Source organism: Podarcis liolepis (genome assembly GCF_965112155.1).
Source record: "Podarcis liolepis genome assembly, chromosome: 8".
NCBI lineage: Eukaryota > Metazoa > Chordata > Lepidosauria > Squamata > Lacertidae > Podarcis > Podarcis liolepis.
The window spans coordinates 25,113,458-25,256,690 of record NC_139560.1 but is presented as its reverse complement, the minus strand read 5'-3'; the positions used below and the strand labels follow the sequence as shown (position 1 = coordinate 25,256,690).

Sequence of the window (143,233 nt, the reverse complement as noted above, 5' to 3'; positions counted from 1 at the left end):
TCTGTGGTGTTCACCCAATCCCACCCCCCTCCCCCATTATTGCTGTCTGGAGGGGCTAATGTGGGACAAAAGCAGGGCAAAAATAATCCAAACCATTTGCAGAATAAAAAGTTAAGGGATTACAGCAGGAAGTGACGAGATTTGAACTGAAGGCGTAGCGAGCATTGAAAGCAGGATGAGTGTGACCACCCCAGTAGCATCATAAACACAAATAATCATTAATGCACAACAAAAAGCATGTCGGGGGGGGGGGGCTAAATAAATAAATAAATAAATAAATAAATGTTGCTATGTACTACCCAGGCAGGGTTTGTTAAGAGTGGAAGCCCCAGTGATTTGTTCCCTAACTTTCACAGCAAGTTGTGTGGATATTGTCCTGCAATTCATTGAGATGTTGGGAAGCACAACAGAAGAAGAAGAAGAAGAAGAAGAAGAAGAAGAAGAAGAAGAAGAAGAAGAAGAAGAAGAAGAAGAAGAAGAAGGAGGAGAAGGAGGAGAAGAGGAGGAGGAGGAGGAGGAGGAGGAGGAGGAGGAGGAGGAGGAGGAAGAAGTTGTTTTATTATTTATACCCTGCCTATCTGGCTGGGTTTCCCCAGCCACTCTGGGCGGCTTACAGCATAAATCCATGTTCAACTGTAGTAAAACCAACAAATGCAAGGTTCTAGTCGTTATGATTGCACAGATAGGTTTGAAAGTGTTGGAGATGCTCCCAGTCCACACACATTACAGCAGGTTGTTGTGCACATGTGGCTCCACACAGATCGTGGACTAGTTTTAAAAAGAGTAATTGTTATTAAAGATTTTCGTGGGTTACAAAAGTACGTGCATTGTCTCTGTTTTCATTGACTATTTGAGGAGTAGAAAAAGAGGCTGAGTCTGGGTCCCTGCTCCCTCCACACCCCACCCAAGAGGAGGGCCGGAGTTATCATCTTTGGTCTGACTGACGCTGCATACGAAGGATGGAATCAGGAACTATGCAGTTCCTGCCCTATTTCTGCATGCCGTCTCTGATCCACTCAGGGAATTCATAGAAAATGCATTGCCTATAAGAAATTACATTGCCGCATTCGTGAAGCACAGTTATTTAATTATAAGAAGAGGAGGGTCTCAGCTGAACCACAAGACCCAGCACAACAATGGAGTCCTTACTCCTCAGTCCAGAGAACATACACACCTTTGTGCAACTGCAGAACTATTAATTTTCCATGTAATACCACTTTGGCGAGCACGAAACCAGCTGCTGAAATATGTCTATAATTATTGACACATTAGCACCTTGCGAATTAACACCATTAACACCTACCAAATCATCTTTTTACACCCACTCGGGCAGGAAAATGTGGTCACGTTTATGTCCATTGTGTCGTGAAGCCAGCACAGTTGGGGGAAATGGTAATACTGAGGAATGTGGCAGTGGCTGCAAAGGCAGGAGTTTCTTGGCCCAGAGAAGAGAACCTAAACTTACGCAATGAATGAGAAATTGATATGAATGAGGCCCATTCAACTTAGCTTTCATTTGCTGCCATGCCATGAATAGGTGGTGCTGTGGGTTAAACCACAGAGCCTAGGACTTGCCAATCAGAAGGTCGGCAGTTTGAATCCCCATGACGGGGTGAGTTCCCGTTGCTCGGTCCCTGCTCCTGCCAACCTAGCAGTTCGAAAGCACGTCAAAGTGCAAGTAGATAAATAGGTACCACTCCAGCGGGAAGGTAAATGGCATTTCCATGCGCTGCTCTGGTTCGCCAGAAGCAACTTAGTCATGCTGGCCACATGACCCAGAAGCTGTACGCTGGCTCCCTCGGCCAATAAAGCAAGATGAGTGCTGCAACCCCAGTTGGCCACAACTGGACCTAATGGTCAGGGGTCCCTTTACCTTTAAGAATGGGTAAGAATGGACCTGTTTTCATTGTCCCATTCATATCCATTTGTCATTCATTATTTTTTTGTGAGGGTGGTGTCTTACTTACTTTTTCTAGTGACAACAGCTGGTTTTGGTGCCCCCCTCCTTGTAGCAACTATTTTATTTTCTCAGAATACCCCAGATTTTGCATCATTCTGGTACATTCGCGGGGGCAGAAAAGCAGCTACCAGTGGGGGGGGCATCTTTTTTGTGTGTAGCAAGAGGCACCCACCCACCTGAGTGCCCTGGAATGATGTGGTGCAAGGCATTCTGGGAAATTAACTCACCCTGAGGCCACCATTATCAGCAGTGGTGAAATAAGAGTAAAATCCATTAAAATTTGCTACATCCTTTATTGTGGTCAGTGTATCCTGTGATTGGTCCAGCACAATGAACCTGCCTGACTTCTTGTACTTTTGCAGGATATTCCAAATCATAATATCAGCATGTAAGAGCATCAACAAGATGAGTTCTCAGAAATCCCTCGAAAGTTCAGCTTGCAACAACATCACTGAAAAATGGCACTGTGGACCAGGCTATGCCATGGCTCAATGCTGGAAGATTCAAACTTCATCTCCAGAGTTTCCTGCCTTTCTATGGATTGGGTCAACACCAGGACAGATAAGGAGGTTTCAAGAAGGTTTGAGTACCATTCACCACTCTTCCACGACTTTCCTTGCAGGAGGAGCACTGCAACTTGAAAGGCTATGCCGATTGTATAGACAGGCTCAGCAGCCACATGAGGCAGCAATCCTCTATCCTATACCATTGCAAAGAGATGGTGGGGACACCTCCCTCAATGCAGCTGCTTGACGAGGCGCCATATTCTGGGCTGGCCCCGATGGGGCAAGAGTTCCAGTAGACTGGATCATTTCATAACCAACCATTGTCCAGTGACACTGAAGTCTGCAGAGTAAAAATCACACGAACCATGATTGAATATGGCAGCACCCTGGGGGAATGCGTCGGCCAAGGCATTTTGGAGATCCCAGTGGAAGCACAAAGGAATTTGATATCAGGAAATGGGAGCGAACTGTGTCGAGACCTACGGGGGGAGGGAATTATCAACTGATCTTAGACTGTCACTCTAGAAATGGGAAAAGGGGGAAGAACTACAAGCTCTGAGTTGTTCGCTGGAACCCTAAGAGGAAAGCCATGCCAGGAGTTATTAACACATATTATTGATAATGACTACTTAAGCATTTGTACAGAGTGGGCTCTTTATCATTCAAAGGGATTCACACCATCCTTACAACCAGGGCTGCCTTAAGTATATGCGGCACCGGGGTGCAAAGATCTGCCTGGCACCCCCCTCCCCCGGTTGCCCAGTCCCAGGCGTGCAGGAGGGCAGAGCCGGCCGGCCGCCTCAGCATCTCACTGGCTCGGTCGCCCCCAAACACACGGCGCAGAGCTACCCGCAGCAGAAGAGACCATCGCGGCGCTCCAACCAACAGGTGGGCTCTTCCCCAGACTCAATTCTCGGGCCCCGGACTCTCGGCCTGGCACCCCTGAGAGCCTGGCACCCAGGTGTCCCGCACCCCTAGCATCTACTGGTAAGACAGCCCTGCTTACAACCAACTTGCAAAGCTGACTACCATTATTATTCCCATGTTGCAAATAGGATCTGAAACTTGCCTAAGGCCACTCAGTGAATTTATTTCTCATTTGATCCAGGCATTTCCCCCAGCTGACACATTTATTTAGTTAGTTATTTAAAAGACTGTTGTTTTCTTTCTCTTACTCTTTGGCCAACAAAAGGCTCCAGGGCAGCCTACAAACCACTTTAGAAAAAAGACCCTGCTCTCGGGCATACAATCTAAAAAGACACAGCACAAGAGGAAAATGGATTGGGAAGGAGAAGGATATAAACAAGCTTAGTTACAGGTTGTTCTAATGGAACCTATAAGAAGAGGAGACACCCAAGATTGCTGGTGATTCGGCCATTGCCAATGGAGTGGTTGTATTCTCCCCTCCCCGGCCACAGCCTGATGTGATAATACTATACTTTATTTCACATGTACAGTCAAGTGCCAGGAAGCCTAAAAACCCCCAATACCATCTATATTCACTGCCTCTGTTCTTCCCCCATATAAAAAGTAAAAATAATCTAAAATAGCTTGGATTCAGAGTTCCCTTGATAATCTGTGGGTGCAGCTGCATGTCACATGCCTATAATTTTAAGCAGGTTTCCCACTCATTATAGTGATTTGGACCCTAAGTTCTCAAGAGCAGAACTTTACTGATGGAATACTCCCACTGGTGGGAGACAGAGAGGGAGACAAGATTTGCCCTCTTCTTCTTCTTCCTGCAGCCCCATTCACCTCCTGGAAATTGAATTGGAGGGCTGTGAGATCTGCCAAAACAGGTGGTGCAGGAGTTTGGGTGTGGGGGGCTTGCCATGTCCCCTCCTTCCTACAGCAGGTGCCTCCCCTGAGTCCTAGTTCCTTCCGTGAACATTGCATTAGTCCTGATGTTCATGCAAGGGATGCCCTGGACCCAATCCAATATGCTTGCAAGCCAACAGAAAAGCATCTCAATCAGCCTTTTTCATCCTGGCACCCTCCACATGGGAGTTATAGTCCAAGACAACTGGAGTGCACCAGGTGGACAAAGGCTGGCCTCTGTTTAGCTGTCTAAAGCTGAAGACCACAGAAAGTTCCTTCTTCGCAATAACATATTACATAGCTCCTCTTTAGTGCCTACCTAATGACCAAATTGGCACCTCGGCCTAAGCGTTTAGCACTTCACGATCCCAGTTGTTCCAGCAAAGTTAAAGCGAAGCAACACACCAACCCCAAACACAGCACACATCACAGTTTTGTGTTGACATTGGCAGAGCTGAACTAGTCCATCAGAGGAGAGCGGAGGGGAAACTAATGACATCACTTAGCCCTCACCCTTACACAGTGACCCACATCAAAGGCATTTTAATCACTGCCCAGAGGAATGGACATTCTAGAAGGCAAAATGAATCACATTTCAAAGTCCTCTGAGGTCAGACGCAGCTTCTGGCAAATCCAGGGGAGAGACACGATGTGGACAACCTCTCTTTACAAGCAAACCCAGAGAGACTGTAAGACTGACAATTCATGTGAAGGACTGCCCCAAAGGGGTTAGCCAGAGTCCTTCATGATGACTGATTAATGAGATGTGATCAATGGCTCCCCGGAGACCCCAATACATAGATTATCTTACTGTTAACATGTCTGGCCAAGAAAAAAAAAATTGTCATAAAAAATTCTTAGTTTAAAAATGGCCAGGGCTGAGTTGGGAGATCAACTTGGTTGCTTGGCCAAAGAACCCATTGTGTAAGCAGACGACACTTCCATTCATACTGGGAAGGAGGGCCCCACCATCATTTTTTCCATGCTCCAACTGAAGCCTTCCACACTTCTCCCCACAAACCACTCTAGGGGATCCTGTGACCCTCTAAATCTAGTTCGTAGGACTGCATAAGGGATGACCCTACCTCTGCAGAGGAGCAACTGAATTGCTGGATCCAAGTCATTGCCTTTGAAAGCTATGATATTAAAAATAGTTCTCCCTCACGACATGTCACTATATGTTCACAAGCGATCAAAGTCCTGGCAGGGGACGTCAGGACCGGGGGCAAGATGGCGGGGTGGGAGCAGGAACGTGGGTCCAGAAGCCAGGAGTCAAGAAGCCAAGGGTCCAAGGGTCAGGAAGCAAGGAGGCACAAAGTTAGGGGTCCAAGGATCAAGAAACAAGGAGTCAAGTCGTCAAGGGTCCGAGGATCAAGAAACAGGGAGTCAAAAAGCCAAGGGTCCGAGGGTCAGGAAGCAAGGATCCACTAAGTCACGGGTCCGAGGATCAAGAAACAAGGAGTCAAGAAGTCAAGGGTCCGAGGACCAAGAAGCAGGGAGTCAAGAAGCCGAGGTTCAAGGATCAGGAAGCAAGAAGCAGAAGGCAGGGAGTATGTTGCTGTGGCAAAGAGCTGAACAGAAATGTTGACCTTATATCCCTTCCCAGCTCTTGCCACCAGGTGCTGTGAGTTACCAATCAGCCTCACCTGTGAGTTACCAATTGGCCTCACCAAACTTAGGAAGGCCCCAGTCCTGCAAAGTCCTGTTGGTCACAGGGCCTGGCTGCTGCACGTACACCTGACACTATATGTATTTGCAAAGATTATTTTATAGGGATGGTGTGTAAAGCTGCAAACTATTGGATGATGGAACAAATTAAAGGGCAGGATGTGCAGCTTCGTAGGGAAATCGTAGCTTCCCTTGTGCTTCCCCTTAAAAACAAACCAACCTTAAACTTAACAGATAAAAGAAACTGTTCATAAAATAGATGTTGTTTCTGAAATGAGACTGGCATATGAGTAGGATATGTAAGTAGTGTGAATGGGGATGTACATATATGGAAATGGGGGTGGAAATGATGTCAAGCTTCAGCTAGGTAGTTTGGTGTTTAAAAATAAATAGATAGAAAAAGCAGAAGATTTGAGAGTCTCCACCTCAGTTGCACAACTGCAAAGGTGATTAATTGTCATAAAATTGCCCAGTAATTTTTCAAACCCAGCCATGGTGTTTGACACACCAGCCTCTTCTGGTAGCAAATTCCATGAACTGACAACACGCTGTGCAGAAGAAATTGTTCCCTCCATTTCTGTTCTCTTCATTTACTGGTCATTAATTTACAGCCTTTGGGAAATTAGAAATATGCACCATCATGTGCAAAATTCCCGTTTTATTTGTACCTTTGCCATAATATGGAACACATTTTGCTCATTTAATGAAGTCCCAGATTGGCTTGTCTTTGACAGGAGCAGCAGGAGTGACAGAGTAGTTCGGAAATCATTTGGAAGAGGAGAACAAAACGCCAGGTGTTAAATGAGCAGACGGGGATCAGAGGGGCACAGAGCGGAGTCTACCTGCCTGCCCCAGCACAAACCTAAAGGTGAATTACCCTAGATGAGGCCTCCACAACTAGTTTGGGTTTCTAAAATATTTTTAATTAGCTCTGTCTATTAAATGGTCAGATGTCATAAATATGTCAGAAAACCAATCAGTGCATTTGAAATACTTCCTAACATCGTAAGGATTTTCGTTGTTAAAATACAATAAAGAGAATGCAGCATTCCTTAAATACATTTGTTCTTGGTCTTTTCTCTCTGCAAAAGTTTAAATAGTTTTTTAAGGCAGTTTTTCATTTAAAAAAGCACATTGGTGCAGACAAGTGAAACATTAAGCAAAACGTTGCAGTTTATCCTACCCTTCCTGCTCAGGATACTTATAATATACCGTATTTTTCACCCTATAAGACACACTTTTTCCCCTCCAAAAATGAAGGGGAAATGTGTGTGCATCCTATGGGGTGAATGCAGGCTTCAGGAAGCTGTCCGCAAGCCGTGGGAGAGCTGCGCGACTTCGCGCAGCTCTCCCACGGTTGCGGAGAGCTGCCTGCACCCCGAAGCCTGGGGCGCGCTGAGCTCAGCACGCCCCAGGCTTCGGGCTTCGCGCAACTCTCTGCTAGCCGTGGGAGAGCTGTGCGACTTCACGCAACTCTCCCACGGCTTGCGGATAGCAGCCTGTTCTGGGGGCTGGGGTCGCCCCAACCACTCTGGGCAGCTTTCAACAGAATATAAAACCACAGTGAGATATCAAACATTAAAAACTTCCTAATACAGGGCTGCCTTCTGATGTCTTTGGAAAGTCATGTACAGTGGAAACGTATTGGGAACCAATGTAGATCTTTTAGGATGTAACACATAACATCCCCCAAGACATTCTGGGAACTATAGTTTCCCCCTCACAGCTATGATTCCCAGCACCCTTAGCAAACCCCATGATTCGGGGGGGGGGGATATTGTGCTTTAAATGTGTGCTGGGTGTGCTTCCATCGTACGATGTGGATGTGCCTAAGGTTGTGTTTTCATGCTACTCCTAATGATTTCAGTGGGCCTTGGGCAGGAGCAATCCCTGCCTTAAAATTCTAACCTTCTTTTTGAAGGGCAATCCATTCAAAGGCGCTGTCTAATTTCTTAGGAAGGGCCAGGCATTTGATGGGTAACAAATGGGAAAAGTCAACAAGGGGAGAGTGGCCGGAACTGAAAGGAGGGAATCTCAAGTGCTCTCACTGGCAATGCAAACACTTGAGAGCTCTTGCTCTTTCCATTGTGCCAATTATTAGAGGAGGGTATGCCAAGACATGCGTGAGTGGCTGATATTTCAAAAGCAGAATCGGGCTCTTACTGCAGGTTTCTGTAAGAATCTGCCACTACGCAACAGATAAAAGGATATTACAGTTTCACTTATTTCTAACCGAGTCCCACTGCTTTGCTTTTCTGGCACATACTATTTTATCGCCGGCATATTTTATAGAAGACTTGGTTTGGGAGGGTTGCTCGGAATGCTTTTGCAAACAATTCTCCCTCCAAAGCATTCTGTTATTCTGGGAAATCTAACTGAGATGGCATCATCCTGTTTTAGAAACATGGCTGTGTTAAGTAAACTTGACCTGTAGCACCAAAGCATGAGTTTTTCTTTTGTGACATCAGACCATTGAAATGCATAGGGGAAGATAAATATATATATATGCCTTCCATGGCTGAAAGGAGGGGAATTAACCATTTTAGAAATAATTAGGCCATTAACTTTGCTTCCTGTCTAACAGCAAAACTGGGACTGAAATGTAGAATCGAACAGCTTTAATGGCCTTATAAAAATGAGATTAAACTCAGAAGCTGTATGAGTTGTAAAGACTATCATGAATTACTTGTGGAGAGGGAAAACCAAGTCCCACATCCCATTTAATAGGATGGTTCTTATTTTTGCAGCCCTTCCTAAATATAATCTTGGGTACTTTGTTAAAATTATGCTAAAGTTGCCACCTTTTAGGTTTTAGCAACCTACAATAGGTATGTCTGATCCAATGGTTTTTGCACATGGTGTGGAGCGAAGTGAGGGGCAGGTGAGGCTTGTCAACCTGGGAAGGTAGCCCATCTAAGAGAAGGAAAATTCTGATCCTAAACCTCTGCTGCTTTTTGGGATATCTTCAGGAGAAGAAAAGGCTAAGGAGTAAACCCTACACAAATCTGGAGTGGAGTCCCTAAGACGGTTCTTTTATCGTGGCAATGCTGCCCACCTGAGAGATGCCGGAACTGAGTTCCGGCTGGGAAAAAAGCTGTGAAAAAACTTATTGCTTTTATTGTAGAGCAAAAACAGGCAGTTTTCTCTTTGCAGAAAACCACACCTTTAGGAGAAAATAGCATCCAGAAGGAGGAGGAGGAGGAGGAGGAAATAGTAGTAGTAGTAGTAGTAGTAGTAGTAGTAGTAGTAGTAGTTTATTCTTTATACCCTGCCCATCTGGCTGGGTTTCCCCAGCCACTCTGGGTGGCCTTCAGCATATATAAAACACAGTAAAACATCAAACATTAAAAACTTTCCAATACAGAGCTGCCTTCAGATGCATTCTAAAAGTTATGTACAGTGGTACCTCGGGTTAAGAACTTAATTCGTTCTGGAGGTCTGTTCTTAACCTGAAACTGTTCTTAACCTGAGGTACCACTTTAGCTAATGGGGCCTCCTGCTGCTGCCACGCCGCCAGAGCACGATTTCTGTTCTCACCCTGAAGCAAAGTTCTTAACCCTAGGTACTATTTCTGGGTTAGCAGAGTCTGTAACCTGAAGCATCTGTAACCTGAAGTGTCTGTAACCCGAGGTACCACTGTAGTTCTATATCTCCTTGACATCTGAAGGAGACAGTCTCTCTCCCCTACTGCAAATAGGCTCAATGTGTATTTAGAGCTTCATCTGAATTGGCCTTCTGGATAATTTTGGCTCTTGCCTGTTCTTGTTTCCTTTAAAAGACAGAGAAGTCAGTGAAGATGACCCATTAGTGTCAGGACAAAAGGATGCTTACTCACCCCACCCCACCCCCACCCTATAGGGAACATATTTTAAAGTCCTTTTAGGTGCTACTTTAATGATCTGCCGTCTATATTTAAACACCGGGCCACGGCACCCGTACATCTCAGCAATTCTGAAGAGGAAGAAGAAAAAGTTCAGCTCCTTATGCAAATCCAGCAGCTGCGCTGCAAAGTAAAGAGAAAAAAAAAAAAAAAAAACCCAACCCACCAACCACCACCTTAAACCCCCAAAACTATTAGCTACTGGCAGAAAGCCAACAATCCATTAATGACAGCCTGGTATCTCTCCAGGAATGTAAAATGTTTAACTGAATAAACATTAAAGCAGGAAGCATTCGGTTTCTGTCACTAAGCGAAAACTTCAGCGTGATCCTGCCCCAGAAGAGTTCAGAAGTGGGCAAGAAAACTGTGTGGAGCTGATAAAAGAGCTATTTGGTACCAGGAGAAGCCGGCGAGGTGTATTCTTACTCTGTCTTCAGAGGCATGATGTATGAGGTATGATACTTTTATTGGATCAAACCCCTGGTGATACATAAAGGAGAGAAGAAAGAAGAACATCAGCTGAGAACGTCGGCTGAGAACTCGCAACAACAGATAATGCTTTGCAGCACAGATAATGCATTGCAGCACAGAATTTCTGGGCACTTTTCATTACGAGAAAAGAGAAAAGGCAGTGAGCTAAAAGACAGTAAAAAAATAATAATGCAGAGCAGGGAGAGTATTTCTTCCACATGAGAACTTGTACTAAAACAAACTCAGATGAAATGTAAGGCTGTCAACCAATTAACAAAACTCTGAGGTGTGTTTAAATGGCCTGGATTTGATTTACATTGAAATAAATATCCATGTTGCAAAAATCTCAATAGGTGCCTTTTTGAAAGAGTGAGATAATCCACAACTCGATGTACAAAAGTAGAAGAAGTGATGCAGCAACAACAACAAACAGACTATTTTGGCTAGCTCACCCAAATGCTGGTTTCTATAGGAATCCACTAAGCTTTAGCTGAGATTCCTTCATTCCACGGGGTTTGACTAGATGACCCTTGTTGTCCCTTTCAACTCGACAGTTCTATGATTATTCTTCAAAACTTCCATTCATTTCATTGTTTTCACTTTATTTCTTGAGCTATGGTTGTTGTTGTTGTTTTAAGATTCAGTACATTCTTAAGTAATAACTCAATCCTAAACTTTCCTATCCAGAAGTAAGTCCTGTTGAATTCAATGGTGCTTACTTAGAGACTTTGGTCTTTCAAATTTCAGCGGCGCCCAGTGCAACGCCAAAATTCACACACACACACACACACACACAGTCGCTTCTTGCCTTCCGTTCATAGTTATGATGCCCTACGGTGCACCCCTCTGCTTGGCACCTAATGCGGGGGAAATGGTCACGCTGCCCTAGATCCATGTCTGGCTAACTCCCAGGTCAGTGGGGTTAGGATTGCAGCTTTACTCCTTAGCTGTCATTCCGTTACATTTCTTTCAGTTTTGAGCAACTAGAAAGTACATTCTGAAAGTACCTTGAACTACCAGGGCACATCCCAAGTGGTGTTTTACGTTTCTTTGTTTTGCAGGTATATTCTGCCACATGTCGTTGATATAATAATAATAATAATAATAATAATAATAATAATAATAATAATAATATTTATACCCTGCCCATCTGGCTGGGTTTCCCCAGCCACTCTGGGTGGCTTCCAGCAAAATATTAAAATACAATAATTCATCAAATCTGAAAAGCTTCCCTAAACAGGGCTGTCTTCAGGTGTCTTCTAAAAGTCAGATAGTTGTTTATTTCCTTGACATCTGATGGAAGGATGTTCCACAGGGCGGGCGCTACTAACAAGAAGGCCCTCTGCCTGGTTCCCTGTAACTGCACTTCTCGCAGTGAGGGAACCGCCAGAAGGCCCTCAGCGCTGGACCTCAGTGCTGGATGCCAGTACATCAGTGGTAGATTTATACCAGACTGTCCACACATCATTCAGCTTTATTAAACATTCTGCAGTGCTTTCCCAATGTTTCCTCATTACTGTGTAGGTAGGTAGGTTCCCATGAGACAAGACACAGTGATAACAGAAAGAACATTTATTGAACTAACAGAACTGGACAACAGGGGCAAAGCAACTGCCTATATGCATTTCTGAAGGCCTGGGCCACTCCCACTCCCAACGTGATTGGCTGTCTAAACTCACAAGCTGCGAGTCATGACTCAGAGTTTAAGGGCCGATGGCAGAGGCCCAAATCCTGAAAGGTTCTGTGATTGGATATCATGCATCGAATCGGAACACAGGGGTTCAGAATCCTTAGTCCAGACTCAAGCTCAGGCAAACACAGACCACTGAACACATAACAACTGCCATCCAGAGAAGCACTCTTGCACTGTAAGTCGGGCAGGGGGAAGCCCACAAGATTTTAAAACCTCCACAACATTTGTGGTGTGAAAAGTTATAGGATTTCAGCAGAAAGCTACGGGACATGTACTGATTGGAAAGGAAGCAGAATGTGTACCTTGAAATTTTTACAGGCACAAGCAGTGTTGAAAGCAGAATCAGAGGTGGATTTAGGGGAGCGGGACTGGTTTGCCCAAACTGGGCACTGAGCCGAGAGGGCGTTGCAGGGGGCACCACAACAATGACTTAGAACAGAAGATGAGAAGCAGGGAAGGGACAAATTTTGGCAACACACAGGGCACCGCTGAAATTTGAAATCCACCACTGGCAGGATCACATATAACCAACCTGATACTATCATGAGCAAAAATCAACATGTATCCATAATAAGTAGGACATCTGGAGGAGCCAAGGCTAAATTAACTGCCTGCTCCTCTGAGAGCCTTCAAAATTCCTCACAGTGTCTTTTTCTTCATTGCTCTTCATGGGATCTACGGCTGTGTTCCCATCTGCAAGGAGCTACCAGTATAAGCAGGTGTGAAATGTCTGTGTCAACAACCTCCATGCAAGTACTCAGGAAAAAGAAGCACCACATAGACTTAAGTGGGGTTGCCTGTACTATACTCTGTGCTGAAGTCTTTCTAGCTTTTGAGATTTCACCAGCTATCGCTCTCTCACTTTCAAGCCACCCAAATAACTAGAAACTTACTTTAAAATATTCATGTGGTCCGGGATTTGTTTTTATGTGGACAAATGCTCAGTTCTCAGTTAGGGGGGAGAACAGGCAGCAGTGGTTTGGGCTACAATAATCACGCGGGTGGCGCTGTGGGTTAAACCACAGAGCCTAGGACTTGCCAATCAGAAGGTTGGCGGTTCAAATCCCCGTGACAGGGTGAGCTCCCATTGCTTGGCCCCTGCTCCTGCCAACCTAGCAGTTCAAAAGCATGTCAAAGTGCAAGTAGATAAATAGGTACTGCTCCGGCGGGAAGGTAAATGGCGTTTCTGTGCACTGCTCTGGTTTGCCAGAAGCGGCTTAGTCATGCTGGCCACATGACCCGGAAGCTGTACACCGGCTCCCTCGGCCAGTAAAGCGAGATGAGCGCCGCAACCACAGAGAGGCCACGACTGGACCTAATGGTCAGGGGTCGCTTTACCTTAATCAAGGACCAAAAAGCAAGGGAAGAGAGGACTATAGGAACAAATCTCTGAAAGAGCCAATCATCCAGACTCTGGAGGTTGAGAGAGGAAGGAAATCTTTGCCATTCTAATGTACAATTGTCCGTGGAATTATTGACCCAGCTGACACAAGGCTGCTTTGGGGTCTCAGCAGAGCTTGGAGTATTATTCTGTTTTTAAGGCTTTTTTTAAGGCTTGGCACTGGTGGACAGTTAATAGGCTTTTACTTAACCAATAAAAAACCCCAAAAGAGCTAAAAGTATAAAGAAAGAAAATAAATATTTTCTCAATACTGTGAAAACAATTTTCTTTAAAGAAAGAGAAAGAATAAGCAGCCAGTGGCCCTATCTAAAATGAACAGTCGTGGAACAAATGCAGCATTATTTGCCAAGAACTGCATCAAGCAATCTTTCCCTCTGTGTAAATAATATCCACACTGTTTATGCCAGTGTAAAAGCTCCTTTAAAAATATTCATTATTGGTTGCAATATTGCTTACACACTGGAATGCAGCACATGCTATCGGTGACAGAGACATGCCAATGTTCATTTCAGAGATCATGCAATATGGAGCCACCTGTCTCTTCCCCTGGGGTCACGCACATATTTCTGAAACCACTGCTTTCCACTGCCTTAAAAGGGAAAATCTCTCTTTGATTTTGAGGAAAGAGAGTGGAGCAATTACGCTGTGCGTGTTGTGTCAGGCTAGGTCAGGTAATGGCCCCCGTGGTATGCACGAAAGTCTCCAATGCTCAATGCACTGTTACAGTGTCTATAAATCGCCCTCCACCAACAGCATCTGCTTGAGGAGCTGATACAATACAACACAATGCAGTCAAGATGCTCCTTCCTCGGAAGGAAACCCCAGGTACCGCCATTCCCACCTCAGAGAAGCAAATGAGAGTCAAGAACACCCAAGGGGGGGGGTTAATGCTGAAGTGCAAGCATTCATAATGACAGCCCCATAGCTACATCCCTTCTAAAAAGGAATGAAAAATATTTCTTTTTACCAATGCAGACATTTACTGCATTAATACCAAGCCAACTGTGCTCTCTCTCGCTCTCTCTCACGCACACACTACTGTTCTGCTTAATATCCAGCCTGATACACAAATGCATAAATGAGGGCAAAGTGTGCATTAAAAATTACTTACTTCTTTCATTTATTTCATAAAATTATTATTTTTATTATTTCATAAAATTATTTTATTTATAATTACTTATTATTTTTTACTTTATTGTTTTACATTTGTAATTTTAAAACAATAGAATTATTGGCAAAAACAGCAAAAAGCAACTGCTTTTCTTTAAAAAAAATTAAAAACAGTAATAAACTGAAAAGAGAATACAAATTAACATTCCACATTTCTAAGTAGGCTTGTCTAAACAAAATGTTTTTAGCAGGTGCTGAAAAGAGTACAGTGAAGGCACCTGCCTGATGTCAACACCCCTGCACATTTTCAGCTTTCACTTCTTTAAAAACTAAGTCAAAGTGCTGGTTATGACCTATAAAGCCATATATGGCTTAGGCCCAGGATATCTGAAGGACTGTATTCTCCCGTACAAACTTGCACAGGGTCTGAGATCTTCAGGCCTTCTCTCAGACCTGCCCACCATCACAGGTTTGCTTGGTGAGGACAAAGTAGAGGGCCTTCTTGGTGGCTGCCCCCATACGTTGGCACTCTCTTCCTAGAGAGGCTAAACTGGCTCCTTCCTTGTTGTCCTTCCTCCAGCAGGTGAAGACAGTTTTATTCTGGCAGACGTTGGGGAACTGGCTAGGATTCTTTTTTAAAAGGAAGAGCTTTTAATTGTGCTGTGCTGCCTTTACTATTTGTATTTTCATAGATTTGTTTTTCTATTGATCTTCAGATGAAGGATGGTATACAAATAAATAACAAACCCTATTTTAGAGTTTAATTGCTTCTAAAACTTTTATCTTTTCTATATCTTTTATATGTCTTTTATCTGTGTTGTTCAATTTGTGTAAGCGGCCTTCAATCTCAGTTTGGGGAAAAGGCAGGATAAGAAGGAAGAGGAAAGGAGCGGGGAGAGTTTTAGTTATAAAGCATAGTTTTTAAACTACATACAGGTACAGTTTATTAGAATGGGTAGGAATAAGTCTCTAGGCCTTCTATTTATGGAGAGACTTTTTTCTTTTTATCTCCTTGTTTCTGAAAACGCAAAGCCATTCAATGCATATTCATATATCTCAATGCATAATAATTGCTCAGTAAATTAAAACTTATCTTGCCTTCCAGCATTATGGCCATTCAGTGCAATGGTTTCCTCCCTTTACCTAATGGGAGGGCTGGCTCTGGAACATATTTATATCCCTAAAACAATTTATACCACTGGCAATGGGAAAAAGGTTTCCCAAGTTATCACCCAGTGGTTAGGTAACAAGCCCTTCATTTCAGCACCTGGGGTACACCAAGTAACAAATTGTGAATGCCAAACCACAACGTCTCGTATCTTCTGTGTGCCGTATACAGTGCCTCATGAACACATATTTTTGTGCCCGGAGTCAACAGCTAAATCTTTTCTAGGTGTGCCTCAATATTACACTTGGTTTCAAGAGGGATTTGAGTGACAAACGATCCTCAAATATCAGAAATGATCCTGCCCTCACACCGTCATATTACTTTACCAGGCAGAGAAGCCTCTCCCTTCCAAATTGAGAGCAGGCCTTCAGTTTGATGAGGTGGGGGCACAGGGAGGGGAAATGTTATTTCCTTCTAAATCATTCTATAAGACTGTTCCATTGCATCCTATCGCAGCCCGGCTGCAGGGAACGTAACACTGCATAAAACAAAAAGTGATCTTCTGCACTTGGGGCACCTTGGGTGACACATTTAAATGATTCTGTCTCTCTACCGACTGGCCTCCCAAGTATTTCAGAGTGCCAGAGCTTGGCAACTCCTTTCTAGCCAATTTTGTCTAGCCCAGTGACATATCATCAGAGTTTTGTGTCTATGTTATTTTGCACGGGCACAGACAATTTACAGGATGTGGTACAGAGTGCAGAATCCAGCTTCCTAATAATCTCTGTTCTCGGTTTATAATCTATATGAGAGAGACAGCATGGGGTTTTTTATGGATAAACAGATGTGCTTGAAAGTGGGTAGGCTATTTCTGCTAAAATCTCAAAACCACTAAACACCCACTGGTTGGGGATGGAGTTTCAGGGTTCTCCAGAGCTCTCCGCTACCAGCAAAACTGGAATAAAGTATGCAAAAGGGTAACATGAAATAAGGGGAATGGGGGGAATCTCTTTAAAATATACAGATCTGCTTAATTTGCCTAACAAATATGGGTAACATCCAGCTTCTCTTGGCACTGAATATGAATTTCCTTGGCACAGAATTTTATTGTGCAGATTGCATGCATACCTTGCTTATCGTGCCTTTTAAGGGTCTTCCTGCAAACCCCAGAATTGCTAGCAGCCCCTGCTGAATTCCTAGCTTGCAGCACTTTGCTTACCCTGACCTCTGCCAGAAGCTAACGCCTGGTTCACGGAGAAGCATGGGTGCAGATCCTTCCGACGTTACACTTTTGTGTACCCAAACAAAATCAGAAAACAGCCCTGAATGCCAGGCACGTGGGCCAAGGCAGACAGAGGAGGGGAGACGTGGAGAGTATGAGCAACAGCTAAATGCTAGGTAAATGTTCAGAGCCACAGAGGTATTCAAAGGTTGGTTAGCAAGGGGCAGATCACAAAAGCTAACCAAAGCATTGCAGGGATCAGCAAGCAGAAAGGAGGGCAGAGGGGAACTAAGTTGGAAACTCAGCAAGCAGGCAGCATCCAAAAAACAAACTCAACAGGATGGTAAAGACCAGCCAGAAGGTGTAGGATGAAAGGTGGACCCGAAGCAAAGGGAGGGGGAGAATTTACATACATCTCTTTGGATATTTGGGGTTAACAACAGAGGCTGTGCCAGTTTCCTCCTTTATGCCTTTCAAATACCTACCCTTTTTTTTTGTCTCTCCTCCTGTGGCATCTATGAGATGGACTCTGGCAAAGCCTCTCCTGTTGTTGACATTGCGGAGCCCGTATCTCACCTTGAGGTGGGAGGATGGAATGGCCAAACTGCAAAATAGTGTCTGAAAGGTAAATGTTAGAGGCTGGATGGGAAACCTTCAGGGACAATATTTAGCCACCTCCCTCTCTCCCTCCATCCATCACCTAGTCCTACAGGTGCCTCCTTTAACCTGTTGGGTACCAAAGAATGAAAGGACAGCCATATTTTTTTCCTTCATGTGCCACAACGCAATTAGGCAAGTGGCAATATCCGATTTCAAGCTCAGCAGGTCTTTCGCCCTCTTCTGGCCAGCAAATGCACTGCATACATGTTATTTTGGCATGCTCAAAAATGTTGAACTGAATGGTGAACCTGAAAGAGAAGGCATATTGCTTTGCATCCCAGACAAAGAGAGAGATCCTGTTTGGGAGTTCCTCCATTAAATAAATCTATTTTAATTTATCCTGTAACATAGAATGGGTTTATGTAACATAGAATGTACAGTGGTACCTCGGGTTAAGTACTTAATTCGTTCTGGAGGTCCGTTCTTAACCTGAAACTGTTCTTAACCTGAAGCACCACTTTAGCTAATGGGGCCTCCTGCTGCCGCCGCGCCACCAGAGCACGATTTCTGTTCTCATCCTGAAGCAAAGTTCTTAACCCGAGGTACTATTTCTGGGTTAGTGGAGTCTGCAACCTGAAGCGTATGTAACCTGAAGCATATGTAACCCGAGGTACCACTGTATACTAATAGGCTTGGAAGCTATGTTAGTACTTAGGCTTGAAATTACATAGCAGAAGGAAGTCTAGAGAAGAATTTGTTTTATTTTTCCATTGCCATCTGCTTTCCCCTCAGATATGTCAACTTATGCAATTTATTTCCTTAAAAGAATAGATACATTGCATTTTTCAAATAAGAAATCAAGGTCACAATCCGGCAAATTTGAAGCATGTTTCCATTTCCCACCAAGAATGTTTGCATTTAATTCACCTGGGCTTCGAAGTGCTCAGTTTGGATGTGTGGTGACAATCTTTGCTGATTTCAGACATTAGGAACAACTTGTGCCTCCTCCCATCCACCCAGTCTAATCAGCCTTCCATCCCTGCTTATGGAATCAGGTGATTTAATGCATGAGTTGTTCTAAACTTCCACTAAATTTTGGCTCAGGCGAGTTTACACTGTACTGCAGTATGCAGGTTCTACACAAGGTGGAACATGAAAAGCGCCCCTTGCACCTTGTACTGTGTCAGATGATTGTCCCATCTAGCCTCGAACTATTTTTATTTTTACTCCAATTGGTGGAAATTATCCCAGCTCCTTTTCCCAGGCGCTGTTGCCAGGCATTGTGGCAGATGTCCTAGATTTTGCCATGCCTCTGAGTTAAGGCCCCTCCCCACAGGCACAAACTGCCCATCAGGGATGAGGAACTGTCAGAGCTGCTTGAAGATCCTAGCTCACAGAGGATCACGCTAGCCAGCGATCATTAAGTAAAAGTCTTTATTGAATTACAGTTTCCATTCTCACGCTGCTGCGCGCAACTCTACGTCTAGTAGCTAGATCGGCGAAGCTCCGTCTGAGTCTCCGCCCCGTGTGCACCAACTTAATATCCTAGCCTTGCTCCACCTTTTCCGCCTGACTGTCCTCCTCTGGGTCCCTCTACCCCCCGGGGCTTCTTCCTTCCAGGATTCTTCTGACGCTGACCCGGACCCTCCTGCCTCCTTGCGCCGGGCTTTAGGACCTGGTTCCCTTTCGGGGCTGCTTACTGCGCCGCCTTCCTCTGCATTTGAACTTGGCGCGCGCGCCCAACCTTCCACTTTCCTCTTAACCGTTTCTTCGCTCCCCGATGGAGGTGTGGCCACTCCTGACTCATGCCCTCCCTCCTGTGGTGAGCTGCCAGCGCTTCCCCCCTGGCTCCTTTCCTCTTCCCTGCTTCCTGGCGGTGACGCTGGTCCCGATTTCCAGCTGCTCCCCCCTGAGTCCCCTCTGGCTCTATCTTCCTGGGGTGCCCCCCTAGACTCCCCCCTTGCCCTGGCCACTGGTGCTCCTTTCTGTGAATCCTCTGATTCACTGGAAAGACTAGGAGATCTCGGGTCGTCGTCATCACTCATCTTTTCTTCTGCCTCCTCCCCTTCGCTCTCTGTTTCCTCCCTCGCCCGTGCCTCTGCTCCTAAACCCCTGACATCCATCCCCCCCTCGAAGCCCCCCATTCCCCCCTCCCCTCCTTCCGGTGCTGGAGCTGGGGGCTGCTGTTGCAAAGGGACGAACGTCGGATATCGGTCGCTTCCCGTGGCGGGTCTCCATCTGAAGTCTCGCGGGTCTTCCTCCCTGCTCTCGTCGACAACGGTCACCTCCGCTTCCATCTCTGTGCCGCCGTGCTCGAAACCAGGGTCGTCCCCGAAAACGTCCATGTCCGTCTCTCCCTCACTTCCTCCTGGCGGTGTTGCTCGTCCTGGGCCTTCCAGCCACCGTCTGCGGAACTGCTCCTCTGGTCTATCGTCCCACCAATACGAGGGTTCTGATGCAGATCCCGAGGGTGACCCCTCCGGGGAACGGACGTCTTGTGTCGGGTCCTCGTCCGAGTCGAACCCCCGGAAAGTGCTGGCCGAAAGCGTGGGCGTGAAAAGCCAGTCGTCGAAAAAGTCTGCTGGCATAGGTCTATGGGGGAAGAGGGCATGAAACTCGTCTTTGAGGAGAGGTTCGTCCAAGGCGTAGCCCGGCACCCAGCTGTTCGCACTGGCCGGGGTGCCCTCCTTGGCGAGAAAGTATTCTACCCCCTCTTCCCCCCATCTGGAGTCCAAAATCTCCGTGACTTCGTTGATGCGCTCCTTCTGTGCCACTCCCGCGTGCCCTGTTCTGTCTCTGACCGGACTCGGCGCCGTTCCGGGTTCCTGGAACCTGTGCGGTGCCCTGTAGGGAGTGAGCACCGATCTGTGGAATACCGGATGCATTCTGGAACCCTCCGGAAGTGCCAGTCTGAACGCTACCGGGTTGACCTGCTCTTCGACTTGGTAGGGCCCCAGTTGTTTATGCCCTAGTTTCTTCTTGGCCAACGACCTGGCCGGCACTGCGTGGGCTGCTAACCAAACCCAGTCTCCCACGTGGAGCTCTTCGCCAACCCTTCTGTGCTTGTCCGCTTGTACCTTGTATGCGTGCTTGGCCAGCTCCAGGTGGCGCCTCAGCTGATCGTGGACTTCCTGCAGCTCCGACGCGAACGCATCTGCTGTCTGCGGCTCCCCCTCTCCCATTCTTTCCAGTCCCGGGAAGGTTCTGGGGTGCCTCCCGTTGTTGGCGAAGAACGGCGTGACCCCCGTGGACACGTGCTTCGTGTTGTTGTAGGCGAACTCGGCAAGCGGCAGGTAATCCACCCACGTCGCAGGCTGTTGATTTGCATAACATCTCAGGTACTGCTGCATGATGGCATTGACTCGCTCCGCTTGCCCGTTGGTCTGCGGGTGTCTCGCCGACGCCAGGTTGATCTTGACGTTCAGGAAGCCCATCAGCTTCTGCCAGAAATTCGAGATGAACTGCCGCCCCCGGTCGGACAGAATAGACCGTGGCAGACCGTGAACCTTGAACACGTGGTCTATGAACAGTTTGGCGGTTTGCTCCGCCGTGGCCACCTTAGCACACGGAATGAAATGCGCCATCTTGGAAAACAGGTCTACCACCACCAGCACTGCCGTCTTGCCTCTCGAGCTGGGCAGATCCGTGACAAAGTCCAGGGCCACCCTTTCCCAAGGTTCGACCGGAGTTTGCAGCGGTTCCAACAGTCCGGCCGGCGGTTTGTGCACTGGTTTGGCCCTCTGGCAGGTGTCACACCTCGCCACGTAGTCTGCGACCTCCCCTCTCATTCCAGGCCACCAGAAATCCCTGGCTACTAATTCCACCGTCTTCTCCTTGCCAAAGTGCCCGGCCGTGGGCGCGTCGTGCAGCTGCTGCAGCACCTTGGCGCGAAGGTCGTCTCCCGGCACGTAGATGGCCCCTTTACGGATGAGCAATCCATCTCGTAGCTGGAAACCGTCGGCCGCAGCCGTGCCCCTTTGCACCTCTGCCATCTTTGCTTGCGCGAAGGAGTCATCCTGCAACGCTCGTCGCACCGCCTCCAGGTCCACGGTGGCCGCGGCGCACGCCCATACTGTTGGTGCGAAGATGTGCATGGCGGCCGCTGGCGTTGCGTCCTCCAGATACTGTGGCTTACGGGAGAGGGCGTCCGCCATGATGTTAGTGTCCCCCGGGACATACTCTATGCGGAAGTCGAAGTTCGCAAAAAACTCAGCCCAACGTATCTGCCTCTGGTTTAGGAACTGTGCCGTGCGCCAGTGCTCCAGATTCTTGTGGTCCGTGCAAACCTGCACCGTGTGCTTGGCGCCGATCAGGAAGTGCCTCCACGCTTTGAACGCTGCATGAATGGCCAGCAACTCCCTGTCCCAGATGGTGTAGTTCTGCTCGGACTTGCTGAGCTTCCTGGAGTAGAACGCTGCCGGTCGCCACACCCCCTGCTGGTCCTTTTGCAGCAGGACCGCCCCCACGGCTCTGTCCGAGGCGTCTGTCTCCACCCTCATCGGCCTGCTGGGGTTGACGTGAAGCAGCTGCTCTTCCGACGCGAAGAGACGCTTGAGTGCCTGAAAGGACTGCTCCGCCTCCTCTGTCCAAACGAACTTCTTTTTCTTGGAGCTAAGCGTGTCTGTGATGGCCGCTGTCTGCATAGCGAAGCCCTTGATAAACTTGCGATAGAAGTTCGCAAAGCCGACAAACCTCTGGACCTCCTTCCGGTTGCGTGGACTCTTCCAATCCAATACCGCGCGAACCTTGGCGCTGTCCATGGCGAGCCCCTTGTCAGACAACTTGTAGCCCAGAAAATCCACCTCCGTCACGTCAAATTGGCACTTCTCCAGCTTGGCGTAGAGCCTATGTTGCTTTAGTCTGGTCAGCACTTCCTTGACGTGTCTGTCATGCTCCTGCTGCGATTCCGAAAAGATCAGGATGTCATCTAAGAAACAGACGCACGTCTTGTAGAGAAGTCCCGCCAACACGTGATGCATGAAAGCTTGAAAAACGTGGGAGCCATTTTGCAATCCAAAGGGCATAACTCTGTATTCGTAGGTACCCAGTGGCGTGAACATGGCCGTCTTCCACTCATCTCCCTCCCGCATACGAATGAGGTTGTACGCCCCTCGCAGGTCTAACTTGGTGAACACTTTCCCCTTCCGCACCTTCGCCAGGAGGTCGTCGATTCGGGGCATGGGGAAGTCCGACGGCTTGGTCCCATTGTTTAAAATGCGATAGTCCACGACCAGTCTTTTTTGGGGCGTGTCTCGCTTTTTAACAAAGAATACTGGACTGCCCCCCGCTGCCTTGGACTCTCGGATGAAACCGCGCTCCAAATTATGATCTATGAACTGTTTGAGTTCCTGCAGCTCGTCCTCTGACATGGAATACAGTTTCCCCTTAGGCAGCGCCACCCCCGGCAGCAGGTCAATCTTGCAGTCATATGGTCTGTGAGGGGGTAGCCTGTCTGCCTCCTTCTCGCAGAAAACTTCCAAAAATTCTGCGTACTTGTGGGGAATCGCTTGCAGCGTGCCTAGCAGCAGCTGTGACTCCTCTTCCTCTCCTTCCTGCCGGGGCACGATGCAGTGTTCAGCACAAAAGGAAGAGCCGAAGATCAGCTGCCTCTGGTACCAAGCCAGCGTTGGGCTGTGCTTGTCCAGCCAACTCATTCCCAATACAATGGGCGTATCCGATAGTTGAGTGACATTGAAGCTGATGATTTCTTTGTGATATCCAAGTCGCATCGCCATGGGCGGCGTCTGCTTCACCACTTGCCCCCCTAGCAACTCCCTGCCATCCACCGTGACAACCTGCAGGGGCAGTGTGGCCGGCAGCAACTGTATAGCGTGCTTGTCGACAAAGTCCTGCCCTATAAAGTCCGCATTGCTGCCTGAGTCAATGGTGATTGGCATGTCCATGGTGATTCCATTGGGCAGCTGGAGAGATGCGGTGAGCCTCACTACTGGTTTGGGCGGGAGGGGGTTCACGGGCTGTAAAATCTCTGGGGACTGCGTCACTAACACGTCTGGCTGGGCCCCAGGGCCTCTTCCTCCAGCCAGACTGCGTCGTTTCCCTGCTGTGGTCCTCCTTGCTGCGTTGCTGCAGTCACCATTGCTGAGGCTGCAGTGAGCTTGTGGAGCCTCTGGGGACACTCTTTCGCCATATGCCCTGACTCCTCACAGTTGTAACACTTCCTGTTCCCTCTAGGAGGCTTCGCTTTCACTGCTGCCGGTGCTAGGGCTCTGGTTGCTGACTGAGCCCTTGCACCTCCAACCTCCATAGGTTCGGCTCCTCCTCCTGGCGGAGGCGTGGATTGCGCCCGCGCTGCTTCTCTGGGAAGGAAGGAGGGGCCCCTGGCTGGTTCGCGCCCTCCACGCCCTTCGTCCCTGCTCCACGGACGTCCTTCCAGCCTCACCCCCACTGCCAGTGCCCTCTGAACGACCTCCTGGGTGGTTCGGGGTCTCTCCCCCCTCGCGATCTCATCTTTAATCGAGTTGTGCAGCCCCTCCCAAAAGAGGTCTCTTACAGGAGCCGAATCTCTGTCCCATTCCAGGGCACTGACCAAGGCGAAAAAGCGGGCATGATACTGCCTGACGCTGGCCCTCCCTTGTCTCAGCCCATGCACCTCCTTCCGTGCAAGATCCACGTCAATACTTGATAAAAAACACCCATCCATCGCTTTAATAAAGGCATCTGCATTCTGGAACGCCGGATCCTTATCTCTCCATAAATTGTGTAGCCATGCTCTAGCATCCCCATGCAAATGGGACATGATGAATCCCACTCTCTCTTGCTCATCTCTAAAGTCTTTATGCAGCAGTTGCAGTGCGCACAGTACGTCGGCTCTAAAGTTGGGATACTGTTGCAGGTTCCCATCGAAGTGAGAGACCAGCCCGCCTGTCCGTCTCGCCAACCCAATTCCCTCCTGCCGGGGTGTCTGCTTTGTCAGCACATCTAACCTGACCTGGAGATCCCTGCAGGCGGCAGCTGCCTCCTCCTCTCTCTTCCTGGATGCGAGAGCCTCGGCATTCAGTTGTGCCACTGCTTTTCTGAGTTCCTCTATCTGCTGCTCAGCCGTCATGTCGTCTGCCGTTCGTGAGCTCGCTAGTAGGCACCTGTTTCTCTCCCCTCCTCGAGGCTGTAGATGCCCACAATCGTGAGACGGAGCTTACTGTCAGAGCTGCTTGAAGATCCTAGCTCACAGAGGATCACGCTAGCCAGCGATCATTAAGTAAAAGTCTTTATTGAATTACAGTTTCCATTCTCACGCTGCTACGCGCAACTCTACGTCTAGTAGCTAGATCGGCGAAGCTCCGTCTGAGTCTCCGCCCCGTGTGCACCAACTTAATATCCTAGCCTTGCTCCACCTTTTCCGCCTGACTGTCCTCCTCTGGGTCCCTCTACCCCCCGGGGCTTCTTCCTTCCGGGATTCTTCTGACGCTGACCCGGACCCTCCTGCCTCCTTGCGCCGGGCTTTAGGACCTGGTTCCCTTTCGGGGCTGCTTACTGCGCCGCCTTCCTCTGCATTTGAACTTGGCGCGCGCGCCCAACCTTCCACTTTCCTCTTAACCGTTTCTTCGCTCCCCGATGGAGGTGTGGCCACTCCTGACTCATGCCCTCCCTCCTGTGGTGAGCTGCCAGCGCTTCCCCCCTGGCTCCTTTCCTCTTCCCTGCTTCCTGGCGGTGACGCTGGTCCCGATTTCCAGCTGCTCCCCCCTGAGTCCCCTCTGGCTCTATCTTCCTGGGGTGCCCCCCTAGACTCCCCCCTTGCCCTGGCCACTGGTGCTCCTTTCTGTGAATCCTCTGATTCACTGGAAAGACTAGGAGATCTCGGGTCGTCGTCATCACTCATCTTTTCTTCTGCCTCCTCCCCTTCGCTCTCTGTTTCCTCCCTCGCCCGTGCCTCTGCTCCTAAACCCCTGACAGGAACCTATGGCCTTTCTGATGTTACTGGTCAGTTATTCCCACCAGCTTCAGCCAGCATGGTCAACGCTCACTGCACCAACCTTCCCACCCCCTTATCCATCTCTCTCCCAGGAAGCACAGCAACATGGCTGAGAGAACAGGTGAGTTGTGGTACCCCAGCCCATTGGCCAACCATCTGAAGGGCCACAGGTTCCCCATCCCATAGAAGGTTTGACATGAAACCAAAAGGTAGGTAGATCCCATGGACCAAGGCTGCTCACATAAATGCTTGTTCATCAGCTTCCGCTCATACTAAAGGTTAACTTATCAGGGCATGAACTCTAGGCTTGCACTGCATAGAGAATCCAGACCACTGGGCATGAGTCAGCCCCTAGTGGTTTTATTGGTGCTCTTCTTCTTGGAAAAGGTAAAGGACCCCTGACAGTTGAGTCCAGTCATGAACGACTCTGGGGTTGTGGCACTCATCTTGCTTTACTGGCCGAGGCAGCCGTTTGTCTGCAGTTTTTCTGGGTCATGTGGCCAGCATGACTAAGCTGCTTCTGGTGAACCAGAGCAGCACATGGAAACGCCGTTTAGCTTCCAGCAGGAGCGGTACCTATTTATCTACTTGCACTTTGACGTGCTTTCAAACTGCTAGGTTGGCAGGAGCAGGGATCGAGCAACGGGCGCTCACCCCATTGCGGGGATTTGAACTGCCGACCTTCTGATCGGCAAGCCCTAGGCTCAGTAGTTTAGATCACAGTGCCACCCACGTCCGTCTTTTGCATACCACCAAAGCACGCCTGGTATTTGCACAATAGGTCCAACACTACCGTCAGAAACAGAAGAAAATTACCTAAGTAAATTTAGCGAGAAAAGACATTGAAGACAAAAAATTGCATTAAAGGGAGTGCTCATTTTTAAATTCACTTGTCTGCTCCATGTAATGAAGGCATGAACATTTAACTTCTAGTCAGATGGAGCTGTGAAGAATGCATTGCTGAAGGGATGGAGATAAGGCTGTCACGCCTTGGTACAATTCAAAAGCAGCTTTTCCTGCCCACAGACATGAATCCACCATCTGTGCCAAAAGGAGGAACGGTCCACAACGAATTGTCTTTCTTTGTGAGAGTAGACAAACACGTCTGCTCTCATCACATTTATAATCTAAAAGGCCTTACTTCTACACAGCAGGTTTAACACAGAAAGCATTAGGAATGCTTAAACTCCATTGAAATTAGTAAGATTTAAATAACATTCACTTACATCTACTGCCTTCAAGTAGGATAAAGAATGGCCTACCTTCTCCATACAGAATGGCATCACAGCTACAGAAGCCCTGGTGTAGACACAACACTAAGCCACCTCCAGCCACAGCTGTACCACTGCCTGGAGCTGTATATGAATTGTACTCCAAAGTATCTAGAGGGCACCAGGTTGGGGGAGAGGGTTCCATCCATTTCAAGCAAGCAAGCAGATGCATACTGTTCTTCCTACCTGTGCAAAGATGTGCTCCCTCCATTTAAAGCACTGTGGCACAAACCGTATGTAGAAGAGCACTGCAACTTTCCACCGCAAACTCAACAGTGTCTGAGTTATGGACAGTTGTGCTGCTGTTATTAATATGATCACTGTGAGGCAATATTTCATGATTCCGTTCTATTGCATGCAGACATGTTCACCTCCCCACCTCCCCCTTTGCGCTGCATAGAATATAATGTATTTTAAAAGTATCACACACAGCTGCCATTTATATGCTGCTTCTCCTTCTTTTCACTGGGATTACCCAACAGATGTAGCTTCCACTCTTCATGAAATCCTTCCATATTTTCAGAAGTTACGTTTAAGAAGTTCTTGAGAATATACATTAAAAGGGGGGTTTAAATCGCAAAGGTCTGTGAATTTTGTTTTTTAATTGGTGCTTCTTTCAGATCGACTAATAGATTTTAAGAATTGTAGCCAACATCCAGATATGATTTGGGGGGTTTTTGTTTTTAATGCACGGGTATTTAATTAAAATAGAACAGAAAAAGCAACTGGCTTCCAGGGAGGAAAGAGTTTAATAATACAGTTGTGGTTTAAGTACCATCCAATAAAAATGTTCTGAATATTAATTTACCTTAAAGAGTGTTAGGCTCCGTACACACTTCGTAGCACAAAAGTGATATTTTTTCTCAATCAGGAACTGTTCATTCTTGTCCACAACATGTCCATTTCAAACTACTGTAGATTCTAGATCCTGCTATCCGCAAGGGTGGGTGTGGTTACCTGATAAGACATTTGAAACCCCTCCCCTTGTTTAGGCTAACCCCTCCTTTTCTTCCCTGCACATGCCCTGGGTGAATAAAGCAGGAAGTGGTGACTGGGAACTTGATATATATGCCCACCCATAGCATCACCGAACAGGTGTAGGGATACACATCCACACCCACTGCTGGCACTGCCTACAGCTGCTTTCATCCATTTGCAAATGAGCACATTGCACGGCAATGCAGAATCCATCCGCAATGAGCTTTTATTTCCAGAACAGAGCCAGTTTCTCAAGAAGAGCTTTTCAGGGGCAAAAAAATATGCAACAGATATAAATTGTGTGCGGACTACATGGGAGGGGGAAGCACTGTCTCCATTGGTTCTTGAATAAAATGCCATGGGTACACAGCCTTAAGAGTTGCATATTATTTGGCGCACAACCCAGCAGGAAGTTCTCCTCCTTCAGCCTCACTGAAATAGGAACTGCGTAGCATCATGAGAACAAAGGAAGTTGCTTAATACCAATGGCCCATTTTGTTCAGTATTGTTCGAGCTGACTGGCTGCAACTTTCCAGGGTTTCGGACAGGAAGTCTCTCCCAGCTCCGCCCGGGGATCGAACCTGGAAACTTCTGCAGGCAAAGCTGATGCTCTACCACTAAGCTACAGGCCTTTCGCAGCAAGGCATGCAGACCTTCCCGGTTGGATTGTGCTCTTGCAATGTAGTGAGGTAGACAACAGAAAAAAAGAACTCTCCATTATTAACACGGAATTTTAACTCTTGCAATAACATTTCAAGAAGGGGGGGAACGATAATGTTACAGACATACAGCTGAAATATTGGATTAATGCTCAACTCTGTACAGCTCAAATATAAACTTTTTAAACCAAAAAAAATTAGACATTTGAGTGCATATCATGTTTTGGACATTTAGGGGGAGGGGGAGAAATGAATGTTGTTTGCCACCATTTCTGCACTTTGCAGTCTGTTTAAATAAACAAGTATTTACAGCTTCAATACGAACAACAGTGCATCCAAAACAAAGTGTGCATTAAAGAACAATTATTGCTCCTGGCCGAGACTTTCCTTTATTAGCATCATTATATTATTTATTTACTTATTTACTTTTTTTACATTTGTACTTCTCTCCCCTTCCCCATTCCATCCCACCCCCGGCCATTTTTGCAGCTCTACGAAGTCAAGATATAGTCTAACCGCTCTAGAATTCACTGGAGGAAGGAATCTCCCCATGGACTTCAGGAATGCTCAGAAGTGCATTATCTTGTACGTCAAGCCGTTCTTTGCAGAAGGCTGGGAAAGAAGGCAAATGTTCATAGCGACGCGCTTGCTCTCGGCATCACTTTGCGCAACTGTGTAATACTGCTGTAGCTCCCTGTAAGGCGCTTGCCTTCTCCTGGAACCTAATTCAGCTACCTGGCGAAACTTACCTTGAAACTAAAAGGCGTTTCCAAACCCATCTTTTTTAAAAAGGGGTGTGCTTTCTTTAAACTCCTTTCACAGCTTTTCATTACTAGGATCTAAAGCCCAACCTCACTGGTAATTACAGTTTGGCATTGCACTTTGGGGGGGGGGGAGGGGTGTCGAAGGCTGTTTCAGCCGGCTAATCTTGCAAAGCAACAGAAAGGAGAATACTTCCTGATGTTTCTGGAGGAATATCAAGCCAGCTCTGTTCTGCACTTGCTCTTTCCCATTTCTCCTCTTAAAAGAAAGCCTGTATCTTCAGACAACACTAAGAATACAATCTGACACTTAACAGGAAATATTTGGCATTTTCTGTTCCCACGGCCCCTTTCCCCACGGCGACCCCCTAGGCCTCAGCCTCCTGCCTTCATAGAATTGTAGAGCTGGAAGGGACCCAGTGGATCATCTAGTCCAGCCCCCTGCAATGATTTATTGCCTGCTGATCTCTCGACAGGAAGCGTCTCTGAGACAGGTGCTTTCCTACCTGCCCTCCTGGGTAAAACTACTATCTGGAAAACAAAACCATCCAGGCAATTTGTAAGCATGTGCTAAGTTACTTGTGGAGGATGGAAAGTGGAAGGGGGACATGGGTATCCTGGGATGGGGGGGATATCAGCATCACTGATTTCATGAGCATCACTCATGAAAGCGGCTATCACCATTTCTCACAATACTGATCTCCAAGGCACTGCTGATCTGGATTTCCTTTCCTGTCCCCTCTGCTTCCCTGCACCCCCTTCTCTGAGCATCTCTGAATTGTAGGTAAGAGGAGATCAAACTAAAGTGACCCCCATCTCTGGAAAAACTCTGCCTGACCAATACCCCTCCCTAATATCAAATACGGGGGAGCAGACTGGGGCCAGCTACTCCTAGCCACAGAGCATCAGGAAGACGCCTACTCTCCTCCTAGCCTTTGCCCCCTGTTTTCCGAACCAGAGGAGAGCTGTTCTCGCGCCTGGCTTTCCTTGCTCCTTAAACGGCCGTCTGCTCCGCCCACCAAAAGGGAATCCTGAACTTGGAAAGCTGATGGGCAGCAGGGAGGGGTGGGAGCAGGCACAATTTCTAGCAGGCCTCTTCGCCTCTCCACCCCGACGTGGCTACCCCTTGACAAGTGCACGGAGCGCTTGGGGGGGAGCGGGTTTAGCAGGGCGCAGGCGCGCTCCTCAATCCCACTCCAGAGGGCTTCCCAGGCCCGCGCGGCGGCGGCAACTGCAGCAGCAGCCGCCCCGTCGAGCGCCTCTTTTGCTTTCTCCTCCCTGCGCAGGGCTACCCCTAGCGAGTCCCTCGTGGGCGCGCTCGCGCTCTCTCTCCCTCTCTCTCCCCAAGTTCCCTGGTGCTTCTTTTTCTTCCCTCCAGGGGGAGACAGAGAGGCGCGGCGCTACCTGCACCCGCAGGACTCGACGACCATATCCTCGTACTGCTTGTAGACGACGTTGTTGCCCGCGTCCGTGTACAGGATGCTGATGGGCGTCAGTTTGGTGGGCACGCAGCAGCTGGGCGGCGTCGAGCCCGGGTCCATGGAGTTCATGAGGGTCTGGATGATGGCGTGGTTCGTGGGCTCCAGGTGCGAGCGCAGCGGGAAGTCGCACACGCCCTCGCAGTGGTACGCCTCGTACTCCAGAGGGGCGATAATCCAGTCGTCCCAGCCCAGCTCCTTGAAGTTCACGTGCAGGGCCTTTTTGCTGCACCGCAGCCGCGCTTTCTTGCCGTGCCGCTTGCCGTGGCGGTTGTGGAAAGCCGTGCGCCTCATCCGACGGCTCTGCAAGCGCAACTGCGCGGCGGCCGTCGATTCCTGGGGAGGCGCGTGCGCGCTCTGCTGCTGGGCTCCCCTTTCGTGGCGCAGCTCGGAGAAGAGGTTCTTCCGACGGGACTTGGTGAAAACCACCAGCAATGCCTTCTCCTGCTGCGCCCGAGCGCCTCGCCCCAGACCCAGATCGCGCAGGTCCAACAGGGGCTGCTGGGCGTGAGTTCGAGTCCCCGCGACGGCGCGCACCTCAAGGCACAGTTGTTGCTGCTGCTGCGGCTGCTGCTGCTGCTTTTTCCAGGGCTTGTGAGGCTGCAGCGCCTGCCACACATCAAACACCACCCAGCCGCCCCCGGCCTGGGCCGACGCCGCCTCGTGCAGGCCCCAAGTCCTGGAGTCCAGGAGGCGGCCCGACAGGCAGGGCGAGACCTGCACATGGGCCAGGCCTGTCTGCGCCTTGGAGGAATGATCGCCAGGGGCTTTGCGAAAGAGCCGCAGCTCCGCTCCCACCAGCTCCTCTTTGTCGGAGAGAGTCGATACATCAAACAAATACTTCTGTCTCCTTAAAGCGCTGGGCGAGAGATCGTCTGCAAGATAAAACGCATAATTGCAGTCAGTTTCACCTCTGAAGCGGGAACGGGCGCGGGGTGGGGAGGAGGCGGCCCTTGCCCAGGTAGAATTGACCTCTTCCAGCAGCCTGGCTCGGCACGAGAGGGAAAGGGGAGCGCGGACTTGCTCCTCTGCCCGCTGCTAAGAGACACCGGGGCCTACAGGTCCCTAATGGAACCCGGGGGAGTTCTTTCCTAAGGGGGGTGGGAGGGTGACGAAATGGACTGCCACTGAAATCATGGAATTGTAGAATTGGAAGGGACCACGAGGGTCATTGAGTGCGATCCCCTGCAATGCAGGACACTTTTGCCCAACCTGGGACTTGAACCCACAACCCAGAGCTTAAAGAGCCTCACACTCTACCAACTGAGCTAGGCTGTGCATCAGTTAACTTACGGCATTTATCTGTATATGGCATTTATCTGTATAGGGGTATCTCCACTTTTTTGGAAGACAATTTCTGTTGCCTCTTGACATTTCAAAGTGGTAAAGGTAAAGGGACCCCTGACCATTAGGTCCAGTCGTGGCCGACTCTGGGGTTATGGCGCTCATCTCGCTTTATTGGCTGAGGGAGCCGGCGTACAGCTTCCGGGTCATGTGGCCAGCATGACTAAGCTGCTTCTGGCGAACCAGAGCAGCGCACGGAAACGCCGTTTACCTTCCCACCAGAGCGGTACCTATTTATCTACTTGCACTTTGACGTGCTTTTGAACTGCTAGGTTGGCAGAAGCAGGGACCGAGCAACGGGAGCTCACCCCATCGCGGGATTTGAACTGCCGACCTTCTGATCGGCAAGTCCTAGGCTCTGTGGTTTAACCCACAGCGCCACCCGCATCCCACTTCAAGGTGTTAGGGAAGCTCTTAAGTGGCCTTCCATGCAATTCGAATCACAGCGCTTTGGTGTGTCCTCACAACCAGTTATTGTGTTTGCTGCTTGTGGGTACAAGCTTTCTGCGGCATCCACATATTGCCATCCTTGTCAAAATGCTGCCCTGTATTATTTTCCCACTTCATCCTGATTTACCATTTCCATGGAAAAATCTGTCTATTCCAGATTAGGGTGGGAATGCAGGAGGCATTTGATGACGACAGTGCCCTGTGGATGCTGCAGAAAAACTTGGCCTGAGCATTTATTGCAATTGCTGTGTAGAAGGACCCCTTATCTTTCTCTCAAATGTCCAGACTAACAGGCTCCCCCAGGGCAGAGAGACTGGGATGGACTGGGTGGGCTGCAGTAGTTGCTAGTGGATCCCCTGCTGTCCCCCTAAAACAAAACCAGGAGTATTGAGAGTAGATCTATAGTGCTGAGGATCTGCTCTCTCTTGTTGCCTTGCTCTCTTAAGAACCTGGGATCTTCTGCATGCAAAATAGATGCTCTTCTGCATGCAAAATAGATCTTCTGCATGCAAAATAGATGCTCTACCACAAAGCCCCCTGCTTGGCAGGGGGTTGGACTCGATGGCCCTTGTGGTCTCTTCCAACTCTATGATTCTATGATTCTATGATTCTATGATTCTATGAAAGCCCTCTTCCTTTGTTGTATACTGTGTATATTTTAAAATCACATTTCTTTTGTTTTTCCAAAACCTGCTTATATGTGGGCTCACGTGGATTACATTCACCCTGAGACAAACCTGGATTTCTGTTTTTGACACATTTTGTGTACAAAGTGTAGGCTGTGAAAAGCAAACCAGATTCAAAACTCCCTCCCCCCCCCCGCCCCCGCGCGCCTTAGTTGCTTTCCAATAAAAAAGGTTTATAGGCCAGCAAATACAAAAAAATTCCCCCAGCCTCTGGGTTTCCCCCAAGAGCTAATAAAAATCAGTATATATTTCAACAGTAAAAGTGTCACCACACAGAGCCTGCTCTCGTGAGCTCTGCGCTGCAGCTCAAGCTGGGAAAGGGTGGCTGAAACGGCTTGCAAGAGACCCGGTTATTTATTGATCGCGAAGGTCACTACTAGTATTCCTAATCAGTGTGTTTTTACAAGCTAAAAGACCTGGTTAAAAGGTCTTGGGAAGACGGGTGGGGCGGAGGGGAGGGGAGGCGCAGGAGGGTGATGGATGGGACTCAAGACCTTCCAACTTGCCAGTGACAGGAAGAATCAATTTCACATTGGCGCCCCCACCCCAAAAGAGAGTGCCGTAACCCTTCCAGCTAAAATTGGCTCAGGGTTCCTGCGCTCCTTTGAGCTGTGCATTTCACCCATAGACACGAGCTGGCACGTTGTTTGGGATTGCATAGCAGAGGAATAGGGGAACCTTTTCCAGACCAAGGGCACATTTCCTCATAGGCAGTCTTCGGAGGACACATCCCAGTGGTAGGCAGGGCTAGAGGCAAAAAGTGGGAGGAGCTACAGAGGTGACTCTTTCCCATGGGTAGGCAACCTAAGGCCCGTGGGCCGGATGCGGCCCAATTGCCTTCTCAATCTGGCCCACGGATGGTCCGGGAATCAGCATGTTTTTACATGAGTAGAAGGTGTCCTTTTATTTAAAATGCATCTCTGGGTTATTTGTGGGGCATAGGAATTCGTTCATTCCCCCCCCCAAAAAAAAATATAGTCCAGCCCCCCACAAGGTCTGAGGGACAGTGAACCGGCCCCCTGCTGAAAAAGTTTGCTCTTTCCTTTGCGAGGGCTACATTCCACCCACCTACAGGTCAGAGGTTTCTGCACCCTCTCTGTGTCTCTGTTCCACAACCAGGAAAGCAAAAGGCATGATCCATAGTTCAGGGACGCACTCCCATCAGGCAAAACGCACCCAAGGAGGGATCACCATACAACTAGTTAGGGACGTGACCTGGGAAAAGGAGGGTGTCCCAGCGATGGGCATAGCTTGGAGAGTATCCTAGCTCCTGAGGTCTGGGAGGCCCTAGACCCGAGGTTCCTCACCCTTGACGTAGGATAACAAAAAGATTTGCAGACATGTAGATTCAAAGCATATTCGCCTATTCTAGCTTTACATGCCTGGCCTGGTGCATATTTACTCAGCAGTGTCTCCAACCAAGTTCAGTGCCCTTACTACTGAGTAACTTGGACATGGTTTCAGGCCAGCGGTGTTCAGTTGTATTATTCTAAGGGAGAGGATCGTGGCAGCGTTCTGGATGGAAGTCGTCATCCATATCATCTTAGTCCTGAGAAATCCATAAAATTATTGGATGCTCACACTAAGTCATATTCCATTACCACAAGCCTTGACCAGAGGGGCAAAGGTACTTAGGCCAGGTGTGCCCTGTTGGTGGCCAAAAAGTCTGGTGTTGCAACACTGGAAGGAAAGTATATCTCACTGCATTGCTCAGTGGTCAGAAGACTGAGCATAAGAAAAAGATACTTTTAGAAAAGAGAACAAACACTTGAACATTTTGGGTCCATACTTAGAATTGTTTGCATGAAGCACATGCCCAGGAGAATAGCCTCTGCTGGAGTCTATTCACCCAAAACCTTTTGGCCCACCACAAAATTCTGAGAGGAGCACTACTTGGCACAACGCCCACCCGGCCCACCCTTGGGCTGGCCAAGCTGGGAGGTGGAGCTGTCAAGCCGAGAAGGTGCGCGGCCACCGGCAGCCATGTGCCTGATAGGCTCCATGCCCAGCTGACCAATCCACCAGGGGGCGCAACACTTGCCCTGTTCTGGCCACCGGCAACCCATACTACACCACTGTGGCAGGGTGGCAGGGAGAGAGTAGGGTTTGGACAGAGATAGACATAAATATCTTGCAAATACCTTGCCTCTCTTCTATTCTTCAGCTGTGTAGCATGTGAGAAACAGAGGGTGCTGAGCCCTCAAATATTCCATAGCTTTGCCCCACAAGGTATTTCACTTCTGATACCATGAAGTGAGAGCTGGACCATAAAGAAGGCTGATCGCCGAAGAATTGATGCTTTTGAAATATTGTGCTGGAGGAGACTCTTGAGAGTCCCATGGACTGCAAGAAGATCAAACGTATCCATTCTTAAGGAAATCAGCCCTGAGTGCTCCCTGGAAGGACAGATCCTGAAGCTGAGGCTCCAATATTTTGGCCACTTCATGAGAAGAGAAGACTCCCTGGAAAAGACCCTGATGTTGGGAAAGATGGAGGGCACAAGGAGAAGGGGACAACAGTGGACGAGATGGTTGGATAGTGTTCTCGAAGCTACGAACATGAGTTTCACCAAACTGCGGGAGTCAGTGGAAGACAGGAGTGCCTGGCGTGCTCTGGTCCATGGGGTCATGAAGAGTCGGACACGACTAAACAACAACAGCAACCATGAAGTTCAATATGTCACAAATTTAGAAGAGATATTTTGCAAACACCCATATATCCACCCATATATCCACTGAACTTAACCTTCTGTAACTGAAAAAGATTGCTGATACAATTCTATTCATCTTAAAGCTACAGTAACATGTATCACCATGGTTGTGGGCATAGGCGCCGACTCCATGGGGCTTGAGGGGGCCCGAGCCCCCTCAAAAATTCGTTTGGGGGGGCTCTGCCCCCCCAATAATCTCCGGCGCCCCTCCAGCAGAGCGCCACCGCCGCCCTCCCCCAGCCCAAAATGCACAGGGTCGGGCTGCATGCCTCCTGCCCTCCCTCCCGAGCAAAAGCTCCACCTTCGGAGCTGATTAATAGGCGCAGCACGCTCTCCCCTATTCGCTCACGAGGAGGCGGCGCCACTTTATTTGCATATTCATGAGCTTATTTATTATTCATGAGCTTTCCCGGGCCCCCCCAATATTTTTTGTAAGTCCCCGTCCCTGGTTGTGGGTGTGCATGCTGGAAAGAGCAGGAAGCATTAAAAAGGAGGGGTCTGTCTGTACGGGAGAGTTGAGAAATGGAGGAATGAGGAGGTAAGGAAAAGGGGGTGAAGGTGATAATGTGGTATGTATTTTTATTGGGGTTTAAGTAGATAAATAGGTACCGCTCTGGCGGGAAGGTAAACGGCATTTCTGTGCGCTGCTCTGGTTCACCAGAAGCGGCTTAGTCATGCTGGCCACATGACCTGGAAGCTCTACGCCGGCTCCCTCGGCCAATAAAGCGAGATGAGCGTCGCAACCCCAGAGTCGGTCACGACTGGACCTAATGGTCAGGGGTCCCTTTACCTTAATATGGTATATATGTGCAAAGGCTGGCTATGCAATAGGAGAGAAAATAAGACATGGAAAATGGGGGTGATCTGTGTGCAAGGGGGTGCTGAGAAAAGAGGGGGGTGAGAAAATTTGTGAAGGTGGAAATGGGAGTGCAAAGGGGGTTGCAAAAAGAAGTGATAGGAGGAATGGGAATAGGGTTGAAGATGCCAACAGGGGCATGAAGGAATATGCAGAATAAGTGGGGATGAATGTTTAGAAAGTCCCATTGGCTTGGGGAAATGTTCAATGGGAACTACTTTCAAATAAAAACGGTTGCAAGTTTGACTCTTAGTCCACAGTGGATTTGATGGTAAGGCAAAGTGCTCATGACGGGGATGGTGGGGAACTTGTGGTCCTCCATCATCATCTGCGTCCAGTGGCCATGCTGGGCTGGGGCAGATGAGAGTCCAAAAAAACAACCATCTGGAGCACCACAGGTTCTCCATCCCTACCTTTGAGCCCGTTTGCTCTTGTTCAGTACTGGTGGATGGGTGTGTTGCTGCATCCATCCAAACCCAAAGTGAGCACTTAGGAACACGCATGTTGCACTAACGCAGGCAGGCATACCATCGCACATACTTAACACAGCACTCTACCTTTCTGCTTTCCCCTCAGCTCACACACCATCCTCAAGGGACTTGTGTGGTAGCAATACTAGGTAAAGGTAAAGGGACCCCGACCATTAGGTCCAGTTGTGACCGACTCTGGAGTTGTGGCGCTCATCTCGCTTTATTGGCCGAGGGAGCTGGCACACAGCTTCCGGGTCATGTGGCCAGCATAACAAAGCCGCTTCTGGCGAACCAGAGCAGCACATGGAAACACCGTTTACCTTCCTGCCTATTTATCTCCTTGCACTTTGACGTGCTTTCAAACTGCTAGGTTGGCAGGAGCAGGGACTGAGCAACAGGAGCTCACCCCACCACGGGGATTTGAACTGCCAACCTTCTGATTGGCAAGCCCTAGGCTCTGTGGTTTAACCCACAGCGCCACCCGCGTCCCTGGTAGCAATACTGGTGCCAGGCTATTTTGAGCTCCAGGCAAAGTAACTACTTGCACCCCATCCCCCTTCCCCCTAAATAGTTAACTTCAGTGTTCAGAAACAGATGCACTGTAGAAATGATAAAATTCTTCAAAATATGAAAGTAAAATGTCAGATATAACATAAACTGACCTGTATAAAGCTGTGTTCCTTAAAGGTCTCTTGAGATCTGCACTCTAGGCAGCTGCAGACCTCGGTGGTAGCTAACTATTGTTCTAGTCTTCCTTTGTTAGCCCCACCCATTCATAATTGCCACGCCCCTTTTGGTCACGCCCCTTCCTTAAAGAGACATGGAGTGAAATTTAGTTGATAAAGGGAAACACATACTGAGTGGCCCCATTACTTGCTCTTCTTTCTGAAAGGAAATCACTCGCCATCTCTCTCTTGCTCGCTCGCTCTCATTATAAGAAATCATATCAAGTTAAAAGCAAAGCAAACGGTCTCAATCCCTTACCACTTCTAAATCTTTTTTCACCGGTAGACATCTGACTTTCTCCTCCTTGGCTTGAATAACAAAAACTGGACCAATTCATGCAGGGTAGGGCTATCGACGGTCGCTAGCCGGGACAACTAAATAAAACTTCCATGTTCAGAAGCAGTCTACCTTGGTACACTAGACGCGTGGGGATCGCCACCTACACGCCCTGCTTCTGGGCTTCCCGGAGGAATCTAGTACGAACAAGATAAATCTGAGTCCGATTCAGCAGAGCGATTATTGCATCATCGCAGTATCCAGCAAGGCGATTATTACGTCATCGCCTTGATTCGACCGGCGGATTGCGTTTGTTATTAGCAACGATAAACCTCCCCTCACGCCCCCGCAAAGGCAGTTGAGCTTCCCTACCTCGTTTTGAAGTGAAGCTATGCTCATTAAGATCAAATGGCAGCGGGTGGAGGAGCGTGGCTATGATAACTGAGATTAGAGTCTAAAATGACCTACCTAACCAGCCCCATTGCCCAGGAGGCAACATCACGCCTCCTCCTCCTGTCCCACGACTGCACCGACAACCATGTCCCTCCGCATCTACCATGCATCTGTCCCCAGACAGGGACATGGGTCCCCAGATAAGGGTGGGAATATCTCCTGTCTTAAAAGCCTGGAGGGCAGCTGGCAGTCAGCCGGGTCCCCAGCAGTGGTTGTTGGACTACAACTCCCATCATCCCTGACCACTGGTCCTGCTAGCTAGGCATGATGGGAGTTGTAGTCCAACAGCTGGGGACCCAAGGTTGAAAAGCACTTGTGTAAACAACACTGAGCCCAATGGGCCGATGATCTGGCTCGGAGTCAAGCACCTTACTATGTCCCTGTATATACAAACAGGATCGAGAAATCCTTCCTTCCTTCCTGGCAGCATGCGAGGGGCCAGCAAGCTGCAGGGAGCTCTGAGGTCCCAGGTTCAATCATTCCAGGTAGCGCTGGGAGAGACTTCTTGTCTGAAATCCTGGAGAGCAGCTGCCAGTCGGTGTAGACAGTATTGAGCTACCTCGACCAGTGGTCTGACTCTGCATAAAGCACCTGTCTTTTCCTTCACCTACTTCACGGGCTTGTTGTGGGGTTTAAATATGAGGAGTGAGAAAGAAAGAGAAAGAGAGAGAACCATGTAAGGCGCCTCAAGCTCTTTGGAGAAAAATGGTGCGGTAGAAATACTACACACAGAGCACAAACACATATATACAAACACATGTATATGCCAGCAGAAATTCTGGCTGTAATCCGAGATTTACTTGGGTTATCCCTCTCCGTAGCAAAGCCGCTCAGACGAGGATAGGGAAGAGCCCCGGGGCCACTGACTGAGTTCAGCAAACGTTCCCTAAACCCCATCAATGAAAGTGGGAGTAATCCAGGGCCCAGGAGCAAGGGAGAAGAATTCGGATAGTCTCCGGACGGTGGGCACAATCGTACACACGCCCCCTCCGAGTCAAGCGCCCTTCAGATTCGCTTTGCCGCCTCCACTGAATTGCGACTGACCGGAGGTGAGGAACTGGGCTGCAGGCGCATCATTTTCTAATGATTTATCGATTGGCCGGTCAAATTAGTCGATAATCCGCAAACCTCTAGAATAAAAATGGGGTCGCTTTCTTGGGGATAAATGCCATCAAAGTCCAAGGGAATTTGCACAGAATTAGCACCCAGACGGCAAGGCGCGTTTCAATTCATTCAGATGTGAAGGCCTTTGTTTTCTGCTGTTGTTTGTTCCCATTACAACAAGGCGACAGAATTTATCTATCATTTCAAGCCTAGTCAAAGAAAATCCCAACACATCAAATCTGCAAAAGGAAGGTCCAAAATTAATATATATTCACATACACACACGATGAGATGCAAATGATGGTGGGGTCTGTCCTCCCACATCCTCCAGTTTAGTTAGAAGCCTCGTTTCACCCTCTCTGGAAACTAGCCGTTTTGACTTCTGGCTGGCTCGGTTTGGTAATCCCTCAATCCGAATTAATCCCTTCCTCAGTGGTCAAGAAAGTGCTTCATTAAAGTGAGGGAAGATTTCAAAGGCCACACCTCATCTCAGGCACATCAAGGGCAATTAAAGCAATTAAAAAGATAAATAAATAATTTTTTAGAAAAATAAATAGAACACGGCCGTAGCGAATGCCAGAACCGGCTTAACCATTTCAAAGCGCACAGCGGAGGCGTTGCTTCAGAGACTCACAAGCCAGCACGGTTCCGTTCCCTTTTCATAGAATCAGAGTTGGGTCACGTGGTAGTCCAATATTTCACCCAATGTGGTGCTTGAACCCACAGCCCTGAGTTTAAGAGTCCCATGCTCTACCAACTGAGCTATCCCAGGGCGGATCCATAACTGAGCCAAGGCTTATGTAAGATGCGCTGCAAAGCGCCATAAGAACGATTTTTTAAAAATAAGAAGAATGAGCAAAATCTTCTCTGCCTGTTGGTTTATTGACAATAGGATACGGGGAAGGGGAAAGAGGAAGAGGTGTTCGAAACTTCAGGAGGAAATGGGGGTCCACGCACTCCAACCCTCAACCGAGGGAATCTCTGCTTTGAAGTGAAAACCGTGCGATCCTTACCCAGCAATTTCCAAACCAGCTCATCTGAGGTTGCAGCCGCAAACCAACTCACTCACCTGGGCGGAAAGCCCTACCGAAGGGAACGGGTCTCTCTTCCCCGCTTAGGATCGGCGCTGCAGCAAACGCCGGAGTCGCGCCTCTTCAGTTCCCCGAGATTCCAGCGCCTTAAATTAAACTGGAAACGGGGGCGTTTCTAGAAAGGAAAAGTTGCTTCTTTCGGGAAAGGGTGGGGTAACCCTCCGCCCTCTCACCGGCTCGCTGCGGTTATTCCTAAACGGAACTAGAGCTCCGTCCTGACCTGTAATACGATCCCCGTCCGCCCTAATAAAAGAGGTGGGCGGGATCCAGACTTATTGATTCATTGGGGGTTTTCAGGCTGAATTACGTCCCACTGATTTCAGTCGGCTTGATTTACGCAAGGAAGTAACTCAAGGGCGGCGGCCCGAAACATAGGAGATTTCTTGGGTGGATTCCTATTTAGCCTGTTTCATTATTCCCTCTCTTTCCCACATGTTCAGGCTTTGAGTGCCGCTGATTTATGGAGCCCAAACGGCACCGTCTCCGCACACAGGAGCTTTCAGCAGGGTCGACGAGTCCAACGCTTTGCAGAAATATATATATATTGGAGAGCCCAGGAGGGGCCCAGGAGGGGACCCCAAAACAACCGAGTGAGGACTGGTCAAGGAATGCAACAGTCGGAGAGAACGGGCTTGCAATGGATTCTCGGCGCAACGTTATTTTTCCTAAAGTCTCGCTTGCATTGGGCAACGATGTCCGAGTTATATTCTCTCTCTGCATCCCTTCCCCCTCTGGGTTCAACTATTTTGGACGCTCCAGACCTCTTCGAATTTGTTGAGCAGTTCCTTCTGTTGGGTTCATAAAGGCGTGTTATCTGAAGGAAGGAGGATCTACTTGGAAGCAATTCCAGAAAAAGTTTCTTGTCCATCCCTATCAAGGTTTCTCAGAGACTCCGCAGCGCTTTTTACATCGGCCTAAGGTTTACTCCTAAGCGTGCGTAGGATCGCGGCCACCGTTTCTGCGCTCAGATAGCTTGGCGGCTGCAAGAGAACTTGCTTCCCAAGTAAGCGTGTTTCAAAGAAATGAAGTTAAAGCTGCGAGCCATCCTTTGGGAATTAAGTGGGAAGGGATCGGAATTCTAAGCGACCGTCAGCTCGCTTGCTGCGTTTCAACCAAGTACTCTTTCAAATACGATTTAAAACCAAAAAAACACGCGATGCTGCGACTTCAAAGCACTTGCGCTCTGAACCAGTTCCCTTCGCGTTTGTTTGTAGGTTTCTACACCGTGTGAATAAAGAAGGCTGATCGCCGAAGAATTGATGCTTTTGAATTATGGTGCTGAAGGAGACTCTTGAGAGTCCCATGGACTGCAAGAAGATCAAACCTCTCCATTCTGAAGGAAATCAGCCCTGAGTTCTCACTGGAAGGACAGATCCTGAAGCTGAGGCTCCATTCATTTGGCCACCTCATGAGAAGAGAAGACTCCCTGGAAAAGACCCTGATGCTGGGAAAGATGGAGGGCACAAGGAGAAGGGGACGACAGAGAATGAGATGGTTGGATGGTGTTCTTGAAGCTACTAGCATGAGTTTGATCAAACTGCGGGAAGCAGTGGAGGACAGAAGTGCCTGGCGTGCTCTGGTCCATGGGGTCACGAAGAGTCGGACACGACTAAACGACTAAACAACAACACACCGTGTGAGCCTAACCTCTTCTGATCTGAGGAAATTCCCACTGTAGCCAGTAGATTTCAGGATCGTAGGAACGCAGTTTTACGAGAGAGTAAGTCACATAGTCTTTGGCTGGGCTTACTTCTGAGTGAACGTGCTTAGGATAGGGTTGCCTGGCTTATAATTGAGTGGACTCTTTCTATGCATCATTCATTTCAATCAAAGTTCCCGGGATCTACCACTATGAGGTGAGCAATCTGGGGCAAATTTCTAGCTCCCGGAGGATCTTGACCCTTCCTAGGAAAAAGTCCCTTGGGGTAATTCTAGACAGCTCCCTGGATTCTCAGTCTAACAAAAACGGCGCCTCCTTTTACTAGTGGAGATATGGGCGAGCAGCACTGGCCCGCCCAGCTGCTGTCTTTGAGCTGCCGTCGAGGAAGCCTCGTGGGACTTCTTTGTGAGTAAGCAGACCTCTGGCTGCATGGTTAGAAGCCCTACAATTAAATCAGGTTAAACATTTTAAGCTTGCTACCTCTTTCCGTTCCGGTTCCCCCTCCCCGATTTCCTTCTGCCTCACCGCCTCCTCCTTGGCGTGTCAGGTGATTTCTCGCCCTCGAAAGGAGGTTTTTCTTTAAAAAGAAAATAAAACAAAATCGAAAGGCGTGCACTGAGATGCATCTGGTGTGAAGTGGCTCGTCTCTCCGCCCCCCACGTCTTTTCCCCGAGATTCGTGCAAGCCACCAGTATTCCCTGGAGATGGCACGCCAGGGCGCTAGTCATCAAGGTCTTATCTTTTTCTCCCTCTCGTTTACCAGAAGATTCGGACGACTGCCCCGTTCCTCCCGTCTGTCCCCAAGCTAGGCTGAAGCTCAAGGAGCCAGGAGAGCACCCTAGATGTTTGGGAGGCCCTTGGAAGCCCCGCTCTTCATTGGCGGCTGAAAGCCCCCTTCGAGGACCATCCTGGTGGCTGGTCAAGAAACACCCGCAGCCTGCACAGTAACAGCCGTGATAGCCTCGTCTTGCGCCTCGGGCCATCTGAGGCAGAGCGAGACGGGCCTTTTCGCGTTGGGTGGCATTGTCTTCCACCCCAGGGAGAGTTGTTATATAATATATATTACTCCAGGACGGGTTTTCATTAACGGTGCGTTCCGGTCATTTAACCGTCTTGGAAAGCGCACGTCGAAAAGGGAGGGCGCCTCGCCTCCTAACGGAAGTCTCCACCTTCTCCAACTTGGTGGCCCCTCCGGATGTTTCAAGTGGTTGCCCAAACTAGGTTGAAGGCTGCTGTGAAGCCTTGACACCCGCAGTGGGGACTCTCCAGTAGTTGTTGGACTCCAATTCCCATCAGCCTCAGCTGAAAGGAACACCAACAGACAAGGATGATGGGATATGTAGTCCAGCCAAGGCCATGTCATACGACAGGACCCCCCCCCCCTTAATTGCATCAGCCTTCGCCAATTCTGCGGGAAGCGCTTAGACTACAACTCCCATCATTCCTGACCATCTGCTGTACTGGCCGGGGCTGATGGGAACTGGAGTGCAATGCAACAGGTTGGGGAGGCTGGCATAGACTGCTGTTAGGGAACATCAATCCAAGTAATCCTTGAAGCCTTGATAGATTTAGCCCGGACAGCCTAATCAACAAGCCAGCGTCTTCGTGGAAAACTAGAATTTAAACTCAGTTAACCCGACAGGTGTAATCGAAGGGGTGTGTGTATAATTCCCGTTTCGGACCGTTTCAGCACCTGAATCTTCCACGACCGAAAATATATATGCCACAAGACGAAAATAAGGAAGAAATGTAGAATTGTGATTTTTCAAACCGCAACCCACAACAGGATTGCATTCAGTCTTAGAGTAAACAAATCGAAGTTAATGGACGTGACTAACTTGGGCTCATTAATATCAGTGGGTCTACTCTGAGTAGGATGTATACAACCCGTATAGTGTTTTGCTAAATACCAATGCGCGGTTGAGAAAGATGGAGAGGCTGGGAGTTTAAACCGCTTTACAAAATCAGATTAAAACGATCGAGGTGGCAGTCAAGGCTGCTGCGATCAAACGGTGCTACGGAATTCCCTGGGCTTCTGGGTTGAGACGGCGCTGCACTGCACACGAGTGAAGGACAGCAGGCCATTACCTGGCGAAGCGAGACACCTGGCCTTCCAGATGTTGAAGGATGGTGACTCCCATCATCCCTGACCACTGGACATGCAGGCTGCCGGAAGCTGAAGCTGGAGTCCAACCATTTATGGTGGTGCATGGCTCACCCAGCGCTAGATAGGTCCAACTGGCACTGTTTTCCCATTGTATTAAATGGGGACGATCATACGAGAAACTGGCCACTGCCAGTTCGAAACTATATTTGTTTACTCCCTGGACTATAATGGGACTGGCTCACTAGTAAGTATGCATAACACTGCGTTTAAAGATAAGCAGTCTCCTTTCCAGCCATTTAGCAGGGCTTCATTTTTTAATTATCATTTTAATAAAATGTATACAGAGCTTGATTTTAGTAAAACCTTTAAGGGGTTTACATTAAAATAATCAATAAAAGTAATTTTAACGTAATTAAAAGCATTAATGACAATTCAAATTAACAAGGGGGGGGGGGAGATTAAAGCACGTCTACGTGTTGTGCCCTGGTAAAAAGGTAAAGGGACCCCTGACCATTAGGTCCAGTCGTGGCCGACTCTGTGGTTGCGGCGCTCATCTCGCTTTATTGCGCCCTGGTAGGCTTGCCTAAATGAAAATGTTTTAAGCAGGTACCCGGAAGTGCCGAGGGAAGGCGCCTGCCTGGTGTCCACAGGCAGGGAGTTCCAATGTTTCGGTGCTCCCACACTAAAAGCACGCTTTCTTCCAAGTGTGGTTTGAGTAGCGTTTATGTGGCGCCTCTAATAGTGCCCCTTCTGCAGATCCAGGTAGTCGAGTGGGGAGAGGCGATCCCTCAGGGAAATCCAGCGGCTTCCTCCCGCTTCTCCCTCTCCACTGCTTCACTTCAATTGCGCGAGGAAATCCCTACAATTGCTGAGCCCAGGGAACGCCTTTAAAAAGTCTCCGCAACTTTCTGGCGGGTAAAGTTGCACTTTGTCGAACTGAAAGGTTCTCAAGATAAAGCGGGTCAACTTGCGTGTCACTAAAAATAAAACTTCTCAAGTGACTAAAATAAATAATATGTTTTCTGACGAGAGCATCCGCCACTCCTTTAGCTCCCAAATGCAACAGAACATGAGACTGCAAGCTTCCGTTGGATGTGCACGCTCTTTACTCAGAAGTAAATCCCATTATTTTCAGTGGGGCTTTCTCCCAGGCAAGAGTGGAAAGAACTGCAACCCTGAAAAAGCTGTTGAGAGTAAAAATAAGAGAGAGATGGCCCACAAACTGCTGTTTTATTGTCTGCAACGTGTTCTTGGCTCAATAATCCTCCTTTAATGGTGGGTTTATTCTGCTTGATTAGACAGAATCATAGAGTTGGAAGGGACCCAACAGTTCATCTAGCACAAATACTTGCAATGCAGCTAAAGAAGTTTTTTCTGCCATGCTTCCGCAATGCTACCACCTTATTGCTGTCCGGGGGCGGGGCAGAGGGGCAGCGGCGCATCAACAGCAGGACAAAAGCGGACTTCTGGTGTGAAATGTTACAGGATTCCAGCAGGAAGTGTTGCAGGATATGCACTGGTGGGAAATGAAGCAGTATGACCCCCCCCCTGATTTTTGCAGGGGCAAATAGCATTGAGAGGGGGATCCTGTGCAGCCGCCCCATAGAATCAGGAGCAGAGCGTCATTAATGCGCAACAAAAGACGGCTGGTAACATGGGCGTAGCTAAGGGGGGGGGAGTCAAGGTCAATACAAATCTGAGGTTCTGAGTCCGCCCCCCCCCAACTAAAATCCTGGCTTCGCCCATGGCTGGGAAGGCCGAGAGGGAGAATAGCTGCGTCTATTCAGCTTCCACATCTGATCACTGGAGCAGCTTTGGTTTCCCCAAGATGGTGAGAGAGCTCAGAGTCAGGCCCATTGAACGCAGCACACAAACCAAGGAGATTCAGCAGCGCGTGAAATAATTCCCCTCTCCATTTTGTTACCTCTCTCCCTCTCCACATCCTTCCCAACGCACACAAACATACTGTCGTGGCGGTGATCGGTAGGAAGAGGTGCCTGGGTTCGCCCTGGAGATGGAAGGAGAGACGGGCCCTCCCTGCTCTCCTGCATGGAGCCACCTAAGCTAGAGTTCTAACTCAGGATCACGAGCAACCCGGAGAGGTAGGCAGCGCGGTGAAGTCTGCCTCGAAGCCCCTCGCCGTCCTAAGGAAATCCCCAGTGGGATGAGGAAGGTCGAAGTCTGACGCACACAGGAACAAGTGCATCCTTCCTGGAGCCAGGAGGGTCCAGAGAGGAAGCCACTGCAGTGCCTTCCGGATGTTGTTTAACTCCTATCATCCGTCCTCCTTGGTGCTGATGGGACTTGGAGTCCAAGGACATCTGCAGCGCACCAACTTCGGATGCAGCGCTGGGCTTCGAGCGAAAAGAGCCGGGTTCAAATCCCGTGCTTGGACCCAAAACGTGGACTAGTTAATCATTTCTTCTTCCTCTCTCTGGGTTGTTGTAAGGCTTAAAGGGGAGGAGGGAGAAACCTAGTATTGCCACCACAGGTGCAAAATGAAGGTGTGAGTGTTGGACCACCACCCCGGACTACTGGCTGTCCTTGGGCTGATGTGAGTTGCCCAGCAAAATCTGGAGGGCTATAACTGTCTGGCACAAAATAATGTACATGGCCTTTCCACAGCTAGGGAAGTGGCTAAAGCTTTGGACCAGGAATTCTCAAACAGGAATTTCTCGTCCTGACCTCCTTCAGGAGGGATATACACCTATCGCCGGCACGCGTAAAATGTGGGTCTTCAAGGGCCGCTAAGGGAGGAAGGGAGAGATAGGATAAATTCCGCTTATTCCAGCCAGTCTGAGCAGCCACTTCCCCTTGGCTGAGCCCAGGAAGCTCATCTGAGGGTGAATGGGGATATAGGACACTGCAGTCCCGCATACCTGTTCATGCTTGTTTGGTTTTCTTCCTATTGTGAACCGCCGGGGGATCTTCGGATGAAAGGCGGTGTACAAATTTAAAATAAAAATAATACTCAGAAGTTATATTAATGGCAGTGGGGCTTATTCCCAGGTAAGTCAGCACAGGTCCGAGGCTGAGGCAAGAAACCGCATTGTTGTTATTACATTTATTTCATTATCACAGAGTTGGAAGGGATCCCGAGGATCATCTAGTCAAACCCCTGCAATGCAGAAATCTTTTTGTCCAATGTGGGTCTTCAACCCACGATCGCGAAATTAGGAGTCTCATGCCCTGCCGTACCGCTTCATGCCAAAAAAATAGGCTTCTGGGCGGTTGACAGAATATAGAAAGGCACTTCAACGTCGATGCAGGTGACCATATTATAATTATTATTAATTTATATTGCGCATTATAAAAACCACTGAAACATTAAGGCGTGTGATCATAATACTGTATATATTTGCTTGTTGGCTTGCTGCTTCCTTCCACAACAAACTTCTTCCGTGGTTTCTGATGTATAAAAACCGGTTCCATAAACAGCAGCAGGCTACGACAGTCCAAAGACCTCTGCAATATCAAACCACCACTCGAAAGGCGATGGACTCTCCTTCGTGGGAAGTTTTTAAACAGAGGCTGGATGGCCCTCTGTCAGGGATTCCTGCATTGCAAGGGACTGGACTAGATGACCCCTGGGGGTACTTTTCAACCCTGCGACTCTATGAAATTCCTACCTCGATCAGCATTCTGTTCCCAAGCCTATGTGCCAGCGAAACCCCCAAGTGAGACGCAGGAGATATAGCGCCCTCCCGCCAGCAAGCTCTGCACGCAGCGGGCTCATAGGACGGGACTGTTTTCCTTGGGGCACCTGCGCTTCCTTTGTGGAAAGACATTTCCACGAACACACCCAGTTTACATCATAATGAGAACTCGGGAGCGAGAAATCTTCCAAACAGAGGTCCTAGGCCAATCCGAATCAAGGCCAGCTATTGCGATGCTACTGGACAGACGGATGTTACAGTGAAGAAACGAACCTCCTCCCTGCGTAAAGTGCTGCGTTTTCGCCTCTCTTATCCTCTACGTCTCCCCGCTTCCCAGTACTGTGGTGGATTCAATCCGCAGAGCAGAATCCGAAAGGCAGGCAAAGTTTTGGATACATAAATAAGTACCACGAGCCACGTGGCTGTACGATCCCGTTCTGCCGGGTCTACCGCGCTTCCCCCTTAAAATAAAAAAATACAAAATCAGGTTGCCTCGGGCTCAGACTTACAAATCTCCTGCCCCGGAACAACAGGCCTGGAGTGATCCCAGACCAATACCGTCAAAGAGTAACACAGAGCAATTTGGACCCAAGCCCTCCCGATCTCACCAGAGGTGCCTGCCAAACGCCTCTAAACCCTGCAGGCATTCGTTGCAAACAAGTTATTTAATTCCCCGCCCCTACACCTAACCAGATGCGTCCGCTCGCTTGCGCTTCCTTCCCAAAGAAAAGGGGGAAATCGTCCTACCGAGTTCAGCGAGGCTTCTTCCGAAAAAAGTCTGTCTAGGGCGGCAGCATAAAGTTAGGCGCTTTCTTGGGAGTAACACTGAACTCAGTAGGGATAACTCCGGAGTAAACATGCCTAGGAGGGGGACACAACAGTACTGTCCTCATCCCAGGCGTTTCCTTCGTCCAGACAATATGCCTCCAACTCAGTTTAGTGCTGGCTTGCTGGGGGGCGCGGGGAGGGGAAGGACCCCCAGGCTGGTCCCCCTCCCTTCATCCCGGGTCTTCTACCTCTTTGCTGGGCCAGGAAGCGCAGATTGGAACCGTCTGCGGGGCTCCGTCGCTCCGGCCGTCTGGTCTGCATTAGCGGTTTGTTGTTTTTGTTTTGTTTTTTTATAAGGGGCTCAAACAAATCGAATACAAGGTCGCCCCATCATTAAAAGCGGTGAATTCCCTTCTTCCCCATTAAAATACTTCCCTGCTTGTATTTCATTCGCCTTACGCCAACCACAACACAGCCCCGAAGGCGCGGCCCGGATTGCGCTTCCCTCGCCCCGGCCGGCCGGCGGATGGACCCACCTAGAAATCCGCAGCTTTCCGTCAACACGCAGGCCGAGAGGAGCTGCCAGAGGGACCCGCATTCCTCAACCGTCGCAGCCCAGCCCTGCTTCCCACCCCGCAGGGGTTGTTTTCGAACTGCGGGCGCTCCCCGCCCCTCGAAAAACTTCCCTTCCCTTTCGCCTACCCGCAAATCCCCACGAGGGATAGGAAAGACGCGTCTACGAAGAACGGAGGGAAATGCCCGGCTCGAGCACAGCCGCGCTTTGCGGCCTGCTTGCCTGGCTTCTCCTTCTTTTTGCAGGAAATATCGCCACTAATTCTGAAACACACACGCGAGAGAGAGAGAGAGAGAGAGAGAGAGAGAGAGAGAGAGAGATACACCCACCCACTTCAAGGCTTTAAAACCAGCGTCTTCCTCAAGTTCCACACCAGCAGCAATGCAAAGCCAGCAGGTGGGCAGTGTTCACACGTGACGCTTGATGCCCCAGTCCACCTACTGAGGGGCAAGTGGGACTTACTTCCGGGTAAAGGGGCAGGGGCAGCGAGTCCCCCTCTGTTGCTGTTTCCTAAAACCTTAAAAAACAAACTCCATTTCCCTTCCCAGTTCTCAAACTTTCACACGCGTGTCCTCCGATTCAGAGGGAGAGGCTCCAAGAGGCGTCACAGCAGGGTTACCACGGTGGTGACCTTCAGATGCTGTTGGACTGCGACTCTCACCATTGGGCCATGAGAGTTGGAGTCTAACAGCACATGGGAGCGCCACCTTGGTGACCCCGAGGATAAAATACGCAGGTGTAAAAGATGGTCAAACACGCGGTCCATTTCTCTTCTGCTTTGTACAGGGACGCGGTCTGCATGTGGTACACAAGGGGTTGTATCCAAATCCAACCCAGAGAAGACCTGGAATTAAGGAACCTAAATTGGTCAGGTCTATTCACTTCAATGGGTCTACTCTGAGTAGGGCGAATATTGGACACAGTCCATGGAACGGAGCCTCAAAGAAGCTGGGGTGTTGTTGTTTTTAGTGTCCTGTTTATGAAAAGGGTCGTGCCACGCTCAGCCCTCGCTAGCTGCTCTCGGTCCCTTTGCTGAAACCTGCGGATCTTCCTGACCCCGGCCCGGCATCCCGATCCAGTGGCGTAGCGTGGGGGGTGCAGGGGGGGTCTGCCGCACCGGGCGCAACATCTGGGGGGGGCGGGGAAGAGACTCGAGTGCTAAAATCCACGGGTTAGGGGGCGCAAATTACTTGCCTTGCCCCGGGTGCTGAGAACCCACGCTACGCCACTGTCCTGATCCCAGACACGCGGAGGTGCCCGCGGCAATGGACCTGCCCTGCAGCCCGTATGAATCCTGAAGACTCTCATCCAAGGCAAACTCAGCGAGGCAGAGAGAACCGTGCTCCAAAACGGAGATCCACGATTGTAACCAAGACAGCGCCTTGAAGACAAATACAAATATGTATTGAAGTGGCATGAGCTTCCTCGAGCTAGGATGCACTCGGCCAGATGCACGGGGTGTAGCGTGCTATCGTGAGTTTACAGGAATAAATTACACGTGGAAGGAGTGCGTTAGAAAGAGGCAACAGCGAAGTCAGAATGAAACGAAGCGCAGAAAGCAGAGACGCAGGGAGCGTAACCACTCACAAAACTGTTGCTGCTAATCCATACGCATTCGCCAATTCACACGTGAGCAGGTTTACTTGTTTTTTAAACCACGCAGCGTGCTTTCCAGCCTTATATTCACCTGCGAGGAAATCAGTTCGACTGAACTCACGGACTTCGGCTGCGCTGTGAGAAACTGAAGTCACAGTCGCGGTTGCTTTCTTCCAAGCAAGCCTTATTCTGATGCGCCAGGCACGTGTGAACTCCGTGGAAAGAAATGCCTTATGGACGTCGTGTCAGTGGGCATTCCCAGCACCTACGAGCTTCCACTGTTTCCAACCTGCCGCTCGTTTTTAGCATATCCCTGGTCAATAATATACCAAGCGTTTAAGAGCCGGCCTGCCTGCACTTCCCTCGCCTTCCACAAATTCTGGGATTTCCTTCTTCAAACCCCTGAGCCTCACCTGCCTTTCACCTTCCTCGGGTAGTAAATCACAGCAATCACTCGCTCTCAGGCAGGCCTGCCGATTTCTCACCCCAGAGCCTGAGCTCTGAGCCCCCATGGGATTTATTTCTGCACAAGAATGTCTAAAGAGTTGTCAAGGAAAATATTATTATTATTATTATGAATTATTATTAATAATAAGTGCCTTTGCGGTTCACCCCTCAATCCGGCGGCAGTTCCTAATTGTTCTGCTTTATTGTGGGGTTTCTAAACGTGGGGAGAGGGAGGGCGGCGGCGGAGGAGCGAGCCGAGCACCATCTGCGTTTTAATGAGTTTACTTCATGCGCCAACAGTAATTTTCCTACATTCAGCGAGGTCCTGTCTGATCTTGCGACCATAACTGGGAGGAGTGGTGAAAGGGGAGGGGGGTAACCGGGCTTTATGGTAAGTGGGGAGGAGTTAATGCTAAGTACCCCCCACTTCTCCCCCCTAAACAACAAAAATAATAAAGCATGTGAGCCAGCGGAGCCCTCTCCGCTTAGTAAACTATTCTGAAAGTTCTGCACCGAAGGGGGAGAGTTTCTTTTTTTTAGGGGGTGTTATTTTTTTTAAGTGACGCCCTTCTAAAAACCACCAGCGAAGTCCTAACCGTGCCATCCTAGATCTAAGCAGGTACCATCGATTTGCAGCCGAAATCACTCTGGATTTATCCCCGTGGAAAGTATGGCTCGGGCTACGACTCTCGACTACGACTCTCTCTGGCCCTGATGGGACGCTGCGCTGGGAGGAGAGACAGAAGCGAGACTTAGGATCACTTCTCTTTGCTCCAAGCTCAGCTGAAACCAGAGAGGAACCCCATCACTCTGCGTTACTTATAATGTTTTGGGAGAAAGAGAACAGTTTCTTTAGCCAGATCCACAATAAATCACCCTAGACTCCAGCAGAGTGAAAGAAAAATGGTGGGTGGGATTCGTAGGAGCGTCGGTTTCTATAAAAACAAAAAATAAAAAGGAAGCCATTCCAGCCACTCTATTGCCTTTTTGTTTAAAGCGACATTGGCCAGGCGAGCAAATTCCGCGGCGATCCTCAAGGGAGGGCTTGGAGGAGAATTATTCCGCGTTAGGGAAATGGAAAGTCTGTAGCTGCGCGTCGGGCAGGAGTCCTGCGAATCATTGGAGAGGAGTGCTCCGCTCCTGCTCCTGCTGCTGCTGCATAAGCCCATCTCAGCAATTAACTGGAGGACGGGGGGAGCGGGGAGCCCACAGGGAGGTGGGCTTTGAAAAAGAAAAAGGGGGGAGCCCAAGCGGGGGTCGCCTGCCACTTCAGAGGAACGGAAGTTCTCTTGAAGTCCTCCCCGTCGAGGGTGCGCCATTGGCTGGCCCGCCTTCATTATGGGAGACTAGACAATCTTTGATATGTTATGACATGAACACTCAATTAGATCACTGAGTTGAACTACTCCAATCAGGGGCTTGATGCTAAGCAACCCTCAGAAGGTCCAGCACGAGGTCACAGCCTGTGACACATCAAATCAAAATCAATGGGGACGGCGGGGGGGGGGAGGAACGAAGGCTTTCCTCCTCCTCCTCCTCACCCCCGCCCCTTCACCAAACCAGGGCTCCTCCTGGGGGAATTGCTCTCCCGATTGCTCTGCCACCATCGCCCGCCTTCCCTCGGAGAAAATTCTCCCAGGAGGGCAAAGTGAGATCCATCTTTGGAGTCACGTTTTCAGGGTCCTCTGTAGCCTGCAAACTGTCCCCCTTCCTATCCCTTTTGTTTAGAAGGCAGCGATTTAAACTGGAGAGGTGTGTCCCAAGTTGGTTGTGGTTTTTGAAACAAACCACATTTAAAACACCAAGGAAGGGTGGGGGCCCGTTTCCTAGCTGAGAAGCGAGATAATCTCCTTTAAAATCAGATAGCACGCTATTCTCCCCTCCTCTCCTTAGAAACCCATTCTTGGTGGGGGTGGCGAGCGAGAATGGAGAATTAAGAAGCCGTTCAGGTGCCACCGACCAGCTATTTTTAACCGAGGCTGCCAGCTAAGGCCTCCTTTGGAAGGATTGCTCTCAACGAACGAGCAAACAGAAAACCCATCCGAGAACAGTGTTTCGAATATGCCTAGCATCCATCAATCTCTCGTTATGGTGGTGGGGGGCCGGCGGAGGTAGAGGCGCAAGGAGAATCGCGGTTAACTCTTCCCATGAACCGCAGATAAGAGTAATCTCCTGGGCTCCCCTTCTCCAGTGAAAGCTACCTTACGAATCTCTGACTCATGTTAAGCTTGCGGTCTAGCCGTGAGAATGGAAGGGAATCGCCTGGGGTCCCCCCTTCCTATTCACTTTCCAATTGCCCTTCGAAGCAATAAGGGGCAATAGATTTAAACCTGAAGACAGGCTGCGAGATACCTGTAAGGTAGGGAGCAACGGATGGTAAGGAGCCGGGATGGGGGGGGGGGAGAGAGAGAGAGAAAGGAAAAAAGGGGGGTGTAAACAGTTTAAACCCCGGGGAGGGGGAAAAGTACTGTAAGTTAAAATCCCCCAGTAGGAAAATAAATAACGTTTTAAAAAAACAAAAACAGAAGAAACAATTTACTCCAGGAGTGTAAAGATGGCCATGGAGCATATAGGAAAACGCTTAACAATGCCTGGAAAGTGTCCATGCCTCATTAGCCGGTCTCAGGGTTGGTATGTGGGTTGAGGGGGTGTTTCAAGCCCCCCCCCATTAATTGCTGGCGTCCCCATCTCCTTGGGGCAGAGACCTTTAAAGGACAGGGGAGCTACCCGGATCTTTTGAAACGAAGAGCAAACTTTTAGTTCATTCCTTTTATTTTGCTCTTTTTTCAGCGGGAGGGAATCAACTACCATTTGCAGCCGGCGGTTTTGATGTTTGCTCCCTCCAAGGCTCTGCAAGGCTCAAGAACCAGCCCCCTGGCTCGGTTAGGAGGGCAGCCCCTGCGCGCAAAGGGCCCGGACGAGGCAGGCAGGGAGACCTGAACAGGGATGTGGGTCGAGACCTGACTTTGGGGAAAGAGCGTGCTAAATGGGAAGGGGGGGTGAGAGAAGGAGGGAGAAGAGTGTGGGAATGACCGAATTTACAGTTGTATTTATGATCCCCCGAAGGATCCTCAGAGATTTCGGAAAGTGGGACGCGGACCGTCCATTAAAGGCTTAGAGAAGCGCATCACCTACAAGGGAGTGAGGTGGGTGGGTGGGTGATGAAGCGATCTTTAGGGGATCCTGAGATCTAGCTGGACCTGAAGATGCTGCGATTGTACCCGGATTTGTTTTCTTGGGTTTTTTAAAAGAGGAGATGGCGGATTTATGTGGAAAAGATACGAAGTATGTGTATGGGGCAGGGATTCCCACGGAATCCTACGGAGGCTGCCACGCATTAGGGAGGGAGCCCTATTCAACCCGGTGGGATTTGCTCAGCAGTAACCGCGTGCCGGATGGGGTCGAAGGTCCTTTTTATTTTGCACCGGTTTTAATATTCATTGTGGCTAAATGATTCTGATTCTGTGGGAGCTGGCAGAAGCGGAGGCGCGCCTTCCTGGCGGTTAGAACCGAGCAAGCGCTGACCCTCGCAAAGTTTTATTGGACCGAAAAAGAACAATCCCCCCGCTCCTTAATTTGTGTCATACAAAATCGGGCCGGGTGGGAGGATACCCCCCCCCCGTCGCGATTAACCTGGATCTGGATTCCCACAAGGAAACCGGTGGCCGCGAACACACCGACACATCCCCACGCGCCTTCGGATTACTCCGAATTCCGCTGCGCTTTTAATTCGCCGAACAGAATAATTCCCGTAGAAACGGCTTCCTAACAGAGCACCGAAAAGAAAACGCGACCCAGAACTGCAGCTCATTCTGATGGGGAAAAAAGCCTGCGAAACATTTCTGGCAGAGAGAGGCGCTTCCGTCGAAGTCCGGGCGCTTTAAGGTTGGATCAAGTTTGGCAGAGGCAAGACAGCAGAGAGACGGGAGAAAACTTGCCCCAGAAACCGAGCTCTACTTTCCCCGTTTATTTCTGAGACGCCAGCGCAACGGAGAAACCAAACTCGAGCATTTGTCCCCAACCCAACGGCGATTCCCCCGGTGGAGACCACCAGACGCCGCTTTCTCAAAGGGGCGCCCCGGCCTCTTGCGCGCCTTGGACTCTTCGGAGAGACCCACCAGAGTCGACGGGGCAGACGCCCCAGGAAGGGCGCAGAAAGGCGGAGGGATCCCCCATCCAAGCAAGGCACGTGCTACTCCAGTGCAAGTATTCCGGAGTGTGTGTGTTCACATCGAGACGCGTGTGGGACCCCCTGTTCAGACTGAACTCCAGAAGGATGCTGGTGGCAGAGCGCGCAGGAGCATAGCTGTCAACTTTTCCCTTTTCTTGCGAGGAATCCTATTCGGAATAAGGGAATTTCCCTTGGAAAAAGTTGACAGCTATGCACAGGAGCTGAGAGAGATTCGAGAGCCTGCAGGAATGACGGGGAAGCCAGGGGAGCGCTGTCGGATCGGTGCCCGTTTTTGGAGGAGGGAACGGAGGGGCTTCAGGCTGGAAGGAGAGAGGATGGGGCGGGGAAAGAGATATTTGGGGGGGGGGAGGGAGGAGGAGACGGTGGATCGGGCCCGGGGAAGTGTCAGAAGGTGGATCGGGCCCGGAGAACCCGCCCGAAGAAGGTGCCCGTCGGCTGCGCCCCGTCGGCTTACCTCGCCCCCTGTCCACGAAGCTGGTGATGGTGTTGGCGGCTTTGGAGGACTGGAAGAAGGTGGCGTTGATGCCCAGCTTCTCGGCGATGGAGTAGGTCCGGTAGAGGGAGAGCATATACTCGTGGGGCTCCACTCGCGGCGGCGGCGGCGGGGCCCAGGCGGAGGGTCCCTTCCGGGCGGCGGCGGCGGCGTCTCGGGGCGCTTGGCTGTCCTGTGGGCTCCGCATGCCCTGCTCGGACTCCCGGAGAGGCTCGCTGGGCGCGTCGTCGGCGGGGATGGTGGCCTGCTGGCAACAGGGCAGATCCCCCCAGAAGAAGCAGGCGAGGAACACGGCGGAGAGCAGAGCCCGGGCCGCATTCATAGCGAGCGAGCGGCTGCCCCGGAGCCAAGCGCGCGCCCGCTCCGCCCAGGCGAGTCCCTCGCGCAGCGCGCACAGCCCAGCCCGGCGCAGCTCCCTCTGGCCGTCTGCGGCGCGGCGCTGGCTGCGAGAGAGGCCACAGCCCGGCCCGGACACGCCCCGCGACACGACACGCCCCTCCCCACGACACGACACGCCTCCTCCTCCCCCGCCCGGGAGGGTTTGGGGGGGGACTGTGGGGGGAGCGGGACGCTGCCAGAGCCGGAATCTCCTTTGCGCCACCAGCCAGGGCTCAGCCCGGGGGCGAGGTGTGCCTTCCGAGCATGTGCAGAGTGCAATGGGCGTAGCCAGGATTTATGTTGCGCGGGGCGGGGGAGAACCTCAATTACCGTAGTTAACTATTTTTATTGATTTACTTGACTGAAGGAGGGGAGCTGGCCTCCTATCTCTCCTGAGCCCCTCGCACTGTGCGATCTTCCCAAGGGGTGGCTGCTAGGCGGGGTTGAATTCGGATCTTAGGAGCCAGAGTAGGCCGGAAAAGAGAGTGACTGGCCACTTCACCGTCTCGATTAGGCGCGTTTGCTAAGCCATAAAAAGGTTAGGCTGGGAGATTTGTTGTAGTGAAATAAGGAGCTGGCACTCTGCACATGCTCCAAGACATTTCTTTGCCAGCTTTTGCTTTGTGTGTTTTCCTTTGTGAGTTTTGGCTGAAACGAATTCCTGGAAAGGAGGAAGGGTTAGAAGTAGCAAACTTCTGATTGGTTTTTCGACCAGCTACACAGCTGAGACAATAGCTTGAGTGGAAATTCGGACTGAAAGAATGGCATTTCGCTGTCCCTTTAAAAAATAAGTTTTGTTTTTTACAATTGACAGGCTCACCTATGAAGTATACCCCAAACCCTCCTTCCACACTGGAACCAAGGAAGAGCCAATGGAAGGAGAGCTGTTCTCAGAGGTTTCCAAAGTTACAGAATACATTTCTACCCCTTCTGGACATTGGGCAAAGTCTGAGCTTGAGCACGTTTTGAATATGCTCTTTTCCACTGGTTCCCCCTCTCCCCCAACAGACTAGTCTAAAATTGCCTAGGGCCTTGGCAGATCACTTAATGATTTTTCTGCCTGCTGGAACAATTGGAATATGCAATGCCAGATGCTCTGTTATTTTAAATTTTTTTTAATTTATGATTTATTTATTTATGTAACAAAGTTATACACCACTGTTCATAAAAAAAATCAGAGCAGTTTCTGGTATGTAAAACCATAAAATTAAAATCATTTAACAAAGTTGAAATCAAAAATCGTGTAACTATTTTGGAAATATGCGTTCTTAATTCTTGTATAGATAGGCCTGATGGAATAGAAAAAATTTCGGCAGGTGTTTAAAAGTTGGCACAGAAGGCATCTGCTGAATCTCTGTTGGCACAGTATCCCACACTTTGGCTAATGACTCTGAAGCCTTGACTTCTTGTTATTGTAAAATGAGTGTCACCGATTCAGGGAACAACCCAGGTTGCTCCTTGTAAGATATAATAAAATAATTGTATTTTATTGCTTTTGTTTCTTTTGCTTGCATGTTTTTGTATTGTGGTTTTAATCCCATGGACTTCAGTTTGCATGTGTGCTCCACGGAAACACCAGAGACCATAGTTTGGGAAACACGCCTCTAATCACCACCTGCTTGCTGGCTAGGCATTAATGTTTTCCTGCCTGCAAAACATTTGTTGTGTGTACAGATATAGCTGCACACTTCAAGCAAATCATCACATGCAATGCTCCATATATGTTTGCATATGTTTCAACACATATCCTGGAATTCCATAACTTCACATCTCAAGCACATGGGACAAGTGTTCAGGTCTGCCCTCATCACTGCAAAATCAGTATTTGATGTGGCTGTAATTTAGCTTATGTTAGTAAATTGTTGTTTTTCGTAAAAGTTCAAAAAGGATTTTCAGTGCAACCTGCTCTGAAATTGCTCTGTGATGAAGGCTGAGCTAAAAATGTTTTCAGCAAATAAAATATATAGGTTGCATGCAAAATATGTGCTTTCTGTGTATTTATTTATTTTTAAAAAACCTATGGCACTTTTAAAGGTGCCCTAGGTGGACTTTGGGTGGCCAGGATTGGCTTGTATCAGGGATCAACCATTCCTCCTATTTCTAGGAACTGGGTTCTAAGTACCGTACGTTTAGCCCTCAATTCTCTTGGTAGCTTTGAGGAAAATCATATTTGCAGGAGAAAGAAAATATAGTACTTCTTCATACTGCACAAAGTTATATGGGACTTTCTACCACAAGAAGCTAGGGACGCGGGTGGCGCTGTGGGTTAAATCAGAGGGTCGCGGTTCGAATCCCCACGATGGGGTGAGCTCCCGTTGCTCGGTCCCTGCTCCTGCCAACCTAGCAGTTCGATGAGCGTTGCAACCCCAGAGTCGGCCAGGACTGGACCTGATGGTCAGCGGTCCCTTTACCTTTACCACAAGAAGCTATACTTCCTCTAGGATAAACGGCAGCTTTCTAGTCACTGGGGAACAATGTTGGAATTGGGCTGTTGTTCAGAAGTAATGCCATTCCTCTGCTATGAGCAGGGAGATAGTTCTTATCTATTTTCATTGCTCCCTATTCCCTACCAGTGCAGTCGGCCAACCTTTGACCACTTGTCAGTGCCTAGTTTGGTGGGGCCTGCTTGCCTAACCTGCCCTCAGTGTTGGGTTTATAGATTTTTAGAAGAACAAATAATGAGTTTGGTAAGAGCATCCGTGTGTGTGTTTCTCTCTCTCTCTCTGTGTGCATTAACCACAGCCTTGACCAACTGTCCTTTCACTAGGCAGAGAGAAACCATCTCCCCTGAAGAAGACAGGGCTTCATGTTGTTGTTTTTTTAAAAAGTTTGTTTACATTTTTATCCACACTCATCCCTGAAGGCTTTGGTGTAGACCAACAAAAGTTTAAAAAGCAAAGTCAGCTCTAAACAATGCTTTCTAGAAACAGCCCACCTGTAATTTCAGTAAAATCACTTTTATCATGTCCCAGGCTGTTTCTGCATAGTGAACTTCTGCAATGACACCTTGAAAGCTTGAGATTTGGTAGGGGATACTGAACTAAGCATTTGGAGAAAATCCAATTTATTTTCTTTCCGAAAAAAGGAGAAGGTTTCTAGTTCTCAAGGCTGAGAAAGTACAGACAATGGTTCAAATGGATTGGGACTGAGTAGATGACTCCTCAGTTGCCATGCATAGCTTCTTAACTCTATATAGAATGCTTATGCAACATCATCATCATAAATTTATATACCACCTATCTGGTCCATTATCATTCATTGTAGAGCATCCCACAATGTTATAAAGTAATGATCTCATTAATTTTTTGTTGGGTTGAAACTCCCCTTGCACTGGAGACTGATGTAGACAGAGAGAGAAACTGCTGTGTTTCCCAGACTGTCCTTTCTGACCTAACCTGTGCTGACCTTCCTTCATTTCCTACTTACTTCCTTTTTATTCTCACCTTGGGAGAAGAGACATCCTTTTGTGTGTCTCCTGCTGAAATGCAAGAGCAAGCATAGCTCAGGGCATCACCACCTGAGGTAGAGAGAACTGAGATCTTTCCTGTCAATCAAGCATGTATTCCATGCAGCAAACATAGCTTTCTTATTTTCCGAAAGTCAAGAGTCTCAGTGTGATTATACCCAGGATAAAGTGTGCTCCTCCAACAGGAATCCAGCATTTAAGTTCAACGTTTGCAGAGTGTTTTAACTCCAAATGCCAACGTTTTCAACAAGTACTGGTTAGAGTGTTGGACTGGGACCTAGAAAACCAGAGTTCAAATTCCCACTGAGCCATGAAGGTCACTGAGTGACCTTGGGGCCAGTCACTGATCCTCAAGGCTCATCCACACTTTTCTTTTGTCCTGGGTTTTCTAAACATAGGTCTGTGTCCCAAGTGCTTTTTATTTCTTTGACTAACCGTGCTCCCCAGGGAAATCTGCCTGGCATCTAACCTACCTCACAGATCTACCAGTGATCGCAAGCGAAAAAGTCACTTAGAACAAAAGAACAGAGCTTCTCTGAATTTGGGGCTGTGACACCCTCCCATTTACTCGACATCAAGTGCACTCCCAACACTGGTTTGGGAAGCGATGTTCCTATAAGGTTGGCCACAATCCACATTTATCCTGTTTTTTATTATGAAATACTGCATTTTTTTTTTTAAAAAAATTGTTATTAAAGATTTCTTAGTTTACAAAAATATGTGCATTGTCTCTTTTCCCAAGCTGTGTTTTCTACAGATCCGTTACAGTGGTACCTCGGGTTACAAACACCTCAGGTTACAGACTCCGCTAACCCGGAAGTAGTACCTTGGGTTAAGAACTTTACCTTAGGATGAGAACAGAAATTGTGCGGTGGTGGCGTGGCGGCAGCGGGAGGCCCCATTAGCTAAAGTGGTACCTCAGCTTAAGAACGGTTTCAGGTTAAGAACGGACCTCCGGAATGAATTAAGTTTGTAACCAGAGGTACCACTGTACATTTGTTGCAAGACATTAGTATTGCATGCAGTATTCGGTTGGGAAGAAAAGAGGGGGAAAGAGGGGTGGAGTGGCAATGCTTCTATTTTTCTCCTTAGTGTATGTGTGGGGTTTTGTGTCAGTGTCACTTGTGTGGGTTCTCTTTCTATTTGCTTGTTATATTTCCTTGGTGGTGAGTCGTGGCGTAGGAAGGGGGTGCGCGGTGGGTGCAGGCCGCCCCGGGTGTCATCACTGAGGGTGTGTGTGTATGTGACAAAATAGCAAAAAATGTGTTTTTGAAAAAATAACTCCTGCGCCCACTACAGAAGCACTCTCCTCTCGAGTGATTTCCAGAAACCAGAAGCATTGCTGTCTCCAACTTTGCAGGCAGAGCGCAGCCTTTATGGCTAGTAGACTTTGCCATCCCTCTCCTCCATGCATCTGCCTAATCCAGAGGCATAGCTAGGTGAGGCAGGGGGCACTGGGCGCCTGCAGTGTGCCTGAGCCACATGTCTCTCATGAGGGGGAGGCAGTGGGTCAACTGCCTGCAAGCTCCGCACTGCTTTTCCGAGCAGCGCAGGGCTTGTGTCTGCCCACCGCCTCAGCTGCCTTGGCTCGCCCTGCCCCCATGGGCGGCTTGCCCCACCACCATGGGCAGCTCGTTCCGCCCCCCCCCCAGCTGCAGGGCATGTGCGCTGCCCCAGGCACCTGTTAGAAAATTAGTAAATTTACTTGTTAGTAAATTAGTCTGGGAATTTAATTGATGTTTCCATGAGCATAGACCGGGGGGGGGGGGGGCAGTAAATAAATAAAAATACTTAACTAAAAGTAGAAATTGTAGAAAGATTTTGACAGATTTTTCAGAGCACTTAGGGGGTCAAAAGAAAGTGATTTAAAACAACTGTTGTTGAGACATTTCATTTTGAATCTGCTAGACAGAATCAGAGAGAGGATGGTGACAGATGGGTGGTCTGCCCACCCCACAACACAAATCCTGGCTATGCCCACGGATATTTCAGTTGTTACATTTCACTGGACGTTGTATTGTCCTGCTAGATCTTACATTGATTGTAACCCACCCTGGGACCCTGAAGAAAATGAGAAAATGTTGCCGTGCGCTATTTGCACATTGTATTTTGTCACATGTATTTATTTACAGAGTTTAAACTACGGTCCTGTAAAGTATTGACAGTTTATCCCTGAAAAACCTGAAACTGGGGGGAAATGGCGCATTCTTTCAAATCCAGTTCTCCAAAAACCACTCACCTACCACCACCCTTCCCTTGAACACGTTTCAATGCAGAAAATCTCGAATATTTGTCCTTCACATATTTATTTCATTCAGTTAACTCAGTGGATTGTTATGCAAAGCTCAAGGGACAGCGAAACAGTGACAAGAATTTCAGCTGGCAGGGTTATTTACCATGTGAACTAACAATGTTCTTGAACTCCACCCAGCGAGTCAGGATCACTTCTGAACTGGATCTCAAGACTACATTGTTTCGGTTCCTACTTCCCAGAGGGGAGGGAAAGAAAACTTTCTTATTTGACCGTACAGTAACTGATTTTGTTCTTGTCTCACTGCAGGTGTTTTTAAATAGCAGGAAGAGCTCTTAAAAAGGCCATTTTAAAAAAGGATGGTTAGATCAGCCCACAAATCAATTAAGCCGAAGTCAAATATACACCCTTTAGCGACCATTTGGGGGCCTGCAAGAACTTGAACTTGGAGCTAGCCATTCTTCTGCACCTGCATTGCCCATCGAGTTCAGTGAAATGTAATCGGCACAGAGCAGAACTGTTGAACTGTGGCTCTCCAGAGGTGGTTGGACTACAGCTCCCATGATCCCTGACCATTGGCCATAGTGGCTGGGGCTCATGGGAGCTGGAGTCCAGCAGAGTGTACATGGAGACAAAGGTTTGGGATAGTAGGTTGTATCCTGTGCTGGATTACCAAATAGGCAGAGTAGGCACCAGCCTTTGGGCCCCACGCTTCTTAGGGGCCCCGCGACAATGGATCAAAATTGGTTTATTAAAACTGTTGGCTGGTAAAATGAAAAACTTATTAGGAGATAATTTGCAAGCCACCCACCCTGAGATTTTGCCTGCCTAAGGGCCTCTACAGGGTTAATCCGGCACTGCTGTTCCACTCGCATAGGAGACTTCTGTTTTTGCAATGACACATCCCCCTTCTCTCCTTCCCCTAAAGCCCCTGCTTCAGAGGGTTCGGGGTCCCTCCAGAGAATATTTGGGGGGCTTTGCAGAGTGAGGAGAGGAAAGGGGGGTTCCTGTTTAATCAGTGGAACACAGCATTGGATGTAACCCAGTGTCTTCTCCCTGTATCTGCCATAGAAATGTCATTTTATACAAGGAATAGCCCTATTGATTGGTTTCAGGGTGAGAGATGGCTATCCGCTTTGTCGAAAACCTTAACACCGAAGCAATAAAAATAGGAAATTTCACACAGGGGATCAACAATGCTGGAAAATTATAAGCATGTGCTTACTTTGCATGGGATCTCATTTATACTTTTATTTACTAGCACTTGGGGAACAAGAGAGTTTCGCCGCTGCAGTGTTTATTTACATGTACAGAGAATGTCACACTTCCCATTAATTTGTCATAATTTGTATTTCTGCTTGGAGACTCCAGCTATGTAAACTCAACCCCTGGTTTTACTATCATTTGTAATTTACCCAGCTGTTCAGCTAACTCCAGAGGCCGCCCACTCCTGCAGCCGATTCCCAAAATGAGGCATTATCTCTAAAATTATGGTGTAATCACTTCTCCTGAATTCGTTGCTGAGCCTGTGCTTCTCGATTCCTTGGGGGCTGTAAGTCTTTTAGAGCTTAACTTCGGAGCCTGTTCTCACAATCACCCCAATGTCTGGGCCCAGAGGAAGAAAGTCAAGCCGTTCTGGAGGCTTCAGTCGGTGGCAAGGCTGTTGTGTACATCTGCGGCGAAAGGGGCGAAAATATACAGTCAGTCCTTCGTTTGTTTTTGGCATGCTGCTGAAGTAGATGACTCATCTACGTATGTGTCTTTGATTCTTTATTTATTTTAGTTGTTAGTCATTATCAACATGACAAAAGGGTCTGTTAAAATAGATAAAATCCATGCTTTTAACCAGTGCTATTTTATCTAGAAAAAGAGGTGCTGGAACTCACCACGAACACCTCCCTCCCTCCCTTAGAATGGCAATGACGCCTACTTGAGAGGTGCCGGAATGGAGTTCCAGCTGAAAAAAGCCCTGCTTTTAACAATATGAAGACATAATTAGACTCCGAGGGGCCAATTCTGGAGCAAGAGTTGCTGGGGTGAGCAGTTTCGGATGCAGCAGAGCTTTAGGTTAGCTGGGCTCTGCTGGTGGCAAATCTTGGCTCAGCTGAAGATAATGGCAGTGTAACTTGGGTGACACTGTGGGTTAAACCACTGAGCCTAGGGCTTGCTGATCAGAAGGTCGGTGGTTCGAATCCCTGCAACGGGGTGAGCTCCCGTTGCTCGGTCCCTGCTCCTGCCAACCTAGCAGTTCGAAAGCACGTCAGAGTGCAAGTAGATAAATAGGTACCGCTCTGGCAGGAAGGTAAATGGCATTTCCGTGTACTGCTCTTGTTTGCCAGAAGGGGCTTAGTCATGCTGGCCACATGGCTCGGAAGCTGTACGCCGGCTCCCTCGGCCAATAAAGCGAGATGAGCTCCACAACCCCAGAGTCGTCTGCAACTGGACCTAATGGTCAGGTGGTACCTTTACCTTTAACTTGTTCATCCCATCTCGGCTGAGGCCAGCGTTAGTTCCAGAAAAGGGGTGGGGTGTAGATGTTGTGGGGGCGGGATTAAGCCCATTCAGATCAGTCATGTGATCTGGCAACCCTGCACAGAACATTACTGTATTTCGCTTTCCCTCTGCTACGCTTAGGCAGAGCAGCTGAATGGGATTTGGATCTGGTGTGACTTTATGCCAGCTTAATGTACACCAACTCGCTTTATGCCAGTGCTCTAAGAGGAGCTGGCTTCAGACACCAGGCCTGATGGCAGACCAACTGAACGCTACAAAGGTGTCTGCAAATGTCCGGCAACATCAACCCCGTTGGCAGTGTTCGAAACTCCCATTGTTCTAGGTGCATTTTGCGACAGGGAATTTCATTAGCGCAAGCGCAGTACTGCACCTAAATTTTCAAATTAAAACTGGAGAGTGGAAGGAAAGGAGGACTTTTTTCTGCCTCTACACTTCCAGCTACTCTCTGAAGGCTGGAGAAGAGATGCTATTAAGAATATTAGGGGGTGGGCAGGGGAAGGACTAGACCATGTGAAAAATGAACATACTGTAATATTTTAGCTGCAGTTCATTCCTTTTCAGCTTTGTATTCTTGTTATAAATAAACATTCCATAACTTAGGTTTAAGGTGTCATTTAGCTTCTAGCTTTCATATCTTGGTTTCTAATACTGCCCACCAGGTGCGAACCCCTTGCAGATGACTGTAGCACAGTCAGGTCATGCTTCCATAGCAATGACCAGAGGAGGAATGACTGCTGGGAGGAGCGCAGAGAGAAGAAACACCCTGGTGCATCTGCAGCAGCAAAACCGGACACCTTCATCTGCCCCAGCTGCAACAAAACATGCCTCTCCTGTATCAGTTTCTGCAGCCACAGCAGGTACTGTGACCTTCCAAAAGTTTGCCTTCACTCCCAAAGGCATACTCCTCCATTCTCTCCCGAAACAGACAGATGCCAACCATGTTTTATGCCAGCTTCGTGTGTCCCGGCTTGCTCTCTTACTTTAACATCATCTCAGGCTGCAATCCCATTCATGAGGGATGGGGATTGTTGGACTGCCACTACCATCAGCATGCATGGCCAATGGTCAAGGATGATGGGAGTTGGAGTCCACATATGTGATATTAAGCCCCTTTGAACTCAACTGGACTTAATTTTGAGTAGACAGTATATAGCAGTACTGGCGAACCTCTGGTCCTCCAGGTGTTGCTGGACTACAACTCCCATCATCCTGGGGCATTGGCCATGCTGGCTGGTGGAGGGCTGTAGGCTTCCCAACCCTGATATAACAAATTGGTTTGTATATGTCAGTGTTTCAGCCTGGTTGTTTATCTTCAGTGAATCATGTCCATTCCAGTAGTGGAATAACTTATCAACTATATTCATATTACATTGACATTTTCTTTTGTCCTCTCTAACATGCATAAGATGATTAAGTTTCAAACTCTTCTACAGCCGCCAATTTAATTTCCCATTGTATTATTGTTGGGATTTCCATTCCCCCACCCTTTTAAAAAAACAGCTGAGTTATAAGGATTCAATCCAGTGCCGTAATAAAATGATCTGCAGTATTGTCTCATTAGTACACGCTTCTTTCATGACCATAGGGTAGGGCTCTTCTCCAAGGAAACACTGTGACAATGGCAGGCTCCAGATCAAGCTGTCAACATTATAGAAAACAGATCTGCAATGTACAGATTTACCTTATTTTTATTTGCTAAAAAAATTCTGCACTATATTGCCAACATTAAGGAAAAAAATGTCGTATGGCAGTGTACAGCATAAAATCAACAGTAAAATTGCATTCATTAAACAAGTAGAAAATGTGTCACCAGTAGGAGATCAGTTTAATGCATCAATGCACAACTGTACATGTCTGTTTTATGTTCACCGGGAGCACATTCCAAAGGGCAGGTACCACCACACTAAAAGTCATGTGTGGTGGCAGGGCTTCATGAAGAAGCAGCGTTATGGGTTACATGCAGAGAACACACCACATGGACACATAGGACAAATATTCATTTTTTAAAATGTATGTGGATTGCATCCCATAGACAGTGGGAGACAAAGTATACACTGGCCGATGGAACTATAGACTAACTTGTGGCTCCAGTAGAACAAGTGCATTATAGTTGTTCATGAGTCTTCATATTAGTCATTTTCAAACAGGTGGAGTGCCTGACAAAATTATGTCACTTAGGTCACTGGACCTCATGATTCTTGTAAAGGCATCTAAAGGCACAGTCCTAACCCTACATCCACCTGGATGAGTTAGGATCTATTGGATCTTTGGCTCAGCCATCTGGTTGCCAGCTATGCCAGCATAGGCCCCCAAGCCTGCCTCAGCCAGTGATATGCTGGCTTAACTCCCCCATTGCAACTGGGCTGAGCCCAACAAATTTGATGCTGAATAAGGAGCATTCCAGGGGAGTGGTGCAGGCTGGAGCAGGCAGTGAGGACTTATGGTGAATCTTAACTCTGTTCAGATGTCAGGGACCATGCTGAGGAGGACTGCACTGAGGAAGAATGGTGGGAGCCACCCCTCCCCCTCCCCCTGATCCTGATCCTGAATCTTCCCAGGAGCAGGAGGACAGCATAGATTTGGAACAGTGGTTTGCAGAGGGGCATAGTTCAGAAGGCAGAAGCTGGGAAATACTGGATGGAGAACAGCCAGCAGAAGAAACACTAGAAGAGAGAGTTAACAGATTCACAGTCTCTGGATAGCATTCACCCCCCTTCTCCAAAGTCATGGAGTTCTCAGAAAGTGTCAGAGCAGAAAGCTCAGCAGGTACAAGCTCAGATTACTAGACGTAGGAGTGACGTAGACTAATAGGGACAGAGAGGGGAGTGTCCTTTAATTGGGAGCACCACCATTTCTAGGAGATGTGTTCTTTGTTCTCTTGCTGTGATTATTAAAGATTCTAACTGGTAAGGCGTTCCTTTCATTTGATCTCTTATCTACTACCATGAGGAAGGGGGGGGGGAAGGAAGCCCATTCCCCGAAGCCTGACATCAGCTCAGGCTCATGGTCTGGCAACATGGCGGAACTTAACGCTGGCAAAAAGGATGGTGAAAGTCCAACCACAGAATGGAAGTCAATGGGGAGGGGAGGGGAAGGTTCCTAATCCTCAGAAAGGCTCGCCTTCTTGTGCCACCCCCCCCCCGCTCGCTTGAGATCTGGCTTGAACCCTGGCCAATCACACGGCAGCTCACCTCACATCTTGCATCCGGTGGCACAGCAGGCTGCCTCAAAAGTGCAAAAGGACTGTGTGCTTGGGAGAGGGGCACAGGGTTACCTGGTAAAAAGTACTTTACACTAGAAGGACACAACCAACAAACTCTAGGCACTCTCAGCAGTTCTCAAACAAGGACCGCCCACCAGAGATGGGAAGCAAATGAGACCTTTGTGATGAGACATCTCTCTGAAGTTTCTTTCCACAACATGAAAGCACCAGCAGGTGCATGTTGGAGATCCAGAAACCACTTGCACACAGCAGCTGCCACAGAGCCTAGCAGTAAGGTTGTTATGTACTAAGCGTGGATCCTAGAACAATAGGCAAGTAGGATCTTAGAATGCAACAACTGATGGGCTTACAGGAAAAGACCAATCAGACTCCAGGAGGGAAGCAGAATCAGCCAATCAGACGGGACTCATTGTATAAATAATGTATACAAAAACCTGAGGTTTGGGGGGTGATTCAATCACTGTTTTACAAGCTGCAATAAAGAGCATGAAATCACTACAGGACTCCGAGTATATTTCAAAGGTCATGCCAGGAATCCCCAAAGAAAGGCCAATTAACATTTCCATTCACATGATGAGGGCTGGCAGCACTCACAAGCACCCCCTAAATTTGCCCCAGAGCACTATCCGGTCCTGGCATGCAGGTCCCTGTGGAGGAACACCAAGGCTACTGCCATTGCCTTCCTGGACACAGAGCAGTGGTGGGAGGGTGAACCTCCAAGGGAAGAAGGCTCAAAATGCAGGGTGGGCTGACGATGAGCGGTCAGAGGGAGAAGATTGGGAGGAGGAGGAGGAGGTGTCGGAAGCTGAAGAGGTGCCAGGGTTTAGTGAGCAGGGAGAGTCTGTGGCAGAGAGAAGTCTAGAATCAGGAGAGAAGGGAGGCAAGAGTCAGGCTGATGCCTGGTCTTCCAAGTTGAGTAGAGGTATGAAGCAGGTGCACCAGCGAAGTCTCAGCTTGCTTGGGAAGGACCTGGGAGAGGAGACTTAGGCTGCTGTGGGAAGGCAGGATCCTTCAGTCTCCATGACTGCCTCATAGGGGCAAGACTTACCGAGGAGAGTTGCTGTGCTCATTAGGCCTAGCTCTCCTGAGCAGACCTGGTTTATTCTAATAAAGAGTTCACTTAACTCCGTGTGATTTATTGCTGGCTCGCTCCTGACAGCTGCCACCACCAGCTGCCAGCCTTGAGCACTACACAATATGGAAGTGCTTAGCAGGGGACCTGTACCGTGGACACTGAGGACACACAAGGAAAGGTAAGAGGTTGCCAGTTGCGGAGGAGGCTGCTGCAACCACTAACCCTCATTGCCATCCCCATGTCTGATTGCCTAGCAGACACGTAGCTTGGAGAAGGCGGCAGCAGCACTTGCACTACTGGTGGTTATGGTCCAATACGGAGAGCCACAGTCGCAGAGTTGCATTGAGCAGAAACACAACAATCAAGCTAAAGCTAAGAGCAGCATTTTGCTTTTCCCACCTCGGTGCTCGTTTTGCGTTACAAGGCCCTTGAAGTTGTGTCCCATGTTAACACAAACATAGCGATTCACTTTCACTTTACAGGTCTTTTTTTTTTTTAGTATTTATTTGACGGGGAGCCCTGTTGCACAGGTCTGTTCGACTGCTGGTTCCCAACGCTGATCAACAGTGTGCAAAGTGTGTCACATCTGGATGTACTATTTTCTCCCTTTTTATTATGCAGTACGTAGTAGGTCTCTGTACAGAGGAAGGATATGATTTGAGACTGGTGGGTTCACAGCACCACCCTGTGGACAGCAGGGGGGGAAAAACCTCTACGGGTGCAACGGCTACAAGATTCGCCTTGCATTTGTGTCTGTTGTGTTTGGAAGCAGTCCAATCTGTTTCAGATCTGCTTGTTGTCATTTCGGTTCAATTCATTATTTGGGTCCAAGTGTGATGTGCTAAACCCAAAGCTCTTGTTTCATGCCTGTTGACTACAATAGCAAATCTCCATGCACCTTTTATATTTCGCCCCCTTTCACCGAAGAGGATGAAAGCTGCAAGCAAAGGTGCTTCTCCAGAGCGGATTAAGCCCACCAAATTTCAGGCATATCCACCCAGGAGTTTCTGTGCAGGAAATATTTAAAGCCATTATTATTATTATTATTGATGAAAAGTTTCTTAAGTTTCTAAATATTCCTCCAGAATCGGATGGAAACTGCAGGTGTGGCTGCCTCTTCCAAAGAGATTAGGCCTGTCATGTTCCCCATTTCTTACCATCCCTGACCACTGGCCACCTTGGCTGGGATTCATGGGTGCGAGTGTCCAGAGACACTCGGAAGGCCACAGGCTGATTCCCCACCCCATAGATGAATAAACCATCTTTGGATCTCAAGCTTTGAGTGCAGTTAAAGGGGAAGGGGCTCCCTTGCAGAAGGGAAATACTTGGCACCGTAAACAGGATTTTAATACTTGTCCCACAGTTTGTTTTGTAGGTACAGAGCTGTATGCTGGTAAAAATGTTACCACCACACAGTAAAAAGGAAGCCGTAAAGAGAGACCCTGATTTGTTTCCCAAGCATTTAAAGAGCTACAGATTATTATTAAAAAAAAATTGGGGGGGGGGAGGAGGGGAGCCACTCTTCTTCAGCCAAAGGATTTGGCAAGTGTAACATACATAAAAATGTAGGGAAGTGGCCAAAATAAGTTGGAGGGGTCATTTCCTCAACTGATAGGAAAAGGCCAAGCAATTAGCTAACCCCCTGTCTGGATAATTTAATTCAAGAGTATTTGGTGTAGTGGTGAAGGGATACAGTGCAAGGATTTTGCTTTTAAAAAGCATGTAGCATTCTCCACATCTAAAACAAATCCTGAAATGGATTTGAATTAAAGATTAAAAAAGAAAATCTTTGCCACAAGCACATTATTGCAAAGCAATTTTCCCTGATAGACACATTTTTGCAAAGTGATTTTTCCTTATATAAGGCATTTTAAAGTGTTATTTTCACTAATATATGCATTTGAAATACAAACTTAGGCTAGTATATGCATTCTCTACATATTACTACTTGTTTGGAGAACAGTGTTGCAAAAATCAGGAGTGCTAATGTCAAAGGGTGGTTGTTTTTCAGTTCACATATTGTTTCAAAAGGTGTGGATTAGGTCAGGTCTTTAAATGCAAATATAATCAAATTTCTCCCTGCATCCCTATCGCCACCATAGAGGCCTGAATAGATCTATGACCTTTCCTTTTCCAGAAGCAAAGCACACTTTAAAAGCAAAAATAGGTATTTGGCAGTTGGGGTTATACACATGCTGGTATTGTTCAACATTGTGCTTGTCTGCAGCATACTCTGGCAGATTACAAAGTCATTATTGATAGAATTTCACTCATATAGTGCTAGATCATCATCTCAAGACTTCAGGATGGAGCAAGATGAAATCAAAATTAGAATTACCATTCATTTAAGAGCCATAAATCACTATGAATAAAGAGGAGCACAACAAGTAATGAGAAATGCCATTAAACCATAACAGAGATGCTAATGTGATATCCCAAAGTTTCCCTTCCCTGTAAGTATGCGAAATTAACTCTAGCCAACAATGACTAGAACAAGTGCCAAGCAACAATACTTGCATTTGCGGCATTGCCCTGATCTCTGCAAGCTCTGTTTGTTTTCAGGGTGGGCAAACCATTTCCATTGTAATGATAATCGAGAGGGCCAAATTCTGTTCTGAGAGAGGAACCTAATCCAGTATCTATAAAACAACATGAGCAAAGAATACGTTCCAAGAAAGCGAATATCAGATTAAATTCCACTTTACCTCTGTAGGTCTTGGCTCTAGAAAAAGTGTTTCAAGTTACTGCTTCCTTTAGGCAGGTCCATTGGCAAAATTCAGTGATAAAAATACACCCTGCAGTCATTATTCCCCGTGTTGGATTCTAACTGACGAGAAAGCTCAGTAGTGTTTGGCTGGGACACTGTCCAAAACCCAATCACCTACTCTACTGCAGCAAAAGTTTGGAAAGGGCCAGCCTTTGAAACACAAAACCACCATTTTGCTTGTATTGATGTTAAACAGATAAAATTGACTGAGAAATAACACACAAGGAAATACAGCTACAAGTGAGCAAAGTAATAAAACCCAGGTCTGTGCAAGGATAAAGCTGGTCAATAGTTAATTTAATTTTTTTTTTACCCTCACTGTTTTTCAGAAAAACAGAAAAAGGCTTCCAGAGCAGCTCAAAAATACCAGTTCCTAGTAGCTCCAGCTACCATGGGCCAATGGTTTGGGATGGAGTTATGATTCCACTCCTGGAAGACCACAGGTTCCCCATTTTATGACACTGGTTCTCCACTATCTCAGAAAAGAGTTATCCCCAGCCCCAGTACCTGATATCTACCGTAGTTTGGCTGGCCATTCCAGGTCCTCTAAATCTGTCTGCAGAGCATATAGAGTAACATGGAGCTGTTGGTCCTTCCCCTAAAAATTCTGTATCTGCTATTGCTAGTACCATCAGGCACAGTGCAAACCAATTCTCACCATCCCAAACCACCTCTTGTCAGCCCGACAGCAAAGGAGCACTTCAGGAACATAGAAAGCTGCCTTATTATACTGAGTTATATCACTAGTCCATCTAGTCCAATATTGTCTACACTGACTGGCAGCAGCCCATGATTTCTATCTACATAGAGCTTTTTTTCTTATATTTCCCAAATATCCAACACTGTGATTGGAAAGCTAGCATTTTTTAAAAATAATAATACAGCAAGCATGTTAGAACATTTAACATTTGTGTTTTAACATCTCCAGATTTTATTAGGTGTTCTTTATACAGTCATCTGGTCTGTTTAAAGATTGAGCAATAATATAAAAGGAAATACAGCTACAAATGATTGAAGTAATAAAATCCTGAAACTAAATAGTATCTCATAATTCATTTTACACAGCATATATTAGGTTTCATTACATCAGTACATGACTTAGTAGTAAATTCTCCTGGGGGCTATAAACCTTTAAGAAGCTGTCATCTTGAAATTATATATATTTAAAAAAGAATAATTGAAGAAGTGCTTTATTGATCTATGGCACAACTCCATCTAGTGCCAGGGTGAAGAATTCTTCTAAGCTATTTTATTGTTTCCATTCCAAAACATGGCATTTCTTATTCTTACTAAACCTTAGAATGGTGGATTAGTCACAAGGCTAGTAAGCCAACACAGTCAGTATTGCGTCTTTCTGCTTATCTGAACTGATGCACATTTTGGTGCCTGCTCAAAACAACAACAGCAGCAGCAAAATTCTCACACTTAGTTTCCTGACATGGGAATCTAACTGAACATACAGATCTGTGACTGCATACTAAGTATTCAGCTAAACAGCTTCGATGCAGTTTCAGATGTGTTTTAGTTAACAGTATTTCTGGAAACATGGGAAGCTGCTTTACTGTGTCAATTATTTGCATTGACAGGCAGAGGCTGTCCAGGGTTTCAGCAGAGAATTCCCCATCCCTATCTCGAAATGCCAGGGATTGAGCCTGGACCTTTCTATATTCAAAGAACTGGCTCTACTGCTGATCTACAGCCCCTTCCCTATTATTAATTGTTGCTAGGACACTTTTGTTATTATTCATTTCTGTACTGCACACTCATGAAATCTATCTCAAAAAGACACAATGCTTGAGCTCTGCACAGATTTAGGTGCTTGAATTCAGATCTACTCTCACTAGTCAGTTTTAGGGAAAGAGGGGCCAACTCAAGTCTTCTTTCTCCCACAACTTACTTCCTAGCAATTTGTCAAAAAGGAGTTTGGGTGGGAGGGCAAGGGAGAGAACATTCCTTACCTTTACAGACCCTGTTTTTATGCAGTTGGCACTGATATGGGTTCAAGCACACAGATGTACTGACGTCAAATCTACTTTACCATCAAAGATCAATCACCACCAGTCAAGAGTTCAATATTTCAATTAGACAAGGGATGCAGGTGGCTCTGTGGTCTAAACCACTGAGCCTCTTGGGCTTGCCGATCAGGTTGGCAGTTCAAATCTGCACAATGGAGTGAGCTCCTGTTGCTCTGTCCCAGGTCCTGCCTACCTAGCAGTGCGAAAGCGTGCCTGTGCAAGTAGATAAATAGGTATTGCTATGGCGGGAAGGTAAACACCATTTCCGCTCGCTCTGGCACTCGTCACGGTCCTCCCTGTGTCAGTAGCGGTTTATTCATGCTGGCCACATGACCTGGAAAGCTGTCTGTGCACAAACGCCAGCTCCCTCAGCCTGAAAGTGAGACGAGCACCGCAACTCCATAGTCGCCTTTGACTGGACTTAACTGTCCAGGGGTCCTTTACCTTTACCATTTCAATTAGGTATGTATTTATGTATGTATGTATGTATGTATGTATGAGCAGTGGTTCTGGGGAACACTTAAAAAGGAGAGGCAAATTACAGACAACCAAGGCAAACTCTTTCCCTTTAGTCTGTCGAAAGAGTTTCTCAGTTTTATTAGGGTAGAAAGGACCAGCATTTGGTAGGACTAAAACTGCAAATGATAATGGCATATCAGGGTGTAAAAACTATGCCATCAATGAGTTTTAGAGAACACTACATGTGCACACGTGCATGCAGGATTACAAAACATTTATTTGGTGGGAGGGGGGAAGGAAACTAATCCTTTAAATTTCTTGACCGCACCTATTTTTCTCTTTCAGTTGTTGGGATTCCCATCAGCCCAAGGCAGTATAGCCACTAGTCAGGGATTATGGGAATTTGATTTAAACATCTGGATGGCACCAGGCTGGCTACACCTGTGCTAAAATAACCCCTGCCAAGAGAGAGAGAAAACTGGTGGCAAAGCAGAGGGAAGGGAGCTCAGGTCCTGCTTTCAGACTTCCCATAGGAATCTAGTCAGGCATTGAGAGACTAAGACGCTGGACTAGATGAGTCATTGAGCTGACCCAGCAGACTCTCCTTACATTCTGAAAGGGTTGAGACCCCTTTTTCTTCCCAACCATTCTTTGCTCTAGATCTCTTTATACACTTTGTCTGAATTTGCCTCACCCAAAGTAAAGTGCTGCTACCTTTGAATTCAGTTTTGGCCACAGTCTTTCAAGGAAGAATTAAATAAACCCACAAATTATCTTCTGCAAGTTTTATTCAATTGCTCCCATTATGCCTCACCAGATTAAGACAATGGGGTATATGGTGCTGCACTTAGTAAGATTTCCCTTAAGGGGCCTTTCTGGTGGGGAAATCTTCCATTTTACAGCAATTTTGTAATTCAACAGAATTCTGTCCTCTTCATTTAGAAGTTTTCTCTTTCTGTGCTGAGGACAGAAAAATAGTTCACTACAGAAAGGAACTGGAATTGGGGAAGCCCTTGAACTGCCTGCTGCTGGTAGGGGACAAACTTTACCTTGGAATTGCAAATTCAGATTGCTCCTGTTTCTAAGGCATAAAATTGGAGCATTCGGTGAATCAGAATTAGTTTCTTCTAACTCTTGAAACATTTTGCTACAGTTACTCTGTAACTGCTATGTTGATGAGTTACTCTGTATTCTTAAGTATGTTTCAAAACATAGCCAGATTATGTGTACTTCTAGTCTTGGAAAATGGTATGCCTTTTAAAAGAGAATCTGGGTAGATTAATTTTGTATTTAGCACACGGAGGCATGTAGAGTTTATGAAAGTAATCAACAGATGGGGAACTGGAGATGTCGACAACAGCCAGCTTGCACCACAGAGCACATTTGTGCATAATCAAGAAGCAAGGAGGAGAGCCTCATTAGTCGCTTGTACCTCTGCTTTGCCAGCTTTTGCTGTAGAATCTGAAGGGAGGACTCAGTTCACTTGCTCTTTGACAGATCTATGAGCCCCAGGGGCCACCTGCAGCTCAGCGATCACAAACCTCACACTTCTTTATTTCACACTAGCAATCTGATTCTCCAAAGGATAAAAGTGCTTTCCTGTAGTTTATAGAAAAAGGAGTTATATTATACAACATAGTTTATGAACTATTGCACGTGGACGTGTGTGTGTACAGTGCTTTTTTTCTAAAAAAATGTTTAGGGGTACTCTCATTTTCCTTCTCATATTGAAATACTGCTCCTCAATGAGGCCAAACTTAAATTCACAAAATGTTTAGGGGTATGCATACCCCTGCGTCCCCCCCAGAAAAAAAGCACTGTGTGTGTATATATATATATAATATGAATGAGAGAACAAATCAGTATTATTTATTTTCTGCCCATCACCAGAAGGTCCTAGGGCAGGTTACAGCAATATAAAACGCAGCATTAAAACACATTACAATCACAACTAAAGTTTTATATACATATCAAGTATCAAAGGCCGGGGTAAAGAAGCCACAACACAAGGGCTACATCCAGTGCCAGATTTACGTATAAGCTAAACAAGCTATAGCTTAGGGCCCCACTCTCTTGGCCCCCCCCCCAAAGGAAAAAACACTGGATGTACATTTCCAAAATATAAGTTAAAAAAAACCTACATACTGCAACAGTGTTTTGTGTTGGCTCCTATGATGTAAGTAATGGGCCCCACCTGCTAGTCTGCTCCCTAAAATATCACTGTTTTGTTCATATAAATTAGGTAAAGGTACCCCCGACCATTAGGTCCAGTCGCGGACAACTCTGGGGTTGTGGCACTCATCTCACTCTATAGGCCGAGGGAGCCGGTGTTTGTCTGCAGACAGCTTCTGGGTCATGTGGCCAGCATGACTAAGCCGCTTCAGGCGAACCAGAGCAGCGCACGGAAACGCCGTTTACCTTCCCGCCGGAGTGGTACCTATTTATCTACTTGCAATTACCATATAACGTATATTCAACACAAAAAACAATGGCAATTTGTTGTTGACAAAAAACAGCTGGACATATAAAGGGCCCCATTACCTTCAGTAGCCTAGGGCCTCATCAAACCTAAATCCGGACCTGGCTACATCTGTAGCAGGTGGTATATGTGCCTCCATATGTAGAGTACAAAAGGAACTTTTACTCCAGAAGTGTGCTCAGGACTGTATACTTTAGTAATTCAGCATGGCTAAAGTATACTAGGTATGCCTTAGTAATTCAGCAAATAAATCCAAGTGACTAATTCAGGTTAAATGAGGCAATTGCTTTTATTTAAAGATTGGCAAGAAACACAAATTCCAAAAGCATCTATTAATGCAGCGTTTCATTTGTTTGGGTAGACACGATAGGGATTACGTAATCCCTATCTAGTGTTGCTGCTGCTGAATACTTAAGTGTGTCTGCATTCCCACCTCTAGAGACAAGAGGCGATGATGGCTATATAGTCATTCTGCAGATGGGCATCCCTTTTAAGAAATGAATCAGAAGAACAGAAACAAACAGCAAAGGTTGTTGCTTATCTACCCATCCAGCTGCAGGAAACATCTGTATTATGACAAAAAGAATTACTCAAACAGCTGGAATGAGGATCACAGATCACCATGTTAGTATGCAATGAAGCTGAAAAGACTTGAACCAATTCCTTGCAATTTAGGAGAAAGGATTCCAAGTAGATTTGGTAATGTTTATTTTAGGTGGATGAATATTAAGTGAGGAAAGATTTACATGAGATTTCTCCCCACCCAGATTTTCTCAGTAGACCCCTACCTGAACAAAATAATTTAAAACTTAAAAGAAAACATTTTTTCTGAAGTGCATTGCAGCAGCAGCTATTTCTTTTCCCACTCTTCTCTTTCAAGTCTTTCACGGATGACTTCTTTCAGATATGGCTCAAGATAATGTTTGTCCTAAAAAATAAAAAATAAAAAGTTAAGGATATTGGACATTTCATACCGGCATCTTTTTGTAAGAGCAGTAACATGGATTATCTGATACTTCACCACCATTTTAGGAACAGAGCAGGCAGACCTAAATTTAAAATGCTTAATCCATAATTCACCAACTGGTCTTTCCTGCTACATTATTACTTGTAGAGTCATTTCCCTAAATTTGTGTGATTAGTACATGCATCTGCCCTACGAAACATCTTATCAGTTACCAAAACTGTCATACAGAATCAGCCTAACTTTTGAGTCTTGCGTTTAAACATGTTTACAATTAAGCCCTGAAATAAGTCAAGTACCTGTTAAGAATTTTTTCACCACCAAAAATCAAGAGCTTTGAGGGTGCTACTGACTCTAACAAATTTATCATAGCACAAATTTCCATTGACTAGAAGACTAGTTCATGAAGGCTTATGCCATAATACTTGTTAGTCTTTAACTTGCTACTGGATTTGTGTTTGCTGCAGCTAGATTTGCAAATAACACTGATACACCTCTAGACATCTTTCACTCAGTACAGTGGTACCTCTGGTTACGTACTTAATTCGTTCTGGGGGTCCGTTCTTAACCTGAAACTGTTCTTAACCTGAAGCACCACTTTAGCTAATGGGACCTCCCGCTGCTGTGCAATTTCTGTTCTCATCCTGAAGCAAAGTTCTTAACCCGAGGTATTATTTCTGGGTTAGCGTAGTCTGTAACCTGAAGCGTATGTAACCTGAGGTACCACTGTATTGTACAGTGGTACCTCGGGTTACAGACGCTTCAGGTTACAGACTCCGCTAACCCAGAAATAGTACCTCGGGTTAAGAACTTTGCTTCAGGATGAGAACAGAAAACGGCAGTGGCGCTCAGGCAGTGGGAGGCCCCATTAGCTAAAGTGGTACCTCAGGTTAAGAAGTTTCAGGTTAAGAACGGACCTCCAGAACGAATTAAGTTATTAACCCGAGGTACCACTGTACTAGTTGTTACCCAGCAATGATCTCAATTTCACTGTTTTCTCCTCTGTAAAAGCATGCCCAAGCTGCAGGTCAAGCTGTTGGTGGCTAGGCTATGTGACATTAAAGGTTTTGGTCACCCTGCAACTTTGCCCCATATGCCTTTTTTAAAAAAACTTTTTCTTATATAAGTAATGGGTGGCACCACTGGTATGGGATGAAAAACTGTCTGAGGCAAGCACGCCCTTTACCCCTGGTGATCCCAGTGCTTGGTGTGAAAAGATTTTGTCCCTTAACAACTGTGATCTATATTACAAATATCTTACTTTGTTTTACAGATTCTTATGGGGCAGATTGTGACAAAGCTTGACTTTCTCTGCACAACACTGCCCTTGGATTCTATATTTTGATCATGCTCAACTATGACAGAACAGAGAACCATTTTAAAAAATATATATGGAGATAGAATTATAACCCCTCCTGCAAGACTCAAGGTAGATAATACTACAAGTCATGTATAAAGTACCTGAAGGTTTATGCACTGTTAAGTTTCATAAAATTAGGTTTTACTGCACCAAACCTGACAAACAGCAGATTAATAATGAGAGAAATATATCCTCCCAAAGCAAGACGTGATCAGCAGGGAAGACTTGATTTCTATAGATAATTTGTCCCAACCACATTATGTTTGAAGATGAATTCGGTTATCACAATCACATGCAAGTTTCTGGCTGTGATCTAGATCTGTTGGTTCTTTTGGCAAACTGCTCACAGAGCCCATTTCCACTCACGTGCTGTGAGTGAAAGGTGTGAGTGTTCCCTTATCTCCTCCTCCCAGCCATGTTTTTGCTGAAGGTTAACAGAGTAGGTTTTCTGCAAGTTGTATTCCCCTCAAAGTTCTGAATGGAGCCACAAACATTCCATCCACCCAGAAGCTAATCTACAGCCTTAGATTAGCATCACAAGAGTTAACCAATACTCAACTCAATTCATCAAAGTAATAAACAATATTATGAACAGACACCATTCAGTGGTTTAAAGTCATACTTAAGTCAGTCATGCTTTAATACAATGGAAATCAATGGGACTTAAGTCATGATAAATAACTTATTTTATTTCAATGGGACTAAATCATGACTTAGTTTGGATAAATCCAGTATCTTATGTTGTCTGACAAGGACACTACTACACTTTTTCTGTGGAAAGTTTTCCATTTCTAAAAAATGCATCATTTCATAGTTGGTTACAATGAATGGCTATACCAGCAAAATTGGGCAGTTTCAAATTATAATTAACCCTTTTTATGCATTTATTCTAAGGAAGTGTGCATGTATAATTCTCTCTCTCACACACACCTACTTATAAACCGAAGTGTTAACTAAAATCCAACTATACTTATTGAATATGCTAAGCTACATCCTAATTGAGTCTTTAGGGCACTGGAAGATTTGATACAAAGATTTCCAGAAAACTCCTATTAATGGGAGAACATAATATTTATGCTGAACATAATATTTATGCTAGTTTACAACCAGCCTTCCCTAGAAAACTGGCTTGACTCTTATTATATGGGTATGCAACCATACCTCTTCATATTTTATCCACTGTTCTTTCGGAAGTATTTGTTGCCTCATGGACAAGTCCAACGCTCTCTTGATACGAAATAATCTGTCATTACGTACATCTTCAGGAAGTCTCCTTATCGCTTCTTTCACATCTTCGTTTTCATACACTGTATCATCTCGCATAAGTCCTGTAGCAGAAAGATGTTTCTCATGTTAACACAAATGACAGCTGAACATCAGTAGAGGTTTTTTTTTAATATAAAAAAAAAAACCAAACTTTTTTTTTGGTAAGAGTACCAAGACCAATGGCATCTCTCTTCACTAGCTCTAGAAATTAATTTTTAGCAGCTTATTAGCTCCAAGTGCCTGGAAACATGTATTTTAGATGAATGTCCATAACTCACAGAACATCCCACTGATAAAGCTGCAGACTCCAAAGCAGTAAATATACACCCAAGTCAGGCCACTAACCAAGAAATGATAGCTCGACCTGCTCCAGACCATTGTGAAGCCATACATAGGCTATTGCAGGCAAGAATATTGCTGGCAGTAGCATGTGCCCTTGCTACACTTTCAGCGGCACCCCACCCCCTGCCAGAAGTGCTTTGCCAGTCATCAATAGTTTTATTACTCATGCTAGTTACAAATTAGGTAGCTGATACTTGAAACCCAATGAAATTAACTTTCATAGATTTTAGGCAACCCTGTATCAGGTATAAATAATAATTTTTTTATCATCATCATCATCATCATGTGTTATAAGTTGCCCAGAGTGGATGGGGAAACCCAGCCAGATGGGCAGGGTATAAATATTATTATTATTATTATTAGATCAAAATCCAGTTTACAGAGAAGGCAATCAGTTCACAGGGAGGGGATAACCAAAGATGTTAAGGTCTTGGGTAGTACTAAGCAATGACTTTTGCTACTGTTTACTTGTGTTCCTCTTCTTCTTTGGGGATACTGACAATTATAGTAGGTAGCAAGCAGGACAATCTTTGCTACCAAGTTAGGTTTAGGCCAGGCTATTGTAGGGCTTGGAAGCAAGCAGCCTTGTTCCTGTAACAGCTAACAAATTTTACCATAAGGAAATAAGAAGCCAAAGTTCCACCCACATAAACTGGAATATTTGGCATTTTTTATCATAGTCATATGACAACATCTGGTTGGTCAACTGACAAACCTAAACCACCCACACCTGTATTAGATTTTGATATATATTTTACTATTGTTCGTGATCGAAACAGGGACAGCCAACTTCTATATTCTCAAAGGCCACTGGTTTACCCAGATTTATTTAAAACTGTCCCATTTCTTTTCTGCAAAAAAACCCATGTGGATAATAAAAATTAACACACTCAGTCACAACACCAAGAAGAAGAATCCAAAGAAAGATACTAGCAGAAAGTGGACAAATGCAAAATAATTCTCCCCCCACAACAAACAGACTCTTCTTAGTCAGGTTCCAAACCAAACAACTTCAACAGTAAAGGACTTCACAGTTACAGAGTACATGCACTTCCAACACCTACCAATTTTGTTGAATCCAGCTGCATTGTAATACCATTTGCGAATACTATCAAGGAGACGACCGCTGGCTGCAGCTGGAAGTATTAATGACCACCGTTAGTTCAAGAGTATAACTGGTAGAGGCATTTATTCAGACACAAAGAATCTACAGTATTTTAGTTTGTTTTTATAAACATGCAACATTTGTAATAAACAGAAAGTAGGAACAACAGTTTGGATGCTGTGCACTTGTCAACGGGATGTAAAAACACAATGCTACTCAAAATATCCATAAAACAGCTATGCAACAGCAGATGAGATAAACGTTTGCTCAGTTATCAGCCCCACCACCTGCACCCACCATCTACTGTGCATTAGCATCTATGCAACAATAAACAAATCATGAAGTAAAACCTAGCCTCAATTGCAAGCAGTGTCACTTCATAGCTTTTCTCAAAACAATAAGCATTTTAACATGTTTAGTGCCTTCAAGAATTACTACCCCTTTGATCAGGGGTCAGCAACCTTTTTCAGCCGTGGGCCGATCTACCGTCCCTCAGACCATGTGGTGGGCCGGACTATATTTTTTAAAAAATATATGAACGAATTTCTATGCCCCACAAATAACTCAGAGATGCATTTTAAATAAAAGCACACATTCTACTCATGTAAAAACACCAGGCAGGCCCCACAAATAACCCAGAGATGCATTTTAAATAAAAGGACACATTCTACTCATGTAAAAACACGCTGATTCCCAGACCGTCCGTGGGCCGGATTGAGAAGACGACTGGGCCGCATCTGGCCCACGGGCCTTAGGTTGCCTTTGATAGTTGACAGTATATGGCTAGATTCATAATTAACATTGTAGTACGTGCACTGCAAGCAGTGTTCGAAACTCCCATTGTTCTAGGTGCATTTTGCGACAGGGAATTTCATTAGTGTGAGCAGTTTCTGAGCTCTGAGTGCAGTACTGCACCTAAGATTTCAGATTAAAACTGCAGAGTGGAAGGAAAGGAGAACCTTTTTCTGCCTCCCCACTTCCATCTACTCTCTGAAGACTGGAGAAGAGATGCTCTTAAGAATATTAGGGGGGTGGGGCAGGGGAAGGACTAGACTATGTGAAAAATGAACATAATATTTTAGCTGCAGTTCATTCATTTTCAGTTTTGTATTATTGTTATTTTAAAAAGTGTGCCTAGACACTTCATTGCGGCACCCATAACCTAGGTTTATGGTGCTATTTAGCTCCTAGCTTTCTAACACTGACTGCAAGCTGGGGAGGAGACACATTCAGAAGGATGCATTGTGTTGCAATTCACAAGCTAAAGGAGACTGACAGGTGTGCTACTTGCTGCTGTCCTAGAGGGCCATTTGCCACCTGTTTGTTTCAAGAGACAAGGGTGGCCAAAATGAAACTCCCCAATGAGCTTTTCATTAATCTACTCTTTGCTTCCCGCATACCCTTTGATTACTTAGAATGAGGGTCCTCGTGGGATAATTACAAATTGCTACTGGTGCACAGAACGAAGCCTGACTATAAACAACTAAATCAAGCTTTTCGGGCAGCAAGAAGATTCGCCTACTAACCTTTTGCTGGTTATGTGGATAGCAAGAAGGGGGGAGGGCGATGAGGCAGACCTCAAAGCAGCACGTGAATAAGGGTCCCACAAGAGTAACACCCTTCGCTACGGAAACTCTTAATATTGCCTGCGTTGAACGCGATGTGGCTTACTTCTGAGTATGCCCTTAAAGGATTACACTATGGGTAGGCAAACTAAGGCCCAGGGGCTGGATCCAGCCCAATCACCTTCTCAATCCAGCCCATGGACGGTCTGGGAATCAGCATGTTTTTACATGAGTAGAATGCGTCCTTTTATTTAAAATGCATTTCTGGGTTATTTGTGGGGCCTGCCTGGTGTTTTTACACGAGTAGAATGTGTGATTTTATTTAAAATGTATCTCTGGGTTATTTGTGGGGCATTGGAATTCATTCATTTTTTTCTTCTTCAAAATATAGTCCGGCCCCCCACAAGGTCTGAGGGACAGTGGACCGGCCCCTGCTGAAAAATTTTGCTGACCCCTGATTACACTATGGAAAAACCCACAACCGCTTGGCACGCCAAGAGTTAACAGAAGGCGCCCCGTGTCCTCTCCGTCCCCACCAGGCAATCATAACCTCTCGCACACGCCCCGTGTATTGCCACACAAGCGCTGGCGGCCCCCCTCGACCATTTTCTTTTACCGGGAAGCTTCCCGCCCGCCTCCCTCCCCGCTGCAGCCCCTTCGCCACCGACTCTTCCCCTCTCCTCACTCACCCGGTGCCCTCGCCGCCATCTTGACGACCTCTGAGGAAACGCGCACGCGCGCCGGCGTTCGGGAAAAGCCCACATCCCCCCTTTCAGATCACGTGCTCGCAACCCGCCTACCAACCCACCGCGCTCCCTGTTCTGTCACGTGGGTTGCGCGCGCCTGTGCGTCCCTACTCGGCGGCTGGACCATAGACTCTTTAAAAAGAAGACGCGTGGGATGTGATTTTCTGTTGCGTGGAGCGTGCGCTTCCTGGTTCGTTCTGACGTTCAGAAAACGTGAGAGGCTCCGTGGACCCCATGGAAACAAGCGTCGCAACTGGAGAATATCAGCCGTGGTGGAGCTTCTCTGCGCGGCAGGCTTTATTAGGCCCCAGTCCACGCCCCATAAATCGTGGCCACCTGCCTCACACCTCGAAAGGGCAGGTGCAGATGTAGGTGGAAAGGAGCAATGGGAGTTTGAAGGTGATGGCGGAGGAAGGAAGGAAACTTAGGTGTCGATTTGATTCTGGCTATAGTTCGACCGCATGCACAGCTTCTTTGGAAACAGCGTATTTGGCCAACTCTGCATTTCACCTTCCAAATACTGCGCCGCAAACCACTGGTTGGAGCCCTGCCTACAAAGAGAACCACCCAGTTCCCCATAAACAGTTTCCGATAGGGCTTTGTTTTCTTAGCTGTAGTTACTATGCAGCTATGTTTTTACCAAACAAAAAAACCCAAATAAGAATCAAGCTACACTGAGAAAAATGATAATAAAGTGTAGCATTTTAAAAATCAAGAAATCCAATAGCTTACTATTTCCCTGTGCTGTTAAATAAAATTGGAGGAACTCCAGTAAATGATGAGGGTGGGGTGAGATTGCAGTGCCATTAATGCACTCCTAACACCAGGGGTTGAATGCTTGAAATAAGGAGTGGTGTGCTACATACCCAAAAATGTTCCTAGAATAAGCACCCAGTAAGAAGACCCATAACAAAAGCTGATGCTGGTAAAAAATTAATGAAGGAAATGAGCACACTGAAAAAGCCATTCATCTGTGGGTCTTATCCATTGCCTTTCTTCATTGCTAATATAAAAGTAAGGCCTTTGATTGGTAAATTCTCCTGTTGCATTCCAGAAGACTATTAATTCCATACCTGAATATTAACTCCCTTTTTTGGAGCTAACTTTCACAACCATATTAATAGTTATTAACTGGAACTGCTGAACCTTGTTAGGTTCAACTTACATTTCCCAACCCACTTGTAAAATGCAATGTCTCTCACCACCTTACAGTTCTCAAAAAATATAAACATAGGAAATAGCTCAATGTGTTTCATGTGCACGCTTGGCATCATCGAGAAAAGTGTGGAAACAAGACTTATTTTCTGAGTTGGACTGCCACTCCTTTAAATGAATATTGCCAAGTACAGAACTGACTAGCATGGCAAGGAACAGAAATTATGTACTGGTCCTTAGAATGTGCTATGCAACCAGTTTTGTGGTTATACAGCAGTACTACTGGCACACAAAAGACACAAAGCCCTGAAATAAGATTTGTAAAATAGCTGATAAATAGAAAGCCTGGCCAATTGCCATGGCATGACCTATAATTAAGATGGCCATAGTTACTGATATTAACTACAGATTTGGGGCCATAGTAATACTAATACTGACCCATTAGCATTAGTCTGCCAAAAATCAAAAAGCCTCTTAACAAAATGTAGTGAGGGTTCCAGTTACTCCTTTTTATCCCCCTTGATTTCTATGGGCAGCTCTCACTTCTATTACTGGGAACATTTAAAAATATATTCTGAGTGTGAACTGGGACATGGCCTATCCAGACAATGAGGTGGCTCTTTCTACTTTTTAAATTAAGTTTTTATTTCTCTGGCCCCCTTTTGCAGCCACTCCTTTCCATTCCCCACTGATCTGGTTTTCATGTGGTGGTTTTTTTTTTGGCTGTCAACATTTTGTGAGCAGCTCATATTGGACTGGATAGCTAAGTTGGTTAGTGTGACGCTGATACTGCCAAGGTTGCAGTATGGGACAGCTGCATATCCCTGCATCACAGGGGGCTGGACTAGATGACCCTCAGGTCCCTTACAACTCTACGATTCCAAGACTAAGCAGCACTATTACTATGGCCAAGTAGAATGAACATTGGCCTTCAAGTCAAAATTATATATGTATTTTTAAATTAGCCAGTCAATGTATTTTTTCAAAAAATGATGTGTTGTGTTTTTAACACTGCACATTGTCATGACATTTCATGATATGGCAGAATAGAAATACTTTTATAATTATCCTTCTGATTGGTTTGTGGCAATATCTACCTTTTACAAATAGTCATACCTCGGGTTACAGACGCTTCAGGTTGTGCGTTTTCAGATTGCGCGCCATGCCAAACCCGGAAGTACTGGAATGGGTTACTTCCGGGTTTCGGTGCTCATGCATGTGTAGAGGCACAAAATCACGCTTTGCGCATGCGCAGAAGTGCCGAATCGTGACCCGCGCATTCGCAGACGCGGCACATTGCAAATGTGCCTCCCGCACGGATCACATTCGCAACCTGAGCGTCCACTGTACTATATCTGTGCTGGGCTGAACTCTGTGCACCTATATATTAGTTGTGCCCTCTTCTAAATAAGTTTGTATTTTTTAAAGGATTTTTTATTGGTTTTCATAACCATATACCAAAACGTAACAGAAAAAACCTCCAACAAATTCCCTCCCTCTCTTTCTCACCAGCAAGTCGGTAAGTATTATTGTCTTTATTCTGGGTCTTCTTTTGGTATTTTGTCAGCAGTACAAAATATGCCTGTTTGTATATTTTTAAGATGTAGAATTAGATGTAGGTTTTCTCAACGAAGTTGTCATTTTTGCCACAAAATATGCAATTAAGAAAAACATCTTCAGATTTATTTTATTAACAAAGTTTTTTTCTTTTCTTTTACAGTGTTTTCAAGAAAATGCAGAAGTCTTCTTTTTCTGCTTTGGCAACTTCTGTGCAGAACACATCATCTGGCAGGGATACCAGTTTTTCTAAGGAGATATAATTGGGCTGTTTTGGATCATATTGTGCTCTTCCAATGAATTTAAGAAACATGTGTCTTTCTTTGATTCGCAGCAGCTTTGAATTAAAAACCTGAAATGAAAACAAGATCAATGCTAATCACGGAAATTGCCAAGAGTGCCCTCCTATGTACACTTACTTGCTAGTAAGACATATTGAAAACAGTAGGAATAACCTATTGGCTCAAACCTGCCCACATTTACTATGTGGCATTTAAGGCTAACAATCATATCTGCAAATTGATGCCATTCTACAATATATTAACCTAGGCCTTTCCATCACACAGTTTGTAGACTACAGGACTTTCCCTTCAATACAGTTCCCAGTTTTCAAACTTCTTCCTATGACTGCAGTTAACTAGGTAGCATCCAAGAGTCTCACCTGAGGAAAATGAACCATCACGCTGTGGGGAATGCCCATGACGTTGTGCACGTAGTCAAAGATCTCCGTTAGCTTCCTTTTGCTTATACCTAAATTCTTGGGGATTCTGTGTGCAATATGCCGAATTTCATTCTTACTAAAACCAAGTTCCAGCTCATACACCTGAAAAAGAGTGATTGTGATGAAGTCGGCTAATGTAGCTTAAAACCGGGAAAGAGGGAAATATGTTGATAAGTGATGAGACACAGGAGACTTCTTTTTATTGTATTGTAGGTTGAAAACTTGCAATAAAATTTCAGGTAAAAAAAATGAGAGGCACTTCTGTAGCAACCTGGAAGCTGCTCAGGCAGCTTATAAAAAAAGAAGCAGCACAAGCACGAAGCCCCCATCACATTTGTGCAAACTGCCAGGCATGAAGTATTGTCCATAGTCTCATACTTACGAGGCCACCACAATTCTTTTCCATAAAGCCTGAAGTCCTCTCTTGTACTAGAGGAACACGCATAACTACTAAATTATATTGGAAGTCTAAAATTGCCATTTTTACTCACGAAAAAGTTCTAATGATCCCTGCTTGTGCCTAAGTCTTTAAAATGCCATTTTGTCATTTGTCCCTTCAAAAACCCAAATAAAATGGCACAAGGAGTTTGGGGGGATACTTTGATGACCCTTAGGATCTCATGTCACATACGGTGAAGGAGCATCACTGAGCTGACTCATGCCTCCTCATTCCACTGATTGATGCTTTCCGTCATCAAGAGACACCCTAACTGAATCAGAGTTCCAGTGCTTGAGCAAAGGAACCAGCGGCAACCCTTCTCTCGGATTCCAGCATCCACTTTGATAACGTTTTTAAGTAGCAGATTATAAGACCAAGTTATTATTCACACTCCTTTCGCTACCTGACAAGTGTTAAGTAGTCCTGCCGTCTGCACAACCCTATTTAGGCTGCTGTACTTCTTATATTTCCTGTTACATCTCTTAAAGCTTTTCTAAGAGCTTAAATGGCTAACTACTCTTAAGATACTATCCTAACTTACCTTCAGATTTTCTTTAATAGGCTCAAGACTGCCAGTCAGTAACCTTGGAAGACGAGTTACTACATCTCTGGTCTGTATTTTAAATACAAGGAAGGAAAAAATAATAGTAAGTAAAGTAATGTGTATTAGATAATATCTGCTTAAGATAAAATCAATCTGTATTTGCATTTCTTTACCAGACATTTTTTAAACAGCACTGTATTATTCTATTTGAAAAGTTGTACATTTTCTACTGGGTGAGCAAAAGGCCCTCAATATGTGGCATTTTTCCTGCACAGGGGTATTTTCCCTGCACATGTGGCATTTTCCCTGCACAATAATGTGTGAAGAGACTTATTTATTCTAACATGATTACAGTCAAACTTCTACTTACGTCCACCTCCGCTTGCGTTCATTTTGCCCAAGGTCTGTGGCAAACCCGGAAGTATCCGGTGGGGTTGCCGCCATTCGCGCATGTGCATGAGCGGCGATCGCCGTTCACACATGTGCAGAAGTGGGCAATCGCCACCCGCACCTGTACACCACAGCGCCTCTCCCAGCGACCCGTTTCGACCTCTGGACGGACTTCCGGAATGGATTATGGTCGCAGGTAGAGGTTCCACTGTACATGCAATCTTGGGCAGGTCACTATTGGAGCAATGCTATTCACCTCTCCGCTGAAGTAAGCCCCACTCTTCAATAGGACATACTCCTGCGTGTGTACAGTATTTCAGCCTGTGTCTCAGGATCAATGAATATATGAATATCTTTCCTTCATGTATATACTTTAGGGTACTGCATGCGTCAGGGGTCGCAAAGTGCCCACTTCACAGCCAGAGGGAGCAGAAGATAAGCCCTGCAGTGCTTGGTAGAAGTCTTTCTCTTTTTTTGCTTTGTTTCATGGTCTCTGACCAAGGATAAACTGAAAGATCACCCAAGCCAGTGATGCCACTAATTAATGGAAGCCCAAATTAAGGAACAGATCCAGCCTGGGTGACTCTACACAGAGTTTCACCCTTCATGCTGCCTGGAAAAATGTATCCTGAGGATCCAGCCACCACAGGGAAAGGCTTGAGTGGGGTGGAAGGAGTGCTGGTGTGTTCAGACAGCTTCCCTAAGGCTGGCTCCACTCGCCTAAAAGCCTCAGCTCTGTAAGCAGAAACACCAAAGCTACTTTCTGGAGTTCTGTTTGGGATTGTATGGTTTTTGGCTCTGCCCAGTCTTGGGTTGCTGTTGACCGCCTTCCACTGTTTGCGTTGTGGGTGGGGTATGGCAGCTTTAGGGAACATCAGGTTTAACTCCTCTTTAACTAGCCACAGAAGATCCCAGCACCCTCTCAACATTCTGGGGTCCTGGGGCTACTTTTAAGATACGTTCTACCACAGGCCAGCCACATACGCTGCACCCATGATAAGCGTGTGGATTTGATAAAACAATTTCAAAAAGGCTTTTGTAGGACAAGTTCTCAACATATTGTGTAGCTCAAGCATGGCCAAACTTGGCCCTCCAGTTTTTTTGGGGACTACAACTCCCATCATCCCTCGCTAATAGGACCAGTGGTCAGGGATGGTGGGAATTGTAGTCCCAAAACATCTGGAGGGCCAAGTTTGGCCATGCCTGGTGTAGCTGAACCTCCATTCTGTGATCATGTTGACTGAAATTCCAAGTCAATTATTCATCTGTTGTATACTTTATATATGGTTCTAAGAAGATAATAGTATTTTAGAAGCAGTATTTTAGGTCCCTGTAATGCGAGAGATATTAGCTACCTGCTTGTGGAGTTTGTTTAGTTATTTTAACAATAGGCTCTCTCCCCCAATCACCACGACCCAAGTGAAAACAGAAGGCACCTTTTGTGAATTGAGTCCAAGTTCTTTTTGGAAGAAACCCAGCCTATTATCCAGTCTTTCCACAGAAAAGAGGAGTAAATATGGAGCCCCTGAGACCATCTGTGCAATTGCTTCCTTGCTGAATTTTTTTGATGTTAGATAAGCTACCCTGGAAGAGAGAAAGATCCAAATTAAAGTGAGGGAAATAAGAAAGGCCATCATTTATCCAGCTCTGCCAGTTCCTCAGCAGTATGTTTCAAAATGACGGATGTTTTAATAATATTAACAAGCAAAGCTGCCAAGAAGAAGGGTGGAAAAGTCTGCAGGTATGACAAAAGCAAAATACCATGATTTCCAATTAACGTCAAAGAAAATAAACACTCTTGGTGCAAAATATTTTACGCCTGGATTAATTTAATGATTTCCAGCTGTATTTAAACAAAAATTATGTCAATACCAGCCCATGATCTTATTATCCAAAATGGCTTGCACTGAAAGAAATGTCCACTTTCACAATCAAAACTGGCAATTTAATGAAGGTGATCTGATGAACTAAAGGGCATCTTTAGAAGAAGAAAAAAGTAACCACAGGAACAATCCTAAACATCTACATCCTACACTGACATACAGGTGAAGGAGGGAAGCAAATCAGGTTAGATGCCACTACTGTCAATGCTGCCTGCTAAAGACTAGGCCCTTAAAGGCTATGATATGCCTATTTAATCGGAGGGATATAATCCTAGGTTCCCTACCACAGTATACTCCTCTTAGCCGTGTCTTTTTGTTTCCACTGAGAAGGTGAAGGGAGCTGAATGGAACTAGTTGTACGTTGTGAAATTCTCCCTGTAACCAGGGAGAAGGGGAGCCACAGAGGCAAGATAATGTGAGCTGAGTGGCAGAACATCTGCCTTGAACGCAGAAGGTACCAATTTCAACCCCTAGTACATCCAGGTCAAGCTGGGAGAGACTGCCTATCTGAAACCCTGGAGAGCTGCTGCCATTCAGTACTGATAATACTGAGAGCAAGATGGATAAATGGTCTGGCTCAGTTATAAGGCAGCTTCCTATGATTTGTTCCCTCCGACCAGCAGAGGGTAACCTTTTGCAGCCCAAGGGCCACATTGCCTTATGGGAAACCTTCTGCAGGCTGTGTATCAGTGGTGGGCAAGGCCAGAGGCAAAAAGTGGATGCAGCAATCCATGCAACTCTTACTTGTGTATAGTAGGGTACATGATAGCTCAGTTGGTAGAGCATGAAACTCTTAATCTCAGGGCTGTGGGTTCAAGCCCCATGTTGGGCAAATGATTCCTGCATTGCAGGGGATTGGAATAGATGACCCTTGTGGTCTTTACAATTCTAGCATTCTATGGTTATATAGTAGGCTACTTTCCAGCGATCTAAAAATCAGTGGTTTGCATTTACAACTGATGCCTCTTCATTCAGGCAAGCAAGAAATATTTCCCAGTTCAAAGACACATTCTAAGCAGGGCAAAATCACTCCACGAAGAGCAGAAACAGTGAGGAATGTGTCCTATGGAGAGTCCTGAGGGCCAGATACAGAGAACTCTGGAGGGCACAACCAGCCCCTAGGCCTGAGGCACGCCCCCTCCCGCCTCAGACCATCTTAACGTTATGCTCAGATTGTGAGCCCCTTTATGGACAGAGACAGAAATATTGGCAAAATTTATATTAGGTACCCTTACCCCATGGGATACAAACCAAATCAAATATAGTAACACCTATTAATTTAAGGAGGGACACAGGTAAAACCTCAGCGCCTAGGACTTGCCGATCGTATAGTCGGCGGTTCGAATCCCCGCGGCGGGGTGAGCTCCCGTCGTTCAGTCCCAGCTCCTGCCCACCTAGCAGTTCAAAAGCACTCTTAAGTGCAAGTAGATAAATAGGTACCGCTTTATAGCGGGAAGGTAAACGGCATTTCCGTGTGCTGCACTGGAGCAGGCTCGCCAGAGCAGCTTCGTCACGCTGACCACGTGACCCGGTAGTGTCTCCAGACAGCGCTGGCCCCCGGCCTCTTAAGCGAGATGGGCGCACAACCCCAGAGTCGGACACGACTGGACCGTACGGGCAAGGGTACCTTTACCTATTAATTTAAGGGGTTTATTTCAGATAGGACAGAGCTGCATATTTAAGAAATTTGTACCCTGCTTTTCTCCGTATGTCTCAAAGCAGCTTACAAAAGACGAAGTACAGAATAAAGCATACGTCATTGGTGGCTCAGTCACAAGACTAGGAAGCCTGTGCACATCTAACTAGGAGCATAGTGCCTAGAGACATACATTGAGTTAGGCAATGCTAAACAAGTTATTTTCAGTGTAGTCTACCAGCTGTTGCTTCAGCCCAGGTTTACAAAATACCACATCCTGCTTCTATTGCATCAGCGTATGCTGCCGCTACAGGAAGATACAAAACATTTGCTACTACTGCATCTACTTATCTAAAAAGCTATCTGAGTTTAGGCAAACATCATTTAGGGTCTGTTATCACAGGAGCAAGAAAGGCCCCTTCTGAAACCCTGGCAGGATGGCTGTTGCCAGTCCATGAAGACAATACTGAGGTAGATGGACCAATGGTATGAGCTGGTATAAGGCAGATTCCGCTGATCCTAACTTTAACTATTAATTTGGTAGGTAACAGACGTGAACACATTTTGCAGCCGCACCAGTACAACTGCACCCTAGATTTTAAACATGTGCTGATGCCCCAAATGTCTAAACCCAGCCAATTTTGAATCCTTTTTTCCTGTTAATTGCATTCTATGTTCTGGAGAGGCATGCAGGAACTACAACAAAACAGAGCATTGTGGAGTGCTCCTCTTCAGGGTTCCACCCACCATTGTCTTCTTTTGAGATATTCCATTATATTCCCCTGACTCCTCTCCCTTCAACAGTCACCTAACATTTCATGGCCACTAAGTAGAGTAGACTCATTCCTTAGTAGGGCCTTTTCAGGGTTTCCCACCCCAGTTTTTCCCCACCCTTGAATAATTTTTGTTCTTCTGCAGATCTTGGGGTTCACCCAAGCCTGTAAACACTTCTGTCATGCACAGGTATGGTACCCTTTAGGCTACATAAAGATGCACACTTGAAAAATGTTTCATGATTAGTGTACATATTTATGAAAAGATCGTATTGATGCCTCATTTTTAAGAGCCATCATTTCACTGCTCTAGACTGTCTGGGCAAGTTATTGTGTGAGGCCTATGCTGGGTCAATACAATTACTCAACCTGTCTGGTACATAAAGCTTTTTATTGCTCAGCTTTGCATTCTCTCTCTGAAGCGGATACTGGCAATTGCAAAAATGACACTTTTACTTTAGACAAATAGATCTATGCTCCTGTTCATTCTGTTTTAGCTGCATTATGTTTAGAATGAAGGTGCTGTGGTCTAAATCACAGAGCCTAGGGCTTCCTGATCAGAAGGATGGCAGTTTGAATCCCTGCGACGGGGTGAGCTCCCATTGCTTGGTCCCAGCTCCTGCCAACCTAGCAGTTCAAAAGCACGTCAAAGTGCAAGTAGATAAATAGGTACTACTCCAGCGGGAAGCTAAATGGCGTTTCCGTGCACTGCTCTAGTTTGCCAGAAGCGGCTTAGTGATGCTGGCCACATGACCCGGAAGCTGTCTGCGGATAAACGCCGGCTCCCTCGGCATGTAAAGCGAGATGAGCGCCGCAACCCCAGAGTTGTCCACGACTGGACTTAACGGTCAGGGGTCCCTTTACCTTTATCTATGTTTAGGATGTACTGCCTTAATAGGCTGAAATCTTCTGTTCATCAGACTGAACAGTGTGGGTGTCTTTCAACCAGAACAGTCAATTAATAACAAGCCTTCAAGAGGAAGGGTGAAACAGGAGAAATGCATTTCTAACCAACTTCCTACTTTCCCCATTTATTTTCTACCACTCCACCCTGCCCAACAGCCTCTGGGAATAATTCCAATGACAAAGAATGTTTGAATTTTAATTCCACTCCCACAACACTATTTTTTGTGTAGCTGCCCCTACACCTAGGTTCATGTTTACAACACAAGATTATTTCTAATCCTCCTTACTTGAGAAAGCTGTCCTTTAGCTTAGCTGGTGTCTACATAAAGCTAAACTGTTCTGACAACGGCCATGTTCAGAAGAATGTCTGGAACAAAATTCTGCAGTTATGATTCTAAATACTTTGCTATTTCTGTTGAAAACAGACCAAGTATCTCCCACGCCCAGCTTCAGAAAATGTCCCAATGAAAGCAAAACCTATGTATGAAAAAGGTTTGCTCATTTTGGGACTCCATTTGGAAATAATCATTTTCAATAATGGAGTCTGACCACCTTCTGGATAGCATAATCAGCATCTGCTGGTGCTGAACACTTGAAATTGTGGAATAGGATCACCAGCAATCCTTCCCCTACTACAACATTTGAGTGAGAAGGACAGCTTAAGCAGACTGTACAAAATCCCTAAAGCAAAGTAACATATTTCAGGCATACACACACATGAAATATATGAATATTTCAGGCATGTGGCTCGATGAGAGATGATAGATAGATGAGAGAGAACAAGATAACAGATTGATGAATACAGAAGTCATTTTACCTTGTCTTTAGATCTTCCACTTCTTCTCTGAAAATATAGGGATTTCTTGTGATAAATGGCCCAAGCTGCTTATCTTCCAAGCCAACATCCTTGAGAAACAGGATGATGTTTTTTATATCTTTTTCAAAGTCCAACTTGAGAAGTAGCTGGCCTGCAGCTGAACGTTTTTCCACTTTGGACAAATCAACTCCTGTAGCACATTCAAACATAAATTTAGTGGGATGCTTAATGAAAAATTCTGGATTTCTAATAGTGTAAGAATGTACAAGTTCACGCAAAGCGTCTTTAATGCTTTTTTATGGTATGTAGCAATGTTATCTAGTGCTGCCAAAAGGAGCTATGATACAGCAGCTATGTACTACTGAGGATAATGGCAGAATGGACTCAAAGGCTGCCCTCAAGTTTTTACTTACTGGGGTTTTAAAATCTGCAACAAACAATCATATAATTGTGGACTGATTGAATGGGTTGGTTTCACTCTCTAGAACAATTCTCTGTGGCTCTCCGTATGTTGTGGGACCATAATTTCCATCATTCTCAACTACTGGCCATGCTGGCTGGAGCTGATGGGATTTGGAGTCCCTGCCTGGAGAGCCATGCATTTCTCATCCCTGTTCCAGATGAAGCCATTCAGAAAAATGCTGTCATAGGCATCTTGCAATTCAACATAGTACTTTTGCAAACCTGAAGCTGCAAATCTTAAGGTCCACGTAGCTAAAATGAAGCCGTTCTAAGCAAGTTCTCATTTTTCACCGATTCCTCACAGTTCACACCGACCTGCTTCCTGCCCTTGAAAAACGTGAAAGATGCTTTTGCAGTGCTTTGCATTTTCCTATCCGCACTATACCCTTCTTGCTTTGTGGTCTATATTTTTGAATACAGGGATAGCCAACATGGTGCTTGGACCGCAACTGCCCAAGCACTATGATCAGTGATGATGGGAGCTGCAGGTTCAACATCTGAAGGGCACGGCTACCTCTGCTCTATACATTCTGCTGCTATCATGCTGTGCATGCAAAACCATTTTTTGCCATTTTACTGTATCAAAAGCAAATAATGACTTTGTATGCACAGCATCATGATCTAGGAAGAGAAGGCTGAAGAGTCTTTAGCATATCTTGAAGAACCTGCCTGGTACAGCTATGCTTACCTAAAAGCACCAGCTTCTGCAGTGTTTCTGAATGATCGACATAATCTTGAAGCGTGAACGATTCAAAAGGAAGTGGTGGCTCAGCCCTGATCTGAAGAGCCTCATCTTCCGAAACTTCCTCCAAAGGGGATGATGGCAAAGTGTCTTCTAATCCTGAAGGTCGTTAAGGAAAAAGAACCATTGAGAAAACAACAGATATAACATTTTCTCTCTCCCTCTGTGTGCGGCGTTTACCTTCACAGAGGCCAGTGGGAATATAATTCCACTAATTCAGGGAAGGGAAATTTCACAATTTAAATTTAGAGCTGGAGTGATTATCAGCTTTCTGACAGTGAGATCTTCTGCTATGCAACAGTTACCGAGAAAAAATGAGCATAAGGACAGAAAATAGACACTGAACTGGGAATGGGTTAAGTTACTGTCACATTATTTCATTATTGTGGACAATTCACAAGTGTTCACTGATCCTATTGTTCCCGTTTGTCTCACTTTCAATAGCAACTGCGATGTTACTGTTCAAAGTAACAGAAGAATAACAACAGCAGGTGGAGCCCTGAGGCAGACAATGCATAGCTATTGAGGAATCCTATCCTATGTATTCCAAACAGGGATGGGTGTATCTGCCATTTTCAATTTCTCTCAGTTTCTCATTTTCCAATCTTAATTAAGTCCCCTGTATTTCCGTATCAGTTTGCTTTTTTTAAAAAAAGTCCTCATGATAATACACATTGTTATATACAATTATGCCTAACTATACACATTTCTGCAAAGGAATGCTGCCTAATATATCATTATTTCCCCCTATATAAGCATTTATACACCCTTTGCGATACGATATCTTTATTGTCATTGTACCTTGGGGAACAATGAAATTGAATATGCACTTCTGTACACATTATTTGACAGGAGAACTGCATTTCAAAATTTAGAGAAGGACGGTGTGAGGAAGGACTGTGTTTCGGTTCATGTATTGTTTCAGAAAGTACAAATTAATTATGTTCACCTAAAGGCGAATTGAATCAAATTCCGCCCCCTCCCATCCCTGATTCTAGAAGGGTAGCAGACTATAATATAAAGGTGAACATTTAGAATGCTGGTGGGCAAGGGACAAAAATCACAGGGACTGTTGTGCTGCTGTGACCTAAGCCATGGTTGGCTTAGCATTACATTTCAAACCTGGGCCCATGGTTTGTCTCTCTCCAAACAGGCCATAAGCCATAAACCAGGATTTGGATGCAAAGCTAAGCCAAACCAAACCATGGCTTAACTCCCAGCAGTGCAGGAAGAACTGAGCCCTTAAAGACTTCACTTACAAACAATAATTTGGAAACGCAATCCAATAATTCCAAGCCTCTTTACAAGCAAGCAAGCAATGCACAAGAAATGAGGTTAAAAATCTAAATTTTAGATATGGTGTTAGGAGGGTCACAACTTTCATCCTTATTTTATTCGTTACATACCTTCTTCAAGCAATGCTTCGGTATATGAACTGGATATTATTTCAGTTTCTGGTCTGTTAACTAAGGATGAATTATTATCTGGACTCTGATTCAGTTTAGTGCTTGAACTACAGAATCGTACATGGTTATCAAAAAGCACAGTCTTAGAGTTCTTTAACGCTACTTGACATGAGTATCTGGAAGGACAAAACAATGGCAATCCGGATTGTTGAAGAGGAAGTGTCCATGTTTTGACAGTTTGTTTTCTTAGCTGTTTTGCACTATTCACAACACTGTTTTTCTTTAGCAAGGGGCAACATCTGGATATCTGTCGAGTCAATGAAGCCATCTTAGTCAATATTCTGTCAAAATTGAGAAAGAAAATGGTCAAGGAAACATTCAAACCAATTTTGTATGCACAAAAGTTTACACAGAATTGAGCTATGCATGAACAATTAATGAATTCAATTAATATTTAAGCAGAACTGAAGTGCATTCAGTACCATTTTGCAAAAGTATTATTTCACTATGTTTACCATATAGCAAAGGTCTAAAGCATCCATCCCCAAACTGCTGCCCTCCAGATGTTGGACTACAAGTTCCATCATCCCTAAGCATTAGTCATACTGCCTGCGACTGATGGGAGATGTAGTCTAAAACATCTGGAGCATATAAAGCTGGAGAAAGCCGATATAAAACAATATAATATTACCGTCGTGCTGCATAAGTGTAGAGTAGCAATACTTTCTTGAAGATGTTTTTGGAATACTCCAACAATCTCCGAGTCCTACACAGCAGCAGGGGTCCCACTGCCAATTCTAGAGCTTCCTGGCTGCGCGACTCCTATCTTCTTGCTGTCACTACCCATTTCCCTGTCCTTTCTCAGCAACAATAGGAAGGAAAAGGAATAGCAACAGCAGCCTCCACTCACTCACCCTCCATTCCTCTGGGTGGTGATGCAGATAAGCTCCACAGCGGGTAGGAGGCAGCGGCAAGTAAATGGATACTGGCAGGAGGACATGGATCCATTCAAGAAAAAGTGCCAACTGAGGACATGAGTACCTTTAGAATTTGCCCAAACCTCCCCGCACAGAACCCCTGGAACACTGCTATACCACAGAACATAAAACAGAAGAAAATGTTAGCTTAAAATACCACAATTTTACATTATTTCAGGTTTGTATATCTCCCCGTGGGGAGTAAGAATTGACTTCAGTAGTCAAGCAAGGACACAGACACACTCTCTCTCTGGCTTGTTTATGTGCCACAAATAAATTATGAACTCTGGTACATTTAGGCTGGCTAAGATGACTTTCTGCCAGGGGACTGCCAAAAAGACAAGACTGCTTCCATCATAAGTCCCATCTGCACAGCCCCACTCCACAACCTCGGATTCACAAGTATTGTGAGGGTGGTTAAACTGGCTGGAGAGGACTGGAAAAGTTGCACCAGGATTGTGCTAAGAGCTGCTCCCTGGTATGGTATCAGGGAAGAACACGGAAAATGCTGTCTCAAAAAATCCCTAGATTTGGTTGTGATATTAATTTGAGTGTCTTTTTGTAAACTGCTGTAAGTGACTCTTGGGGTTCCAAAGAGGGGCACAACTAATCTACGTAGATAACTGCTTGCGTCAGAATTGCAGCTTTAACTTCTATGTAAATATGGACAGAATTGAGCTACACATATCCTGTTGTGCTCAATGGCCCTTGCTCTCAAGTCAGTGTGCACAGGATCCCACCTTCATTCTCCCAGCACACTGCTACATAGCCTCAAGCAGTTTATCAGGAGAAGGGCCTTAGGTCAATGGTAGAACCTTGCATGCAAAAGGCCCTAATTTCAATCCCTTGCATTCTTCAGGTGGAGCTGGGAGAGTATAGACCAGCTGCTCTCAACCTTGAGTCCCCAGATATTGTTGGGGCTATTATCTCATGCAGATGCCTAGAGACAGATAGGTGGACTGCATGTCCACAGCAGTGACCAAAGGAGAAATGACTGCTGGGAGGAGTGCAGAGAGAAGAAACTCCATGGTGTATTTGAAACCGGATGCCTTCATCTGCCCAAGCTGCAATAAAATATGTCTCTCCCATATTGGTCTGGCGCTGTACGTCTGGAACTGTTTGACTTTACCCTGATGGCGCACTCTTCCATTATCTCTCAAGACTAAATTTCAACAACCAACTAAATTTCAACAAGAACAATTTTATTATTTATACCCCGTCCATCTTATTTATACCCAGCCATTCTGGGCGGCTTACAGAATATATAAACCATAATAAAGCATCAAACATAAAAAAACTTCCCAATACAGGGCTGCCTTCAGATGTCTTCTAAAAGCTGTATGATATGATAGCTCAGTTGATAGATCATGAGACTCAGTCTCAGGGTCGTGGGTTCGACTCTCAGGCTAGGAGAAACATTCCTGCATGGGGGGGGGTGTGGATATGTGTGTGGACAAGATGACCCTCAAGGTCCCTTCCAGCTCTGCAATTCCTTGATACCATTCCCATCATCCCTGACTCCTAGGTCCTGCTAGCTAGGGGATTATAGGAGTTGTAGTCCAACCACCTCTGGGAACCCAAAGTTGAGAAAGGCTGGTGCAGACAATACTGAGCTAAATGGACCCAGCAGCCTGACTCTATATAGGGCAGGTTCCCACGTTTCTAGTTGCAAACCCCACTGAACCCAGAGACCGGGCTTTACTTCCGAGCGAAGCATGCAAACTGATTGGGGCTGAGAACCGAATCGAGATGAACCGAATCAAGAGGCCCTTCGGGGACGCAACAATAGAAGCCGCCGTTCCAAAGGGGATTCCTGGAGGGGAAGATGAACTCGGACCGGTGCTGAGTCCGCAGGGTCCAGCCCCTCGCCCTCCCCGAGGCCCGGCTCTGACAAAGCCTTCTCCGTTTACCTGGCGTCCCGCCGGCGCCGGGTTGTCCCTGTCAGGAAAGTCCCCGGCTCGCCTCAGCCATGCAGGGCCTCGCCTGCCCCGGACTCGCTGCGGCGGTCGCGCTTCCCGCTCGGGCGAAGGCCTCTGACGCGCGGGAAGGAGGCGAGGCTCCCCAGCCGGCTCCTCCCCGCGGCCTGCGGCGGCCCAGCAAGGCCCGTCCCTCCGTCGCGCCTCCTCTCCCCCCGCGTCCCCTCCTGGGGCCGCCGCGGCGCCGCTGCAGCAGCCTGGCCTGCCGCCCAGCGCGCTCCCTGCCGTCTTTCCACCCCGCGCCGGCTCCTTCGGCCGCGGTCGGGCTGAGGCGACGGGAGCGGGGCGCCCCCGCGGTGGCCGCCGGCGAGGCGAGGAGGAGGCGGAGGAAGAGGCGGAGGCGGCCGCCGGTCGGCGAGGCGATGGCGTCGTACATGGGCAGCCGGACCCTCAGTAAGGACGACGTGAACTACCGGCTTCACTTCCGCATGATCAACGAGCAGCAAGTGGAGGACATCACGCTGGAGTTCTTCTACCGGCCGCACACCATCACCCTGCTCAGCTTCACCATCCTCAGCCTCATGGCCTTCGCCTTCACCAGGTGGGAGAAAAGGGTTGGCGGGCGGGCAGCGCTGTGGGGAGCCGTGTTGCCCCGAGAGGAGAAGCTCGCTTGGGGGAGAAGAAGAAGTAGGGGCTGCGGTGGGTGGGGATGGCGACGGTCAGCCCTGCTGAGGCGGAGAAGGGCTTGGTCCGGTTCACCACCCGAATGAGGAAATCTCTCACGAGTCCTTATGTTCCTCCAGGGAAGAAAGATGGGCTGCGGGTGCCATCGGTTCTTTCTATGCACGTTTATCGAGGTGTAAGTTCCACTAAGGTGTTTTTTTTTTAAAAAAAAAAACCCTCAAAAAATTAAGCAAGTCCCCCCCACCCCTCCGTTATCTGAGAAAACACAGAATCGCAAAAAAGTACCCTTTTCCGGATGAATTTGCAAACGTGTCAAAATCAATGGAAGCAGCAGAAATTCGTTTTCCTTATTCCCCTGGTGTTTATTTGCTTACTTATTCCCCCCATCGATTAACAGTAATGGATTCTGAAAGGTATTTAAATAGGTAGCATATTCATTCATAAATGTAAATTCGTTCATTTCCCCAGATGCATCAACCCAATTGATGGATTCAAAAAGGTATGGAAGATGAATTTGTTTATAATAAAGAATTCATTCATTGGTTTCCCCAGTATACCCAATGATCAACAACCAGCCAATCAAATTGAACAAAATACAAATTGATCCCCCCCTCAGTAAACTCAGTTGATGTAATCCTTAACAGAATAAAAATGAAAACTTTAATTCCTGCTAGCGTAATATATTCCTATGTATAGAATCAGCGTTACCAGTTGCAGACTTCAATGAAATCCCTAATCCCTAAAAGTAAAGCTTTTTATGTATACAGTTAACTTGTTTGCAGTTTTTATTTATATTTATTTGTATTTATATATCTTTATAAGCCAGCGAGCATGAGCAACAAATGCTATTCAGAACAACAGCCAGCTCCAAAAGATCTGCACACCAAATGACCAGAACACACACAACATAATTGGGCAACCCCGGTCCACAGAATTTATCCCAACAAAGCACTATAAACCACCTCCAATAATGCTAAAACTAAGGCATCTGAATGCAATTATGAATTAGGATGCAGAAATCCTGCTAATGGTCCACTGCATGAAGCATGTTAAAATCAAATTAAGGGCCCATCAATAAGTCCTATGTATAGAAGACCAAGAAACCCTGGCACAATGAGTCTCTGCAGACAAAGCTGGGAAGGCAAACATAGAAAACTAATGTGTTCCTATGCCTTGCTGTTGGGCTCTTCTAAGCACTAAGGAAGGAAAGCAAGGAACCTTACAGGCCAAAGCAGCTGATTCACGTTCCTACACTTTCCATGGGGTGCAAGCTCTTCAGCGACAATGTAGCACATGTGGAGATGCCACTGCAAAGAGGAGGGAGGCTGAGGAAATCAATGCTGGTTAGAGGGGCATTACTTGTGGACCCATTGGGGTAACTGTGGTCCCTGGGGGTCTGCAGCCCACAGGTTGGGAACCATGGCTCTAGTAGACTAGGCAAGAAAGGCCTGAGAGTGAAATATGTGGAGCAGAATCAGAATGCCAAGCTAGGCATAAGAAAAATCCTTCTAACTGGCCAGCTATCTAGAAGTTCATTTAGATTCATACGTTGTTGGACATGGTAATTTAATGTATGCTCCCTTTATGTAACTTTGCAAATATGCTGGGATAGGTTTAGTAAACAGAGAACCTTCTGAAGTTTTCATTCCCCGCCCTGTTCTTGTCAAAGCATGCTTCTAGCAATTACTTCCCTCTCAAATTCATAAAGCTACTCATGGGAAATAGGTTTGTTTTTTAAGTATCTTACAGCACTAGCTGGCAGGTGTTTTGAATTGTTTCCCTAGGGCAAAGTACATCTGATACACTTCTTACAAAAGTATTGGTCACTTACTGAGCTGTCGGGCTTTCTGGATAATTTATAACTCTTCATTTATTAAATTTGAGGTGGTTTTAGGGCCCTTTCAATTTCACAAAGTTCCTACATGGAGTTGCCTTTCATATTAGAATTAGTGTCAAACTGCAGCATGTAGACCATAGCACATACGAGTTTTCCATCTCTTTATGTAGCTTTGTGTGCCAGTGGATCGCTGTCACCAATCACAGTTCCATACTATGCATAATGCAGTGAAAAAGCCATGAATGCATGTGATCTGTGCGTACACCTTTTGTACTAGTTTCAGGGCTGCTATACTATGCTAAAATGTGATGAAGTGACTATAAATAGTAGGCATCGGTTTGCAGGAGAGATGGGAGATGCTGATTAAGAACACTAATCGATGTGCATTGCCCATATAGCACCTTTCTGAAAATAGTTGAGCTGAACTGCTTCAAAAAACAACAACACAGGAGGATGTATAGACACAACTTTCAGTGCGTGGTTGCGTTATGTTGGTGTAGTTCGTTTCAATGAAGCATACATTTAAGAAGATGAGTACCTCATCAGGGTACATTGTAAGTACCGGTGATATAGAGACTCTTTCCATGAGTCTGGCTAAGACCAGCAGCTAATTGGCTCCTCTAGTCCTGGGCTGTGAACCCACATTTAAAGCACATTATCTGCCCCGCCCCCCAAATCCTGGGGACTGTAGGGTCATGGGAATTTGAGGAATGAACTAGAGTTCCCAGGATTCTTTGGAAGAAACAATGTGTTTTAAATGTATGGTGTATATACAACTCTAGAGCGTCTCAGTCAACTCCACAACCATTTTATGTGGCTTTTATAAAGAGATGATACTGTGAGCCCCTCTTCCCTGGCCCGGCTGGGACCAGCTGCATTTATTTAATTATAAAAACTATTTATATAATGCTATATCATAAAAAATAGCAAAGTGTTTACAACAGTATCTTTACGCAATAAAACCACGCAAAAATTTGAATTTGGAGACCGTCTATTTACTATTACAGGAATATATATTTTCTTAATTGCCTGCATAAGCTTGCTGACATAGAAAACTTCTCAGCAGGCATTTAAAGGTTAAAACAGAAGGCACCTGCTGAAGCTCTATTGGCAGAGGATTCCACAGGAATTAGCCGGCTTGGTTATTGTTGCTGTCAGATGAATCTTGCCAACTTGGGGGACCAGTGATGCTCCTGCAGATGATCTCAGTGATCAAGCTGGAGATGTAAGGGTTCAGGTTTCTTCCCTCACACAACTACCTCATTTATTTGCTTATTCCTTCCTCTCCCTTGCTGCCCTTTCCCTTTTGAATGCCTGTTGCTTTTCTCTGGGGGGGGGGGGAATTCAAACCTCCTTCAGAATGTTGTTGAAGGCAATTCTAGTGATATCCTTTTATGCAAATGAACTTTCCAGACCATCCTCTCTTAGTGGATTTTCACCTTTCTGGTGATAATGTGTGTTTTGATTTCTTGGATTTTACTTTATTGCTGATGTTTGGATATACGGTTCCTATGTCCTTCAGAAAGACTGTCACGGCTTCGTTGTCACTACTTGTTAGTGTTAATAATAGGGGTGGCCAATTTTGGTATGAATTTTCTGTATGAATGAAACTGGGAAAATATTTTGCTATACCTTGATTAAGTTGGGCAGGGATCTAGTGGCACAAGAATGAGTTTCCTACCTATGGCTAGAAGCAACTGGCTAAAGTGCTGGACTGGGTGGACCAATGGCAATACCCTGTAGGACACTTCTTAAAAATTGTGCCCAGATCTGCCAGTCGGCCATCCCTAGAAGCTTAGATTTAGATTTGCAAAGGACCATGGATGCCATGTAGTCCAGCCCTCTGCTTAATGCTGGATTCATCTTGCCTTCCCAGATGGGCAGCTGTCCAGCATCTGTTTAAACACCTTCTGTGAAGCAGGGCTCATTACCTCTTGAGCAAGTCTGTTCTGCTGTTGAACTGCCTGTACTTTGAGGGTGTTTTTTGACGTTTTGTCGAAATCTTGTTTCTCTCCCATTTCCACCCACTAGTTCTGGTCATGTGCTTTGGTGCTACAGAGGCCAATTCTGCTCCATTGCAACAAGTTTGCCTGATGTTTATTGTTCCAACCATTTCCCTGCCCTGATGTTTATTGTTCCAAGCCTGTGCCATGCACCACGGAATCCCTGGCAGAGAGGTTGCACGATTAAGGAACAACCAGAAGCACAAGGGTATTAGCCAAAGGCAGAGCTAGGAAGCAAAGATGTTTGCCTCATAAAGCAAATATGGAGCAGAGACGATGACGACAAATTGCTAACTTGCCAGATGAATGGTCGTTTTGACATCTAATTTGTCTCTAATTTTGGAGGCTGAGAGTGCCTAGGCTGATATTTTAAGCTAATTTACAGTATGCATTGTAATAGCACAAGACTACCCTTCCAGTCACACCTGTCTTGATGTGATGCCATGACCACATATCAAGATTATCCTCTGTTTTGATTCATCATCAGTTATGGAAGTGGAGCAGGGGAGAGTTGTTTTTCTGTAGATCAAGATGATCATCTAAGCTGATGATTTGGCCTTGAAACAGTTTGAACTGGGTTCCTCCATGCATTTCCCCACCTTCCTAAATTGCCTCATGTCCAGGTTTTTTGGTAAGCCTGAAGTTCCTGTTTCACCGTCTCCTCTGCTTCTGTGGCCCTAGAGCATATGTTGCTGAACTGCTACACCCATCATCTTTAACTGTTGGCTTTCTTGCTTCCCGGTTGGAGTGTCCTGAGGCTGCTTTCTTCTAAAACAAAGCATTAGGGAAATGTTAACCAACACCTGCGTGCAACGCTAGTTTGGCCCTGTATCACCTTTTCCGCCTCAGATTACTTACATTGGGTGCTAAACAAGGACGTGACAGAGTGAGTGTGTTAGCAGAAATTCAGAGAGGTGTTCTTAAGATGAATGCAGCCATGGTCATGACCTCTTTTAAAAAAAAAAAAATTAAAATCTTGCCTATGTCTTATGCACGTTGCTTCAAAGAGCTTCAATATGTGTCATTGTTCTATCTCTTAATGTAGCTGAGATGCCTGAACCTGTATCCCTTGGCTACTATTATAAGCATTTGGTGGCCTTCATTTCTGTGAGAATTTTCAAGGCGAAACTAAGTGCTAATGTTAATAACAGTAATAGTTTGGCTTTCTTTGAAACCCTCTATATTCTTCCTTTATCACAGCTTGAGGTGGTTTGCAAAATCATAGAACAACTATAAAGCAAAGCCAAACCTAGTGGGGAAAATATAACAACAGAAGGGGGGAAAAATCGAAATAGAATAAATCTACAGGTTGAAAGCAGTCGTCTTCTATTTTTCCTTCTTTCAAGATGTGAAACACAGATGAGAAAAGTTTTTTATTTTTATTTAAATAGAAAGCACTGGAATTCACTGCCATAGAAGATGGCATTTGGAGTGCAGTTCTTTCTGAATAAGTGTGTGAGAGCTCATAAAGATAGTCCCCATTTATAAAAAGAAATTTTATATCTTGTATACTGATTTAATGCAAAGCTGGGGTTGCTTGGAGCCACAATAATTTTCTATAGAGAAGAGCTAGGGAAGAATGTAAATTCAAGTGCTGGATTGCCCTTGCCTAACTCAATGGTAGACAGTCTTTTTGGCACATATGATGCAAATCGTCCAAAACATTATGGGGGTTGTTTATTTTACAAATTTATGAACTGCCCCATAGCCTACAAACATTGAAGCGGAGTGCAACAAGATGAAAATGATACACACAAAAAATCTAAAAAACCAATAAAGCTATTTCTACAGATGTACTATTAATATTTCACAAATGACTGGGTCATACCCCAGGGAAAGCCTTCTTATCTGAAATAACTTTTGGTAGGCACCTGAGCATTATGATACTTGGGTCTAATTTCGGCTGGTAATTGACTCCCAAGGGCTGGAGCTGTGATACTAAGAGCCCAGTTTCTAGTACAAACTGAGTGCACCTCTGTGGCATGTCTTCAGTCTCAGAAGTGCCCTGTATGAGGAACACAGTAGGTAACCTGGTCCCAAGCTGTTTAGGACTTTAAATGCTAAAAGCAAAGCCTTGAATTGAACCTAGTAGCATATTAGCAGCTAGCACAGCTCCCTCAGCAGAGGTTTTACACAGTGTCAGTGTGGGTTCAGCCCAAGGCAGGCGCCACATAGAGTGCACTGCAGTCCCATAATCCAGTCTTGAGGTTACCAGTGCCAAGACCACAGTGTCCAAACTGTTTTAGTCCAGGAATAGCCATAGCTGTCTTATCAACCAAAGCTGGTGAAAAGCAGGCTTAGCCTAGACAAAGACGTATCTGGGAGCACCCCCAGCCTGTGTATCTGTTCTTTCAAAGGAAGTGCAACCCTGTCCAGAACAGGTAACTAACCTTTCTGCCAGACGTGGGAACCTCTTTCCAACAGGGCCTCTGTCTCGTCAGGGTTTAAATTCAGTTTACTGGTCCTCATCCAGCCCTCCTGTGTACCCAGACACTGATCCAGAGGCTTCCCAGCCAGTCCTGATTCAGATGTTACAGAGAAATGGAGAAACATGTTATCAGTTTACTGGTGACACTTTGATCTAAATCTCCCAATGCTCCCAGCAGCTTCATATAGCTGTTAAATAGCATTGGGGACAGAATAGGCCCCAAAGGAACACCAATAATACAAATGCAAGGGTGCTAAAGGGCATTTCTCCTTCAGGTAGGAAAGGAATAGCTGTGAAACAGTGCCCCCACAACTCAAGCCTGCAACATATGTGGGGTGGGGGTGAGGAACTGCACCTAGAGCCAAAATGGTATATGGTCAAAATGCATTGTGTACAATGGCGGGTGGGATTGCCAAAGTCTTTTCCCTAGACGCCCACCCTCTTTAATTTTGTAAGATTCCCCCCCCCCCTAAGCTCATAATGCTGAATGAGCACAAGTCAAATGTGCAGAAGTTGTGGGCTTGACTCTGTTAGAAAGTGTTTTATTTTATGCTTTATTGCTGTGAACTACTTTGAGCTCAGTTTAGTTGTTGGGAAAGGAGCATACAAAGATTAAATCAAGCCTGCTATGTTCATTGGAATTTACTCGCAGATAAATGTGCATAAAATTGCAGCCTGAATCTCCTATGTTGTTGTTTTAATTACCAACTTTTTCTTTTTAGGGATGATTCAACCCCAGAAGACAATATTTGGAAAGGCATCCTTTGTGTGATCTTCTTCTTTCTAATCATCAGTGTTTTAGCCTTTCCGAATGGTAAGTAACTCCACAAGTATTTCTGTGCCGCTTTCCCCCCTACAACTCCTTTTGCAGATAGGAGACCAAGGTAAACATTAAGGTGCTTGGGGACTTTGGGAGCAAACTGTTTTATGAGTACTCTGGTTTAATAGTCTATTGTTTGCTCTGAGAATGGTCCGAGTCTCTCTTAGACTTTCACCTCGATAAGGAATGGTCCCTGGAAGAGCATCTTGTGCAGTGCCAAGCTGCAAAACAAGGCAGTAACATATACTCCAGAGTATACTCTTAAAAAGGAATGAAAGATGAGTCTAAATTCCGTGAGATACTAGTAGAACATATGTTCTTGGGCAACCATGCAATTGCAGTTAGTAAATAAATAAAGTCTTGCGTGCTAGAGTTTTCTTGATGGACACAGCATATGCAGTTTCAGGGTAAAAAAGGCAGCTCCCATAGAAGAGCCTTTCCCAACCTGATGCCTGCTATATAGCATGAGCCTCATAATTTCAGGGTTGTGGGTTTGAACCCCACGTTGGGCAAAAGATTCCTGCAGTGCAGGAGGGGTTGGACTAGGTGACCCTTGTGGTCTCTTACAATTCCACAATATGGTTTGGACGGTAACTGCCCTAATTTATTTACTGGCTGTGGCTGATGGAGTCCCATTTGGATGACCCCAGTTTAGGGAAAGCTGAGATAGAGCCTTTTTTGTTGTCTTCTGTTGATGTGTTTTAGTTATGTTTATATGCTTTAATTTATAAATATGCAAGTGCCTCTTGATACCCTTCCCAAAAAGGGATGTTCTTGCTTTCTCCCTTCCTGTGCTGTGGGTGCTGCTTTCCTGAAGGAGAGGTGGTAGGAAACAGCTTTCTGGGTGGGGAAGGTGTTTAACAACTTTCCCCCTACTTCCCTACTACAGCAAAAGCCAGTTTGGAACAATATTTAACAGAAATAACATGCATTTTTATTGCTATCTTAAAAAGATTTCCAATTAGGGCATTTTAAAACTGAAGCAGCTTTTTTCCATCTAAAGAAAATGAGTTTAAAATTTCTAAATCTTTTGTTCTTATGATTAGTTGTGTGAAACAATGTGAGCTGTTTCTTTGACCTCTTCAGCAAAGAAAATGAATTTTAAAAAGAAAGAGGGGGAAAAGCTACACATAATTGCATGGTAATCGAGGAGGTGCTCTGATATGGGGTGGTTAAATGCAAATAAAAGGTGTGATCACAAACATGCCTACCTGGATGTAAGCCTCCTTGCAAATCCATATGCCCCGCTCAAAATAAATACTATATTTTTCACCCTATAGGACGCACTTTTTCCCCTCCAAAAATGAAGGGAAAATCTGTGTGCGTCCTATGAGGCGAATGCAGGCTTCCGCTGAAGCCTGGAGAGCGAGAGGGGTCAGTGCGCACCGACCCCTCTCGCTCTCCAGGCTTCAGGAAGCTATCCGCAAGCCTTGGGAGCTCCGCGGGAGTTCCCGTCGGGCTGCCAAGGCTTGCGAATAGCAGCCTGCATCCCGAAGCCTGGGGCGTGCTGCACAGCGCACCCCGGGCTTCGGGCAGATATCGGGCAGCCCCACAAGCTCAGGGGACAGAGGGGAGGTGGAGCGCTGCCATCCTGCTGTTCCCTGACCTGGTTTGGAGGCTGATGCTGGGGAGAAGCATGCTTCTCCCCACTGCCAGCCCCACAAGCTCGGGGGACAGATATCCGCAAGCCTGGGGAGACCGGCGCGACTTCCCGCGGGCTCCCTAGGCTTGCGGATAGCAGCCTGTGCTGGGGCCGGGGGAAGCTTGGGCATCCCCCGCCCCAGTCCCGCGCCTGGGGGGAAAATAATTCCCCCCCTTTATTTCCCCCCCCAAAAAACCTAGGTGCGTCCTATGCGCCGGTGCGCCCTATGGGGTGAAAAATACGGTATGTTTAGAATCAGCAAAACAATTGTGTTGTTTCATTTTCTTGTATAGTGTGGGGGTAACTCCTTATGTTGAATCAGGTCAATGGTCCATCTAAATTAATAGCAGCATTTCTCCCAAGATTTCCAACAGAAATCTGCACCCATTGGCACTTTAGCTGGAAATGCCAGGAATTAAAACTGGGACCATTTTATATGCAAAGCATGTACACTACTGTTGAGCTGTGGCAACTTCTGAGTTGAAACTGAAGAGGCTCAAGGCAGCTTCCTGTTAGCCTTGAGACACTAACAGCTTGATTTTTCAATGCTTGCTTACTAAGAAGTGAATCTCGCTATATCCCATGAGGACTGCAGCCTGAGATATTCTCATCAGTTTCCCTTTTCTACTGGACAGTGATTGATCAGCCCTTGCCCCCTCAAGATGCCACTTATTTTAGTGGCAGAAACAAAAAGGGGAGGGGAATAATAAAGTAGACACAGCACTGGGGTGGGCAGAGAGGTTTACACCTCTCTTCCCAACAAAGGACCCTAATGGGGAATGGGGTTGTAAAACACCCCTCCCTGGTTGTTGGATCAATTGTTTGGAGAGCAGGGAGGGAAGGATAGCCTGGATTAGCTGAGCTGGGGCAGAGAACACCTGTGCAAAAGTGTGGGATTGGGCGCACCCCCTTTTGGCCACCTCTGTGTCTGGTATGCAGCCCCAGAAGGTTCTTCAAGTGTAAATGTGACCTTTGGGCCAAATAGAGGTTAGCCACCTCTGGACTAGGCTAACTTGCTATGCAGTTCATCCCACAAGCATGGTATTTTTAAATTTGAGACCTGGGTACACATCAGAAGGTCCATACTGCAACTGTTATCCCTGTTTATCAACACTTGATTAAAAGAGGGTGGTTTGTACCTAGGTAAACTGCTGAGAGAGGAAAGGGAAGTGGCATCCCATAAATCTTGCTTAACTGAAGCCCAGTGCTCATTTTTTCAATACCTTACGCCTGCCCCTCTTACTGGAAACATTAGAGTGATCTCATTGTGTCTGGTATGGGAATAGATAGTAGCCGTAGTCATTATCTGCAGCAGATGGTGACTGGCTTTCTTCCAGTAAAAGCAACTGTGTATAGTAACTGTTTGGTGTGAGTAAAGTTGATTGCGCTCTCTGACCGAAGCTATAGCTGAATTCACTCCTGGGCATTTTTGGCAAGAGGCAGCATACCAGGGAACGCTTGCACAGGGAGATGGAGCTGCTGCTAAGAGGACTTGTTCCCGCTCCTCTGAGACTGGCCCAGTTCCCTTGCCCTGATTGTCAGTACTGCCTTGGTAACCAGGTTACAAGAGAAGCATTTAGCAGCAGCCAGAATACCTTCCCAGTGTGGCGCTGTTGCTGGGGGGTTTCAGAGAAGCATCCACTCCATCATCTGAACTGCTGATTTATCAAACGATGTCTGATACCCTCTAGGAATAATTGGGATTGCACTGGGCTACATTTTTACACAGAGGGCACTGAGCTATAAGTTACAAAGCCAGGCACCTGATAAATGCAGACATAAATAACTCTAATGCAAAGACTGCAAAGTTGAGCAGATGTGTGCCTTCGGACACCTCACGTTAAGCTGCTTTGAGCCATATAATCTGGATTTGTATTTGATCTCAGTAGTGTCTCTAAAAGGTATTGATTTCAGTGGTGTAGCCGAGAGGAACGATTTTCCACCCGAATTCAACCTGTGTGCATGGCACTTGATATCCTTTGGGGTATCTAATGACTGACTTGCTGGAAGTTTTAAGTGGCCTGCCTGGCATGCCCTTCCTCCAGTTTTGCCAGTCACCTAGTTCCTTTTCTACATGAATTCACACTATTTTCATTCAAGCTCCTGTGTACCCTATTTGGAACAAACCGCAGAATAGGAAAACTAGCTTTTTACAAAGTGACTTGAAAGTAAACCTCAGAAACGGAGGAGATAAAATTTGAGGGCTCAGGACAAAAGTACTGTCAGTCTTACAGCACAATCTCAAGTACTTACTCATAAGTAAGTCTCATTGTGTTAACAGGGACTTAACTCCTAAGTAATTGTGTTTAGGTTTGCAGCTTTAAAATAGTACATATATTCTGTGATTGGACCTCCAGGCTTTCATGGGGATCCTAGATTAGTAACCTGCTTTGAACAGTCTTTATCACAATCTTGTGCTACACACGTTTGTTCCTTCTCTCCATTTCTTAGCAGATTCCAGTAATCTTAGTTGGTTGGCTGGTTTCAATAATTCCCTAAAATTTGATAGGTTGATTAAAGTCGTTGCGCTTAGATTTGTTCCAAGCAGTGGGGTTTTCTGGTAAAAAAGGAGACACAGGTACTCCAGTCTTGTTACAAGTGTAATGGGTGCCAGCACAAAATGGCTGCCATGGGCCGCAAAACAAAAAAAGGTGGCAGTACTCCATACTGATGAATATGGTTGCAAAAGGAGAACTAGTTCCAAGGCTTGTTAAACATCTGGAGATACAAAAAGGGGTTCTCCTTGGACAAGCTTTGAGCAAGCAGTTGTAGATGGGGGGCTCCTTATTGAGTGACCCATGGCTTTTAGTTGCTTTCCCTATGGGATGAATTCCTGGTTAGATTCCAGTAAGTCCTTCACCACAAGTTTCAAGATGTTGGAAATAATTGCTTTGGATCCCAAGATGAGTTAACTCAAGGAAGTTCACAGAAGGAAAGTTTCCTGTCTCCTTTTCTCCCCTGCAATCAGCTGCAATCAAGGGAAGCCTCCTTGAACAATGAGGGATGAGGGACAGGGTCTGCTGAGAGAGGTCCGAATTATCCAGACTATGCACAGGTCTGCCCAGTTTGGGGCAATTCTTCCCTCCCCCAAGCAGCTCCCTGCATCGGGAAGACCGGAAGCTTTCGTTCCGCTCTGCGAACTTCATTGAGTTATTGGCTTGGATCCTAAAATAATGGCGCTAAATGCCCCAGTGTTCCTTAAGCAGCCTCCATAGTATATGTAAAAACAGTTTCCTAGATACACTCACATCAGACAAAGAAATGGATCTCCCACTGAAAATGCAGGCAGGCAAGCAGGGGCTAGCTCAGTACTTCATTCCATGGGTCAAAGTAAATGTGGGCCACAGCTGGGGGTGCGACTTGAATGGGAAGGACGCAAAATCTGAACATGGAAAGTACGGTAAATGAAAGGATGGCAACCCCTGGCCACATTCCCAACTCTGGAAATCCTGGCTTTCTTGACAAGGGCCTCTGTAGTGGTGTATATAATGCATCTCTGCGCATAGAGTACACAAAGACATGCAGTGTGTGTATTTGTGTGTGCTTGTACGCACACAGTCCTCACAATATCTCCCTTCCTCCTCGACAGAACCATCACACTCACAAACATTTCACTTGTAAATTCATAATTTTCAGGCCCGCACATTCACTTCTGCCTTTCGCTGTTGCTAATGTATCCCAATTCCCTGATATGCCAGCACTAATGTTCCCACTACCTGGGAATTCCTGGTGGCAAGCATTGATCTTCCTGCAGATCCTCATCTGCTTTTGGGTATGAAGTCGGGCACTTACTTTTCTATTACTGTTTTCACAACATAGAGAGCCTTGTTTTTTTGGATACCATGGTAATTTCTACAGTGTCGCCATCAACAAGTTCTTGAGGATCTGTGTCTTTATCCAGATATTAGTCTCAGTAGTTCCTTTAATGGCTTTTAATAGAAAACTTGATTTGTTATAAAGCTTGCTCAGGACTGATTCTTGGTTGGCATGGTTGCATTTCCTTCAGATTATGTTTAGATGACCTGTTGCAATTCTTTCTGATCCATCAGTTTGCTGTTATTGAAAAACTTTTTTTCTCTACAGGGCCTTTCACTCGCCCACACCCTGCAATATGGCGTATGGTTTTTGGTAAGTTGTTTTTAAAGATGTGCTTTCACGGTATTCCAGAGCATCAAAAAATAGTAATTTATTACCTGAAAATAATACTGTATTTTTCCTGCCATTCTGCTAAAAGTACCCAGGGTGACATACAGCATAATCACAGAACCATATAACTTAATCAGTGAAAAAGGAAGGAAAAGAACTTGCAATGTTAACCAGTTCTTAACACTGAAGAAAAAGCCTAAGAGCAGCAAGAACAAATCATGTTACAGATTAAAACCAGCAGCAGTAGAACGAAGTGGTATGCATTAAATGCCTGTTGCAACAGAAGTGATTTCAGTTTCTGGTGAAAGAGTGAGCGTAACAAATAAATAATTAGGAAAACATTCCCGAGTCAGAGAATCACTACAGAAGGCGGCTCCCATCTCTAGTGCTTACTCACCAAATCTCCTGAGATGGCACTAAGATCAAGCCCTCTGATGTTGATCAGAATTCCTGTGACTGCAAATTTAATTGGTATTGCAAAGGACACTTGGTCATGTAAACTCAGTTTCGACTTAATTGTATCTGCATGCAAATACACTGGAGTTTTGAAAAGGGAAATTGAGAATGGAACAACGGCAGGAGAGCAAGATGCAAATATTCATTGATATCCAATAACTTCTCCGCTTATGGGCGGGGTATAAATAATAATAAATCATCCTCATCCTCATCATCATCATGGCAGTTCCTAGTGCTCTCAAGAATAGGGTGGTTGGAAGGTACAGCAAGCCTCCCTTCTTGCACCAGCTTAATGAACATTTCGCAACCATGTTAATATTTAATGTATGGAAAGATTTGGAGACAGTTCTCAAGTGTTCCAGAATTGCTTTGGAAAATGGGACTCGGCCTCCTAAGGCACTGAGCAGTATTCTCAAAAATGTCACCCTGTACAACTATAATCTGTTGGCATGTGGAGCAGCTGTGGCTATTATGATTACAGCTGAATTTCCAACATGAATAGTTTGGATGCCCTTCAAAAACCTACCCAAGGTTGCATCTGCTTTATGACTGATGGATTAATAAACCTCTTGGCTGCCATGGGATGCTTAAATTCCTCTTTGAGTGTGACCTGCTTAACCATGACGGTGGGGTTAGAATGAAGTAACAACTTATCAAGAACTGCCACATTCTGGAGGGTTGTGAATAAACTATGGTGGATAAGTTCTATGAAGAATCTGGGTTGTACCTCATGGTCCAATACTCATTTGTTTTGCTCCTTTTTCTGTTACATGTGAATGCAACATTTCACATTTTCACACATGTACCTCATGGGGGTGGGGGAGATTTCTAGCCATGTGGAATTGTATGAGAAGAATCTTCCGGAAGCTGCTTAATTATGAATACTTCATTATTATTCTTTTGTTTTGATTTTATTGCTCTAAATTGTTCCACTGGCATTGATATAACATGGTTTGTTTGTGTGATTTTAGCTATTGCTCTTCAAACAAACATTTGGACCTCTGACTTTGGTTTTCCTACAGGTTTGAGTGTTCTCTATTTTCTGTTTCTGGCATTCCTGCTCTTCCTTAACTTTGAGCAGGTGAAATCCGTGATGTACTGGCTCGATCCTAATCTCCGATACGCGACAAGGGAAGCAGACATCATGGTGTGTATTGAGGGTGTTGCAAGAAAATATATTTCTTCCAGAGTGGATCTAGTGCTACCATATTGCTGTGTTAGAATAGCATGCATTATCCCTTTGAGAAGGGATAGGAAATCTCCAATCCTCACTGTAAGAAAGTTCAAATATCATGCAATAATATACTAGTATCATAGAGTTGGAAGGGACCCTAATGTCATCTAGTCCAATCCCCTGCAATGCAAGAATTTCAACACGTCCCCCATCCAGTTTGAAACCATACTGGACTCTGCTTAGCTTTGCAAATGGGCTAGCAGTTTTATTGCTGCACCACTAAAACATACTGGATATGGTTGGGAGGTTGAAGCATCTTCTCTAACAGGAAGTTTAAAGTTTTGTGGCCTTTTTAGCAGGGATGAGGCATATGAGAGGGTGCGTCTTACAGACATTTCTTTCTCCTTGCAAAAGGCATCTCTCTTGGGGAGGAGGACTTCTCCCCGCTTTCCAAATTGTGAGAGAGTCGCAAAGAAATGGCATAACCTGCCTGCCACGTTTTTGCGCAGTGGTGTGAATATTCATTTATGAGTCTCTTCACGGCCTTCTTGGCTGCAGCTTGAGTGCAGTTTTTTGTTTGAAAAACAGCCCTTCTTCCTGAGAACAGTGACATCAATGTGCAGTCCGTTCAATTTGGCTGTGTGACTATGGGTGGTATTGAGCGAAGTCCTACTCTGACCCAATTTAGTCATGTTCATTATTTTCAGAGGGTTTACTTTGAATAAAATTTAGTTGACTATCACTCCATGTCACCAAGGGCAATCAAAACTTGTTCAGACCAAAGGCAGTGTTTCAGGAGTGGGGTATTTATAGGTGTTCTGTATTGCTCCTTGAGTAAATAAAGCATAGCAGGTAAATGCATGCTTATTTGTATAATTTACTTAGGTTGCAGAATTTGCCCCCTTTTTTGGTTAAAACATAGAATATTCCATATCTGGCAGTAATTATCCTTAATGATGTAGAAAACAGAATTTTTATTGTGTTTCATTCAGTCATGTACTGTGATGAGGACCAGTAGAATAATAAAAAGAATTAGGCTGCAATACTATTTAGACTTATCTGGGAGTAAGTCCAGTTGAACTCAGTGGGGATTAATTCTGAGTAAACATGTGCAGAGTTACATTGTTAGCCATTCTCGAAGGATCATCATGTTCTTTATTACAATCCAGCTATATAAAAGCATGCACTTACCTTTGGTTCAGTTGTGTATTTTAATTAATGGATATTTATGTTTTAATGCTTGTGCAATTTGTTTTTATACTGCAGCCTGCATAGAAACTTACTTTGTCATTAAATGGTATATAAACTAATGATAATACAAGGCTAAGCTATAGCGGACCATAAGACGAGTAAATAACATTCTCTGATAGTCTCTGATATTGTAGTCTGCAGTTTTATTTCTTCTGAAAATGTTTCCAGAATAGACTTGTAACTTCTGCTTCTCTCTCTCACACACACACCTACCTTCCCCTTTCTCCAAATCAACAACAGGAATATGCTGTGAACTGCCATGTTATTACTTGGGAGCGAATCCTCAGCCATTTTGACATATTTGCTTTTGGACATTTCTGGGGCTGGGCAATGAAGGCTTTGTTAATCCGTAGCTATGGGCTGTGCTGGACTATTAGCATCACCTGGGAGCTAACCGAGGTAGGTTGGGTCTTCTCAGTGAGGAGTTTTTTATATCCTTGGGGTGGGGAATGACTGATGTGGCTCTCCTAGCAGTTTGTCCACATTGCAAACATAACACAAGTTTATTGTCTGCTCCTTAAATTTGACACATGCTAGATGTGAAGTTTTCCTCTTGCACACAAGTGTCTGGAATGGCCAAATCAGATTTATTTCATGTTTAAGTCAGCCTATCTAAGTAAATTATTTACTTACTGAATTACTTGGAAATATACTGAGTGAATATAGACTTCTGTATTACTATATAGCATGTGCAGCTTGTCTCAGTTATGTTCCCTAAATTAAAACCAGTAGTGTAGTACTTCCTCCTATAATTTGTGTCTCCTGTAATATTAAATCTTCTAGTGAAAAGGCAATATTTGCAGCACTGATTTTACAGTGCAACCCTATGCATGTCTCCTCAGTAAGCTTTTGGAAACACACAGAGGGAAAGTGTAATAATGCTTTCTCAGCAAGAAGTGCCAACTGATCTAGAGCCCTCTGAAGCTGTAGGTTGATAGACTTTGGTCAAATTCACCTGTCATATGAAAAATATTTCCTGTATTTTCAGCACCTGTAACTTCTGTAAAAGTCACATTCTTATGTTAATGCGATACCTTTGTCTGAATGAATTTCTTACCCAGAATCTTTTTGCTGTATTCTGTAGCTGTTCTTCATGCACCTGCTGCCTAATTTTGCTGAATGCTGGTGGGATCAAGTCATTTTGGACATCCTGCTATGTAACGGGGGCGGCATCTGGTTGGGCATGGTAGTTTGTCGTTGGTTGGAGATGAGGACCTATCACTGGGCAAGCTTCAAGTAGGTCTCAAGTACAAGCAAATAACCATTATATTAACGATACTGCAGTATGAAAACTCTGAAATAAAATGTAATGTTTGGTAGATTGTGAATTGTGGAGGTTTTTCCATTGCAGGCTGCTAAAATATATTCATGCCGATAATTCTGAATCCCTAAATTGGAAATGCTAAATATTTACTGGATTGCAACAATTTGTAATACAGGGCTAGCCCAAATCTAAAACCTCATGTTAGATTAAATTTTGTACCCGGGAAATCACAAGGCATGTGGTGCTACAGACCCAGGACTCAGCTACATTGGCATATGCGTTGTACATGCATTCTAACACTGTGACACCAGGTGGCGCTGTGGAGTTCCGTTTTTGCCAACCCGATTCCTCATATAAAGTTTACAATGCGTTTAACTGGAACGCTTCTTTGATGTGTCTGGATCCAGCCCCAGTGTATTAGAGGCAGCATGCGTCTGCATAGCACTTGCTGGGGAAGATGAGTGTGGAGAGTGCTGTTGCATCGCATAGGCCTCTGGTTAGCCACTGTGAGAACAGGAAGCTGGACTAGATGGGCCTTTTGGTCTCATCCGGCAAGGCTGCTTTCATGTTCTATGCTCACTGTCTTGGGTGATTCCTAAATTGGTATCGGTGCTGCGATTTATTTTTAAATCCATTTCCTTGGCAACATTGGCGGATCATGACATTATGAATGTGTTACAATGTTATTTCCATTAATCAGCAAGGGGAGAGTCTGTAATTGTTCAAGGTCCCTTGCGCTCACATTTGATTTCCATCAGCCTCTGATTTTACCTCTAATGGTGCGATCCTGTGTACATTTACCTGGAAATAAGCCTTACTGAACACAGTGGGCGTTACTTCTGTGTAAGCATTTTTAGGATTGCATTGTTACTCGTGTAACCAAAATAACTCTCCAAAGCGACACCCATATAAGTATGGAACATACACCTTACTTCTATTGTCTTACTATATTGATAAAATCCAAGTAAACCTCACCCATGGTTTTTAATAATATATAGTTAATATTTCAGAATTGGAGTGTGAGGGCCAAACTTCTGAACGGTACACCATTTCCTGATAATCCTTTTTATAATGCAGTAGATGAAAACTGTATTTAAAGGCCTCCTATTTCACCCGCTTGTTTTCCTCATGAAACTTTTGCCATGAGCATATTCCTAAAACGATTTTCTTTCTGTAGACCTCTGAGAAAAGAGCCTCCATTCTAAACTTTGATTCTGTACTCCTTAGGAGTGGGGATTAGGAATGTTGTAGCTTTGCACTTAGCCTTTAATCTAAGCTGACCTTTCTGCATGCCTTACATACTTAGCGCTGCTGTTTTTGCTGAAGATAAAGGAAATAAAACCCACTATCATTGCTGACAGTACCGTATTGGCCTGACTATAAGCCGCACCGTTGAAATTCAAGGCTTATTTGCGGGTGCGGCCTGCCTCCTGGCACGACCGGTGCTGGCGCACGGCTCTGAATATAAGCCGCACTTTGACTTTTCAGAGTCGGAATTTGGAAAAAAGGTGTGGCTTATATTCGGGCCAATACGGTAATTAAATCCACTGGGTTTGTTGCTAGAAGCCAGCATTCAAAGAACCCTATGAATGAAAGGAAAGTACCTCTATTCATGCACAGTTAAGTTTCCTGTTCCCCATCCTCTTACTGTTTGCCACACACCATGGCCAATAATGTCCAAAATGTTAAATAAAAGCATAAAGTGAAAGAAAAGTAGGACTGTTTTTTCAGATTCACCTCACTACCTGTGACCCAGATATTGTTGGACTTTGCTGACTGAGTCTGATGGAAGCTGGAGTCCTACAATAGACAGAGGGCCACAGGTACCTCATCCCTAATACAGTGGATGCTTGGGTTGCGAACATGATCCGTGCAGGATGCATCTGCGCATGTGCGGGTTGCGATTTGGCGCTTCTTCTGCACATGCGCGACTGCCACAACCAGGAAGTAACCGGTTCCAGTACTTCTGGATTTCGGTGGTCCGTAACCTAAAAAAACACAACCTGAAGTGGCTGTAACCACTTTATTTATCCAGCTAACAGTTGATTACACAAGAATCTAAATTAATTTGAGGTTTTGATTTTACCAGAACATTGGAAGTCACTTTCTGTGTTACTTCCCGGTTATTATTTTGAAATGAGTACAACATTCTGATTCTTTTTGTTGTTAATTAGATTTGTGTTCAGCGCTAGCTGTGAGGGAGAGATTTACTCTGAGCATCATGGGACATGGGGCAACTCAGGAGGCTGTGAGGGGTGTTTCTAAGCTTCTTAATCTGGTGCTTCTGAGAGCCTTACCCCTTCTTTCACCTCATGGGCTGCTGCCCCAGATGGTCTCCCAACCTTCAGGAGCACTGTAAATACCAAAATAAAATAAAATTGTTCAGCTTGTTCTGGTTAGTAAAATTTGTGGTTTTATGCTTATTTGCCCTTAATTAGAAGCATGATAATTCAATTATTAACATTAAATAGGGAGGTCTTGACTCTCAGATCTTTCAGACACTTTTCCTCAGAGAAGTGTTGGTTTTTTTTTGCTTTTTTGAAAGCTTGGTGTTTTGATAGCATTGGAAATTAAGGGATGTTTCCAACTAAGTTATTCTCCAAGCAGACTCTTAAGTTATCCATGTCCATTAATTTAAATGGGTCTACTCTATGACTAACCCCCAAATTTCAGCTTTGTTGCATTTAAGGAGCAGATCACGCATGTGGAAAAGTTTGCTTTGGGGCAGGTTTCTTCTGTTTGCTTGATTACAATAGGTCTGCTTCTTAAATGCACCTTTCTTGTTACAAACCCCAGTATAATAGAGCTGTGTTATTTTACATCATTTGTTACATAGCAATGCAATGTTGAATTCCTTCTCTTTTTTTTTTTTACTGTTGTCCTTCTCTGCTTTCAGGGACATTCACACCACCACAGGTAAAATCAAGAGAGCTGTGTTACAGTTCACTCCAGCAAGCTGGACCTACGTTCGCTGGTTTGATCCCAAGTCTTCATTTCAAAGAGTGGCTGGAGTATACCTTTTCATGATTATCTGGCAGGTAAAAACAACAACAACAAACCTATTGAAAACAAAGCCCAGGGATTCTCAGCTTGGGTTGACTGGATCAGGCTGTTTCCTTTTTGTGTTAGTTTCACCTGTGTTCATTCACAAATCCATCCCTTCTCCTTTCTGCAGCAATGCGTTGTTGTTTTTTAAAAAAGAAATCCATATGAAAATAGGTATTTGAATTTTTATTTCACCACAATTAGTTTTTATCATTAATTGCACTTATTAATTGCTTACTTATGAAAAATAACTCAAAACGGCTTACAAAAAAGTAGCACATAAAGTAAAAGCAGCATGAAACCTAAGAAGTAAAAGCTAAAAAAAAACAACCTCATGTTTATAAAAAGGCACTGAATGAAGCCAGAAATATTTTTTAAACATTTCCAAATTTTAGCTGTTGACATGCTGGCTTCAGCTTATAGAACTTGGAATCTAACAATATTTGGAGGGTCACAAGTTCCCCATACCTGTGTTAAGACTGTAAGACCAAGACTGGAGAGAACCAAGTAACAAGCCTCCACTCAGCTAAAATAAAAAAGTTCCTTCCAGTAGCACCTTAAAGACCAACTCAGTTAGTTCTTGGTATGAGCTTTCGTGTGCATGCACACTTCTTCAGATACACTGAAACAGAAGTTGCCAGATCCTTCTATATAGTGAGAAGGTGGGGAGGGGTATTACTCAGAAGGGTGGTGGGAATGGGTGATTGGCAGATAGCTGAGATGAGCCTGTTGACGACTCTTAACGCCTTGCCTTTTCCTGCAAGACCTATTGCAGTCGTTAAGAGTCGTCAACAGGCTCATCTCAGCTATCTGCCAATCACCCATTCCCACCACCCTTCTGAGTAATACCCCTCCCCACCTTCTCACTATATAGAAGGATCTGGCAACTTCTGTTTCAGTGTATCTGAAGAAGTGTGCATGCACACGAAAGCTTATACCAAGAACTAACTTAGTTGGTCTTTAAGGTGCTACTGGAAGGAACTTTTTTATTTTGACTATGGCAGACCAACACAGCTACCTATCTGTAACTCCACTCAGCTGTAACGCTCACTGGGGTGACTCTGGATCAGTCACTGTCTCCCAGCCCAATCCATTCCACAGAACTGTTATGGAGATAACATGGGTGGAAAGAACTGTTTGTGCTGCCCTTAGCTTCCTTGAGGGAGTGTAGCATAAAAAATGTTGTAATAAAACTATATGATATTACAAAACTGCCTGGTGCCTGACACAGAAAATCCAGATGTAGTCCTCATGGTGGTAAAAATAAGACAAATCAATTTAATCATTTGCAAGTGTGATACTTTTTATTGGTACTACAAAATCTGCTTCTCGTGCTATATAAAGGTAGGGCCGGATGCAATAAAAGGTTGCTTTTGCAAAGAAAAGTAAATTGACTCCATAGTTGTACACACAGAGAGAAAAACGAAGCAGTATGTTTATCTAGCTCCCAAACACAGGCATTTAAATGTATTGATTACCTTCCCAAAGAATTTAATTATTTTTGTGGAGTTTATAATTTACTGTTCCTAATGAGGACAACAATTCTCCACAGGCCACCAGGAGTGCCATATGTTTATTGTCCTGGAGCAGACCGTAAGCAGTTGCTAAGGAGTTGCATCTGTCTTATTTGTCTAGGATATCAAATGTTCCCAGCTTATTTTCTTCTTTCTGTTTCTTCTTCTTTTAGTTGACTGAGCTGAACACATTTTTCTTGAAACATATCTTTGTTTTCCATGCAAGTCACCCCTTAAGCTGGGGTAGGATCCTCTTCATTGGAATTATCACAGCGCCCACTGTGAGGTACCTTTTGTTCGTTTAATCTTCCTCACTGTAAAATTGCTGGGCAGCAGCCGGGGACCTCGAAAAGCCTAGCTCAGAGATGGGGAGCCAGTGAGGCCCTACAGATGTTGCTCACCAAGCCAGCTGTGGTTGGTCAGAGTTGGAATCCAACAACATCTGGGTGGTCACAGGTTCCTTGCCTTTGCTCCAGCCCATTTACTTTTGGAGATTAAAAAAACCTGGTTTGGACGTAAAGCTAAACCACAATTTAGTGTTACACACATGAGCAGCAACAAGCCTCGTGTTCATGTCTTCCCTCCTGAATGAGAGAGAGATTGGAAACATCTGCCTCTGCTTTTAAACTAACCAGGATGTGCCATTATGTCTAAACCAGGGAACTCTGCTTAGCTTAAAACAAGCCCCTGTTTGATCTTGACATGTGAAAAAGCCTCTCCTCCTTACAGAGAGGAGGAGTTGTGAGCAGGAGCCATTTCCCGCATTGGCAGGGGCCATTGCAGCCCCCTGCCCAGCTGGCCTGGCTGCCGCGCCATGCCCCCAGATAGCCAACCAACCAGGTGGAGGCTTGGGGCGGGGTTTTGCCGCTCAAACGTGGCCGCGGCAGCACCCCTTTAGTTCACTGCTTGGTTCTTGACCTTGCTATGGACCTGTGGTTGGTCGCCTTGGTTGTCCAAGGGGCCTGGTAGGAATTTTTATCCAACTGGCAAATTGGCACCAGCCACTTGGTTTTTCGCCTACCTCGTAGCAAATCGTCACAACTTTTAAGTATTGGTGGTTAGGCATTGGAATATGTTTGTGTATTGGAGGGCAGGGTGTGGCCATCGCCTACCCCTCCACTTTATGGGTATTCCGGTAAAGGAATCCGGCAGTCGTGGATCCTGTCTGACGCCCTTGCTGGTGGCTAGGGCCATGGCACGACCCCCAGTGACATCAGGGGGAGCTTTCAGTTGTATTTGCATCAAGAGGCTCCTCCCATTGGTGGTTAACCCTTGTTAGACTCACCCCTCCCTGAGGGGGTGGAGTCACGCTCTGTTGTTTTATCCAATGCCTAAGCCAATACCTCTCACATGCTGTAATCAATAAAGTTGTGGCCTTTTTTAGCCCATTAACCTAATATACTGTGTCCATGTGTCTTTCTTATTCCCAAGCGGGTGGTGGGTCCTAAAATCACAAACTTGATCTTGACTTGTTTGAAAAAAAGCCATAGCTCAAACTAGCCAGAGTCTGGAAACAGGAAGCAGCGGTTTTGATCTCCTTCTCACAGCTTTGCCAAAGAAGAAGCAGAGAGCACACAAGCCCCAGGCTCACTGCTGCTAAGGTTTAGGGCAACCTTCCTCAACCTGGTGCTCTCTCGGGGATTGGACTCTGAGTTCCATCAGTCTGTCAGAATGGGCAGTGGTCAGAAGTGGTGGCACTTGTAGTCCAAAATCCCTAGAGAGCATCTGGCTAGGGAAACCTGGCTTGGTATGTCCAAAAAGGACCATAGGGCATTCCACCCAATTGCTCACTTAGACACTAATACAATTAAATAACAACAAGCATGTCAGGGAATGTAAAATCACCTGTAAAACAGCAGGTGGAATGACAGCAAGTGTGTTAGGCAAATGTATATTCCAGATGTTCAATAATTCCTCGCCCCCCTGGCTACAAGCTTGAAAAGCTTTTAACACAATTCTGTTTCCCATTCAACAGATTTCCATGCAGTGCAGTTTTTTGTTGGAAGTAAAACACATTTTTATTCAGTGGAGCTTACTCTGGGTAAAGGTGCAAAGGATTACAAGTCTTAGTTCCCATTGTTCAAAAGATCTCTGTCCTGAATCGCTTCTTAATTTCTAGACTCTGATTCCTTCTTTCCTCGGTCAAATCTCACAGGAGCTAAATTTCAAAAGGAAAAAAGTAGGAGAAACAACTTACAATATTAAAATAGAGACGGTTGGCAGAAAATGCAGACATGTCAATCTAAGCTTCGGGCTGTGGCTGCTTTGTGCTCCTTTGTGTGGCTGCATTCAGGCAAACAGACGTTCCACTGACATGCTAGCTGACTTTTCTGCTCACTTTCCCATCCTCAATTGTACATCCCTCTTTATCGCTGACCAAGTTTCAGTCATTGGTTTACAATTGTCACATTCACTTGATCTCCAAGATAGCAGTAGAGAAGTTTGAGGTAGTTCTCAAATATGGCTGAGCCTTTACCATGTTCCAAGTAATTGAGCTGCTTTCTCCAAAAATTGAATATCAGCCCCCTCCCCAGTTGTTTTTGCTAACTATAACCTACATGTGCAACTATCTGTTTCATTGAAATTTTCTCCTCTGTTTTTACTTCCAGGCAATACTATGCTTATCTCACAGACACACAGTGCAAAAGGGTAGGAACTCAGTGCTGGGTGTTTGGGTAAGTTTTTGTTGCTGTTGAAAACATTGAGACTATTGTAGTGTTGACTCAGTGACAAGAACAACTTTGCATCCCAAAAGCTTTTAATTACATGCTCCGTGGGGGTTCAATTTCTATTTATTGGTGTAGTGTGGTGTAGTGGTTAAGAGTGGTAGTCACGTAATCTGGGTAACCGGGTTCGCGTCTCCGCTCCTCCACATGCAGCTGCTGGGTGACCTTGGGCCAGTCACACTTCTTTGAAGTCTCTCAGCCCCACTCACCTCACAGAGTGTTTGTTGTGGGGGAGGAAGGGAAAGGAGAATGTTAGCCGCTTTGAGACTCCTTAAAGGGAGTGAAAGGCGGGATATCAAATCCAAACTCTTCTTCTTCTTCTTCTTCTCTGTGTAACTCAAGGTGGCAGATATAGGGATGCAAGGCAGATTCCTATCCTGGCACCAACCAGGCCAGCTTGACTTCATCCAGGTTGCTGCCCCACAGCTGCATCCCTTGGCAGCTCTGCTAGCACATCATCCACATGTTGGGGGACACAAATGCAGAGAGGAAGGCTGCTAAACGTGTAGAGGCTGTCCCGGGGAACAGGAACCCTGGCCATTCATGCTAGCATTTTAGTAATATTTCAATAAGTATTTAATAGAAAAACATAACGTGACACTGGTGGGGAGGCAGTCTCTCTCAAAGCTCTATAGATATTAAAATTCCCAAAGCCCTAACAGAGATGACCATTCCCAGCACCCTTAAGAAACTACAGTTCCCAGAATTCTATGGGGGAAGTCCTGTGCTTTAAATGTGCCTTAAATGGACAGTGTGCACACAAACTTGGTTGGTTCTGTTTGTGGCACTCTGTAACATGAATTCTTGGGGGGGGGGGAATGGGGCAGAGCATATTGGCGTGTGAAGAAATCTGGTTTGGTATGAACTAGATGACCCCCAGGCTATTTCCAGCTTTCTGTGATCCTCTGGAACCGATTGTTTTCTCTCCTGCACACAACATAAGAGAAAAGGAAACAAATTGGTGTAGAACATCCAAGCCTTTCAAAGGAAGGCTTTCAGCTCATGAGGTTACAAAAATAGCAGCGTTCAGATCAGCATAGTCTGCCCTTGTTAAGAAGGTCACGCTGAGCTAATAGGCCCTGAGGGACTTCTAAACTGCTGCTTTGTGCCCTTGGCAAATTTAAACGGGCTAATTTAATCAGTTGACTTGGCCATGCCTAGGAACATTCCCATGTCATCACTTACTTCATGCCAGATCCATCCTCCAAGTCTCATTCGTAATTTTGCTCCACTTTTGGCAAAGAAGACGATGAAGCCTGCTTTCCTAAGTACTATTTGTTGAACAACACCACTGGCATTAAAATTAAACAGAAAAGGGGAGGCAGGGGTTGCCTTCTACAAAGTTTAGTGGGCTCTCAGAGTGGAGACATCAAATTCTCTTCTGTTTATTTATTTGTTTTACTTCAATAGCTATTTAAACCACCTTTTTAGGGTCATTACCTTTCCAACGCAGTCCAACATAATAACGAAAACCACATTACTAAAATCACATGAAAGAAACAAAGCCAAAATCAGAGCAGCACATAAAACAGTTATTAAAACACAGCACCAAAATAAAAAATCATCCAAACGCTGACCGGAACAGAAAAGTCTTTATTGGCCCCAGACTCTAGGGTATTAAGAGCTATTACCAGCCCCTTACATTGGAGCTGGAAATACACAGGCAGCCAAAGTTACTAGTGCAACATAGGTGCAATGGAAGCGTCCAGCCCCTCGAATTGTTTTTGCTGCTGCGTGTAGCACCACTTGAAACTTCCAGACCGGGTAAAGCAGAAACCCCACATACAGTTGACGCTCAGGTTGCGAACGTGATCTGTGCAGGGTGCACGTTCGCAACCGCAGCGTTCGCAACCCACAGCGGCGCATCTGCGCACACGCGGGTTGCGATTCAGTGTTTATGCGCATGTGCAAAGCGTGATTTGGCGCTTCTGCGCATGCGCGACCCCCAAAACCTGGAAGTAACCCATTCCTGTACTTCCAGGTTTCGGTGGGTCCATAACCTGAAAAAACGCAACCTGAAGCGTCTTTAACCCGAGGTATGACTGTAGAGTGTGTTACAGTAATCCAGACTGCATACAGCTAACGCGCAGGGGACTGACGCAAGGTGCGACTAAGTCAAATGCAGGAAACATCCATTCTGCTGCAAGTGCCTTAGACAAATTCAGAGCTAAGGGCTGAGAACCACCTGTGCTACATAACTTGCTTTTACTTGGCAGTATTCTGTGCTTATTTTGGGCCAGCTTGCTCATTTCTAAGTTGAAAGATAGACTGTAGTATATCTAGACTAAGGTTTGCTTTGTTGTCATTTTAGAATGGAGCCTTATAGTATATTGTTGTAGTTGTACTCTCAGACTTCTGTTGAATTCAGTGGGACCTTCAGGTAGTATATAAGGATTACAGCCATAACTTTTAGAGAAGAAGTGGAAGAAATAACTTGGCACCTGGATTTGGGGGCAAGTCTTCCACCCGTTTCTTTTTTACTTTTAACACCTTCACTGTATGTGCCCCTTGATATGTTAACAGAAGGTTGGTGGGAATGGGACAGAGCCCTACCCCAAAGGTCTAAATTTTGGCATTGGTGTGAGGAAGACAACAAAGGGAGGGGAGGGAATGAAAGCAATTGGCAAAAGTTTTTTTTAAAAAAACCAGACAAGAGGAAAGAGAATGTAAGAAAGGTCTGAATTAAGAGGTCTGTCTTATTTCTAAATAATGGCTGTTGAATTTCTGAAAACATAAAGATGCACAAGTAAGATGCACCCGTAAATACTTGCGCAATGCTTAGTGGAAGTAAATGGGACTAGAGTTCCCATTTTTACTCTTGGCCATAGCTCTTTGATTGCCTGATGCTCTCTGTTACGAAGCAGGGGCAGGGAGTTGGATTTTAATCCTGCATCAGTTCAGATCGTCTCTTGGTTCAAGGAGCTCAAGACACAAATAAATATAATCAGAGACAGTTAATGTAACAGACAACTTACTGGTATCTCACTGGGGTTTTGTTTTTTTAATGTGGTAAACTGAATTTTCATCTATCTGGCGAAAGCTGCTTAGTGTCTTGCCAGAAGGATTAGGCTCCCTTCCTTAAGTGTAATCTTAAACCGTAAGTTAAATGAACTTGCTCATCCAGTGAAATCCTTGTAAAATACACTTAAGGAAGAAAAAGAAAGCTCTTAAGAGAAATAATGGCCAGTATGCATGTATGCACACAGTATGCTTAAAAAGGAAAAAGAGAGAGAAAGAAAGAAATGAAATTCCATAATTTAAATTCTTCATTAAGAAAACCTGGATTTTGAAAACCATATAATCATGCAAATGTCTCCTGTTTTGCATAATTTTATTCTGCCACTTGTACTAGATCATCACAGAGAGAAGCAAGGATCTGTACAAGACCTCCATCACTAGAAACTTTATTCAGATACCCCTCTGGCTTCTGAAATCATCATAAACATGAGAATTAGAAACTTGTTCATTCTTTAAAAAAATTAAAACAAAGTTAGGGAATCTGTGGTCCTCCCGAAGTTGTTGAAGTGTTTATTTGTTTATTTATTGAATTTATATACCGCCCTATACTTGGAGTTCTTCCATCACCCTGACCATTAGCCGTCCTAACTGGAGCCACAGGCTCTCCATCCCTATTATAATGGGGGATAAAAGGTAAAGGGACCCCTGACCGTTAGGTCCAGTCGTGGACGACTCTGGGGTTGCGTGCTCATCTTGCTCTATAGGCTGAGGGAGCCGGCGTTTGTCCGCAGACAGCTTCCGGGTCATGTGGCCAGCATGACTAAGCTACTTCTGGCCAACCAGAGCAGCGCACGGAAACACCATTTACCTTCCCACCGGAGCGGTACCTATTTATCTACTTGCACTTTGACGTGCTTTCGAACTGCTAGGTTGGCAGGAGCAGGGAACGAGCAACGGGAGCTCACCCCGTTTCGGGGATTCGAACCTCCGACCTTCTGATCAGCAAGGCCTAGGCTCTGTGGTTTAGACCACAGCGCCACCCGCATATAATGGGATAGTGCTCTACCACTGAACTGTGATGCCACCAGATACCACTTTTATTGACTGACAGAAGCTAGTCTCTTCCTGTCATGGCATGTTCACACGTTCACAACATACTATTTATGTTGCCACCCGCCTGCTGGTAATACAGAAATGGAGGCATATCATTCTATGTATCATTCTAGCCCATGTACATTTTTTTTACATTTGCATTACAAAGCAGCTCTGACTAAGATATAAAACTGCTCTAAGGGGTTGTTTATTAAGGGGATCAAAATTGTAACAAAAAAATGATAGGGGTTTTTGTTAAAGGGGACGGAGCCTGACCCAAGGTAGAGGATTTATTTTAAAGGCTTTCAAAAGTGAGCTGTTTTATGGATGGCCCTCAAAGCTTATTTAGCCCTCCATAACAAGAGAGCAATTTATAAACCATCTCACAAAATCATGCAAACACCCACACCCCCCAGTGAAGATATTAAAGCATGCTCTTAAATTAAAAAAGCCTGTACATCTTTTATCATTCCCTCAGAGTTATTGGTTTCCTGGAAGCTATTGTGTGCATCAAATTTGGTCAAGACCTCTTCTCCAAAACACAGATATTATATGTTGTGTTTTGGCTCCTTTGTGTGGTAAGTGGCTCTTTATTTTACTCCTTAGGTCTTCCTCTTTGGTACAGCAACCATGTTAGTTGCCATGTCTCTTTGGTCATTGGCTAAATGTAAGCCGGAATCTACCCATTAACACAACTTTGTGACCAGGCTGCAATGTTTAACCTAGATGAATTGCTTAAAAATAATAATTGAAGTGGCGGATTCTTCCACCAAGAAATCTATCCCCGGCTGGTGCTCTGCTGGCGTAGTGAAGCTTCTGCCAAATTCTATAGCCAGGGATGGATCCCCCCCCCAACGCCAATGGTGTGTGGGGCCAGAGGAAAAATGGACAGATCATTCAATGTGAATTTTACCATTACCCAGTAAGCTCTATCCTCTCTATCCTCCATCCAGACAAGAAAAAAAGCATTCACAGATTAGAGTACATATCCCAGCCAGACCAAAACACTGAAGGGTGGTGTACAAAGCAGGACTGGGAAGGGGTGTGTCGCTTGAGGAGAGTCCCAAAGGCCTGGAGTTCCTCCTTTACCTCACAGGCCAGAGATTCCTAATATTTGCTATAACCTCTGAAGCAGCAGGCCTCCGGTGTAGAATTCAACACTAAAATTCATATACATAGTTGTGTTTTGGTTTGTTTTTTTAATTGGGTGATAGCCCTCCCTGTTCATAGTGGTAGTGTAAAATAAAAACATTTGTAGTATAAATAGGTACTTATGTATACACCAGGAAGAGAGGCTCAGTGTTCATCAACATTGTTCACCTCCAGCGATGCATTGTAAGTCATCCTGAGGCAACTTGTTGAAAGATGGGGTGCCATGCCCTGAAATAATAAAGGAATGAATGTAGAAGCTGGTAGGTTTTGACTCTTCTCCCTCCTTTTCATTCCTTTCCCCAATGTTGTAGGCCGTTACTACTTTCCTTTGTTTATATGGAATGGTTTGGTATGCGGACCACTACGGACAGCGAGAAAAGGTAAGGCTTAACTGGGCACAAGGCACATTTTGAAAGACGCTTGTGTGGAAGCCATGTTAAAAGTCTATTTTGCCGAAGCTTGGGGAGGGTAAGGTGTCAAGATTCTAAAATCTGTTCTTGGACATAGAGAAGAAATTACCCCCCCCCCCAAAGCATTTTATTATAAGAGCATTGATTTTGGTTATTTCTAATGGATTGGGTCCGGATTTTGCCTTCTGCAGACTGAAAGAGTCCTTCAGTCTTTAGAAGGCTTTTGGTTCAGTGGACTCAGGATCCTGAACTCAGTGGTCCTTTTGGCGTGATGCAGCGGAGTTCTTGAGCTCTGAATTGTAGACCTAGCCAGTCTTATTACTCTCCCAAAGAATAGTAACTTGATCTTGCAACACCTTCCCTCCTCACTAAACGGGTGCTCTTGCCTCATGATTTCGTGCACCTCAATAAATCCTACGCCACATAGATGTGGGTGCTCTGTTACCAAAAAGGAAGGAAATGATCCCTTCTATCATATGCCTGCTGACATGGTATTGAGCACCATGTAAATGGGGAAAAACATAGCGTTTGTTCATGCGTAAATTTAAGAAGTCCACTCTTTGCAGGAAGACTTGCATTGCTTAAGCAGAAGTCAAACCCAATGAACTCCCTACTGTGTAGTCATCCTGATCATTCCAGTCTTACAGCTGGAAAAGCAATTTTTAAAATTGTCATTGCACCTGGGCGGAAGGGCAGATGGGAATGCCAAGCACAAGGAGGAGGTTTGGGTTACATAACAAAGCGCAGGGGACATGATTAAGCCTTTTACTCTCCCCTCCTAGCTGTTAGACCTGTATAGCCCGGTGTGTACATTAGGAAGAAGGCGCGAGAAAAATGCACTGTGTATAGTGTTTGACCAGTCATCTCTGCAGTTTTCAGAAAGAACGTTCAATAGAGTTTGGAGGCAATAAGCGTAGATGATTGCAAAGGTGGAAACCCCACGATGATCCTCTTTGTCTCCACAGACGCTGTCAGAAAGTGAAGACAGCTCATACATCCCAGATGCTTCCTGGCTTAACTCTAAGTTTACTAGAGGTACTGGTGGTTTGTATGGTACATTCTGTCCCAGCCAAATAGTCCTTGGAGATATATGGGTGTGGGTGTCCCCCCCCTCTCTCTCACTCACACACACACACACACACACACACACACAGACATACAAACATCTCCCTCCCCACCCACCCTAATCGTTTCCTTTTCAGCAGCTTTCTTGGCTGAATTCCCAAGTTGGTTTTTTAATGGCCCTCAGATAGATAGAGAGATAGATAGATAGATAGATAGATAGATAGATAGATAGATAGATTTAGTTTAATAGACCACCTTTCATCAGCATGCCAGTACACAATAAAGATGATGCCTAGGATAATGGGCACCCCAAGTGGCGTGAAGCAGCAACTGGGCTTCGCAGGTCTATCATTAGCCTTAAGATTCCAGGGCACAGTTCTAGGGCACTGAAGATTCTGGGGCACTCAGTGCTTTTTGTAGCCTTCTCCCTGGTTCTAGGGTAAGTAGGTGGCCTTTCCAGCTGTGACGGGAGGCTTCACCACAGCAAGGTCAGGCCTCGTCACCATGGCGCCACTGATGACTGTGGCAGCGAGGGAGGGGTCACGCGCCAGAGATGCTCTGAGGGCGTCCGCCCTTATACTAACGCCGGCACTTAAAAGCCACATCAAAGACACGCAGGCAAAGGATCGTGAACGATGGCCTTGTGTTTAACATTAGAAATAATTCACGCTGGAAACGGTGGCTTGAAAGAGAATAGATGAACAAAGTGAACATCGCACTTGCCTTGAGTCTTGCCTTAATGCCTGCTTATGCATTGAGGCTTGCTCTCTCTTCTGAATCAGAGGGATGGAGTACCTGTGGCGCTCCACTTGTTGGACGGCTCCAGCCATTGTGGTCCACAGTGTGGGACAATGAAAGTTGTAGTCTTCGGAGGGCTCACACGATCCCCATCCCAGCTGTACTGTTAAATTGGCTGGGATGGAAGGAGCTACTTCAGATGCTCTACAACGTTCATGCCCAATGGAAGTTTGTCTTCCTTCTTTGAAGAAATGCGCCCTCATCCCATTTTGTGAGTTGGGATGCTACAGGGTAGGGCTGCCATTTGAGAAACCCAAGTTCAAGCCCTCTTTGGCGTGCAGATCCATTTGTCTGGTTCCTTGCATCTAGGCCCCTCCGTCCTTATGTCAATATGGAGTGGGGGATGAAATAAAATTACTGTTAAGCATTTTAATAGCCCAGACTTTATATAGCAGTTGTTCTTTGTCGTGAATTGAAATTTTATTGTAAATGAAACACTTGTTTCTAAATACATACAAAGAGAGAACATTTATTAACACAGATTTTTCCTTCTGATTTTCAACAAACTTTTTAAAGCTCTTTGTAATCTTTTTTATATACACGTGTTTCTTCTACGTTATATGAAAACACATTTTTCTGTAATATGATCTCTTAATACAATTTCCTAGCAATTCCTTTCCCCCATCTTTTAAAAACTTTCTTGAAATCTATAAAATTCTAAACAAAATAAACTTTTCTCACAAAATATGGCAGTGCTGAAAACATTTTTTCTTTCTTTATATTTTTCAGCTTTAGTGGCATATTCCATTTTGGCAAGTGGTTATATAAATTAATAAATGATGATAATTTGTATATTTTATTTAGGTTTTTGAAACATACCAGCATGTTTCTTTCTTGTGTTTAGTTGTTAAGGGGGTCAAATTAAAATGGTCTAAAACTGAATCGTATAAGCTAACAGGCATCTCAGTTCTCTGACTCGCAGCTGAAGTAGCACCACCCACACAAAAGGGGCAGATTTGGGGGAACCACAAAGTTTGCAAAAGTTCAAGAAATATTTTTGAGGTGTGAGGGAACTCTAAAGAGGAGAAGCTTTCCAAAAAGCAGCCCAATGAGGGTTGAGGGTCCTTCTCTCTCTCTCTCTCTCCCCCCCCCATTAAAAAAAATGTATTCGTGCCCCAAATACTGTTCTGACACCCCATCCAAGGTATATTAAACATGTTGCCTAGATGTTGGGGATAAGTTTTTTTGTTGGGGAATTTATTTCCTTTTCCACTTTTGGTTCCAATGTTCCTTTTCCTTGTTCCCTAATTTTTCCAGCATCATCTGTGTTAAATTGTGTTGTTTTATCTTTTACACTTTTCTGTCTGATAATGCCACCATCTACTTCTTCCTTGTTTTCCTTTGCCATTCTTTGTGGTTTACTTAATCTTAATAAAGGGTTGGATTAAACTAACAGACCCCCACTTGCAGAAGCGTGCTCAAGGAATTCTGCTGGTGCAGCGGGGCTCCCCTTCCTCTCCTTCACCCCCCCCCAAATTGGCTTTGGGGCTGTCAAAAAATCTCCAGAACAGTGTGCAGGGAGGAGGGGGGAAATTACTCTTACCGCTGGAGCAATTTTAGCTCTGCGTTGAATTCCTCCCAAAGCTTCTAAATGTTAAAGCTTCTAAATTTGGAACCTGGGGTTTGATCGGCTGCTTTGGCAGCCCAAGGCGAAAGTCTCGCCTTCAAAACTGGCCGCCTATGCTACGCAAAATGTCTGGGTGACAAAAAAAAAGCACACGGGTTGAACGCTGTCATGTGTTGAGAGTGAGGTCCCAGCTGATTGTCATCCCTGTCCTGATCTGACATCCATGCAGCCACTTCTCACCCAGAAGTGGCCAAAAAAACTGTGGCCTCATGAGGACCAGACTTGTCCGTTCAGGGGTCCAGCTACGCATGGTCAACTGCATGACAAATGTGTCCTGTTAGTGTGGTTCCCTTTGCAGCTGTGGATAAATGTGGAATCACACAGCTAGAATTCTACTGCTTGATGCCCCTGCAAAGAAGCTCGCCGCAGTTCCTGGGGGTTGGCTGAGTAAAGAGTTAGTTTTGCTTGCTTTCTTCTCAGCCTTTCTCTTTATCTCTTCCCCATCCCACCAACAGCAGTGTCCCATCTGCTTACAGTTGTGCACTGCTCTCATCTCCTACCCCTCACTCTTGAGGATCCTCAAAGTTCACATGCATACCCACTAGATTTTCATAGGGTTTGGGAAGCAGAGTATGGAGACCAGGATCTCACCCACGGCTTCTGCCTTGCAAACCTATAGATCGTTGCTTCCCAAACTTGGGTCTCCACCTGTTTTTGGACAACAACTCCCATCATCCCTAGCTAACAAGACCAGTGGGCAGGGGAAATGGGAACTGAAGTCCAAAAAAAGCGGGATACCCAAGTTTGGGAAACACTGGTCTATAGAGTTATTCTGCCCCAGAGTCGTGCTCCAGCACCTCGTGTTTCCACGTGCTAGCTAGCTTAATATCAAGACTGAAGAAAGAGTTGAGACAATTATGCTACATTGTAGGTAAACAGTTTTCTTAACAGGTGATATAATTTGGGGAATATAATTTGGGAGTTAAGCCACTAGATGGCATAACGGTTTCAACTAAAATGTCTCAGTATGCATTAATAAATCCAGAGATTTACATTTGCCAGTAAGAAAAGTTGCTCTTTAAAATAACCACATCTCACTTGTATAAATGTGTGTGTGTATGTGACTTGCTTGTTAGGAACGGAAGACAGTCCGCCCAAACACTCCAGCAACAGCGAGAGCCATTCATCTAGGAGGAGGAATCGCCATTCGAAAACAAAAGTAACCAATGGAATTGGCAAGAGATAGAGAGACAGACAAGAGAGGAGGAGAAAGAGAGAGAATCAGTTTCTAGATTTGTTCCAGAAGTGTGCCTCTGAGAGCAAAGAAGCAAAACTGGGCCTGGTTCTGAACTCCCTGCTTGAAGGTCGACAAGAGAATAGGCGGAGGAGACAGGGGGACAACATCTTCAGCAACCAGAGTCCTTGGACCTTGTTAACATGGAGCTCATCCGTGTATCGCAAATCATTCGCTGCCGTCACTTGCCATCCATTGGCTCAGATCTTCTGCACTTGACACTCAAAACCGTAGTAATATGTTTAAAGGCAAAATAGTTGCTTGTTCCTGAAGGGTTCCTGTGATAGTCTTTGTTCAAGTAGTGTGTGGATGCCTTCTGAAGGCCTTTCTTTGATTGAGGACGATAACTCCAAGTTAACTGGCAACCAGTTGTTGTTTTTTGTTCGTTTTTCAGTTGTGGGCATTTTACATTCTTGTTTGTTTTCAAGAGAACCTTTTTGACTGAAAGATGCTCTGCCTGTGTTCTCAATCTGACACCTAAGCTTTTCTGTGCTGTTAGATTTTTTTCAGGAAATCAACAGTTCCATATTTCAGTCAGCAGGGTGCTAAGTATTAGACAGTAGGTTCATGATTTTGTTCAGGTCATTTTTATAATTTTGTGACCCTGCTAAATGTTCATTGTGTTCATGACATTCTGTTACACAATCAGGGCTGTGTCGGCCCTTGGCAAGAAGACAGGCCCAGAGCCATTGGCACATACACACACATATATATTTATATATTGTTTATTTTCTAACATCTCCGCTGTTTCCTGTATGTTTATCATCACTTCAGCTACACCGTTCTTTTCTCTTTAAAGACCTAAGCTCCCAACAGCAGCAAAATGATCCAAATTATAAACCAAAATTCATGATTAAAGCTTTGCAAATCTCTGCCTGGCCTAACGCAGCAGCTTACCCATGGTTGATACAATGTTCTTTGTATTATTGTGGTGTAACATTAAAAACAACAACCCACATTTATACAAACTAACTCCACTTCTTCCAGGGGTCAGTTTTACAGAATGCTTCAGCAGTTTTTGTTCCCTGGTGTGTTTTTTTTTATCCCCCCACCCACTGGAAAATTGGTCTCACGGCATCATTCCCAAGAAATGAAATAATCATAATAATGAAGTATTGAACCCCAAAATCTTAAGCTGTTGGGATCAGGCCAGTTTTGCATAGATTCTGCTTTCTGTGTTTAGTTGGTCTTGATTTGTGTGTGCCAATCACGTTGTGGGGCTGCTTACTCCAAAAGACATGGCTAAGGTGACCGGTTAAGTGAGAACCCACATCCTTTCCAACACCCTTCAGCTGGGAAGAGCTGCTTGCTGTGATAATGTCATGGGATATGCACTGCAAGATATGAAGCATTGTCAATAACTTCAGCATACAAGCAAAGTGACTGTAAATAGAAAAAAGACCACCATAATCCATGACTTCTTATGTGCCACAAAGGATCAGCTTTTTGAATGCGCTCACTATGCAGCTGCTAATCCATGGAAAGCTCTGTTTTTCTTTTCAATCATGAATGTGCAAACTCTTGCATCAAAAGCTGCTATATCCTATTTGCTGCAACTGTGCTAAATGTTACCGGCCTGGGGGAAATGCACATGTCTGGAACTTTCCCCGTCGACAAATGTTGGGTTTCTTGATCATATTTTGAAATATGTGTACTTTTACATCTGTGTATTCTTAGCATGCTGCATAATTTCCAAATGGGTTGGTTTTTTGGTTTTGTTTTGGTTGATGCTCAAGGTCACTTAGTTTTCTGTCTTAATCCCTTTAGAGTCAGTTACTCAAGAGAGACCAATGTGTATGTGTGTGTTTTTCTATTTATTCAAGACCAAAGTCAGAAAATGTTAGGGCTCTTCCGAATGAACATTTCACACTGTTCAGTTTAGTGTTAATAATGCCCATTCTCCCAAAGAGCCTGTCCTGTTTTGCAGAGCCTGCAAAATATGACTGCTGGAGTCAGTAATAAAATTCCCACTCACACTGGTAGAGATGCGGCCCTAGTTAGAATACAGTGCTGCCAAAAGCCATGTTTGTCAGCTGAAACTAGTGCTCACATGCACAGTTAATTATATCCATAGATAGAGTGCACATGCAGATCTTTGGCAAAAATCAGTGTTAATATTTTACTGTGGCTGGAAAACAATGCACCTTGTGTTCACTGGGGCTTTTCAGCCTCTCTCTTCCAGCAGTAACTCCCTGACACACGCTTAGCACCCCCCCTCCCCCAAATGCTGCTCCGAAAAGTCCAGGGACCCTGTGAAGTAGCATCCCGTGGAGGCTGGACTGCTGCTGGAAGGGGAAGCCAACATCATCAACATAATCTGTGTGCACACAGATGTACTTTAGACGCACACTTTGAATTCCGGGCTGTGTACTTTTTTCCATGGAGGAATTTAAAAATACTTTGCATGAGTGAACTCGGAAGGTGGACAGTCTTTAATCCCCATAGAAAGGAAAGCATCCTATACGAATGTTGTTTCCATATTGATAAATATCAGTAATGTAAAAGTCTTCGTGAAATGCGGCATTTTCTGTAGAGGCACCGCTTATCCTATCTCAAAGCGGCACGTGCACACTCAGTTCAGAGTGACGTGTGTGCCCTATGCTTTCTATGGAAATGGAACCTGGACCACTAGAAAAATGCGGGTTTTGATCAGGTCCCAATATGCGATGTGGTCAGACTCGAATGTTTTGTCCCATAACCACTGAACTCCACACTGGGGCTGCAGCACTCTCACCCTTGAGTTGGGAATTCTGGAAGGAATGTATTTGCTCCCATTTTATATGCTTTTAAACTTGCTTTCTGCCTTCTTCATGTCCCCCTCATTCCACTGTTCTCACTCCCCCCAGTTGTGTACACTCCAGTTTGTGGTGGCTGTTTTTAAATTAATCATTTACTGTGTGCTTATTGGGAAAAAAGGTTGACCTGGTTCTGCTGGAGACTGTGCTGTATTATCAGTCAATGATGGGGGAGCCCTAACCTGTGGCACAGCCCAAACAGTGGCAACCGGTTTATAGCATTTGCAAAAAAAGCTCTGATGCGAAGAAGCTTATACATACACACACACACACTTGAGGCCAAGAGTACAGAAAAGTTACCCACCCAAAGTAAATCTATTGCTAGCTGCCAGTATTAAACCTGGGTGGAGCACTGTTATGTATAAAAAGACAGTATGGAATCTGGTTTCAACTCTGCTTTTGGCTACTCGCCTGTGAAAAATAAAGCCCTGAATACCTGGGATTAATTTGGTGGCGGTGTTGTCGTTTTTTAATTAAAGCTGTGTGTGTTTTTCTTCTGACTACAGTCTTTAAGCAGATAATAAGGCTATGTTGTGTGAATTATCATTGTCCCTACCAGACATAGACATGGTTCACCCCTTTGTGCCCCTCGCAGTAAAAAGGAAATCTGAATCTCTAGTACTGCAGGCTTGATAATGATGAAAATGAAAATTTGACCCAAAAAAGACTTCTTGCTTCTAATGTACTCCCACGGTTGGCTAGTTCAAATTTCTTCTTGAAGTTTGGGGTGCCGCTGGCTGTTTTGCTCACACAAGGGGGAGCTCTTTAGCTCATTCTGTATCCAAGAATCAGATTGATGTTCTGGTATAAGGCTGTAATCCTTAGCTTTTCACTTTGGGAAAACAAATGCATGGGAAGGAATGAACATTATAAACACTGGATTCCTTTTATCAACTAGTATCGAAGTGCCAAGTACTGCAATGTTCATATGGAATTAATGCATTATGAAAAGTAATTTTTTTGCATAAGATTGCAGATGAACGCAGGATACTCTGTAGCTTCAAGTGTGTGTTTATGGGACATAGAAAACCCTTAATGTGGTGTTATTTGGAAAATGATGTTAAATGAGATGACAGAAATTTTAAGAAAATAAGAATTGTAGCTGAGGAGTAGAACAGCTAAAAAGACTAAATTTTCACCAAAGCAGGTTTATTCAGAACAAAATAGTTGAACAGAAAAAATAAAAGTAGCAGACCAATAATTGTTGTTTCAGAGGTCTCCCTGAAATCTGGATATGGGAAGGAAACTTGAGGAACAAACTCCCGAGTCCCAGCATGCATTGCCATTGATCAAGGATGATGGGAGTTGTAGTTCACCAAGATCTGGAGGGCCACAGGCTCCCTATCCTTGTGTGACAGACTGCTTGCTATCTGTAATTGGTTGTTTTTTAGTATAAAATCCATGTGTTCTAATCCATGCAATTCTGTGAAAATAGATTCTGCTTGTCAGCAGAATTCTGCCACTTCCTGTTTTGTCTCTTGATAGAAGGTTTGGTCCGTTTGACCGAACAGGATCTGTTCTAACCCTTTGCCTGCAGACCAGACAATACAATTCAGAAAAATACTCCTGGATGTAGTATTTTAAAACTGATTTTGTTTCTCCTTGTTTTAAATACAAAATCAATATTGGAGCAATAATGGGTTCCTACCATAAAACATAAGGAGTGCAGTTTTCTGCACATTTTCTGTTTTGCACTGTCTTTGTGAGTTTGTATTTAATGCCTGCCCTTTATGGTCATTTGATTTCTATTCACATTTAATGGAAGCAAATTACCTGAAGCATCTGATTTGGAATAGGAAGGGCTTTGGACTGAGCCACGTGTCTGACAAGCTGCACTAAACAGTTCTTGAGTTGCTTGGACAAGAAACCATTGGCTTGACGTAGCCACAGCAGCATTAAGTACATACAGAGAGCAGATTGGATTATTGTTTTGGGAGGGAGGGATTAATAAGAGGAAAAACAAGAAACTAAAAGCAGGAAGAGTCCTGCTGGATCATTTAGCCCAGCAGTTTCTTTCAATTGACAATATTAAATTGCATTTGGGGTCGGGAGTGGACTTAAAACGATGTTGAAACTGAAATCAATACAGGCATGAGAGTTAGTTTCAGCTTCAACGCAGTGATTCATTAGTGGCTGCTTTGAGATGCAGAAAGCCCACCTCTCTTCCCTGTTAAAGAGGGAATGGTTTGGGACGGAGTCCCGTGTTAAGAGTTTAAGTCATGTGTGCAGAATCAGACCCATCATTATGGCTACTTCAAATTTCCATGCACACAAAAGGTCTCTATCCAAGATGTTCCAAGGCATTTTGTATGGAAGTTTGCAATGTACAGCCCACATTACAGTACAGCCCATTATTGCTGCTCATAATTGCTGCCATTACACTGTGAGTTAATTCCTGCTACTGCAGAGTTCTCCTTTCTTGCCTTATTCTGTTATCACGCTTCCCCAATCCGGTGCCCTCCGGATATTTTGAACTATGACCCCTGTGAATGCAAACACTTGCAATGAAGGGGAAGCAAGCTGGATACTGCTATTTTCTGAAGTAACATCAAACACTGGCAGAAATGTTTATTGTACCTTTCCCTGCACTCGGTGTCCTACTGCAGCGCTGACAGTCTCACTTGGGATTGTCTGTCCCAGTGACAGCTGACTCATAAGGGTAAGTGTGGCATCGTGCCCATTTTTCAAAATGTCTTGGTGACCTTGCTTGACAAGAAAAGACATTACACACTGTTGGCAGCTCCCCCTGACTTAAAAAAAAAATAAAAAATGCAGGAAAATGAAGAGAAGGGAAGGTACCACTTCAGTCAGAAATAAAAGTTAAAGAAACCCCTGGGGAAAGTTGTCAGTGAAGGCGTTTCCTCCATAGCTGGGCTAGAGATCAGAATCACACAAGCTTTTTTTTAGAAACTGGAGAGGATATTCAACAGAATACTGCAGTGGGGAGTGCTGCTGTTCAGGATACCAACCAGTCAGCTCCCCCCCCCCCTTTTCAGGATACTCCATTTCATTCCTGCTCACCCTCCAACAGTCAAGCAAGCATTCTTTGGCAACCGGAAAAAGAAAATGAAAAACTCAAGTGAAATGTATGTGGTTGCTCCCACCTGTTTTGCCTTCACAGCCCTATTAGGTAGGTTAGGCCGAGAGATAATGATGTCTAACGAGTCCAAGGCCACCTAGTGGGGGGTTGAGCCTGTCCAATCCTGGGCTTAGTCCATCGCTCTCTTGCTACAAGTACGTCTACAGTGCACTGAGTGGCCCTCAGACTATGAGTTTACAGTGGTACCTCGGGTTAAGTACTTAATTCGTTCCAGAGGTCCGTTCTTAACCTGAAACTGTTCTTAACCTGAAGCACCACTTTAGCCTATGGGGCCTCCTGCTGCTGCTTCGCCGCCGGAGCACAATTTCTGTTCTCATCCTGAAGCAAAGTTCTTAACCCAAGGTACTATTTCTGGGTTAGCGGAGTCTGTAACCTGAAGTGTATGTAACCCGAGGTACCACTGTATTTATATGCTGCTTTTCCACAGTGGACTGCCCAAAGCACCTTATGACATCCCCTTATCATCCAATGCAAAACACTGTTCCCTGCGAAGAGGGATTGCTTGTTAAACCCCTCTGGGAATTGCAGCTCCGGGAGGGGAATAAAGGTATCCTAGCAACTCTTGGCATCCCTGAACAAACTACAGCTCCCAAAATTCTTGGGGATGGGAGGAGAGCCACAGCTCTTTAAAGTGGCATCATAGTGCTTTAAATTTATGGTATAAAGGTAAAGGGACCCCTGACCATTAGGTCCAGTCATGACCGACTCTGGGGTTGCAGCTCTCATCTCGCTTTATTGGCCAAATGAAGCTGGCGTACGGCTTCCAGGTCATGTGGCCAGCATGACTAAGCCGCTTCTGGCGAACCAGAGCAGCGCACGGAAACGCCGTTTACCTTCCCGCTGGAGCGGTACCTATTTATCTACTTGCACTTTGACGTGCTTTCGAACTGCTAGGTTGGCAGGAGCAGGGACCGAGCAACGGGAGCTCACCCCGTTGCGGGGATTCGAACCGCCGACCTTCTGATTGGAAAGTCCTAGGCTCTGTGGTTTAACCCACAGCGCCACCCGCGTCCCATAAATTTATGGTATGGATGCGGCCTTATAACAGCTGCAGGGCAATGCTGAGGAGGGCAATGCCGATGAGCCCTCTTCTGCAGCCAGAAGCTTCCAGAATTCCCATCTGCTTGTTCACAGGTCTTCTGAGCTCCATGCTTGCCTGTGACTGGACAGCAGGAGGGGTGTCCTGTGTGAATTACAGGTGCACCTGTGAGCATATTCCTGCAGTAGCAAAACTGTTCAGTGGGACTAGTTGGTGTTAGGGCTGCCGGCCACACAATAACTTCCCCATCTGGCACGAAGACTGTGGCCTGTGCTTGAACTGTCCTTAAGTTCTTCAATGCTCCCTTTGTACTATCTATGTTATGATTTGGGTGTTTTCTTTCTGCTGCATGTGCTGTAAAAGCAGGCGTCGTCAGAAGGTGCGGAAACTGTGCCAGGGAAGGAAACATTGTAGGTTCATAATTCATACTTGCACATCGGAGCTTGTTTTGCCACATCTGGAATGTGCTGGGACCAGCGCATTCCCTTAGACCGCATGTG

General features: G+C 45.7%; 4 protein-coding genes and 1 long non-coding RNA gene across 6 annotated transcripts; 2 read left to right on the top strand and 3 right to left on the bottom strand.

Moving 5' to 3' along the window:
* Nucleotides 1–27,301: 27,301 nt before the first annotated feature.
* On the bottom strand, nt 27,302–56,598 carry GDF6 (growth differentiation factor 6). Its single transcript, XM_083517361.1, has 2 exons — nt 56,136–56,598; nt 27,302–31,390 (listed from the first exon to the last, which is right to left on the bottom strand). Exons 1-2 carry the CDS (start codon nt 56,494–56,496, stop codon nt 30,438–30,440), a joined length of 1,314 nt encoding a protein of 437 aa, XP_083373487.1. The 5' UTR covers nt 56,497–56,598; the 3' UTR covers nt 27,302–30,437.
* A 20,473-nt stretch (nt 56,599–77,071) lies between these two features.
* UQCRB (ubiquinol-cytochrome c reductase binding protein) lies at nt 77,072–84,179 on the bottom strand. The gene is made up of 4 exons (XM_083517507.1): nt 84,093–84,179; nt 81,798–81,869; nt 80,287–80,453; nt 77,072–77,729 (listed from the first exon to the last, which is right to left on the bottom strand). Exons 1-4 carry the CDS (start codon nt 84,109–84,111, stop codon nt 77,652–77,654), a joined length of 336 nt encoding a protein of 111 aa, XP_083373633.1. The 5' UTR covers nt 84,112–84,179; the 3' UTR covers nt 77,072–77,651.
* Nucleotides 84,180–84,253: 74 nt separating this feature from the next.
* On the top strand, nt 84,254–87,228 carry LOC310713425. Its single transcript, XR_014529229.1, has 2 exons — nt 84,254–84,548; nt 87,025–87,228. It is a non-coding gene; the product is annotated as an uncharacterized lncRNA (long non-coding RNA).
* MTERF3 (mitochondrial transcription termination factor 3) lies at nt 86,966–100,647 on the bottom strand. Of its 2 annotated transcripts, none has more exons than XM_083517360.1 (8): nt 100,468–100,647; nt 97,581–97,921; nt 96,121–96,273; nt 94,971–95,160; nt 90,392–90,539; nt 88,563–88,634; nt 87,523–87,684; nt 86,966–87,213 (listed from the first exon to the last, which is right to left on the bottom strand). In XM_083517360.1, the coding sequence occupies exons 2-8, from the start codon at nt 97,906–97,908 to the stop codon at nt 87,019–87,021; spliced, it is 1,248 nt and encodes a 415-aa protein (XP_083373486.1). In that variant the 5' UTR covers nt 97,909–97,921; nt 100,468–100,647; the 3' UTR covers nt 86,966–87,018. The 2 variants fall into 2 exon arrangements, with proteins under 2 accessions (XP_083373486.1, XP_083373485.1); XM_083517359.1 differs by lacking the exon at nt 100,468–100,647 and adding an exon at nt 98,495–98,850.
* Nucleotides 100,648–100,814: 167 nt separating this feature from the next.
* PTDSS1 (phosphatidylserine synthase 1) lies at nt 100,815–139,036 on the top strand. The gene is made up of 13 exons (XM_083517317.1): nt 100,815–101,074; nt 108,148–108,239; nt 113,971–114,015; nt 115,512–115,636; nt 117,155–117,313; nt 117,999–118,150; nt 121,075–121,216; nt 122,911–123,023; nt 125,347–125,412; nt 129,992–130,091; nt 130,977–131,045; nt 132,041–132,110; nt 135,642–139,036. The coding sequence occupies exons 1-13, from the start codon at nt 100,896–100,898 to the stop codon at nt 135,749–135,751; spliced, it is 1,422 nt and encodes a 473-aa protein (XP_083373443.1). The 5' UTR covers nt 100,815–100,895; the 3' UTR covers nt 135,752–139,036.
* Nucleotides 139,037–143,233: the final 4,197 nt, after the last annotated feature.

Bases quoted from the DNA above. Each gene is read 5' to 3' on its own strand.
- GDF6 (XM_083517361.1), bottom strand. From the start codon at position 56,496: ATGAATGCGGCCCGGGCTCTGCTCTCCGCCGTGTTCCTCGCCTGCTTC. The intron at 31,391-56,135 runs GTAAGCCGACGG...TTTATCTTGCAG, and splicing joins CTTCGTGGACAGGGGGCGAG to ACGATCTCTCGCCCAGCGCT.
- UQCRB (XM_083517507.1), bottom strand. The intron at 80,454-81,797 runs GTAGGTGTTGGA...TTTCTGCTACAG, and splicing joins AGCTGGATTCAACAAAATTG to GACTTATGCGAGATGATACA. The intron at 77,730-80,286 runs GTATGGTTGCAT...TTTATTTTTTAG, and splicing joins AGTGGATAAAATATGAAGAG to GACAAACATTATCTTGAGCC.
- MTERF3 (XM_083517359.1), bottom strand. From the start codon at position 98,580: ATGTCCTCCTGCCAGTATCCATTTACTTGCCGCTGCCTCCTACCCGCT. The intron at 96,274-97,580 runs GTATGTAACGAA...AACGACCTTCAG, and splicing joins CGAAGCATTGCTTGAAGAAG to GATTAGAAGACACTTTGCCA. The intron at 87,685-88,562 runs GTAAGTTAGGAT...ACTCTTTTTCAG, and splicing joins CTATTAAAGAAAATCTGAAG to GTGTATGAGCTGGAACTTGG.
- PTDSS1 (XM_083517317.1), top strand. From the start codon at position 100,896: ATGGCGTCGTACATGGGCAGCCGGACCCTCAGTAAGGACGACGTGAAC. The intron at 123,024-125,346 runs GTACCTTTTGTT...TTTTACTTCCAG, and splicing joins ATCACAGCGCCCACTGTGAG to GCAATACTATGCTTATCTCA. The intron at 130,092-130,976 runs GTAAGTGGCTCT...CCAATGTTGTAG, and splicing joins TGTTTTGGCTCCTTTGTGTG to GCCGTTACTACTTTCCTTTG.